This window comes from Anguilla anguilla, chromosome 15 (genome assembly GCF_013347855.1).
Source record: "Anguilla anguilla isolate fAngAng1 chromosome 15, fAngAng1.pri, whole genome shotgun sequence".
NCBI classification, from domain to species: Eukaryota; Metazoa; Chordata; class Actinopteri; order Anguilliformes; family Anguillidae; genus Anguilla; species Anguilla anguilla.
Window position 1 is genome coordinate 24,608,116 of NC_049215.1, and position 143,026 is coordinate 24,751,141.

Below are 143,026 nucleotides of genomic sequence, written 5' to 3' on the forward strand. Positions count from 1 at the left end.
AGCCTCATCAAATAATCAATTTTTAATAGTTTTTTTTAATGATTTTTTTTTCAAAAATTGTGCATCATAACATAACAGAATTTGACTTCAATACTGATATAAAAACAAATATATAAAAACTAATTTACATCCAGTTGATCATTTCTACAGTTCCACATGTTAAAATTTAAAATAACACATTTTTACGAAGCTTTCCAATTTTCAAACAGTCATTTCTTTCTACGGGCTTACTGTAAAGATTAATACCAGGTCCTGTGCCTCCACATATCCTGAGTAAATAAAATAGACGCTAGTTGGAAACTCAGATGGTAGAAATCTGTATGGGGAAGATAAATGAGATTTATTAAGGAGCAGATGGTTCCTCTAGAAGATTTACTCTGCAAAAATAAACTCTTTTTTTGCTGATTCATCATTTTTCTCTGGGGTGTTCTGATATTTGGGGGGTACAGCAGTATGCCCCGGTGCTCGAGGTCTCGCTGCGTTCATGTGCGGAGGAGCGTGAATTTCACGGAAGGGTTGGATCTTTGTGGGTGAGCGGGAGAGAGCAGATTTACAAGCCAAGTGGAAAAAAAGAAAGAAAAAGCCAAAGACACAATTTGACTTCTTGATGAGAGCTCACTGGTGACTGGCCACAGGCAAGATGACAGTTGATTATTTTTATGTTGATATGTTTGAACACACATATATAGTATCGGAATTTTGACAACAGTTGCCTTTCCATGTGTGCCCACCATGTACCCCATAGATGAACCAACGTCTCTTAGCCCTCCTCTCCACTCGTAAGCTCCAGAGGCCATCTTCTCTGGACAGGGCAGGGGGTCGTTTTGGAGAATCTATGCTCAGTCTTTCCACAAATAAACACAGCCTGATTGAGCAGGACTTGAAACAAAGCCACCCAGAAACAGACAGCCACATTGACTGGTGGTCCTTGCCAGCCTCCGTACAATATAGGGTTAGGGTTAGTTTGGAGGCATCTCCTTGGGGCACTGAAATGCAGAGGTCCTAGGAGGCTTCTTCTATGGAATCATATTATAAAATAACCAAATAAGGGACCTCACATGAAGGAGGTCATTATGCCAGAGCTACAGTAGATACCTGCTGAGGAGTTTACACTCCACAAAGCAGGTAGACAAAGGCCCCATTTATTTCATACATATGGAGAAGATTGACAGTGTGGAAGCGGGTGGCACCATTGTTTGGGGAAATATGATAGCTAATTAATGTGATTCAGCTTTTAATGGGGTGTGCATTCACCCGCGCGGTACTGCTTATAGTAGTGACTGTTCCATAGGCTGGGGGTTGGGGGGTGGGGGTAATTCAATGTCTTTTATATCCATTGAAGGTGTAACTCAGGGATCTTAAATTCCAGTCCTGGAGGACTGCAGGTGTTTGCAGATTGTTGTGTGTTTCCGAATTTAAGCGATTAATTTAGGTTATACATTGGCCAGAGAGACCATAGACATTGATTTCTTGGCTTAAATTGGCTACTGTATGAAAGGACTACCCCCCCCCCCCCAACCCTCAAAAAAATAGGAAAAATCCTGTAGATACTGTTGCCTTCTAGGGCTGGAGTTCAAGATCCCTGGTGTAACTGATTGTCATGAGCTTTCAGCCTCTAATATTGCACATAAGCATGAATAAATATCCAAGGGTGAGGAGCTATAGTAGCGTGTACACGCTAGCGTTCAACACTTGGGAAATTTTGACATGCTGTATCTGAAGCATTTCTCAAGCTGAGAACCTAATGGTCATTCTGATTTACTCAACAAATTAATTTTTTTTTCTTTTAAAGAGTGAACTGAGAACCGTAGAAGCTAAAACCCAGCACTTTTTAATTACGATTGTTCAAACCTACGTGTTATTTTCACTGTTTCATTGTCTTTGAAGGCAAAACATTTTATCATCTTGTCAGAAATCAAACACGGCCCTATGCTTGAACACATCACCCTGCTCCAGAAAGTCACTGGGTGAATTCCAGAATGTTCTTTCCTGCATCTTTTGTGACCGTGGAAAGACATGCTCCTGTGTGGGCTTTATTTTCACAGTGGTCCTACGTTCGCCATGCATGTGAAACCTTTGCCAAACACGTCTAGGCTCATACTGGCCCCATTGTGTCATTAATATACTGCAAATGCAATGTATATGTATGTAAACGTGTATATATTTTTTTTCTATGGTTTATTTTGGAAACATAACCTGGGTGTAACAGTCACAGCCCAAGAGACAGGTTTTATAAATAAGTTAAGCCAGACACAAACAAACAGCATATTGGATGATATGTGACAGTGCGGATTGATGGAATCATCTTTTCTCTCTGTAGCAACACGTAAGTATGTGCTGCAAAGAGTCAGGGATGGGCTACGACCACCATGCTGCAAATCATTTCACCTTCTGTGGTTTTAAAAGAGAATACTATTTTATTATAGTTACACACAAGTACAAATTTACTTAGTTACACGTAAAATGAGCATGCATTTGGCCTTGAAGGATCTAGGGGCTTTCACATCCCTACAAATCCTGCAAAGTTTTTCTGTGTACTCTATTTGAAGAAATTTGTTAACTTTCGGCAGTAAATTTTCTAAAGTGGCATTTCCACCCATGTCCTCTGGTTCCGTTGACAGCTGAGATTAGCTAAATTTAGCATCCATTCCTAGATGATGCAGACGATTTTAGATGATTCAATCCCAATCCATAAGGGCATTTGCTCAAAGTGCAAGTTGGATGCAACAGTCTCAAGTTTCGACCCTGAGCTATGTCATTAGCCAGCTACAACTGGAAGTACAGCTGAAATACTTATCTTTGGGACACCATGGTTAGTGTGTGTTTATGTTATCCAAGCCTGGGTTACCACTGCATTAATTCCACCCAAGTGTACAACAGGCAGGCACAGGTTCCACAATTATTTTCATCCTATCCATCCCTTATTTAAATGAGGATCTCAAATTCCAGTCTTGGAGGGTGACACTGAGTTGATTTTTCAATGTTTCCGGACCCACGTGCTGTATTTACGTAATCTTTATCTAAAGAGTTGTTGAATAAATGAAAACCCCTGCAGATATTAAACCCATCCAGTATTGCAGTTGAGATTCCTGATTGCAACACATTGGCCAGGCCAGTGCATTTATCCATTTCTGTTGAGAGAATTGACCTCTAGATGGACCTGAAATGGACCTAAATCAAAACCGCAGCCAGTCTTGAGTATCATCCATCATCAAACAGCACTCCACAAACATTTGTTCTTGAAGAATGCCTGGAATGGCAGACCAGCAGGCTAACAAAGCTGTTTAGGTTTCTTTTTTTAGATCTCTTCACTTGGTGCCAACCATCCTAAGATATCTATGTTATAAGTTAAGAATGTGAAATGTAGATTGACCAAATAAAGCACAGTGGAGCATTAACATCTACCTTCTCAGAGGTAAGAACCTTGACTTGCAGGGTCAGGCCTGCTGGTCCTTTTGTATTGAGTGTGATGTGAATATAATGGTACATAGTGTCATCTTTGTTACTGGAACCATTTGTTTCTCTAATTCATAAAGGCTTTAACATGAAAAATACAGCATGTTGTGACTCTAGGCTCATTAAAGCTTCTCAAACATCTTTCCACTCAACAGTAGACATTAAGGGAAATCAATAAAATTGAAAAATAATTACTTAAATAGAAACATTACTTGAATAAGATCACACTGAAATTCCACTAGATGACACTATTAAGAGCTTTGTGTACCTTGAATGCATGTTATGTTCAAAGCAAATAAGTGCAAATAAGTTCACTCTAACCCTAAGAAAAAGTGAAATTTATCAACAGTTCAATGAGAATGAAATCCACTCAATTTGTAAGTGAAACCATTTCCACATATTTAAGTATTGGCGGATGAAAGGTAAGAAAAGAACTGAAATGAGCACATGGTCTAACTGTAAGGACCCCGGTGATTTTCAATGGAATCAATTGCTCTTTAAATGTCAGAGCAAACCTGATGGAGGTGTGTGTGTGTGTGTGCGTGTGCTTGTGTATGTGTGTGCATGTGTGTGTGCTTGTGTGCGTGCGTGTGTGTGTGTGTGTTTCAGCTTACACAAACTGTGGGAGGAATGTGTGGAATTGTTTGCTCTGTCTGTCTGAATGCTACCTCTGGCACTGCCCTGTTAGGTGATTCCCCGCTGCCCGTCCACAGTTTCATGAATTTGTATTTTATCTTGTCCATCAGCAGCATTTGAGCCCATGGTGCTAAACCACGGGCCGTGATAACATATATTTGCCTGGGTAGGGAAAGGGAGGTGGGGGTCTCCCAGATGGCATCTTGAACACAATTTCCAGATAGTCTAACTGGAAATGAATGTTCACACATATGCTGCACATGCAGATTTAAAGCATGAGTATCAGTCTCACTGGGCAGGGGGAAACTGTGAGCCAAGTCTAGTTTAAAAATAATGATGTGAACTTTCAACAGATTTTCGGAGAAAACCTTGAGTTTTAAAATCATACAGTACAGACACATGAGGCTTTTGCAGCCATATTTTTTCTTTAAATAAAGTGTTTTATTGTCTAATTTCAGATAGGAAGATTAAAATATATATATAGTATATTCTGTAAGTATTTGGGCAATGACTCAAATTGTTGTTGTTTTGGCTGTGTACTGTACATTGGATTTGAAACGAAACAATGAATATGAGGTCAGACTGTCTGCTTTTATTTGAATTTTATTTACGTCCATATTGGGTGAACTGAATAGGAATTACAGTGCTTAGATCAGTTAGAACAGTGTTTTTGAAAAACGAAAGTTTTTAAAACATTTACAGCACTCATCGGAAGTTTTCAACGGAAATGCTGAACTATGACCTAGTGAACCAAGTAGCATGATTTAAGTGACCCCACTTGACCCGAGACCTTAGCGTTCCTGCTCCACAGAAAGGACTGAGGGGAGAAGTGGTTTGGGCTCAGCCGAGTAAGTACCCTTCATCATGCTCTGTCCAAGGCCTCTCAACCAAAACATGAACATTTTTGGCAATATGCAGTAAATCAGAAAGTGGTGTATTCATTTTGTAAGACATGCAGTTCAGAGGTCTTCTTCTTTAAGTGTATGTGTCCTCTCCAAGTACGTACAAACAGCTTCTCATGCTGTGAAAACATGCATATGCTGTGCATGTTTCCATTACCTCTTATTTGTGTACATTTATATTGCATCACATTTTGGAATTTGTACAGCTTAATAAACATATCATAAGTACGGCAATTCATCCTGTTACACACATGCTGTTTGATGGTTGTCCATTATGGTTTTATGCAGTATTGTCAGTAAGAGTTAATTCTTAAATCTAAGCTTTGCCATATAGAAATCTACATCAGTGATTTACAAAACCAATACAGATTAGAGCAGCACGGTAAAACATGACTGTTTATCCTTAAGTAAGATCACAGTTGCCTTAACAACATAGTATAAACTGGCAACCATCTATGCAGTGTGTGTAGAGCATAAGCTAAAAAATATGTTAATTTAGATGCCATCATTTCAAATGGTATAAATGTCATCACCACTGAAGAAGTTGCGATAGAATTTGCATTAATATAGGATCATTTTGTGACTAATTCAGATTTTCTTATGCACAGAAAAAAACATTCCTCAAAATTTCACTGTGCTTTCCTTTACTGACTTTTTTGGTTTATGGCATCATGGCCTTTTGCTGTATTTGTCTGGTCACAAACAAAGCTCAAGGGGGAAGAAAGATGTAAATTTTTTGGTCAATAGAAATCTGATGCTGAACAAATAAGTTTAAACTGTATGTGAAGGTCAAAGGGCAGCTCTCAGAGATTGTAAAACACAGTACATTCCTTCATTGGTCCTGCTTTTTTTGAGAAAGGAATAAACCAGAGGCATACACAGGCAGTGCAGGAGGCACAGTCCAGCCAAGGTGGTCCGTCCCTTTAATAGGTCCCCTGTGATATCTATGCACTCACCCTGGGAACAGTGCTCTCCAGGACCTCTCTTTACACAGGCATACTCATGACTGCTAGAGCCTACACAGGATGATATACAATAGGTATAGTACAGTATCTTAGAATGTTTCTTAAAGGGATCGCTCATCTTCTGTGGCTAATTGATAGAATCTCAATTTTAATATGTTTTGCTTGGCCAAGGTTTTTGTGTGGTGTTTTCGATGAAGGGTGTTTTAGATTTTCTTGTTTTAAACAATAAACAAAGTGAACTCCCTACACCAGCCAGTGTAAAGCTGGAAGTTAGTGAGAAACCTCTGTAAATGCATACGACTGTACATGAAATATTTAATGCCAGGTGTCACCTATTGTCACACCACAGTTCACAAGTCTGGCTAGCACAAACATGAGTACATACTGCATTTTTAAAAAATTATAATGAGTTATGTTATAACTTATGTAAGTTACTTGCCGTTTTGGCTCTTGACACTGAAATAATGTGAATACATATCCCTGCCACTTCCATTTTGGAAAATGGCACTAATTCATACATAATATTTTATTCAAAATAAAGTTTTCTCCCATTTTTCCCTCCATTTGGAGTCACCATTTGTATTAGTCTCTTGCACCTTTATTACACCACCTGTTTCCAGACTGTGGGGCATTAGCTAATTAGTTGTACCTCCTGGCTGAACAGTTGTGCTAAATAGCAAATCCAGGTGATTGGAACTAAATATTGGGCAGGACTTTTACTTTGTGAATCTGGATTTGCCACTTCTGGTCCAATGGCACGTTATTTCCCAGGTGGCTACCGCACATGTAGGTCTGAATACATAAATAGCCGTAACATATAAAATTCTCAATACCCGTACCACCTGCCACATTCTCACGTGAAGCTTGCTCTCCTTCGGATGTCTCCGCCCCTCCACAAAACACAAAACTGACTCATCTGAAATGTTTGTCCTGAGTCAACACAGACCAGGATGAGCATTCCAGGCATATTTTCAGAGAAGTGCGGAATCTCTGTACCTGGAATTCCCCCCTTTCCCCTCTCATCATCACAACAAGTGGCAAGCTTGTGGTAATGACATCATCACAAAGCATGCTGCAACCCTGGCCTGAGGACGGTTAGAAGAAAAGACCTCATTGCTGTTACCCCTGTTTAATCCAAATCATTTTTTATATATTCTGGCCGAGGACCTCACCCAGAGTGACCAAGAATTCATTGACAAAATATAAGGGTATGCGCTTGTATTGTCATTTGTGTATTGCCAGGCATGGCAGTTAACATAAGATAGCTTCATGGTTAATAAATTATTGCAATAGGCCAAAAAATCATATTCACTTCTTCTAACACTGCTACTATCACATTACATTGTATGCTGTCTGTTTCTTAATATTCTGTGGTGACCTCACCACTAGTTTCTCTCAGGTCACAGGGATGAAATGATGATGCTATACATGAAAACTATAATAAATAATATGAATATAATGCAATAAATATTGCAATGCAATGACCACGGTTTTTCTTTATACAGGACAGAGGTCACTATATCCTTTATTGTTTTGTCTACCAGGGAGCTCAGTATTTAACATTCAGTGTTCAGGATTTATTTCTCTAGCAGATGCATTGTATTCTCATAAAGACGTTCTGTCTTGAGTACCTGAGTGTGCACTCAACAACAACATGGGGACTGTGGGCTGTTCTGTGCATTTAAGCTGCTATTACTCCAGGTACTTCATGATCAATGTTTACCAGTCAGCACTGAGTATTCGGCCCTGTAGGATCCTGGGTGTCAGTGTTCAGTCATTTATTATTCTGTCCATTATTTACCCAGGAAGTCTCACTGAGTCTTGAATCACAATCCCCTTTTGACATTGTTTGTATGAGCTTGGTACAGTGAAGTGCTCCATGCCCTGGAATCAAATCCTGATCATGCCAGCCCCCGAGTGGTCAGAGAGAACTGCTGAGCAATGCATAACTGGCCACCAAGCCCCCCGTCTCCTCCCCCCTAAGGGGAGGGAGGGAGGGAGGGAGGGAGGGAGGGTATAATATTGGATGATTCCCTTGCATCATCGCGCAACAGCGCCTCCCCTGGCCACCGAGCTTGCGGCACAAGACGGCTCAGCTGGGAAACTGTGGTGGCTAGCTGTCAAGTGAGCAAACAATGTTCCAGTCATGGAATAAATGTAAACAGATTTATACCATTAAAATAGAGTTACACAGTGGTTTAGAAATAAGAGAAATTCATTTTCAATGCAAGAACAGGAAAACCATCCCTGTCATCCGTTCTCAAGACCAGCCACAAAACGGCACGTGGCAAAGAGGGCATTTAATGTTTTATACTGTGCCAATATACATGGTAAGACTCATGTTACTGTAAGAGGAAAGAAAGTCTTGGGTAGAAAGAGGAACATTTGACATCTGCCATGCTGAGCTTAGGCTTTTCACACGAGCAGAAATCCAGTCTGGCAGTCTAAGAGTGGGAAAGTGAGCATATGCTCTGTTTGCACTCAAACCGCATGTCCATTCACACAAAACCTTTCCAAACCAAACAAGGATGGACCAAAACAGAAACATGCTACACAGGATCAGTGGTCACTCCACTCTCTGGATTAAACAGTCAAACACAGCAATTTGCAGTGAAGGAATTTCACACGTTAAATTGCCCACACCAAAGGCGGGCTACATTTGAATGGAGAAGGATATCTATCACTGGGTACTGCTGCATATGCAGATTAACATTAGAAATATTGGACAGTAGATGTGAGCTATAAAATTGGATTTTGAAGCTCTGGCCTGGTGGACATCTATAGTAGCAAACCGACACCCATTTCTGACCTCAGTGCCTGAGGGCACTGCCTTCTGACCCATATGATGTGGGATTACCTTGCCTAGTGCAATTTATCTTTTGATTGTGGAACAAAATCATTTTTTACCACATTACAAGGTCACTTCATGGCTTAGGGCTCAATTATTGGGGAAGCATTTGGAGTCACCTAGCTTAGCTAATCACAGAACCAAATGACTCTTGGTTACTATGGAAACTGATAACTTACTGACTGTTGGATAGCATAAAAACTGCATGCTGACTTCTGTGACATCACAAGATGTCCCTCCTCCCCTGTTAAGGGCTGTACATCAACTATCTACTTGCCCCCTGCTTCCTCCTTTAAACAATCAGCCGTAACTGACAATGTCACTCAACACTCTAAATAACAATACAGCACCATTGTGAGTTCACTATCTTTAATGCTGAAAGGACACTGGCAATACAGATTCTCTGTAACCTAATGGTACACGTTAGATGCACTCCTACATTTCTAATAACAAGAAAATTGTGAAAAATGAATAAATATGTAAGTCAAAATATGTAAGCCGTGTACCCAGCTGTAGCATGGAGCAGGACTGAATGCACAGTGCCGAACCAAATATCAAATCATATGGCTATGAACAGGATAGGGGACACACTTAAGTCATTATAGCCTTGCTAGCATAGTAATGGTTTTTCCTGTGTTGTCGCTCAATAGAATTTCCTAGCATTCCTTATTTCTTTACCCAAACCAAAAACAAATAGAGGAATTTATGAAGTGAATCAAGCCGTGGACATGCTTTACAATTAAAAAGTATCAATTACAACCCATTCTTATTGTGTATTTCTTACAACCTGCAAAAATGTCATTGCTATGGTAAATATGTCCGCTATAAACAATAATGTCACTAAGGAAAGCATGGCACCATGGACTGGCTCATTCTTGAAGTGAAAATGATATTCTTATTGGAATGAACAAAAATTCTGTTACAATCCAGCATCTGTATCACAACAAATAGTACTGACTGTATGCATTTAAGGGCATTTATAGATTTTTGGTAGAAAATGTGTTACTTTATCAATATAAAATGACTAGAATTTATTTATTCTCTTCTGTGTTGCTGATTTATTCTTTCATTTTTTCCTTTTACTAGTTCTCTAAAGACAGTCCCCATTAATATTTAAAAGATTGACTGCTCTGATTGAGCAATTTCGTAGGGTATTGACCTAATGATAACCCGGAACATGCCAATAGATGGGATCACCAGTCATGATGAACACATCCCCTGGGGAGGAGTCCCTTCCGAGAGCTTTTCCAGAGCTTCCTCTGTACTTCCGTTGCCTGTCAAAGACTCAGTTTCCATAGGATTTGATATATAAAAATAAGATACACATCATATATGCCAGTATACATACCATTTACCACATAAAGGCATTATATGTTATGGGGCCAGGCCCACACTGTCACACTCATCAAGTGATGATGGGCCTGTTTTCACAAGATGGAAAAACAAACTGTTGATCTTGAACAGTGAGCAGCATGACACTTTTAAAGCAGCCCGAGGGACTCATAACCGTTTCCCCCCCAAATGATTTACAAAGGGGAGGAGGGGTGGGATGGATGGACAGGGAGCAGGGGGGATGTGGGGAGTGCTCTCCTCAGCAGTGCATTTGTTCCCAGCAAGGTGAAAAAGAGGTGTGGGAAGTGATCCGTAATGGCGGCTCGTCTGAACCCTTCGAGGCTGGTGAGTGACAGCTTTCCGCGAACTGAGGCTCCCAGCTGGACAGCCGGACCCACAGAGCACCTCTCCAAGCGGAGCGGGGCAGACCTCCCACACTCCGAAAGGGGAATCCCGTCAGGGTTCACGTGGATTTTCCAGCCGGACACCGCAAACCAGCAGCTGTGAGAACAAGTTGTTGTTCATAGCACTGGGAAAAAGGTTCAGTTGCTCTCAATATCAAAGTATACATCAGCCAGAAAATTACAAGTAACAATCCACAAACAAACAACTCAAATGACACTGCAAGTTATTGTTCACATTAAGATTTTGGTCAGAAGGGGATATTGCCAGTCTGGTGCCCAGGAGTCCCAAGAGATCCTGAAAAATTGGAAAGCTATTTTTTTATATTTCTATGTATAATAAATTACAAATGACTTTCTGATGAAATAGCCTTTTATGGTGTTCTCATCCTTGGTAATATTGTGATAGTATGACCAATATTTATATTGTAATGAATAGACTCATTGCATATAATGTCACTAATTCTTCCAAGTATTAGTGTCCACTGCATTGAAGCCGGTAGTTGCTGTTGGATAATGGTGCCATCAAGGCGGAGGGGTTCTTAGCCGCAGGGGGGATATCTTAGAGGGCACTCAGATTAAAACAATTGGCAAGTCCTGTTCTAATAATGTCTCCCTCCGTCTCAAACCAGATTCTCCCGGCAACTGCAAAGCTCGGCTATTTACTCACTGAATTCCACAGCCATCGATCCAAGCACTAGGAAGCGGGGGAGCGAGGCTGTGCTCATTAACAAGCCATCACCTGAAGCACACAGCGCCATTACACCATTAATGCTTTCGGGTGAGACACAACTTGTGAGTTGCTGGCTGGAGGCCTTTATACTTATTTTATACTTATTTTCTGTTGTTATCCCTTTGATACACTTTCTCATAATAAAACTCTCTCACGGAGACAGCTAATATGTCCAATACAATTAGTAGTTTTTGTACATTTTTTAACATATAATAGTAGCAGGGACAAATCATGTGCTGTGTTGTTTTTGCAGTTCTTTATACTGCCTTCTCCCAACTTTCATGGCATATTCTTTATTTCCAAATGTAGCTCTCTGTCCACAGAAAAAATAGCTACTTTCATGGCTTCTGGGTACCACAACTGGAGCATTAATACCAGCGGAGCTATCGACACACCTACAGCTACAATGATTGGTTCAGTTCACCGTGAGCCCACCTCATTTTGCAGGCTTTACCCTGTCTGTTGTGAGGCTCCCATTACCTCAGCATGCCCCATGACACTGGCCAGGAACCAATCAGCATTCATCCTTATCTTTAACTCACAATTAAATGCAATTTCAAGTTTTCCTTCACAGCCACAGTTTGATGAATCCAATAATCACTAAAATGAACGCACGAAAACACATTTAATTAAATTTAGTTTAAATAATGCCATTATAATCTGTACTAGCTGTCATGGTAAAAAGATCACCAGAAGCTATGCTGTAATGCTAGTAATAACCAATTGCAAATTAAGCATTAACTGTTTTGATGTTTTCAGTGTCAGTGATGCCATGGGATAAACTTCTCCTCACATTCCTAAAATGACAAACAGTGAAACAGATGCTGAGGACCGGTTGTTTGACGAGCAAACAGAGGGGCAACTGGCCCCCTCACTGAATGGGAGCCGCTAGTGCACTGTTGAATTGCCTAGTATCTGTCTTCAGCCCTTATTGCCTGCAGTCTAAAGGAACAAAAACATCACATCTTGAATGACAAACTCCGATGTGTCTTCCCACAGGTTCATCAGCTGAGATCTGCACTTTCAGTCACTTCTGCATTTTTCCAACAAAAGACGCAGGGTACAGAGATTTGGTATGCATTTTGTTAATGTGGTAAGAAAGCTTGGAGTGGTTTCAATAACATCTTTCAAACTTATTTCTTTCCCCAAACCAAAAACAAATAGAGGAATTTATGAAGTGAATCAAGCCGTGGACATGCTTTACAATTAAAAAGTATCAATTACAACACATTCTTATTGTGTATTTCTTACAACCTGCAAAAATGTCATTGCTATGGTAAAGATGTCCGCTATAAAAAATAATGTCACTAAGGAAAGCATGGCACCATGAACTGGCTCATTCTTGAAGTGAAAATAATATTCTTATTGGAATTAACAAAAATTCTGTTACAATCCAGCATCTGTATCACAACAAATAGTACTGACTGTATGCAGTCTAAAGGAACAAAAACATCACATCTTGAATGACAAACTCCGATGTGTCTTCCCACAGGTTCATCAGCTGAGATCTGCACTTTCAGTCACTTCTGCATTTTTCCAACAAAAGACGCAGGGTACAGAGATTTGGTATGCATTTTGTTAATGTGGTAAGAAAGCTTGGAGTGGTTTCAATAACATCTTTCAAACATGATCCTGTCAAGGAAGTGACACAGTGGATCAGTAAAAATGGTCTAAATGACAGCCAAATGGATGGGTGGGTGGTGGAGTGTGTGTTTACCAGTAAGACTGAGAAAAATATTGACAAATGTCTCTTTTTCACAGAGATTGCCTTCCATGGCAAGACAAAAAAAAAAAAAAAAGAAACTGACTGCATACTTTTAAAACTGAGCTTCTGACAAGAAGTTAACATCTTGAATTGTATCTATTCTTTAAGACCCAGTGGGGAGGTTTGCTTGACAGACATACAGCATAGTTTCTAGGAGTTCTCTGGATTAAGTTTCTTATTATAATCACAATAAACTTTTTTGCAACTCTGAATAGGCCTTAATGAATGTGTATTCACCGGTTGAACACAGATCATTTCTCTCTGCTATGATAAATGGTCAGAACTCATACTGCAGCCATTAGGACTATTCTTGACTATTCCTGATGGCGTGGGAGTGTGGTGGGGGGGAGTACATCTATAGTCCTGAAAGGCTGCCATCTTTTAGACTTTCCAAGTCTATTCAAGTTTCTCACAGACCAAAAATGGCAGAGCAAAGCTAATTTCATGACTACATGAGTTAAACAGTTCAGTGCCTATTTGGAACAAAATCCTGTTCACTTGGAGCCCCCACAGTAACCTGTGTAACTATGTTACTCTGATCTGAATTCTGATAGACAGCACACAGGAAGTGAAACCTTCAGGCTGGAAATAACGAAAACTTATAAAACTTAGTGATTAAAGACAAAATATCAAAAATTGGTCAAACATTTTATTTCACCCAAAAACAGCTAGTGCATCTAAATAATGACAAACTGTCAGAAGGGGAAGTGAATCGTGAGCACTTTTTCATCAAACGTCCAATATGTATGATAACAGAAATCATAGATGTGGTTTAATGGCTCTCTTTTCAATGACCCTCGAACCTTCCTCCAACCAGTGCTCTACTTATTAGGCTTCAGACTCCCTGGAGCCCCTCCAGTGCTCCTCAACAGGTCTTCATTGACGATGAGTCATAGCGGAAGCTCAGAGCTGTTCAACTGGCATCCCAGGGCCAAGCGCGGCCCACCACAGATGATGTTGAAACAGCCAATATGATAGAGATGAGTTGCTTCTTTTTTTGCACACTAGAATAAATGGGCTTGACATAATTCAGGAAATTGGTTGTGGGACCTTTTGAAAGCGCCTCTTGTTTTAAGCTCCATTTATCTTTCTAATATTCTTTCATCATCCTTTCAGCCACCAGATGTCTTGTTGCACTGTTGCTCTGCAAGATCCACATAACTGGTGTCAGAGGACCAGACTCCACAGGAGAAGGCAGATAGAGTGGTCTGAGGTCAAATTAAAGAGGATGTAAACACCAAATGGTGACCAATGACACTGCACTCAAATTATACACCATAGGCTTACACAACCTTGTTATACACATAAGAAACCTGAAATGACTAGTCATGGCTATGTAATAAATGGGGAAAATAAATATTAAAATTGTGGTACATAATTCAAGTGTTACCGGTGTTCTGCCAAGTATGGGATGGACTTGCCGAACCTTGTCTAGTCCCACAAGATTCCAAAGCTTCTTACAACTGTGTGAACAATTCTCAGCAGTTTGTAAAAAATGAATTTCTGATTTATGTTTTGAAATAGTTAATGAGAATTTGGTTTTTTTTTTTTTTGGGTGCACGCGTATAATATTTTATGTTATGAAGATATGGTCGAACATTATGAATTAGCTAACAAACGTATCTAAATTTGACCTTTCCTCTTGGCTGCTTGATTTCTGGTGCCTGCAGAATCACATACTATATTCATGAAGACTGTCTTTTAAACCCCCGAAACTGTCAATTGTGCTTTAATTAGATGTGTCCTTTGCTTGCATCTCAGGCCAAACCTATTAAGGGTCCATTAGGAAACAGGGTGGGAGGCAAACAGCGGATTAGATGCAGTCTCTCATTATAGGCTGGGCAGTGTACAGCTTTAACACGACCACTTAAATTTGTATAAGCAAATACTCATTGGCCTACAGTGAGAAGGCTGGGACTCAATAAGGCCAAGCTCTGAGAGTCATCCAAGCCTATAGGGACTACAGAACCAGAAGAACTATATGCAAGTCATATCTCAGGGAATCAAAAGATGATGTAATTCTCCTTCACCAAAGTAAGGTGAAAATGTAATTCTTCCCTGTGGAAAATAAATAAATAAATAAATACATTTTGGTAGTAGGTAAAGCAGCAGACTGGGAGGACTCCTGGTTTACCGTGAGTGGTTCATTGACAATGACATTTTACTGTGGAAAGTAAAAAATTTATTTTGCTATTTTTTGACCCACCACCAAGCACACCCCCCATCCCCACCCCCACCCCCCAAACAGAGCACAGCTTTATTGATACAGTTACAATATTTACATATCATAGTGGTGAAGTCACTACCTCCCCTCATTCACCCACCCCCCAGGAAAAGATCATTTGCTTTAAGGGAACTACAGTGATGTGGCCTCCTTGGTTTTTAAAATATAAGAATATCCACAAGTTTGTTTGAAAAATTATCATTTAACAGATTTGGACACTTTGTGTCTAGAAATAATTATATAAATAAAAAGGTCTTGTGTTATTGTGCAATCACCAGGCATGACACCAGAGAAAACAGGTAAATTAACTTACATATCAAGTGGGAATCAACATGAGATTCATTTTATGCTGAAAATGGCTCTTTTGAGGACAGTAGACCATTAAAAGATAGCAACAAATACCAAAACCAGAAACTAACAGAAATAGATTTTTTACTAAATAAGATGTTTTACAGCACACTGATTCATGCCTGTGGAAACCGTTCTTCTCATTACAAAATTTTAAAATTTAAAACTACATTTGTAAACAAAATAACACATTACTTAAACATAGCATTGTTTCACGATTACTAAACTCTCCTGCAATGTCCTCGGTTGTGTGGAGCATGTCAATCTCGCGAAGCTGGTCACGTTTGCTTGAGGAAGACGAAGGGGTTCCGTCGAACTATTCACACCCCTCTGTTACAGTGAATACCAGCACCCCACTGCATCCGCAGAACTGACACAGCAGATGATTAAGTCTGCGAACACATTACTGAATTCCTCTAATTCAATTCAAATTCAGTTTCCAGGTTAAAATTCATTTTTTTATTACACTGAACTGGAGTACAGTAATTAGTTACAGCAAGTCATAGTCATGATTCCAGTACCCCTTTTAATGAGATCTGAAATGGAATTGCCCCACTGTCCCATGAATTACAATGTGACCTTGAGGCATTTATAAATGTTGTGTCAACATATATATTGCTTGACCCCATCACAATATGACATTCGCTGAAATGGTTAGATACAACTATTCATTACAATATTTTGTTTATTTTAGGCTTAAATGTGTGATATCTGTTTGAACACAAAAAGTCATGTGAAATGCAACTCTTTCTGTGAATAGGCCAACCACACATTAGAACTAGTCTTGTTCCCTGAAGCGATGTTTTTAAGCTGCTAGGAAATATGAGTACATATGGCCTGGAGTGGGTATGAATGTGCTAATGTTTGCAGGAGACACTGTGTTGATAAATCCCTGCTATGCGCAGTTTAGAATCTGATTTATGCATATGTGTGGTAGTTAAAGTTGGCCCCATCGAAACTAGACAGAAATCACATGCGTTGCCAGTTAGCTGCACGCGTACACACACACACAAACACAATATCAGTCTCTAAAAAGGGGCCACTTTAAAATCAATGTATCCTCTCTTCTTTCTGTTTCTCTCTCACACTCCTCTACCCTATTTTCACCCCCCTTCCTCTATGATTCCTTCTTTCTCCCATGCTCTGTCTTTCTCTTCCCCATGCTCTCAGCCTCCTGACTGTCTACCCCTCCGTTTACAACCACCTCCTCTGACTATTTAAGCCACGCCCACTGGTGTATAAATGCTGAGTGCACACTCTCCACTGCTGTTCAGAGTTCTTTTCTAGGGTTGTCTATCTACAGTGGTTGATCCACTCACACGGCCTTACACAGACAAAGGTAAGGGCATACCATCATTGCTATTGATATGCTTCAATCATTTTCTTGTGTGTCTTAAATGGGCAGCTGCATTCTCCTCTGAATCACTTTTGGAATGCCTGCTTGAAACCTGTGTGTGTGTGTGTAAGTGTGTGACGGCACACACTGCTATAGTGTATTTAAGCTGTATTCTCTGCGAATGCCTGCTTGTGTTTTAGGGGTGTTGGAGATGACAGAGAATTTAGGAATGTTGAGAGCTCTTGGATAAATTGGTTTGAAAATATCCTTAAGATTTTAGGTCCCACTTGAATTTTGGGAGGTTTGAATCTAGGAATGTGATAGTTCTTGGAAAGATGGACCTCGAAAGGTGCTAAAGGTTAAGGGTCACATTCTGTGCTTTGGTCATGTCTATTGCGGTTCTTAAACAGCTAAATGTGCTGCATGAACTTCATGATATTTATGGCAAGGTAACCTTTTTAGGAACTTTAGTTTTGGAGAATGTAAGGTTCAAATGATAGATTTCTACATTAATTCTGAACATTACATTTTCTGCCAATATTTTAATTTGAACAATGAAACAATCCTGATGCCAAAGTTGTATAATGCTACAGGAGTGCATTATATGAAGCTATAAAATGAAATGGAATGGTGGACTATTAGAATGTTGCAGTGAGGTTTATTCCTCGGGAATTTTCTCAGTTCTGTAGCTCTTGGCTTCCTTGTGCAATTGCTCTTGCAAGTTTGCAGGGAGAAAATGGCAGCCCCCACCCCAAAGTGGTTGTTCGCAGCTTCCCTCTGCATCCATGTGGAATTGGATTGGTCAGTGCACATAATCTCCAGGATTTGCATAAATGCTGCTCCAGCTAGGGCCAGAGGACGCCTGGGAGAATAAGAGGGTTTGGCAGTGGGTTGTAGATGTTTGCCACTCTCCCTTTGACAGTGAGAGAAAGAGGTGGTCTCCATTCTCATCCTGTAAATGACAGATTCCTCCTTTCACATCAAAGGAAACTTCAGAGATATTTCCCTGGATTTTCTGCCTGAGAGATGTTGGTTTTTCTGTGGTAACATTGGGTGTTCTGTACATGGAGGATGGATTGAACATTGAGGGCCTGTAGTGTCCGGGGCCCCTCCTCTGTGGGAGAGCAGAGTTTTGAAATGTGACTTGGGTCAAGGGCCCAGTCAAGCTGGAAAAATGTGAAATTTCCTGGGTACAGCCAAAAATGTCTGACTGACACCATGGAAGAGGAAAAGTGGGTTTGGAAGTTAAGAACAATATGATGACATCATTCCATAGGACAGGAGGTTGTGGGCCATGCTGTCATGAAACTGGCTGTGTTCAGAATTATGGCCAAGGTACAGCATGTATTTTAACACAAATGGTGCATTCAGAGTCGTCGTCGAACAGATTTCCAATGTTTTTGTAGAATTTCAAATACTGGTGTTTATTTGGTAATGTGTATATTAATGTTACACCCCATAGTGAATGGGACTCACTGGGAAACAAAATTGTGACAGAACACACAGTATCATCTGACAGAGAACTACAGAAACCTATAACAGTCATGGTTTGTGGTGTTTTCTGGATTGATGTAATCATCAATCCAGACATGTTGCTGGTTGATTGCTGTACTTGAGAACTCCCAAAGTCCCTTTACAAAACAAAACCCCCTTGAAAAAATTGAAAGGGAGGCATATTGTTGAGCCAAATTTGAGCAGAGGTGTGCCTTGGCAGTTTCAACAGTTTCAAGTGAAACGGGCCCCAATGACAGATGGGCCCCAAATGCCCACAGAATCCTTTTTTAAATGTTAACAGTGAGATTTCACTTTTTACAGTTGCCTTAAAAACAGCCATGCATGTGCCATTTGCAACTAAATCGCAGCACATTTGAGTACTTTCCTGAACTCTGACCTTTCCACAAAATCCTCGACAACCATAGATCCTGGTTTTAAACTTCTGGTTTACTTCTGTTTACATTGTAGAGAAAGCTCAGTGGTTTACATCCATATGTAGTAGCTAGCTAGCCTGCGCAGCTCCCATGAAGTAAATAAAATAACTATACATCGCAGTATTCGGATGTACGACTACAAGGAGGCACTCCATTTTAAGGCTATACTCTGATACAAACACAGCACTGACATGCCTACGAAAACTTGGCTGCATGACTACCTAGCTAGCTTGCACTAATGTTAGCTAGCAGAAACCCCATGGAAATACAGTAGTTGGTACTAGTCCTACTTCATTAAAAACCCTGCAAATTCCAACCGACTCATGTAACTCCAAGTACTGTGAGATTGCCTAGGCAATCAAGAAGTCCCCCTTTGGTGTCTGCGATCTCAGTCGTTAGCAGTTTAGCTTGCTATATTTCCTAGTACTCTAGTATGGGGACTGCTCATAGAACTGTGTAAAAAAGGAAACGAGGTAAAAGTTAGCTACAGCAAGCCATGTAGCTCAATGTTAGCTAACTAAATTGCTTGTAGTCTTTCTTACATTTTTTAATCTGGTGTGGTAGCATGCAACATGTCCTCAGGTGTGTACAACATAAAACCCCCACAAAACGAATGATTTCTTCTATCATCAGAACACATGTCATATGGCCTAATTCTTGGCCGTTATTTTGATGCCCTATACAGGTTTGAATATTTTTTTTAAAAGTTAGTAGCTAGTTACATAACCAAAACAAATTTTCCCATATGAAAAATAAGTTTAAATCATTTCGTTTTTTAAAACAGTACAGTAGCACCAGTTTTTTTCTTTCTAGAGAGCGCATCCGCAAAACCACAAAATGAAATAAACGAGCACCTTCACCCTTCTCCCTCACGAGATCCGAGCAAAAACAATTAACTAAAACAAACTAAAATAACAAACAAAAAAAAATTAAACAGAGCGACCGCTTTTCAGCACGCCATTTGTAGCTGGCCAACAGTTACTTTCCTTGTCTTGTAGTACTAAAATAAAACCGAACCGATTCCGAACCGAACCGAACCGAACCGAACCGAACCGAACCGAACCGAACCGAACCGAACCGAACCGAACCGAACCGAACCGAACCGAACCGAACCGAACCGAACCGAAAATCAGAAACAAGCTCTAGGTGTGAGCTCCCAGTCTCGGCCCCGAACTGTGGAGAGCAACACACCTTTAAAGCATCTGAGCTGATTGGTTAACGCAACCCAGGTGTGTGTGCTCTCTCCACCAGCCGGCGCAGCTGAGGCCAATCCGGTTCACCGCCGGACCAAATTCCACCCTTGTTTTTAGATGAATCGAAAGACATTACATTTGCATGGGGAAGATGGAATCGCAGCTTTGTCAATTACAAAACCTTGACTTTGCCTAGATCATTTGAACCTGCATGTGCTAATTGCAACTATAAAGCTTTAGCCTTGGCTTTCATTTAATGTAAAGGTGTCAAATAAAGGCATTTAACCCCACAGCAACCTTGTGCATGCACAATGGAATTGTGCCCTTTACCTGTTGGCATCATACTTACAGGAGATAATGGTTTTATATTATTTAATTTTTACATTATATAACTCTATTTCAGGTGAAGTAATGATCCCGCAGAAACACTTAGTAAGAATTTAGTACATACCATGTATTACCACAGAGTGGCAGCTGCTTTTTTCTTTGCAAAACTATTTCTTTGTTTGTGACAGCCCAGTGCATTACTGATTTCACACTCGAATGGCTATAGACCAGGAGGGTGTGAAAGCAGAAATATTAAAAGTGTACTCTGGACAATCAAAACATGATTGTGCCAAAATTGCTCCCAGGGTCTGATTATCTGTTCATATATCTCAGGGGCTGCTCATTGTCAGAGATGGGCTCAGCCTGAATGTGTTTCGTGAAAAGAGATGACTCACACTGTTTGTAGCTCTGAATGTTTGGCAGGCTTTATTCTCCTGGAACGATGTGGCTCTGTATCTGTGGAATGGCAGGACTGAGGAATATGGTGGAAATGTCCCTGTCAAACAAATGCATGAAAATAATAACAGCTAGAAAGAGAAAAATCAATGATAACTACAGGATGTATATTAAATTGGATTTATAGATATAGTTCATAGTATAATTGGCAATAAATGAATTAGGATTTGAATAAGTAACAAACATTGCCAAAATGAGGTCACTGTTAGGAGTGTAATATTTTGAAGGAGTCCTAAAGGTCCAGCTGAAGGTGCACCTTTCCCAGACATCAGATGTTCAAAGCTAATGACAAAATATAAGTCTCCAGCACACATTATAGTGACTTATTGTTTCAACAGCAACATGGGATGCTACACAATGGTTTTGCAGGTACTTTACTTGTGCTTAACTATCCGCTGACTTTTTTGTGCTAATCGGTATAAGGAAATTCTTTGTTCACAGCACAGAGACAGAGAATGAGTTGCTGTCTACCATTGGAATGAGGTCATGTTTGGTCCCCATTAAACTGTGTAATTGTCCCTTGTGGTTCAATGCTTCTCTTTAAGTGGTAACCTGTTGACATTTTTCAACAGAAGGTTTCCATTTTAAGGCTTTCCCACTCGGAAACCAGGAGGAACAAGGCCTATCCATGCCCTTCAAAGAGAGCACCCACATGTGAAGAAATGCTGGGAATGGGTCCAGGTCAGACCTGAGTTTGGGAGTTTTTCCTTGAGAGTGCGTAGGAGACAATGAGAATGTTCTCTCTGAAGGAGCTAGCGTTCAGCAGGTTTAACTGGCTAGGGGATAACAGAATTCACAACTGCTCTCTCCATATCTCTTACTCATTTTTTAAAATCTTTCTCAAGTTTTGCACTCATTTTTAGAATGTCACTAAGTATGGAAGTATAGGCCTGTCCTACCCCTGGGATATCCTATGTACATTTGTGAGGACCACCCAATCGCACACAAGTCCTCTATCCTACGTCCAATCAGCCAGCTGCTACGTTTCTACTTAGCAAAGAAATCTGGACTGTAGAAAGAAAGCCTTAGATAAACACTGCAACAAGTGAGTAAATACTCTCACATTAAACTTATATGGCTTCTCTCTGTTGCCTTCTATTATACAGCATTGGACAAGAAGACTTTTTTTGCAAGATTCAGTCTCACACAGGTAAAACATTTCCTTATATAAGCAGAGACATCAGCTGACCCCAAAACCATGGTGTGTCGTAGGTCAGTAAGAGTCTCAGGCTTCTGGATTATCTTATATGGCGGAGACAGAATACTGTCTCTCTCGGACTGCTACATCAGAGACACTTGAAAGTCACATGTAAACAAGGTTTCCCCTGAAACACCTCTGATGAAGCTCACAGCTGAAGTGAAGATTGCAGTTGTGGTTCCTCTAACATAGCAGTTAATACTGGAAAACGGACACCTCTTGGATTCAAGCCAATTCAGGAGCAGAACCATGCACATTTTTTTTCCACTTCCTCCATTTCACTTGGCAACCACAAGATGGCTCAGTGTCTCCGGGCACAGCAGAGGAGAAGCTTAATTACTAAAGTAATTAATCAGACTGTGGATCCAGAAATCAGTATACAGTAATATTCAAATGAACTATTTTGAAGACTTTTAAAAAATAGCATACAAATACAAACCAGGGATGTAGCCAGAATTATTAACATTGTTGTGCCTGCATGGAACTATGTGGGCTAGCTCTTCCTAGGTGTGCATTCATAATTGTTTGTAATAGCTCAGCCGAGATAAATGGGTGGATACTAAAATACTATTTTGGTGGCCATGGCCCAACCTGGCTCAACCATGCCTACACGTGACACAAACATATGCACGTATATGAAGTTAGAATTAAATTAATTTAATGTATTTACACGTTGTGGTTAGTAAGTTAATATTGATAGTAGCTCTTTTTATTGATGTCATTCTTCACATTGAGCAGAAAAAACCATTGTGCTGTGCTCAGACCCTCCCATGCAGCAGCAAAGATCACACAAACTTGAGACGCTTCCTCGGCGTGACCCAGCCGTGCTTTCTGAGAGGAGCTTTTGTGAAAAGTTGCAGGTTTAGTTCAGCCCCCTGTCTCTGTTGAGCGGTGGGAGAGGGGAACCATAATCACAGCAGCTAACTCCTCAAAGAATTTCTGCTGTTAGTCGCTAACTGCCTGTCCAAAAAAGTGCTGACTGTTCAAAACGGAGCGCACAATTCCACGAAAGCAAAGGGTACAAAAACCCTGGATGTGCCCAGTCCAGTATTACCCAGAAAACCTGAGCTTTTTGGTTTCATACGTCCCTTTAACGATACAAATGTTGGTATTAGAGAAATCGTAATTGAAATGTTAAAAAATGATAAAAAAGTTTTCAGTTTTTCAATGAAGGATTACACACAGTGGACCAGGATCAGAGCCATGACTGTGTTTCAGGGTTGATGATAATGAAACAAAATCTCTGAACCCAAATACATTCACACCTGCTCTGGACAGGTGTCTGGCAGGCAATAATGTCCCATGGAATAAAAATTTGAAGGAACTGTTTCGTAAAATATATTATTTCATAATTTAATTTTGAAAACATTTTTAGATATCTTAATACAAACAAATATTTTATGTTGTGTTCTCAAATTGTTTTGCATACCTTGCAACCTTCTAGCAAATCGCAGTACCCCCATTTTTTTTAAATCTTAGAATATAAACGTCTTAAATCAACCAGCACAAGGTCATGCTGAAATTATATGCCACACTGTGATTTTAACCTTATTCTTTGTATTAATGTGGCAGATTCCAACATAAATTCTACATTATAAATAAACGTGCTAATTAATGAATACATTTTTTCAAAGATTATATGAGATCTGGGACTGTTTCCATCTAGTCTGTGGAATCCTTGCCCAGATAACCAGCAATGGGGATTAAGAGTGGTTTGTGAATATCACACTGGGGTAGAAAAGGGGAAAAAGAGGGGGAGAGGTGGATGTAATATGTAAATCACAGACTCCAAAGAAAATGGCCTGGGTTCAAAGGCATCTTTTTTGCTTATGTGCAGTGGATGAGGTATTCGAAAAGGAGAGCTCATTGCGCAGAGACTAACCATTTCCAGTTCTTGATGGGTTCTGTGGAATTTAATGTTCATTGAGATTTCATTTTTTAAATCTATAAAAAATATTTATATAAGTTTAAAGTCCATTTTTATCATAGTATTCACAAAATACAATGTACTGGGCTCATGCATCTAATCTTGTATATATTGAAAACATTTAACATTATATTTTTCTCTACTGGTACAAACATGCTTGAATAAATGTTATCGGGCATCTTGATATGATCCTTTTGAGCCTGTATTTGTAGAGACAATTCTTTACAGTACAATAATTTCTGATGTCAGACTCCTCATGATGTAAATGGTAAATGGACTGCATTTATATGGCGCTTTTATCCAAAGCGCTTTACAACTGATGCCTCTCATGTACTTGTCTATGATATGCACAGATCTAGCATGCTCTTCAGAACTAATGACTCCTTCCTGATTTCCTAGGAACTAATTTTCTTTCTTCTTCTTAGTTAGATTTTTCAAATGCGTCTTGTTGTTGGGATATTATTTTTAGACATACTGGCTTGGTGGTTTTCCTAAAATTCCAGAACACAATTACATTTGGATGAAATAAGGGTTTGATCTAAAGTGCCAAGTAAGGGCAGTGTTCTTCTTGGCATATGTATCGCCATGGTTGTTCCCACATTCCATCAAACTGGCTATGGTCAATAAGGTACAGGGTTTCCATGACAGCAGGCAATGTGTATGAGTTTATATTGTGATGTCCATTGAAATGCTTCACATCTCCAAGCCAACACGACAGGAATGCTTGTAATACAAATCAATGAGGACCATTTTACTTAGTGTCATTTTATTGATTCTCCAATGTCTACATAAATCATTTTAATATCATAGTCATATGATTCTGTTAGGTTAAAGGCAACATATACACAGTTGTTCTGACATAAAATAATGTAGGACCAGAGAGGAAGAGGAACAAGGGAGTGGCACCCTTTCTGGTCCACTCTTGTCTTCAGTCAGAAGTCTACCAGTTGTCATGGATACATGGACAAACCTGTGAGGGAGTGTCATAAGCTGGGCAAAATGTGTCAGAATAATAGCATAATAGGGAGAAAATTAACCGTTCGCAGTAAAAAAGAGGACGTTTGGACCCTCCCTTTCTGAGGAACTATTTCTGTGCTTACATTCTGATTCTGATCCCACCCGCCCTCACACACCCCCTCCGCAAAGCAAACATTCAGAAAAGAAACAAGAATATCCATCACTGATTCCCTTTATTTGCCACAAATCGGGGTGTATTTATAAGCTCTTTGGCGAGTCTGTGCATTTCTCCACGGAAACGTGACCGGTTCTTCAAAGGGAGCGCGAGGGCCGAGTTCCACAGGGAGGTGTAGATGGCGAGCGCCTGTGAAAATCGCCAGCACTGGGAGAAAAGTCAGAGCATACCGGCATTTCCCCTTCATCGCCATCAGACCTGGACAGCACCGGGCTCCCTGTGAGGGACCTGAACACGCCTCAAACAACCCAAACACGAGCAAAGCAGGAACCTCCAAGCCCAGCCAGCCAGTGAAAACATCTTGAAAAGAATCTGCAGAAGGGAGAAACACTGTTGGTCTGGTTCCACTCACTTGGAAGGGTTTTTCAGTGCCTAAGCTAGTATTATGATGGAAACACATGGGGGCGGAGGGTGGTCTTCATTTGGGGATCACTGAAAACAAAATTTGCATCGTTCATTAAGTTTTTTAAATGAGAACTGACCTACAGCAGAGGATCAGTACACATTCTGAAAACAAAGGCAGACAGAGAAAAACTCTCCAAGGTTCTCCTTTAGTAATTTAAAAGGGAACACTGTGAACCAAGATTTTACCTTATTTAAATCATGTAATATGAGATTTGAGTTGTGCATAATTTCCAGATTGACGTAGGCATTGAAGAAAAACTATTACCTCTGAACAATATTGAGGTTAAAGGACAGGACTAGCCAATGATGTGAGTGCACTGGTTTATATATGAAACAAATATGGAGCTACATGCATTCAGGTTTGGAGTCATAAAAGGGGAAATGGATTTTTGAAAGCTTTGACTGCATTGCCCCAAAGACCCATGTGGTATTGTGAGGTGCCATTTTATATCCTGCAAAACAGGACATGGGAAAGAAAATGTTTACTTTGGCAATGCACTAAAAACATCCTCATGCAGTCAAGTGTGCAATGCAGTTTGGTGACCCATGACTATCCACATCTGACCTTGAATGGGTTCCTTTGAGATTAGAATGACATATTTGACAGAATAAACAGATGTATAGTTTCATATTGTGAATCCAAAAAGTTATAAAGCTGAAGACAAAACTTTGCTGCATTTATTGAATATTCATGAAGTGGTGTGAAGTGGCTCTGAACCTTTTGGCAAGTATCTTGTTAAAAATTCTTATACTGGAAACTATTGTTATTAACTTTCACCTTTTGTAGTTAGGAAGTAGAATCGGCAGAAGGGAAACAAGAGCTTACCTTCTGGCAAGTCTATTGGATCTCTGAGAGTAGCCAGTTGATGCATTGCCAAACAGTAAAAACAGAATGTCATAAACTAGTGAAAAGCTATGGCCCATATTCAGAGCAATGAAAAAGAATAAAAAACACACTTCTAAAATATCAGGTTCCAACAGGTTTCAGACAGAAATCAAATAGATAAAGCAGAGCTTTCATGATGAAGAGGTGTGAATAAACATGACGTTTTCATGATGTTTTGTGGTGTTGATAAACATTCTTATCTTGGGAACAGTATACAGTCTGCAGACTCGGTTTTATGTACCACATTCAGTGCATCCCTTAGAAATACTGTAGTGTTTTTGGAGCATTTCTGAAATAGAGGGACACTTACGCATTCTTTTGTTTAAGGCCCAGAAAAAAACAGGGTTAGCAAGACTGCGTCTTTGCCATTGATGTATCTAAATATCTTCATTTGCATAGATGTGTACAGTAATTGGGCTGAAAGCCTTAAAACTAAGGAAGCGTTTGAAGCCTGGGACAATTCAATATTCCACTGGGTTTACAAAATTATACACAGACGTCAGGTGGTAATTACTCATGTAATTGATGCATAAACCAAGCACCCTGAGGAGACTCAATAAATCTTAAATTGGGAAATAAAATGCTAGTTTTATGCATTCACTCTACCTTGTGAATAGAATTTTAATCAAGCCACGCACAAGACGAAACTCAAAGTTGCCTTACCTTTGATTCATTATTAAATGCAAGTTATATTTTTCTCTTAGTTCGTTAATGACAACCAAAAATAATCTTAAAATGTCTGCTTTGATAGAGTAACACTCACCTCGGTTCATCCAGCAATGTTAAGCACACATGTTAACCCAGGCCTGTTTGAGCTTCATTTCCTCACCTTATTTTATCATTTCATTCCCCTATTGTATCTCACATTTTTGTAATGCTAGGTTTCTCTAAAGACTTTTGTTCTTGTGTGTTCTTATGACTTTGACACACCAACAGCTTGTCAGTTTCCTTGAGTGTGCTGCTGATTACAGGATAACAGTGTTTTTCAGAGAGCCCCCATAATTCCTGTGCCTGATTTGCACTGCAGGTCTAAGTAAATCAGTCAACTTCAAGCCAGACTGTGAATGTACTGAGCCCACAGTTCTAGTATTGTGGTAACAGAAAATCAGTGGATGGGTCATTTGCTCATGAAGGCAGATTTTGAACTGCGCAGCATCACCCATAGACATTAATCTTGTCTACTGTCATTGGTGTCAAACAGTCACATTTAACCTTTTAACCTGTTTTGTAGTTTTTAAGCTACATGCAATATACACATTACCATTACATACTGCTGGTGCAGCGTTTAAAAATTTAATTCTGACAACAGTGTTGGCTTGTTCTGTGATAACAAGCACTCACAACATTGATGGCATCTTACAAGCATGTATAACTGCATTCCAAGCAGATTTACATGCTTACATAAATGCTCTCCAGGTTTTAAAAACGCTTTCCTTTGGCTTTTAATGGTATTCAGAGAACCCCGTTAGACATCGTTTCACTGTGGCCTCAAGTTTTAAAAATGAGATCGCCATGGAGCATGAGTTGTTGCACAAGGGCCGAAGAGACATCCTACCCATCAGAAGGATGCTGAATTTCCATTTGGCAGCGTTCTCCGGGGGTCAGCCACGCAATGTATTGTGGGGAAGATGGACGGATCTTTCAAATTGAGCTATCAGGGCCTGTGAAAGGAAATGTGGGTGCCTTGGTTTCCTTCACCCCTGAAACATTACTCACTCTTGTAAAAATGCAGCTGGCAGAGACACACGAGGTGGATGCGGTTAGAAGGATTGCCAATTTCATTGCTAGAGAAGACGGACATATGGTAGAAAGAGTTCCGTGTGGTAGAGAAGTGATGTCTACCTCAAAAATGTATGCCTATCAGTGCCCCCATAGTTCTGGTATGCAGGATTTTCACCCTTACTGTTAGACCATTGAACACAGGTTGGGGTATGCTGACCCCTAGTGGTCATTACATATTTATTAGTCTCAGTTCAACACATTTTTTTTTTGGCTATAGAGCTTCAGTGTTAGATACTGTATGCCACCTCAGACCCCTGTCAGCCAAATGCTGAGACATACAATTAGATTTTATCTATATGTTAGACAATGAAGGAATTATCTGTGAATAACTGTAGAGGAGCATTGAAAGTGTCCAAATTTAAGGCTGCAACAATTAATATATGTAATTGATTACAAAATATTAACAGAATTTTGACACAGTCATTGATCCCCTTTTTAATGATAAATTCTATTCATTTCCCCACAATGTTGATCAATGAACAAGTTTTAGAATAAACAGGTTCCCATCACTGAGTATGATTATTTGTTTGAATGTTTTGTGTGTTGGCGGGCGTCACATCGAATTAACTTCATGAGAACGGCAAATCTAAGATGTTTGTGAGACTAAAATAAATTGGGTCAGTGTTATTACAAGGATTGACTGCTTTTATAGATTATTTGAGATTTTAAAAAATGGTGATTGAAAAATTATCAATAGCTGCAACCCTAGTCCAAATTAAAGAAAGCTGAGAAAGTAGAAGGTACTGAAAGAATTTAGCAGAAAGGTGTGTCTATTAAATTATGGGTACCCTAATTTCATGCTTATAAACAATGGGCTCTGCAGCCTCTCTTTAAGTTGTGTATATACTGTATATATATATACATATATATATATATATATATATATATATATATATATATATTGGGCGAGAGGCAGGAATACACCCTGGACAGGCTATCTATCAATCTACCGTAGGACACACACACTCACTATTCACTCACACACTCATACCTATGGGCAATTTAGAGTTTCCATACACCACCGTGCCGATATATATTTGCACTATTCTCCAGAGAAACCTACATTTTTATATGCATTCCATTAGCACGTACTTATTTACTAGAGCAAGTCAGGCTGTGTACCTTGCCCAAGGATACAATAGTAGAGCTCCACTTGGGACTTATAGCCTAGTTCTGAAACATTGCTCTATATTACATAGTTGGGATGGTGTGCTTTTCCTAGTAGGAAAAAAATGCTGACCTTCCAATGCAGTGATTTAATGTGAATACTGGGTTCAGCTAAGAATCACAAGAACTGAAAAATGGAAATTCATGGATTTAGGTGGGATATGCTTTTTCTGGAGGATTTCCAAGTGTGTATGTGTGTGTGTGTGTACGCCTGTGCGTGCATGCATGCCAGGTGCATCAGGCATAATATCTCTGCTTATCTCAGCTGAGCTTCAAGGGGAGTTTCCCGGCATGTAGACATTGCGAGTGATATGACTTCTGTTTATGCATGTTAAGAGCCTAGTAGCAGAGATCCACACTATTTTGCAGCTTTTACAAATATTTACAGCAACAGAAGTATGATCTCATTTGTGCATTCACTTTGTTTATATTGACTTTCTATGCGACTCAGCATAGAAAGGTTTAAACTTTGTGATCAAATTTGATCATGGCTAGTTTATAGCATTATTTAGCTATGCTTCGTGTAAACTTCCCCATAGAAAGATATGCATCTTTCTGCATCAAGGGAGTTGGTTAGTATAGACAAGTATCATTTTTCAGTTCAATATTTGGATGATTTTCTTGTCTCTGTCCAATAATCCCTACAGAGACAGTACAGGGCCTTGTTCATATGCCAATAATTTGTAATCGGCTAGTTTGACTGTACAGACTTGTCAAATCCAGCTCCAGTTTCAGTGTTGTCTAGTTTTATGGTCAATCCTGAACATTGCTCTATCACACTCCCTAGAAGCGTTGTGTTGCACAACTTCCTTCCATCCTTTCCTTCACAGGAGTGTCAGCTTTTTGGAAACCTTTGAGGGTTTCTTTGTTGGGCTGGGCTTTCAACATGCAACATGCATTTGAAATGAATGCAGTTACATTGTTAAAATCAACCTGAGATTTAAATGGGAATTGTTTGCAAAATAAAAGGACTCCATCAGTGTGGAATGTCCCAGGAAGGTACTGTTGCACCAAGCCACTCAAATCCTTTGTTGTTGAAAATATTTGACATTGCGTCTGTCACATTCCTTCCCCTCACCTTGAGTAGCCTATTAAATTAACTGAATGTTTTTACAGTTGATCACTACTTGCATAATTAATCAGGTGATTGTGAAAATCCAATGCCTGCTGTAACCCACAAGGATTTAGATAAGTGCAAGTTTATATGCTACTTTTAGTTCATGTCCTGTTTTGATGACTGGTCAATTTGTAACTCAGCAGTTTGTTTGTTTTTTTTTCCAAAAAGTGGAATTTAAAAATGTCCTTCCTTTCTCTTTGTCTATCTCTCTAGATCATGGCCATTCTCCTCCTCTCTGGCCATCTCCTCTTGGTGGCGGTGCAGCTGTCCATACTGCACCATGCCCAAGGAGGGGCATACTATGGGCACAAGCAACTGCCCCAGCAGCACCAGCCCGTGCCACAGCTACCTCACATGCCCCATGGCAAGGAGGGCTTGCCACAGCAATACCTGGTCAAAGAGTTGCCGCACTTTCAGTATGGCAAGGAAATTCCCATGATCCCTCAGTACAGGAAGGACTACATGCACCTGCCTATGAACAAGGGAAAGGACATAGTGCGCAAGGAGGACAAAGGTCAGAATTGTGGTTGCACTTGAAGTCATACAGAAAATGAAACCCCCACCCCTGCCCACCCACCTCCCGAGTACTAGAATAAGGATGGGCACATGAAAACCTTTACCCAAATATTCATTAGAGGATTGTGCTTACTTAACAAAAATGGTCAATTATAGTAAATTTAGCTGGCAGCTTTTCAGTGAGTCAACAGCTTTATTTTGCAACTATACATACTGTAGGTAAATATAGCTAGCTAATAACCATAGCTAGCACAGTAAATTAGTTTGATATAAGATAAAAAATATGAAATACTTTAACATAACAAGCATAGCAAATAAACACAGAAAAGAGTAAACAACTTTTTTAATGAAGTTCTACCAGCAAAATGCAAAGGGAAAGAATTACAATAATTGTGTCTGATCCATGCTATGTCTTCCTCAGGTGAAACAGTTTCTAGAGGTGAGAAGGGCATCCCAGGAGATGTTGGGCCTCAGGGTCCTGCTGGACCCCCAGGCCCACAAGGTGTACCTGGCATTGGAATAGCAGGTCCTCCAGGAAAACCAGGACCCCCAGGTCCACAGGGATTCCCTGGAATAGGCAAACCTGGAATGCCAGGAGTGGCAGGAAAACCAGGAGGAGTGGGACTCCCGGGACCAATAGGGGAGCCGGGTCCTGGTGGTGAAGAGGGCCCAATAGGTTTGCCAGGGCCTCCGGGTCTTCCTGGCCCTCCTGGGCTGCCAGGCTTGGGGAAGCCAGGGGGCCAGGGGTTGCCAGGGCAGCCAGGGCCCCGAGGAGAGCCTGGACACAAAGGACCACCTGGACTTCCAGGTCTGCCTGGGCCTAAAGGTGACAAAGGCAATGGCCAGCCCGGCTTGCCAGGGCCAAAGGGGCCTGGTGGGCCACCAGGCCCCCCAGGACCTGCAGGGCCTCCAGGACCAGGGAAAAGTGGCAGAAATGGTCTTCCAGGGTTGCGAGGAGAGCACGGAGAACCAGGCCCTGCTGGAGAGCCTGGACAGGTAGGACCACCAGGTGAAGACGGACCACCAGGGCCACCAGGGTTGCCAGGCAATGGTAAACCAGGTGAGGATGGAGTGCCAGGACAACCGGGGGCTCCGGGTGACAAAGGAGAACAAGGCCTACCAGGGTTACCAGGGAGCCCAGGGCTGCCAGGAATTGGCAAGCCGGGACTTCCTGGACCAAAAGGTGACAAAGGTCAGGGTGGTCTACCTGGTCCTCTAGGCCCAAAAGGTGACAAAGGTCATGGAGGGCCACCAGGGGTAGCTGGCCCCCCAGGACCCATTGGACCTGAAGGTCCGCCTGGCCAAATTGGGCCACCGGGGAATGTTGGTGCCCCAGGGCTAAAAGGCGAGGGCGGAGCAGGTGGCCCAAAGGGAGAAGCAGGTCCTGCTGGTGAGCCAGGTCCCCCTGGGCTTCCAGGCAAATCCGGGCTTCCAGGTGAACTGGGAGAACCTGGTCCACGTGGTCCTTCTGGACCCATGGGCCCAAAAGGGGAAGGTGGACACAAAGGATTGCCAGGATCTCCTGGAGTAAGCGGGTTGCCAGGTCCAAAGGGAGAAGCAGGAATTCCAGGTGAGCAAGGTGAACAAGGCCCTAAGGGTATTCCAGGAATCACAGGTCCTAGTGGACCCATTGGGCCTCCTGGGTTTCCTGGACTAAAAGGTGAGTCCGGTCTACCTGGCGCACCTGGCCTCCCAGGTGAAGGAGGACCAGGCATTCAAGGCCCTGAAGGGCCCCCAGGAAAACCTGGCTCCATTGGGCCTCCTGGTAGTTCTGGTTCACCTGGGCTACCGGGACTCCCAGGCCCACCTGGCCCCCCAGGCCCGCTTCCAGACATGGGTCAGATCCTGCCAGAGATGGGTCCAGATCTGGACGGCATCAAGACCCCACCTGGGGGTTTCATGAAAGGGAAGTACAGCGGGGCAGTAATGGCAGGTAGCGGCTTGGAGATGCCGGCGTTCACAGCTCAGCTGACCACCCCGTTTCCACCAGTGGGTAGCCCTGTGGTGTTCGACAAGCTTCTGTACAATGGCGGCCAGAACTACAACCCCGACACCGGCGTCTTCACCTGCCATATCCCTGGGATTTACTACTTTGCTTACCACATCCACTGCAAGGGTGCCAACGTGTGGGTGGCACTGTTCAGAAACAATGAGCCAGTGATGTACACATATGATGAGTACAAAAAGAGCTTTTTGGACCAGGCATCTGGGAGTGCCGTTCTGCCCCTAGAGCCTGGGGACACAGTGTACATCCAACTCCCATCAGACCAGGCAGCAGGACTTTATGCAGGCCAATATGTACACTCCTCTTTTTCTGGATACTTATTGTACCCTATGTAATATAGAAAAGAAACCATTTCAAATGTTTAGATTTTTTCCTTAAAGGATTTATTCCTTTTGTACTGTTGATGTTGACAGTGACAAGTGGACAGTTGAACCAGCTACTGGGTTTCTACCAATATACTTGTCAGTGTTGATGGGCATATAAGCAATTTATTTTTTATATTTCCACATGCTGGGTACAAGATAGCTGTATTTTTCTATGCAGAATGAGAAACAATGATCATAAATAGGATGTAAAACTACTCAGTGCTACTGTCATATAAACTGTGCTACAGATCAGGTTTTAGAGAAACAAGAAAGAGAAGTTATTTTATCTATTGCATTTTATGTCGGTGATTCTTCCAAAATCCTGAAAAAATGATCAATATCTAAAAACGATAAGACATTCTTTTTGACCCTTATTATAAATGGAGATTGGACTACAAAAATGTTCCTAAGATCATATTGCTCTGTTGTGCATGTGCACATGTATACGTTTTATGAAACAGGCAGCTGTGTTTTCCTTAAAAATTATATTATATGAACGTTTTTATTATAATGCAATAATCCAAGTTACTATTTGGGGGGACAATTAATTGAAAAATGCATCAAATCTTTTTTTGTCTGGACCCTATTCCTGTGTAATAGACCAAATTCAAGCACAGGGGGTTTTGGTAATACAGAGGAGCGATAAAGCCATTGAAACTGGTTGTCTATTTCTGGATAACCTGTTACAGTCTGAAGAGTGTATTATTATCTTGAAATGGATGGGGATGCACAGTTTTCTGATTGGGTGATGAGTTGACAAGCACAGTCTTTTGAGTTTTTTACAATTAAAAGTGGAGAAAGACAAGCATAGTATGAAAACCTGTCATAATGCATTAGTTGCTACATCAGATGACAGTGCATTTCAAATGTGGCACCTCTAGTCAAGGAAATAATTTGGAAAATTAGAACTGAGACCTTTTCTCTTCATACAAATGTAAGCAGACGTCAGCCATTTTATCATATATTGTTTCACCCAGATGTATAGTATAGTAAGTATTGTTCCATAATGTGCCTGAAGAGTATTGCTAGGCGGAGTCTAGTAAAGCATTAAATGTGCCTACCAATGCATGAAAAATCATATTGACAAATTAGTCAATATGTTGCTTCCAAAAACATTACGGTCAGGATTCAACATGTAAAAGTACATTTAAGCAGATGTTACTAGTCATGCATATTTTAGGTAAATTCCATCAACTGCCAAACTCATGATGTTGTGCAAGGATTGGGGAAAAAAGTGATTTAATTCATTTGTCAAAAGACCACATTGGGATTTATTCTTAAATTTGTTTAACAAGCTTGAGCAAGTACAACATTTTTGCTGAAATTCCAGAAAAGCACACTACAATTTTCCTGAATGTAGGTTAATGTATTAGATGGGTTCACATTAAATGGGGATGAATGCCTCCTGCCAGCCCTCAGAAATCAGTAGTCATCAAGAGTTAACCACATTATTATTTAGCAAATGCATTGGACATACCAAGCAAACCACCAAGTGAGTGCCCATAAAGAGTGCAGTTGGAATGGCCACTTAAACATCTGTTTCCTTATTGACCTGCTCCAGGTGCACAATGCAGTCTCTGCAAGTGGCCCACGGAAAGGGATGGTTAGAGCAGAAAGAGATTGAGTCAGGTGACATACACCCACAGTTAATAAGAGGATGTGACACTCAGATAGGGTACAGTTCACCTAGTGTCCATCCATCCATTATCTATACCCGCCTATCCTGGGCAGGGTCATGGGGGGTGGTGCTGGAGCCTATCCCAGTGTGCATTGGGTGAGAGGCAGTAATACCACTCACCCACTCATACCTATGGGCAATTTAGAGTTTCCAATTGGCCTACCTGCATTTGGACAGTGGGAAGAAACTGGAGTACCCGGAGGAAACCCACACAAACACAGGGTGAACATGCAAACTTCACACAGAAAAGCCCAGGGCAGCATTCAAAAGAACATTCTTGCTGTGAGGCGACAGTGCTACCCACTGCACCACCATCATTCTATAAAATGTAAAGAAAGGGGAACGTGGCAGGTTTGCCAAATGCTCCTATAGAAGCTTTTTAATGACAGAGGCTTAGCAAATCCAACCTCTTAGATCATTTGCCAAATTCTAATTTTATTTAAGAGAAAATATAGCCAACGCCCTATTTTATGACTACTAAAATAGTCTATGATAAGGCAATTGAGCAGGTGTGACAGAAATTGAGATTGTTAATACAACTGAAAATACAATTTGGAAAATGAAAGTACAGCAAATCAAATGTAATTAAAACCGCGTGCTGTCAAAAATCTGTAAAAATGTGGAGTGAAGAAATATAAAGTAGACACCGTGTAGTCAGCTGAAGATCAAAGCGATGAGTCCTTGAGAAAAACAGTATCAAACAATGGTAGTTTTTCAGAGAGCGGTGCTAGATGCCTACTAAGTTTATTTACTGGTACCAAACAGATGACCATACAGACTGAAAAAGGATGTGTTTAGTACCCATCTCTGTAATTTATTAGTTTGACTACTGATTGCCTGATTTTGTATATGTGCAAACAATGAGCAAACAAACAGCTGGTCCTTTGTGGGGGGAAGAAATTAAGCTATAATGATCTCCATGTAAAAATTCCCTTTTTTTTCTTTTTTTTTTGTCTGACAATGGTGCTGAATATCAAACCTAAGTGAAATACTTAGTTAATGTTTCTGCTATTATATTATTGTGGTTGTTGTTGTTGGTGTTTTTTTAAATAAAGGTGAATTAATAACAAAATATATTTTCATAATGTGTCTTATTTTATATCATCATATAATGCTGTAAGAGAAAAGAACTGCCCTGTGACATGGATGTCAGATTCATTTGTAGATTATAGACTGAACTGCACAAATTTATTGCACCAGGAGTGCTTGAAAAGCATTGGAATGATTTTTTTTACTGTCCAGCAGGGGCTTTGTAAATTATGCAATTCTAATATTATTAAATCATGAAATCATTCATAAATTATACTTCTAATAGTTTGTTATGACATGTTTTGGCATATTGTTAAATCATTTTCATTTATTTTCCAGCTAGAAATGTTATCTAGCCAATGTATGAAAAACACATATTAAGCCTACAGGACAGCGATGTGAACAGCAGCACAAAGTTGTGGCAACTTAACTTGTGGCCCCTTCCATACTGAATATCATCCAAGTATTAATAATCAAGGAACCTGAAAAGAAATAGCTTATGTAGTGACAATAATCGGAGGCAATAAGCCTGCTGTTAGCATAACTGATTAACATTATTCACCTGCCGGTCACCATGTGAACACTCTGAACAGCTGACTGAACACTCTGAACACACACCTTGCCTCAGTGCAGCAGGTTAACTCCCACAGAAATGGGCAAAAGTATGAGAATTTAAATAAAATCATACTTTATGCTTGTTCAACATTTGTATTTCTGCTTAATACAGCATAGGAATCAGCTTAACATGTGAAAAACTAAGCGCAAGAAACACCTCATTTTGAATACACGAGGGTCCCTGGAGTACTATGGGCAAAAACACAAGAATACAATTTAAGAGAAATGTATTCTATGTTCATTAGGCATGTAAAAGTGGGGAGGTTTTAACTCTTCATTTTGGAGCAATATTAAGTGTTGTAAAGCAGATTCATATGCTATATGAAGCAGAAATACACATTTTTAATGATGAGAAATACATACATCTTTCTGAATAAGCTTTATAAAATGAATGTGTTTATATGCACTGTCTCTAAAAATATAATATTACAGTACATCATTCTGTATAAGTTAGCTTTGAACCAAGAACCCATGGAACTCCTATACCAGCCATTACAATTCCTGTTGGTCATCACAAACTTCTGTAAGTATCTAAAATGTCTTTCACTGCACACAGAAATCATAGCCAATTGAAAACATACACTACATTAAAGCTGAAACAATATATATTCAATAAAAAAACTCCAGAAATTTAAGTCTACCATTAAATCCCTTATTGGACCCACACCAAGGACATGCATTCTCAGTCAAGTCAATGTAGTTAACTGGCAGCCATATTTGTACCATTTAGAATGCTCAATTTTCATCGGAATGTTCAATGCAACGGTCACTGGAATGTTCTGTTAAAATATCCCCATCAGCTTTCTAATACTAACACACTGTACCAAGCATGCACCAATCATGCTCATTCTCATAACAATATAAAAATTCTGTCAGTCATCATTGATGTAATAGTCAAAGTTTTGTACACTGGGCTAGATATGGCCATACAAAATATTCAAATTTTATGGTACACACACAGTAGTTTGGTATTATGTTAGTCTATGTATGAACTAGGCACTTGTTTATTTTGTTATTCTCAGTTATTTATTCTCAAGATTTTTTTCCCCCAACTTTGATTACACATCAAATGTTTATTGTACATAAATAAATAAATTCTATATTTATGGTTTGGAATGGATGATTAAAGTTTTGGTAGTCAAATTGTTCATAGTCTACATTAAGAAAATCATGTGTGTGTGCTTGAATGATCTACATGGATTTCACAGCTTACAAACTGAATCACAGTAACAACAGTATACCTCCTTGATGAAACATCACAGCATAGGCAATTAAGCTAGGGGACGGCTTCAGCTTTGTTCATGACTGTCTTTGTTCATATTAGGCCTGACAGGTAGGCTATAACAGTAAATACATTAATGAATGTGACCTTCAATGATATAGGCTTATAAACTTATGTGAAGCCTATGCATAATACATATAGGATAAATTAAAATAAAATTGTTTTGAGGTGGAAATAAGCTTCACGTTGTGTTGTAAATGAAGGATTAAAAAATTGCCTAGTTCACTGTCTGGGTTTATTTCTTTGTTTACTTTATTTTTCAGTTTTAGGGTAACATATAGCCTATAATGCCTACATGGTAGGCCTATAGGAGAATGTTTGGGGTCCTGGCACAGAACTGTGTGTCCTGGTCTAAAGCAGCAAAATACATTTCTGGAAACTCCAAAGCAGTTTACAGAATAATCGGGTAATGTACCTTACATACGTGCAACCTCATACGGAATAACGTCGCTGTACATGTTTTGGAGCTACCTGGGGTGTATTTTTTCTTGCTTTAGACCACAAACTAATACATAGAACAGGGCAGGTCTTCAGAAACTTCTGTAAAAAGCTAAATATCATCGGTTGCACAATAAAGTCTGGAGCCATCTAAAACATTCACTAAACGAAACTGATATATATATATTTTAAAACTTAAAGTATGACCAATCCTAGTAATAAATCAACAGGACAACGGCGTCTGGAGAATCCCGGCCGGAACCCCAGGACTGCGGAACCATTCGCATGCAACTTGGTACTGACCTACGGAAGTCCTTTCTGTCGGGAAACACGGAAGTAGCTGCTGTACATGTAAATGATTGTAATAAACCAATGAATACAGTTCAGTGTAATGAACGAAAGAGGTTACCTGTAAGGCTAACGTTAATTTTTCCGAAGTACCACCATTAATGAATTCTAATTATGGGACAATATTGCTCTTCATCTGATTTTTAAACAAGCTGTCGTATTGCACTTTAAAAAAATCAGTCCAACGGTAAGACATCGAAATACCAGGACATCTATTGTCTTATTGTACCATTCTGTGTAAGATGTTCAGCTAACTGGCTTTTTGCTCATACTTAACTGATTTGTGATAATACTTAGTTGTATATTTATGGAGTGTTTCAATAAATCAGGCAGTCATAGCAACCACACTGGAGAAATGGCTGACTAGAGCGGTACGTGAGCGAATGATGAGATTTTACATGGTTGAGTTAGTTCTTGTCAAGTACTGTACACGTCCTCATTAGTAGCCTACTATTTTGATAACTTGTATATCGTAAATTGATACAAATGTGTTTTACGCGTGTCTTCTCATGGAAACTATATTTTGCCATGTTTCTGAACTCAGGAAGATTCGTTTGCAAACCTTTAGGTTATATGTGTGTTAGTGAATCCTAATTTTTTGTAAAAACAGAATGGAGTTAATCTAAACCTTGGGTGTTTGTCCTGCAGGTAAATGTATGCTCCTGCTGTGATGAGATGCTTGAACCAAAGTCTGCATGAATGCGAAAAAATTAAAGTTGAATGATGGGCCAGAGACGGCGAGCTGGTCCTAAAGGCTCCTTGTCCAACAGAACCCCGGATGGAATTGCAGTCGGGATCCAGGGCTCTCCCAAGCACAGCATATGCATGGTGTCTGACTTTTTCTACCCTAACATGGGAGGGGTTGAAAGCCACATTTATCAGCTGTCTCAGTGTTTGATTGAGCGAGGACACAAGGTGATAATAGTCACCCATGCTTATGGAAACAGGAAAGGTGTCCGGTACCTCACGAATGGGCTCAAGGTCTACTACCTACCCCTGCAGGTGATGTACAACCAGTCGACGGTGACCACCTGCTTTCACAGTCTACCTCTGCTTAGGTGCGTCTTCGTCCGGGAGAGGATCACGATTGTCCACGCGCACAGCTCGTTCTCGGCCATGGGGCACGACTCCCTGTTCCACGCCAAGACCATGGGCCTGAACACCGTGTTCACCGATCACTCGCTCTTCGGCTTTGCGGATGTGAGCTCGGTGCTGACCAACAAGTTGCTGACCGTGTCCCTCTGTGACACCAGCCACATCATCTGCGTCTCCTACACCAGTAAAGAGAACACTGTGCTCAGGGCCACCCTGGACCCTCAGATTGTGTCTGTCATCCCCAACGCTGTGGACCCCACTGACTTCACCCCAGACCCCTCCCTGAGAGACGACACCAAGATAACGATCGTGGTGGTCAGCCGCCTGGTCTATCGAAAGGGTAAGAGCGGGGATCTCACACACATGCAGTGCAGTAAGCTTGCATATGGGGGTCTTCTGGCTTTCTGTTCCTGTATTTGTTACCTGCAGGTTTTGAGTGTAATATAAAAAGATTTGTTTACATGATGGCTCTCTTTTTTCTTTTCTTTTTTCCTTTTTTTTGGGGGGGGGGGGGGTTCAGATTTATTTATTCTGTATCTCCTGTTTTTTCTTTTTTCTTTCTCCTTAGGAATAGATTTACTAGGCGGAATAATTCCAGAACTCTGCCTGAAATATCCTGATTTGCAATTTGTAATTGGTGGGGAAGGACCCAAGCGAATTGTCCTAGAGGAGGTCCGTGAGAAGTACCAACTGCACGACAGGTAGGGCTGCACTTGGGCAATGGTGTAGATAATTTACATATCATTTCCATAAACTGTTTCAGACCGGCCTTACCAGGTGCAGGTCTATGCAATGAGTCAAATCACCTGTGTGAAGTGTGAAGATTTTGTACATACTGTCCATCTCTCCAGCTGGATATTTACTGAAGCAATTTGGCTGTCCCCCAATTGAGTCTGCAACCTCTGAGCTCCAGGTCCTGTTCTTACACATCATGCTGCTGTGCAGAATTGTTATGGTGTGGATCAGCATGCATTTCCTTTTCCTGTGCAGGGTGCGTCTCCTAGGGGCTCTAGAGCACAAGGATGTGAGAAACGTCCTGATTCAGGGCCACATTTTCCTGAACACGTCTCTGACTGAGGCTTTCTGCATGGCCATCGTAGAGGGGGCCAGCTGTGGACTACAGGTGAATATCATTTCATCATCATAATCAATCCTTAATTGGCTAGTTAATCTGTTGAGCCTCATCCATTATGTCACAGGAAAGTCCTCTCAGGTTGTATAATGGATGTAAAGCAGCCCAGTGAGTGTTTATTTGGTTATTATTACAAGCATGTCAGTTGCGTGTTAAAATCAAAAAAGCTTATGGTCTGTTTGTACTTCCACTGAGAGGTGCATGCTTAACAGCAAGTTAAATCACAGGTACAAATAAATACAGCCTTTAAGTGCCCTTAAATAGTTGTTTGTTTATTGACTAAGGTGTGTTTTGCCATTTGTTTGAATGTTTGTGTGCATGCACGTGTCTGGGTGTGTGTGTGTGTGTGTGTGTGTGTGTGTGTGTGTATGGGTCTGTGTCTTGTATGTATGTGCTTGCTTGTATGTTTGCGTGGGCGCTGTTCTCCAGGTGGTAAGCACCCGGGTGGGTGGAATCCCGGAGGTACTGCCGGAGGAGCTGATCACCCTGTGTGAGCCCACCGTCAGCTCCCTGTGCCAGGGGCTGGAGATGGTCATCGCCAGGCAACGCTCGGGCACCGTGCTGCCCCCTGCGACCATCCACAGTAGGGTCCAAACACTGTACACCTGGAGGAACGTGGCAGAGAGGACCGAGAAGGTGACGGAAATTACTTTTCAAAAAATCAGCAATCGCATGCCATTAACAAATTGTGAAAATTGAACGTTTTCACTGAGCCAAAATCAATCTTATAAACCCAGTGCTTTTTTTTTATTTTTTTTTTTACATGCAACGTATTTATACGCTGTTTAATTTGGATCAGTTCTTTCCTATGGATTTTCATAACTACACCCATGTTCTTACAAGCATGTCACCCTCACAAAGGAGTCTTATTTGCCAGGCAGGATGTGCCTGGTTTATAAGCATGCATGTACTTGATTAGACCAAGTCCTTTGTTGTGCCTTTCCACTGAAACTGAAGATGTCCCTGTTTCCATGGCGATGCAGGTCTATGACAGAGTGGCCAAGGAGGTGGTGCTGCCGCTAGATGGCCGCCTGAGCCGGCTGAGGGCCCACTGCGGGCATGTGGCGGGCTCCATCTTCGCCTTCGTGGCCGTGCTGGACTTCCTCTTCCTCCTCCTCCTGCAGTGGTTCGTGCCAGACTCGGTCATCGACGTAGCCGTCAACGCCTCGGGCCCACGGGGTCTGTGGGGCAAGGCCGGGGCCAGGAAGACGAAACCCAGTGCAAACTGCCACAAGGACACAGGGACCGGTTAGTTGGCGCACCACATCCAGCTGTCAGGATTATTTCCCTTTTTTTGTTTACAATTTTCAATTATTTTTATTTTGCCAAGCATTTATTTGCTGTTGCTTGAGTGGGGAAAAATCGTTTTTAAAATGTACACTTCTGCGCAAAAAATTCATAGATATTTTTATATTTTTCTACTTGTATTACTCACGTACACAGAAACTAAATCTTTGTTTGCTTTGCATATTCTTCGTGAAAAAGGAACGCACACCAAATTAGTACACCGTGTATTCTATAGCAGGTGAGCTAATCCCGCGCTGACCACTAAAACCCTGCTTGGGGGACTTTCACATAGTGCTGCTGTTAACTTTGTAGCATAGCATTTAACATTTATTCCAGGGCTTTCCAAGGATCATCTGCAGTAAGTTGCCAGGATTCACTGTTATACCTTCCCCGCTCCTCCAAACAGAATTGTACAACAGCTGGGACTTTTGCACAGTGGTGTATTTACTGTACTGTATGTGTATTCCGCTCAGGTAAATCCCGCTTGCTGGCAGGCACTGTAGTACATTATGCAGCGGCTGTTACGTCTTTCGTCACGTCAAGGGCTAAACGCATTACTGTCTGCCTCAGTTTGCTGGATGGAGACCAGGGTCAATAAGACAGGGTTGAGACAGACACCTCCTTCATGCCCCAGTCTGTCTGGCTATGCCCAGCGAACAAACAGGTTTGCTTCGTTCTGGCTTGGATTTCTCCTAGGGAATACTCACAGTGCATCCTGGTCCTATGTTGAGAAACCTGGTTTGAGATTCACCGACCATTTATTTTTAAACCAGGTTAAAGGTTTTGAACCCCTTGTTTCCCCCATGCGGACCCACTTTCTCTCTCACCAAAAAAGGCCGGAGTTAAAGAAGGGATATGTGAGGAAGGAGAAACTTTTTTTTTTGGCCTGTTCACACCCTTGGCAGATAGAAGGAATTGCTGTCCAGTTTACACTGCAATTACCCTAAGGGGTGGAACAGATTAACTGTGAGAATCAATTTGTCAGTAGATACAAATTTGCTTCCTGCCAAACCAGTTGTTTTCCAATTTAATCTGACTAAAGACACCAAGGCCACACTCCATGTTTTCTATGTGTGCCAAAATATGACTAAAGCCCCCCGACCACACTCCAGTTAGAGTTACTTAAAACGATAACTAGCACAATGTATTATTGTGTCCTGAGACATTTTAACTGATACCTGTGTCACAGCATTCATTTATGGCACTGCTGGAGGTATAAAGGGTGGTTTGTAGGCGCAAATTAATGACAGGGTTTTTTTGGGGGGGCGGGGGGGGGGGGGCTAACAAGAAATTGCAGCAATTGGAATGAATTTGAAATGAACTGCTGTTGAATTTGAAATGAACTGCAAACTCTAGGGCCATTCACTTGATGTGCTTGGCCTGTGAAAATGGCAACTATACCCTAGGGCTTGTTTTCAGATGCGTAACTAAGATTCCTAAGAAGTATTTTAGGTGTGTGTACATTTTGGTGATAACTTGATTTTCTTTTTTTGCTCCAAAGAATAGCGCTGGGTGCCCTTGAAGGTCTTTGAGATATCGTAGATACTGACATAAAAGATACTGTATCTATTCCTGAGCAGTGTGCAGTTCATAATCAGGAATAATATCATACTGGCTTAAATTGAATTATTCTAATTATTCAATTGCCTCCATGAGATGAATGCAGTACCTCATGGCCTTGAGATTTGGATGGTTTGCATTAATAAAGGTGAACGCACGGTTTCTGAGAAATCTGAGCCATGGTCATTTGCTTATGTACCATAGTGAGAAATAGGTATTTTTGTGTTACAAATTCAGAAATATGAGGCAAAAAAAACAAAAGAGTGTGTTATCCTGAAACAATCTGTAAAAAAAAAAAAAAGGTTCAATGCTAACATTATTGCTTGCTGATTTTTGCTGGGGTGCTTTGTAATCATGGTCTCCTTAGGTACCTTAGGTTCTTCACTGATTCTTATTTAACAAGTCCACCTATTAGAAGTTAGGGTGACTGTGCTTCCAGAGCTGCAACTCCAGCCTGGAGGCTACTGACCCAGTCCCAGAACACTGCTGCTCGCCTAGCCTACGGCCTCTCGGAACAGTCCCGTGTCCCTCCCCTCACTGCCTTCCACTGGCTACCTGCAACCGCTTGTGCCCTTGGTGCTAGTCTACCAAGGGAAACTCCCTTCACCCTTCATCTTCTCCCTTTTTTACACCATAGTCTGTGATTTTTTGCTGTTATTTATTTAATGTAATGTAATCTAATTATGAGAGTTTCGTTCGTTTTTTATGAAATAGTTAGATGTTCAATGGGGTACTTGATAAGTGGTCAATGGAGTCTGCACTTCTTGCACTTGCCGTCTGTCTTAGGAATATACTTTCCTCCCCTAGGGAATTTCTTGAACTTCGATCCCTGATCATTGCACTTCTGTTTGCATTGTACATTGCTCTGGATTAGAGCACCTGCTACATGCCATTAAAGTAAACTATAGGACGCTACATGTCCCAGGCACTTTGCTATAATTGCTGAATATAAATATTCAGTTGTTGATGTTGCAATGGGCAACGTGTGACTGGAAAGGGATGAGAATGCCTATTAAAATGATCTAACCTAGCGGGATCACCTCGCTTCTTACAATGAAGCAAGCCACCATCTTGTTCAGCAGTTAATTTATTTTTTGTTTATATAAATATTTGTGGACATTTATTTTTTTGAATGTAGGAGAGCCTAAGAACAGCGCTACTCAAATCCAGGTTGGGCCATGTATTTGCTCCAGACATGCACTACACTACCCAATATCGCCTTGGTCCAGGAAGTAAGATCATTAGTGAAATCAGGTGGTGTACTGCATGGTTAGAGAAAATTCATGCAGACACTGCAGCCCACAGGACCTAGTAGTCCTGGTCTAAGGGAATGAATTAACTACCAGTAATTTTTCTTTTCAGAAAGTGGGCCTTGATGCCCTTTAACTAAGGTACTCATTTGTTTCTACATGGACCAATACTCACCCCTTTAGTTCTGTCCTTGTGAATCACCCTTGCATACCCAAAATGTTTAAGATAATTAGAGAAAGCTTTTATTTTTGCTAAACCCATTAGTGTACAAAGGAACAATAATATATTTATGCTTTTTAATACTGCTTTATCAAATGGGACATTCTGTCTGAATGATGTATTTATGGCTTTTCTGCAATTTGATGGCAGTGGTGAGCCTGTGTTCATAACCATGACCTGTGACATTAAAATAAAAAGTGTATGTTTACCATTTTGTTTAATGCGTGATGTTTATTTGTACCGCTAACAGAAAGCTCACTGTAAAATGGGGATTGTCTGTCCATTTATACCATAATGAAAATGTCAGAGTATTTATTTTTGTTTATTTCAAAGGGGGTAAATCATGTTGATAGTCAAGCTCTCATTTACAGGTGAGCCCTTTAAATGACGTAAAACATTTAAAAAATATATATATTTGTGTATACTGTTAAGGATTCTAGTATTTGTGGTATATTACATTTTTTTGTTCTTTATAGTTTTCCATTTTCTCATTAGTTTAATGTAAAAAAAGAAACAAAAAAACATCCTGTTGATGCAGATGGTGTTTTCACAAATTCACATTATAACTGTTTTAATTTGGGCCCAGTACAAGAGACACAACCCCACTACCTCAAACCAACTTATCAGTTATTTTTACTCCACATATTGCTTCCTAAAAAAATTGTAATTGGAACTGTTCCAAAGCATATTATCTGTCTTAAACACTAAAAGCTTGTTTTCTGCTAGTGTTAAGATAAGTCTCTTTAGACTTTCTATTGGTATTTGCATTAAATATTAGTCTCAACAGAAAGAGCTAGCACATGAGTTATTGGCAAAGTGTGCTTCGGTCAAACTTGCATGTTAAAATTCAAATGAAACACTTGCCATGACAAGAAATGTATCAATTATTTACAAAAACACACTCAAATTGTTGGCACCCTTGGTAAAGATTGACAAAAAATGCAATGAAAAAATGTCATTGAAGTCTTATCAGCTGAATCTTGCACTGAAAATATAAGTGAAATAAAAGTAAAGAAAGTACTAAATGTGGGGTGGTAATTCTGACATGTCTTTTTCATTTTTCAGAGGAATGGTATTGCAATAATACCATTCTTCTCATATTGCTCTGCATAGAATGGAAATGGAAAATTATTGGTTCTACTCCAGCACATTGGATTTGAAATTAAACAAAAAAAATGAGGTTAAAGTGCAGACTGCTTTAATTTGAGGGTATTTACATACAAATAGGGTGATCAGTATACATAGTCCTCCATTTTAGTTTAGAAAAATTTTTAAACCTTTATTTATACAGAGAAATCACATTGAGACACTGGGTCTCTTTCAATGGAGCCCTGGTGAAAAACAGTCTACCAGACAAAAGGTTCCAAGAGATTAAAATTAATATATGAAAATTAACAAAAAAAGTGAATAAATAATAAAATAGAATAAAATAAATAATTAAACAGTTTAATTCAGTCAGAACATTTACATTCAAAGGTAGCCAGTTTCTTAATCAGGGTCCTGAATTGGCCCATGGTAATCAAAGGATACAGTTTTAATGTGCAATGTAACTCATTCCAGGCATGAGGAACACTATATCTAAATGTAGTTTTACCCAGAGTAGACCCACGGCACCTGGAGAATCAACCAGTCCTGAGAACAATATGGGTCTTTAAAAAAATAATATTAATTTTAATCCAAAAATTAATTGGATAATTAATTATAGTCAGTCAGCTGTTTCTTGGCCAGCTGTCTGCCTTTGCCTCGTTAGTTTATTCACACAAACACTTACAAACGGTCTGGAATTCATCTCTCCTCCCAATATGTGAAACATGGTGGAGTTAGTGTTATGGCTTGAGCATGTATGGCTGCCACTGGAACTGACTCGGCTATCTTCATCGGTGATGTGACTGCTGATGGCCGCAGCAGGATAAATTCTGAAGTGTACAGAAACATTGGCTCAGATCCAACCAAGTGCCTCAAAACTCATTGGACAGTGCTTCACCTTAGAGCAGAAAAATGACGCCAAACATATTGCTAAAGCAACAAGAAGTGAAATGTTCTTGACTGGTCAAGTCAATCACCCATCCTGAATCCAATTTTACATTCACTAGCGGAAAACAACACTGAAGGCAATATGTCCCAGAAACAAACAGGAACTGGAGATGGCTGCAGTACAGGCCTGGCAGAATATCACCAGAGAAGACACCTAGTATCTGGTGAGGTCTGTGGTTTGTGGTTTCCGGCTGTCATTGAAGCAAAGAATTTGCAACCAAGTACTAAATATGATGACTATTTATTTCAGATTATGGTCATTTGTCCAATTACTTTTTCTCCCCTGAAATAGAGGACTATGTATAAAAATAGCAGTAATTTCTCCTTAGATCACCCGATATGGATGTAAAACTCTTCAAATCAAAGCTGACAGTCTGTACTTTCACCTCATATTTATAGTTTTGTTTCAATACAATGTGCCGGAGTACAGAGCCAAAGCAAAATCTGTCACTGTCCCAGTACTTTCGCATTTAACTATACTTCTATAGATATCTAAAATATCAATCATAGCTCACAAAAACTGCCAAGGCCAATCAAAAACATACACTAAACCTGCAATAATATTAAAAAAGGTGAACTATCCTTTTGAAGCATATAATGGATTGTCTGCTAAACATTTCACAGATAGAAACTTGTTCAAGTGTGTTGCTTAAAAGTTTGTTCTTTGTGGATGTTGGCAGTGCATTTTGCTATGTTTTCCCTTTCATCGTTGTCACATTTCCGATATCAGAAAGCATTTTCAGGTGATAGAGGAAATAACCACATTCAGCAATTTCACATCACCAACCACCAACCACTGCAATTTCTGCACATTTGAAATGTATAAACAAGTGTATAAATTGTGTTCAAATAAGTCTTTCAAAGTGGGCTTTAAACATACCACAGAATAATACTGTGTCTGAGATTGAAAAAAGGAGAAGGTTGTCTTTGGTTATTGATTGTTGGTGAGGGTCAAGTTACAGCGTGTTACCCTGCTGTGATTCTTTTGTCATTCACACTGGAGGTATCACTCTGGGAGGAGGTGTCAGGTTGGGAGGGTCTCTTGCAACTGTTAAGACTGCCATTTCAACTGTGGGCCAGCTGTATTTTCAGTGGAGGAGTTTGTTGTTGGACATGGCTGGTATGCTAACAGAGACTGCTTTGAAAAGATGGCCTTGGAACATGCCGCTTCACACATATGGAGCTTTAATATGTAACCCACTTGTTGCTGGTAAGTTTCTTTTTTTCCTCACACACCACACTCCTACAGTTTCTCAGCGGTGCCTGTATTCATGTGTCCTGACCTGCCTTTCTAATGCGTAGGTGATGGGTCTTTATGCCATAGTGTTAGATGGTTTGGTACAAAAGAGAAGGTTTGAAGAAGTGCTGCTTTCAGGAAGGGATAGGGGTATTTTTAAGTCAAAGAGAGGGAAACTGTTTTGGGAATTACTTCTGGAGTTTACTTGATTGGATAAAACATGAAAACCGGTTATCTTTCGATTTAGGAAAGTGATGGTCTTGGGAAAGGCTACACAGATTATGGGTTGGCTTTCTGGAGGTTTCCGCTGAATATCCCTTGTCCTTTATATTCAAACGCTCTGCCCTGACCGGAACCAAATCTCAGTTTGCTATCATTTTGTTGTCAGAGGAGCCACATTTGGTGTGCTCAAGGTCAAAGAGTTGTCTGGGAAGGTTGCCTGATTAAATATATTTTTTAATTTCCCCAGGATCCAGTGCAGATCACTCTCCCATTCATGAGGCTGCACTCCATGGCCGTCTGCTGTCTCTCCGGAGGCTCATTGGACAGGTAGGCAGAGGGTTGCCCTGTAATGGGGGTTGGGATGTAGTGCGCACTCCTAAGTTCTCACATTTATAATTGCCACTTTGTCAACTGGTGGACATTTTTTGAGTGTTCAAATACATGTATTTACTCAAGTATTTTGGCGATGCTTTAACATTGGATAAACACTGTTTGATTTTCACAGGGGTTCAGTGTGAATGCTGTAACCTTGGATGGAGTGTCTCCCTTGCATGAAGCCTGTTTGGGAGGCCACGCGACGTGTGCCAAGTTGCTGGTGGAACACGGAGCCAATGTACGACAGTATTTAATGAAACAGCCGCATTTTCGATCGGCTGAAATGCTTCCTGCGGCAGCATCAGATGCATGGGTCAGTTTTAATTAAGCTTCTCGTTTGCGCGTCTGTCCCCAGGTAAACGCGGTGACGATCGACGGCGCTACTCCACACTTCCACGCCTGCTGCAGTGGCAGCGCAGCCTGCCTGAACGTGCTGCTGGAGCACGGCTCCGCCCCCTCCCCGACACAGTCCTCGCCCATTCACGAGGCTGCCAAGCGAGGTACTGCCACTTTGCTTTGCAAATTAGGTGACATTCCAGCCAAAAGAGATCATTTTGAGAATATATGCTGTAAAACAGTCATTCTGATTTCATTTAATACCTTTTCACATGAAGGACAGTATGCCTTTCAATAATGAATTATATCTGAGATTTTCCCACAGCTGTATGTCACATTAAGAAAGCTGAACAAGATCCATGTCCCTGTCAGAGCGGTTTCCTGTCGTTCTCACCTCAGGTGAGGCCACAGCATACCTGTGGCCTCAGCTTTGTGCACCAATGGTTAATGCTCATTATCAAGGTGCTCAAGGGTTAAGCAGCAGACGGCTTCTTTGCAAAACAAAGCCTGGCCCACTGTGAAAGGGGACGCAGCCACCTCACACCTTTTGCTTGGGTATTATGGGCTAGCAGGTCACCATAGTACCCTCCCATTCATAGGTTTGCATTAGTTTTCAGATGGGCACTTCATTTCACCCCTTGTTGCATAATACAGTTACAGGCACAATAGCTGACCTAGCATAGGCTAACAGGGGGCAACATTCCCACTGAAACCAGGTGTGGCACTACTGTTACATATTTATTGTTTAGAACAAGTGTGTTGTTTTGGTAATGATTACTGTGTTTCTGGCTTATACGTTTACAGGTGCCTTTTGTGCACACTGTTATCAATGTGTGACACATCAAATGGTCACCAAGCATGCTAAGGCCAGTTTGGTGCTTGTGGGGGTCCATTACATTTCACAAAGTTTTGTTTTCACAAAGATTTCAGAGTGCGTATGCATATATTTCAGTTAGGACATACTACAAAAAGGATTCTAAACATTAAAAAAATGAAAAATTCAGCCGTCATGCTTGATGTATTGCTGGATATTGTTTAAAATAATGCAAAAAAAGAGTGTATGCAAAAAGTGGCCTTTATAATCAGTCTTTAATTCAAGAACGTCTGTACTAACCAGGTCACATGGAATGCATGGAGATTTTACTGGCCAATGGGGTGGACATTGACCTGGAAACCCCCCAGCTTGGAACCCCACTGTATGCCGCCTGCACTTCAGAGAGCACAGATTGTGTTGAGAAACTGCTGCATCTAGGTGGGACTTTTCTCTCACACAAATTAGACACCATAAGCATAAGCTTTGTTTTTACATTTATTCAGCAGATGCTGTAACATATGCGACGGAGCTGGGAGTGAGATCCCTGGGACCTGCAGGATTGTGTACCGCTGATGTTTAACTTTGTGTCCCTGCTCACAGGAGCCAGTGTCCATTTGGGCCGGGCCCAGGACACGCCCCTGCATGCTGCAGCTCGCAAGAACAGCGTGAGGGTGGTGGAGCTTCTCACAGACTATGGGGCAGATGTTCTGAGACGGAATCACATGGGAGAGAGGCCCTTGGACATTGCAGCACCCAACGGCCCTGTAGAGAGTACACTGAAGCTGAGAAAGGGTATACCCATACACTACACATACACATACACACACGCGCACGCACGCCACATCAGCAGTGTTGCCATGTCCACGGTTTTACTGCCAAGTTGAGCTACTGAAGATGAATGTGCAAGAAAAAAAAGAAAAATCAAAGCTGTATGTAGCAGTTTTTGACATATTTTAAAAGTGCACGGCAGGCATGGTCAGACAGTCTATTACCCCTTCCCCCATCCCTGAAAGGCAGTTTCATCTGAGGGCTTGGTTCTGACCTTTGTGGGTGGGTTTTGAGAGAACATTGGGCCAAAAATATTTCTCTGATCTGGAAAGACTAAATTTGAGCCTGTCAAATACCGTATTTTTCAGTCTGAGGCCAGCAGGTATTTGGGGAGAGAAATGTACCAATTTCTTTCTTTTGTGTGTCAGCAAATGAAAAACACATGCTGTCTAACATAGGTCCTCAAATTACGCCCACAAAAAATTATGACAAAACAATTCCGTTTAGAATTTCTATTAAGACTGTTTCATGAATGGGAGGCCCTGCAATTCACATGTTCATTGAATGGAAGGGCTGTTCATGTCAGAATAGCAAGGAATTACAGGTATTAGACTGTTTTTATTAGGAGGGTAGAGCAAATGACACAGCCAGTTATTTATTTACTTATTTTCTTTATTGTGTTAGCAACCATATAATTAGCACCATGAGCACGCTAATGTGTCCAGGGGCCTCTAACACAAAGCAGGGTGACTGAGTTAGCTGGATAACTGCGCTGAATAAAACCCAGAACCCTCCCAAACCTGGAGGATGGACTGAAGTAAAAAGAGCTGTTTCAGGTTCTATGGATTGCATTGACAAGTTCTCACCAACTGCAAGTGATTAGGCCTACATTAGCTTTGTTTAACTGTTATATTGGTGATACACATTTTGGACACACGTATCATATACATGCCCCCGACACACACTCCGCTCTCTGTCTCTCAGGCCCCCTCTGTCTCCTCCAGCTGCGCCATAGCCATTACATTGCAGGCATTTTAGCAGATGCTCTTATCCAGGGTGACTTACATGACTAACCCTGCTCTCTGTGCCCCATGCCTCTCTAACCTCAGCTAAGCCACTACCCTGTCCTCTGTCTCCTAGGCCCTGCTTCTCTGCCTCAGCTGTGTCGGCTCAGCATACGTGACTCCCTGGGGCGAAGGCGACTCCATGCGGTGTCCAGGCTCCCCCTGCCCAGACAGCTGAGTGATTACCTGCTCTATAGATGACCCCTCCCACCTCCCGGCGACCCCCCTCTCCATCTATTGCTGCTTCTCAAAAGCACAGTCACTTCTCTGTCTTTTCTTTTGAGGGGCAAAAACATTTTGGCACATTGTTGTCGTTTTGTATTTGAAATTGTACAGATTTAAATTTTATTCACTTGTTTTCTGTTGTTTGATCATCATTAAAAAGGAAATTCAGATAAGTTGTGACTGTGTGAAATCTCATTGCGTGTTGAGCAGATGCTTGTTCCTCTATTTCAATCTCTTCATAATAGCAAAGATTTAAAATTTTTATAGGTCTCATTATTGAACAGCACAACATATGCCTATATGAACCATCAGTACCAAAAATCCTAATGAATAATGGCTAATAACCTGGTCCCTCAGCTAGGAAATATAAGCTTGGTTGAAAAAGGTACATTTGAACATGTTAATTTCATAGGATGCAACAAGACCTACAAAAAACTGGTGAAGGGAAGACAAATTCCACGTTCTGGACTGACCATTGTAGTTCACAAGTAGGTACCCAGAAATTTGAAGGTGTAGAAATATTTTCAGCGGGTGGTCAGAATCCCTGAGTAGCACCTGATCCTCATTAAAGAGCCCGTCAATCAATATGCAATATCAAATCAAAGTTTTTTAATGCATTTCACAATGGATTTGTCACAAAATGATTCACAGTTTCCCCTGGTCTAACCCCCCCATTGAGCAAGCCAGAGGCAACAGTGGCAAGGAAAACTCCCTGCAAGACATGCAGGAAGAAACCTTGGAAGGAACCAGACTCAGTAGGGGAGGCCCATCCTCCTCAGGCCAGCACAGGGTGTGGGTTCAGGGTGTGGGTTTAGGCTGCGCTGTATGAAACATCCGTAGGTGGCGGTCCACGGCTGGGGTGGCAGGCTACAGCGATGGATGTATGGGGGACAGACAGCAGGCTGTCTTGGTGTGACTTGGAAAAGTGCAGTTTTCCCATTGGTGGGAGTGGGAAAGAAAGAAAAGAGCATTAGGAATTATGGGCAGAAAACAAGATTCAGAGAGTAAAGTGGGAAACATAAACCCTCATCAGGAGTTTCTCATAGCAGCATAACTATGATGACCGGGACAGTGAATCCACCCAGGCAAGGCAAAAAACCTACCCACCCCCCAAGAGCCTGCCTGTGAAACGGGTCACAACTGTTGAGAGATGACAGTAGGTTAGTCTGTCGCTGCATAATACACTGTGCCTCCAGCTCTGTATCTAGAGTAGGACTGATAATAAGCTTCACTTTAAAGGTGCATTTCAAATCTGGACTTCCAACAGAGAGTAGGAGAACTCAGAAAAGGCTTTACCACCTGTCACATTCTTGATAATTCCCTGTGACTGCTAGATAACCAGCATCTTGAGAACAATGCAATCTTTCAGGCTTGTAAGGCTGAAACATATCTGATAAATATGCTGATGCTAGTCCATTTAAGGCTTTAAAAGCATAAACTTAAAATCAGACCTATACTTAATTGGTAGCCATTGCAGTAATGCTAACACTGGGGTAATATGTTTGTGCTTATTTGTTCCAGTCAAAGTATGAGCCACTGCACTTTGAACTAGGTGGAAACTAATTAGACTGGCTGGATAGCAGCACATTGCAGTAGTCTAGGCTACACATGAAAAAAGCATGCATCAATTTGTCAATGTACTATAATAAGAAGTACCTGCAATCACATGCAAAGCCCTTTTCCAGCTGATTGATTTTCTTATTGATCTTCTGGACACCCTACTGTCACTTTTAAGCTGTATAAAACTTTGAATGACCTTACGATACTGATTAAATTGTTCACAACTTTATGGTAATATTAGCCTGATCAAGTTGCTTACAGCACTATGAGCCTGATCAAGTTGCTTATAACCTAATGGAACTGATTTGCTAACAAATCTTAAGGTAATTTGAGTCTGACAAAATTACTCATGAACTCACAGTACTGATAAAATTTTTCACAAACTTATGGTGCTATCAGGCTGGCAAGAATATGCAAATCTGATGGGTCGTCTTTTTGCTGACTAACCACTCTAGTTACTTCTCCAGACAAAACTTTTGTAGGCAAGACTCCAATTGTAGGCAGCAATTCAAACATAATTCTGGCAAACCAGCTAGAAGCACAAGATGTAGATCTAGACCTCAGAAGTGATGTTGATCAATGTGTATTGTCCCTGTCAAATAAATAAATAAATAAATTAATTAATTAAACTTCTCTTCCCAGTGAAATCATCGGCGATCAACACTAAACTCCCACTGACCTTTGCTATGGCAGATGATGCCCACATGCTTTGCCTCAGGAGGGAGCCGAAGCTTAACCCCCCCCCCCCCCCCCCCCCCCACCAGCCAGCTCCTCCACACCCCAGGCAAATGCTCATTAGACCACAGAACAGAGAACACAAAAGGGGCAGATGGCACAAGGAAACCCAAATGAAGCCCACAAACTATGTCATAGTCCTGCAAAATGTTCACTGAAGCATTGTTTAAAAAAGACATTGCACAGAGTGCATCCCACAAAGCAGCCCTAAAGAGGTGGAGAATACAACACTACAGTTATTGCTGCCATTATCTGAATGCTTGGAGTATAACTGTGCTTTTGGATATATGAAAAACACCTGACTGGCACTTCCAAAACCAAACCTGATTTTCCTAAGAGTTCTCCAGGCCATGTACAAGCCAAGCCCAGACATGCTTACCTTCAGGCGCCAAGCAGAAGGTAGCTAGTAAGCCAGTATGACTGGTAGCAAATAATAGGCCAGGCTGAGTCACATTTAACATGGTGATAATGTGCTGGATCATGATCCAATAAGACTATGTAGTGCTGAAACAGTACCCATGTAGAGTCGCAGCAGCAAAAAGAAAGTAAATGGCCCACAGTTTGTTGCTACATGTTTATGAATCAAGGCGACTCCAATGCCGCATTACAGGAGAAAAGACGACTCTTTAATTGGAGAGGCGGCGCAGGTTGGTGCTGTGGGGAGGTCTTAGTGGGCACTTCCCTGTTTGGTCCAGGATCTGTTGGCGGAGCCACTTGATCTCAGCCCGCTGCAGCCGAATGATCCTCTGAGCCTCCTCCTCAGGGGCGAGCGTGGTCGCTGGAACGCTTGGCGCACATGCGGAAGAACTAGACTCTGGCGCTAGGAAGAGAACAGCTTGTTTCAGCCATGCAAATTCCTTTCCTCTGCACCACAGCGGATGTGTGGAAAGCATTTCGCTATAAATGCTGTACATCCAGGGTTCCGCTTAGTAATGATTGCGACGAGCTTCAACCCTTCACTTTAAAGCACACAGATCATGACAAACATAAAGGCAATCTATTCTTAACTGATGCATGACCACTCAATAATTTCTTATTATGCACATAATTGTGCACCTTAATTTCCCCTGAAGCACTACAAAGCCTCACATTTTAATTCTTATATTTTGTCAATGACCAGGGTATTCATGCAATTGAAATTATCCATTTGTATTATTAAATAAGGAAATACGAAGGAATACGTTACTCTGTACTTTCGATACTTATCAGTACTTACAGTATAGTGTATAGTGATTCTCTCTCCGTTTATTCAAGCAGCAGTCAGGGTGGGAATGTTGTTACCACTTAATATTTACCCAAATATAAGAAGGATTAATTATATAATGAAAGGGCTAACATGCTTCTATATATATCGCTGGCCAGGGCCTATCCTCAACTCCGACTGGCCTTGAGCAAAAAGCAAAACAGGACTATGCAGCTGGACGGTGGGATAAAAAAAGTCATAATGAGGTGAGTGTCCTTGGTACTGAGACACGCAGTTACAGAGCCTCTCTGGGAGTGTAAAAAGGATAGTTGTAAATAATGCCTGTTTAGTACAATGCTGACTTTGGTGGCAGGCATACTCCTTCTGCAGAAATAATATAATTATAATAATTATAATTGAAACGTTATGTTTATGTTTGAAACGTTTTCCTGACTGGGTTGTCTATCATAAGACAAGGGTGAATTTTTTTCTTCAACCCAACAACAGTAAGGAGGTGAGTGCAACAGGAATAAATACCTTCAGTACCAAAGGAATTGTATGACTTTGTCCTCCTGTACACTGACAACTGGTTCTCATAATCATGGACTGTTTCTTGAGAGACCTTCAGCTCCCTTCTTAAATCATTAAGCTCTTTGATCAAGGTGGAATCATCCTGCATGAAGGAAACATGAAAGCGCAACATTAAGTACCACGACTCATGTCATAACCATGTTAGAAATCTGTCAATTGCTTTAATAACTCCCAAATGATGTCAGACACTTGTACTCAGCATATTTCATATAATAAAGGAATGTACAAGGTGTCCTTGTCTCAGGGTTATAACTCCTGGTTGATTTGCCAATTAACCACATGGCTGATTTTATCATCTGTTTTCTAAAAGCATTATTTAAATCGTAGTACATCTCGAAAACACTTTCAGAAAATTTTGTAAGACCAATGAAGGCAAATATCAAAGATAGCAGGGGTGTGAATAATTTTCACACAGGTGAGCATCCAGAGTGAAAGCCTCCCGTTGGTTGATTGCATTCAGGGCATTAACCTGGTTCTAGTAGTCTCTGTCTCTCATACCTGCATCCATTTGAATTTGTCAGTGCAGTGGGACTCCATCTCCTTTGCCAGTTTCCTCCGGAGGGACATCACCACTTTCCTGCCAACTTCATCCCGTTCACGCCCATCTTTCAGCTTGCCAAGGTCTTGGCGTAGGACGTCCTCCTGTAAAACAATCAGTCTCTCACCCTTCACTGCTCTGTAATGAAAACTCTCATACATTTGCATTTGTAAGGTTAATGCATGGATCAAGTTCACCAGGTCATGCAGAAGTAGAGACCCTTGAAGTGTTCTAGACAGGGCTTGACACAGTTGCTGATGATGCTGGTGCTCTCTAGACAACATATAAATAAACAGCCCTGCCTTTGTAAATAAATACAATTTTGGAGTTAACAATACTGTGAAACCTCGACTCAACCTGACTGCCTGAACCTCAACACGGAAGGATCCAAACTCTTCTCTCATTGATATAAATGTATCTTAACATGTTCATATTCTCCAGTGCATCATGTGGACAATATATTCATGTTTGCTAAGAAATGAGTATAAGTAGTTTCTTAAACTCACTTACAGCTACAAGGGCACATATTACTCACATCAGACTGCTCTATGTAACGACCCTGCAGCTCAAGTACACTTTCTTTCAGCTTCTTGGGGTCCTGTATGAAGTCCACACAGCTAAGAAGGTCAGCCTTGAATCTTTTCACCACGGTACTCATATCGCATGCCTGCAAAGAGAATGAGGGGAAAGGATGAGGGGACCTGTAGAATACACGTCAAACCCCGCACTGGTTTATCAGAGTAAAATACAGGGATTATCCCCTTGTAGTAGGCCCCCTTAGTAGTAGTATTAGGTCCATGGTTAGTGTGATATATGGGGATTATCCCCTTTCAGTGGGTCTCTGTGTCAGTGTGATATACAGGGATTCTCCCATATTGGTGACCCCATGGCCAGAGTAATAAACAGGAATTGCTTTAGGCCCCTGATAAGTGTGATACATAGCAATGATCCACGTATAGCAGTCCCCTGGTCTGGTACACACCTTCTCCATTGCTTGCCGCATATCCTTATCTGTGGCATTCAGCTTCAGTTTGAGCTCTGCGATGTTTATCTCCAACTGGGAACTCTGCTTGCTGAACACGGCCAGTTCCCCCTCCATCTACAAATCAAATGCATTCAATTATCTGAGGCTTGTAAAAGGATGCGTTTTTCCATAAGCAGCCAAACGGCAACGAGGTGAATTTTGTGTTTCAGCATCCACTCTTCGCTTTAAGCACAGACGAGGTCTTGGTCTTTACCTGCTGGATCTGTTCCTTCATCTCTTTGATTATTTTCTCTTTGGGCTCAATCTGTGTTGTCAGTTCTTTGACCCGGTGGTCCAGAATGTATTTCAGTTTTTCCAGGTCAATGTTCCTCTTCCTCATTTCAGAAATGTGAATTTCCTGCAGTGAGAAATGGTCTTTATATTCCTGGACATGCAGTGCCAAAGGGGGGTGTTTTACTGTGCAAATCTTTTCAGATATTTGATCATATTCCATTGGATTCTTTTTGAAGACAAAATTGGATATTCCTCCCCTGTGCTCTGAACATAAACTCACCTTTTCCTCAATATTTTCATTTCTCCAAACAATTTCTTTTTCCAGAGCCAAGATATCTTTCTCCAGATTGCTGATCACATTCAAGCGCTTCTTCACCTCTGCCTTAAGTCTCTCAATCTCCTTGTTTTTGTCACTAATCTCTTTCTGCAGGCAATTGAACTACAGGGACAAAATTCATTCCAAGTTTATACGGAGAAGTACTGAGAAATAACATTTACCAAAAAAAAAAAAAAAAAAAAACTTTAGTTATTTAAAGAAACAGCTCTGTGTCAGTTGGCCATACTTGTAAATACCAGCCAGGCATTATCTATAAATGTAGATGCAGCCAAGCAGGCATCTTCATTTGCTTCATAAACACCAATAATCTCATAAATGCTGTGAACCAGTATCCACATACGTACATACTGACTTCTTTAAGCTTCCATAGCCTTCCTTATTCTTTCCTTAACCACTCAAAGCAAAGGGAGGATTTCCAGGGGAATGGATCGGTGTACCTTTTTCCTCATGATGCCAGCTTCGTCCTTGTACTGGGTGCTTATTTCCCTCTCCTCTTTTAACCTTGTCTCGTACTTGCAGCGTATGTCCAGGATCTCTTTGTCGGCATCCTGCTCTATCATCTTTATCATAAGCTCATACTCCATCCTCTGCTGCTGTGAGTTGTGTTTGCACTGTGGTAGAGGACAGGAGAATGAGATAAACTCATTTAAATTGAAGGATGGTTAAGGAAGGAATGGAAGGAAGGTTCAGGTCAGAGAGGATTATTAGATGGTGGTTTGTGGAAGTGTGTTTTATTTGACACGCCTCCTTTCACCATTCACCCACCTCCCTGCGTCTCACAGTTTGTTTGAATCATTGGGGTCACCTTGGACCAGTCTTCACAGTGTTGATGCGACTGGTTTGAAAATAGTGGTTGCATCCTGAAACCCTAGAGTGGGCTAATCGCTCTAATGCTCCAGTGCCCTACGAGCCTGGTATGCTAGGCTAACTGCCTGCCCGGGACAGCAGTTCTCACCTGCCGAAGCTGGAGCAGGTTCTCCTGCAGCGTGGACTCATAGGACCCGGTCACCTGCTCCATCACTCGCCTGTGGCTGTCCTCAGTGCTCTGCAGCTGCAGCTTGCACTCTTCCAGCTCTTTCTGTGACTGGAGCTGCAGCACGTGCGAGGTCTCGTACTCCTGCCCCAGCTTCCGCTGCATGGTAGAGTCTACCGGGGGGGTGGGGGGGACAGAGAGAGCTGGGCACTCCAAGAACTGCCAGTAAAACATGTCTTCTTGCAAGGTACAGAGACAGAGCATACAAAAAGTGCACAACCTCTGAATACATGCAAACTCATATTTCAAATACATGAGAAACATGGTTGTTTTTGTTTTTCCATTTGACCATTAAAAATACACACAAGATGCATTAAGTGTATGCATTAAAACACCACAGAGGATGGACACAAGACAGCCAAGGACTTCTATCCACTGGGGTCCTTCAAGTGACTTTTGATGAAGGCAAGGAGGCAAGGCAAGTTTTCACAAAACTAATTGCACTTAAAAATACCACCTAGCATACCAGTGGATGGAAGAGCCTATGGGTGTTATTCATTTTTTAAATAACTGATAATGAGCTCTTACTTAAATCCTGGATCACTCTTGCATGCTCTTCCCCCACTTCTTTCAATAACTTGTCATGTTCCAGCGCCAACTTATGCTTTTCTTCCTTAAGAATCTACAGGGAAATTGTGAGATGATCAAGTTAACAATAATAAAAAAGATTATTTGATGGCATTAGTATGGACAGTCTTCTATACAGTAATAGTGCTGTGAGGCTTGATGGAGTCATCTGGTGTTGGCTTTCCAGCTCACGTTGTTCTTTTGCTCCAGGGCCTCTATCTGCTGAGTGAACTCATCGGTCATCTTTTTGAAATGACGCTTGTGCTCCATCTCCATCAGTCGTAGCTGGTACTGCTTCTCTGTGTTCAGCACTTGCACCCTTGCATTCAGTTCCTGCATGCTGCAGTTCTGAAAGAAGGTTTAGAGAGAGACTTGTAGTTCCTTCATTTTATGAAGACATGGAACACTGTATTTACGCACATGGTTGTCAATGCAAATGGTCTATATTGACAAACATGTTCCCCTGTGGTTTAGAGTGAACATATGTACCTTATCCTCCAGGTCAGACTTGGTGATAAGGATCTCCTCCAGGTAGCACATCTTTTTGTCCCTCATCAGACCGTACCTATTCCAGATTATCTTCCAGATGAGCAGAGAGCCGTCCTCTGATATGGTCAACAAGAACTGGTCATCAAATGTAACGGCCATCTGAGGACACAGAATCTCAGCTCAATCTTAACTGAAGCAATCTCACAAATGCAGTGGTCATGTTTATCGTTTGAAAATCAAAGCATCTGCATTTAACTGCAGTCACATAGTTAAAGTGGTTTGAAAGGGAAAAACCAACAATGGCTGATCACCACTTGAAACAGGCTCCCTGCAACACAGCCAGTACACCCAGTGTGGGGGGTGATTGACTGAGTCTGCTTCCTGGGAAATGCAGACCTGAAATACAATCATTGGGATGTGACTACTTTCACTGGCTGTTAAAAATCAAAGCTTGTATCCCACCAGCTTTGCTGGATCATGCATGTACCACGATTGAGTCATTAAACAGACACGCACCCTGGTGATAGCTCCAGCATGGCCTTTAAACTCAAACAGTTCCTTCTGGTCTGACAGTGGGCAGCTCATGACAGTGACAGAGCCTGCAGACGTGCCACAGAACATCACTTTCCCTTCACGAGACAAGGCCAGAGTGGTGTAGGTCACAGTGTTGGCTGGTACTTCCATGATGATCTGTCAAACAAAACAACAGCACTGACTGGTTTTGCAAACACATTCGGACGCACTGATGTCTAGCCAATGGAATACCCAAGGCTGAAATAAGGATAAACAGCAATGTACATGAGATCCTTGGGCTAGGAACATGAATCTAGCTGTTTCAAATTGTCAGAACATCATTAGGACTGAGAAAAAAAAGAGATAGTACAAAACTGTAATTCATCTATTAAGTTGAATAATAGGTTTGTTAGCTATGCTATAATTTAAAGGAAGGCTTTAAGAATAGACACCAAAACACTTGCAAGTGAAGGTTTGTGAGTGAAGTCCATAGTCTTTACTTTTAGTCCCATGTCATGCACAATCTAACGTGATAGATTAATCTATTTTTAAAACATGGAATGCATGCATCACTGAAAGGGGTTTTGCAAAGGAAATCGTGTTTAAAAATCTCAATCCATCACTTACATGATGTAATGCAATTTTTCCACATAAGGGTGACAGGTATTCAGTTGGGCATGTGATACAGAGGTTTCACGTTTTATTTCTAGATGGGGGACTGGGTGTTACTTTGTCAAGTGTTCTACCTGAATTACATCATGAAATACCCAACAGTATAAATCAAGTGTGTGCTCTGGTTTTTAAAAAATCTATTTATTCAGGTGAGGCCACCTGAATGTTTTTGGGGTGACCTGTCCAACAGACAAGTGTCTAAAATCTCTAATTGAAAACAGAAGATAAATGTCTCTCACACACCTGGCTGTTTTGGATCTCTTTGAGAGTGCAGTCTGTCCCCACTGCAAAGATGCTCTCACCATCAGGGGAAATGCAGACGTTTGTGTACAGGCAGGACTTGTGCGCGCACTCCGACTCCAGCTCGCCGCTCTGGGTGTCCCATGTGTACACGACGCCGTCTGTGCCGCATGACACCAGCTTGCTGTCGTCTTCGCTCCAGACGATGTAGCGCAACTGTGGCACAGCACACGAGACGGCATCTCAAACGCGTCCTAAACGCCCTGGCCACCTTCTGCTGTTCGGGAAGCAACTGTAGAGTGCTTTCACCTTTAGAACGGGGTTAATTAACCGTGGTTCTGCGGAGCCATAGGCTATGTTGGTTTTCATTACCTTATACCCAATTGATTAATAATCCTCTTCATTTCTTTGGAGAAGAATGTTTTTCAAATGTTTAAGTCAGCATTCTAGAACTCCATTGCTTTCAATTACCAGTAGTGATTGTTACATCAGCATTATAATGTTCAATTAAGAACATCCTAATAACTTCTGTGATCTTATTCCTTAAAGGGTTAAAAAGCTCACCTCACCTCACCTGTTCTTTTGGATCTGAACAGGTGGGATGTATGTACAAAAAGGATAACTGGCTTTTGAACTTCCAAAATGAGTTATAGTTTCAGAGTTGGTTAGTTGCCTGACTGAACAAAGTAGATTCCACTCGACTCTGGGGTATGTACAGCAAACAGTTTTAATGTTACCAACTTATCTGAATCTTCTGAGCCTCACCATTGCATTGTGGTCTGCCAGGTCCATGATGTTTTCACATGATGCTGTGGAGTAAATATGAACAGTGGCTCCACTGATGGCTGCAAACATGTGTCCTCCATTGCTAAAGGCACACTGAAGGGCAAAAGCACATAATATAGTCACTAAAACATACCAACCTTCTTTTAACATGGACACAGCCATCTGAAATGACAACACTTATGAAGTGACCTGACTCAAGAATGATTCCGTGGTTTTTGTACAAAATTCCCACAGCAAGTGCTGATAGCTTGACTGATAACATCTACAGGGGCTCTGGTGAGGGTGACCCCTTTCCCCTCTGCAATTTGGTTTATCATAAGAGCCTATCACAGTTTAAAGCTAGATCGTTACAACATTAAACCTTTTGAGAAACAGATTACATACATCTGTAGACTTGCAATACATTATTTTTGTACTTCATGAGGGCAGGCTTTGATTCTACAGACAATATTTGGCCCCTGAAAGATATGAAGAACATAGTCTGTCCACTCTGAAGACACTTTTCTTCCACGTATTACCAATCAACAACCACAAGCATAGCTTCCTTTCTGTCACGTGGGAAAATTGCTTTGAAGCAGTGACCACGGGTATGCGGAGCCCACCTCTGTACACCCTCTGAGGCTGAATTCCTTGAATATCCTGAAGTTGTCAATCAGCAGGTTCATCCAGCTTAGCCTCTTGGTGAAGGCCACCATGATGGACAGCCCAGAAGGGTGGAGTGCCACACTGTGAGGCTCCTCAGGAAAGCCCTTATAGAGCTCCAGTGTGCTGAGAGGGTAAGCAGATAAAAAATAATGCTATTTATGCTTTGAATAAAAGGTAATATGTTGCTAAGAACGTAACATACAAAAAACATAAGCTGATACTGAAAATGACAATTACTACTATAATAAATATGAGAAAACAGGTACACTCCTGTGAAACCTGAAATCAGCATATGCCGGTCCATTTTATCTGATCCTGTACCAAATTCAGAACATAATTAACAGATTCATATTATAAAATTGTGATGTCCAGTTATTAAATCGGAGCCCAATCACCCATATAACTGATGATTCTATGCAGCCTTTGTCACCTTCAACACACCCCCCAGGGTTTTGATTATAATGAAATAACTGTTTTGATGGTTTAGCCGTAAGACTGTAGTATATGAATAGCAGGCACAGTTCAGGCTTGCACTGAAGCCCTTAATGGTCCTGCTTTGCCTGCAACATTTACACTTAGGCATTTAGCATTCTCCAGAATAACTTACAAGTGCATCTAAGACTAGCAGAACAGTTCTAGACCTATAAAATGAATTACGCCACAGCCACACCTCAGTCAGCTGTGGAGACAAGAACTAGTACGAGATGCGAAAAGTATGCAAAACTGCATATTATTAGTGGTGGTATTGACTCAGTACATATATTAAATGGATTAGTGTAAAAAAAAAATGCAAGGACCTGCATGGTTTTTTCACAACACCTACAATGCATCCTTTAGTAGAGAAGGGAAGCAGGGAAAGGAGCCAGGATGTTGTCTGGAAATGCCTTACTTGGTCTTGAAGTTCCAAACGCGCACAGAAAGGTCCAGAGAGGAAGTGGCGATGAGTGGCTTGTGAATGCAAATGGAGAGGCTGGTGATCGTGCCCCAGTGGAAGGCATGGGAAAGGTACTCAAACTGGGCTGGCTCCCCCGCCTTAAGAACAACACACAGGGAAAGCCTGGTCAGGCTTGATTCTTGGACCCAACTCTGGCAACTTCTTGTTACAATGCTGATAGCCCACCATACCTTGCTCATTTCTATAGAGATCAGGTTGGCACTATAGAGCTGGCCACGGTCAGTGCTGACGGATAAGGCTGTCTCTGTGGGACTAATGCACAGGGCGACAATCTCCTGCATCTCAGCCTGGCTAGGATCATGACTACAGGTGTCTGATGGGATCTGAGGAATATACGCAGAAGCACTAGTGACGTCAAAGGCATATATTGATAACCAAACATGTGAATTCCATGTTGCTGATGTTATATGCTGTTCATATATATATATTTTTTTAAACCTTGCGTGATGCACTTTGAGATATTTATCTACTTCACCGCAGCTTATCAAAAAAAAGAAAGAAGTCATTTTGCATTTGACACAGGTTTGGCATTACTGAAATCTGAAATGTTTGAGCCGAAGCAGAGACCGGTACCCGGATCTCCCTGGATTTCCTGAAGCTGCCTCCATCATCTGTCCTCTCAAACAGACAGACCGTTCCGGGCCCAGCTGAGCAGGCGAAGCCTTTGGAATACGCAGCAATGGTCGTTACACGAGGCTGGTGAGCAGCCACGCCCTCTTCCTGCTTTGTCTCCTGTGATCTGAAAGGCAGGAAACGATTCCTTTGAGATCTCCCCTATTTTCTTTGCCATTATTTTAATATTTTCCTCTTTTATGAAGTTTTGGGAGATTTTTATTAGATTTGCCTTAAATATGGCATAAGAAAAAAACAGATGGAAAACAAGATTCGAGAAGGAATGAAAAAAAGAAAAGATATAAAGTGACTGCTTATCTGTTACTATTTTTAAACATTTCATATGGAGTGAAAGAAGTGATTGCACACTTGTGCTTCAGCGAGCATCTCAGCACCTTTCTGAATCCAGCATCGAAGGCTTAGTCATCACACTCGTTTCCCAGTACAGAACTCCGGACTCGAACCCCATCAGCCGACCAGTGTCTGTGCCCACAATAATCTGGCGTGCCGAAACCCACTGGTGCGACAGGAAGTTGTGAGACTCCATATTCTCCAGCTTCTTGATGCTGGACTGTCTGAGCTCTCCCGCGATGATTTTGAAAAGCTTGAGCACCCCATTTCCACACACACAGATCTGATTGTTGTCCTCTGGGCAGAAGCTCACCTGCAAACACAGGGATCTCACAGACTTTGTGCACGTGCACTACTGTAAGCATCAGGTAAAACTGAATTTCTATTTCATGTCTTGAACCTAGTTCAAATGCAAAACTGCAACAGTAGGCAAGAAACGTGAATGTTTCCATAACAACAAGCTATGTGAGTAATGGTAGCCCTGCTGGGCGAGTCCTCTTTTAACATAAAACTACAACACGAGGCTTCTGTTGGTGTGTGAATCTGTGATTGACATTTCACCTGGTTTATGGGGTAGGAGAGTCCACCGCTCTTCACTTTGACTATAACCGTAGGCTTGTGCAGAGTCCAATAGAAGAGGATCCAGTCCGGTGGTCCTGACTGGCCAATGAGGTAGTTACAGTCACTCGAGAAGGCCACAGAGACAAACTCCTGCACAGGCGCATCTTCCACGAATAGGACATGCCTCTTCCTCTTCTTCTCAAGCAGGTCGTACACTGTGATGGTGCCTTTCTCACTGCGCTCGGACACAGCCAGGTAGCGGCGGTTGGCACTGATGGCCAGTGCTAGCATTCCAAGGCTCTTCTGAGTTGCTAGGAGAACATGCTTGTAATAAACTTTCCCTTCTTTAGTTTAGCAAAGCTGGGCATTTTAGGCATGTAATCCTGTACAGTACAGACTACCGTTTCTCCCTGTTCATCTATATTAAGAACCTCAAATGTAAGGTTGTGAGATTGAACAAGCACGTTAAACAATATTATAGAAATTGAAAAAAAAAAAAAAACTTTCAAAGGGAGTCATTGCTTGTGTCTTCCTTTCACCCATATCATCGCAATTTAAGAATCCGTCTTACTGTTATTACCATTTTATTTTTAAAGCTAATATATTTATTTATTTTTTGTAGCTAATATACAATACCTGTAATGAAATCTTGACATTTTCGCTCAGTGTTGAAGCAAACACAGTTGTTGCCAGAAGGGAAAAGTATGTTTTGCTCATCCAAATAAATCAGGCCGTTAGCCACCCCAGTTTGCACTCCAAAGACGAAGTGCGGCTCAGCGTCGGCTGCAGACATGCTGCGTCACCTGCCACTAGAGGCAAAATATTATTTAACAATCTACGTGTAATAAAGATACATGCATCATGGCACACCACAGCAGTTATTCATACCACAGGGCAATAAAATGCTGCATGCCTGTGCAGAGTAAAATGTCCAGTGTCAATTCAACCCTAACAGTGTACATATGGTCCCACTCTGACCAGTGCAGGACCATAATTTAACACTGGACATTTTACTGTGTATTAGACAGTCATTTCGTTTAGGTAAAGTATGTGGCAATGTATAGGTAACTTTTACTTACCTCTTGCTATAACGCTATAATATCTTCATTTATTTCATAGTTTTGGTGCATACAGAGCTAATAATCCAATCGGCCATCCCGTTAAGACTGACCTGGTATTCGTGTGAATTGAGATTATAACGGTATTTCAAGTACAAACTTTTGTGATGCAAAAAAAGAATATGGTTGTCTGCAAAAAGCGTGGCCATTCTACTTTATGACGCAATTAAATATGACGTATGAAGTCATTCCAGACAAACAAAATTTAACTGGATCGGAATTCAACCGACTATGGAAAAGAGCCAGCGTTCCATAAAAATCTTATCCTATTTAGAATGGCGTGCCGGTCCGTTTAATAGTTTGGTCTGGTGTAGGCTCCTTCAAATGCGAAGACATTCAGCTCAAATCCTGACAATACTTAATGCTCGTTACACAAAAGAAAACATGACAAACGGAATAACATGTACGCCAAATAATATCAATGGCAACATCCCTTATTACTAGCAAGGCACGGGGGCGTGTTTAAGTTAAAACGCTGTTAATTTTCTAGAAAAAAGAAAAGAAAATAACGAGTCTGAAATACCGCCTCAGGAAAGAATACCAATGTTTCCCCTAAATGGAAATGAATTTACTGAAAACAGTATGGTTTTTATTAACAAATTAAATCGACATGTTATATCAGATAACATATGCGAATATGCTAATAAATCTAAAGAAATAAAATAAATAACTCTTAGCTTAAAACATACTCCATTTAATTCATTCACACCAAGGAAAGAATGGGTTGGAGAAACTATTTTGCAGGATGTTCAAAAAAAAGGATGAAAGGATGCTGTTGTGAAAGGGTGAACGGGTTGTCATGGTTAAAAAAAAAGAAAAAGGATGAAATAACTGTCACTTTTTTTATCGAGCGGTCATGCAGCCTATGACGTACCATCTGCTGTGCAACCTTGACTTTAAAAACTGGGATCTAAAATGCTGGGCATACAACAGCAACAAAGACTCATTCTTTAACGCCATTTCAACCAAATATATATTTGTCATTTTTGTCTCTGTATCTCAGATTTTAATCAAACAATACAGCTCCAATAATGGTCTGAGACATCCACAGCTAACTAACATCTGTAGAATGTGACAAGCGCTTCCATGGCTTGCAGTCGCATTGTACTCTCCTGGTTTGCGTGTTCAATCCCAACTCCCCCCCGGCCCGCCACCCCCGCAAACGCAATCTCTTCCCCTCCTGCGATTGCAATCTTCCCCAGTCCACAAATGCAAAGCCCCCCACTAAAGGGGAAACAATACGTGATTTGAATCCACCGAATGATTCAAAATGTTATACTCATGTGATATGAGGTGTAGTTGTCTTTCATGCAGGTAACTGGGTACCCTGTACTTAACAGACTGAGACACTCGCTTGCATCTGATTGACCTCATGAAACAATTCTTAAACTCGGCTAGACATTAGCACCATCTGTGCAGTGTATTCACCAAAATATAATGTATATGCTCTCAGAACAAATGTTACATTTTTCATATGCACTAGTACTTACACTTTGATTCCTCAGGTGTGAAAAATCTGAATCAGAGCTTGACCAGCATGAAATTTCTTTCATTAAAAATGTTTCTGTGTCTCTATATGTTATTTAAAAAAATACAGCTTAAATAATGGCGTGAGACATCCACAGCTATCAAGCATCCGAACACAGTGGTAAGCACTTCCATGGCTTGAAATAGAAAGCTCATAAATATATGACTGTGAAATGTAAATGTCATTGTGTGATCTTGATGGAAACAAGAGCCTATTATAACCTGTAGAAATTTCACTGAACTACAGAAATGAGTGGACAGACTGATCTTGAAACCTCTTAAACATTTTTCAGAAATACTGAAACTAGACAAGGAGATTTCTAACTTTTGTTAGCTCTGACATATAAGTCTAAATATGATTTATGACAATATATGATGATTCAAAATAATTTTAGTACAAAATACTGTATCAAGTACCTTGTTTTATATTCCCATACCCAAGCAGCCAATAATGCTTTCAATTATTTTTGATCCATATAATTGAAATACAATTACATCAGTCCTATATTGATCACATGGCTACTTTAGCCTAGATTTTTTTTGCCCCAATTTTGACTACTGAATCATGTGTGTGTTGGTCTGATTGCTGTAGCTGTAATTTTGATTGGAGAGTGTGCATGCACACTCACTCTCTTCTAAGCACGTTCTGTCAGCCACCAACATCTTTTCACTATACAGCCTGTCAGCTGAGCAGCAATCAGTTGGATGAGCTGACACTTGCAGACTACCAGTGACAGAGGACCAGTCTGATGACAGAAATAGGATAGGACAGAATGAAATAGAATAGACTTTTATTTTTCCCAGGAAATCTTTCCCTGAAATAGTCAGCATACAAGAAATTAACCCTTTTGCATAAATTACATTAAGAAATAAAATTACAGAATGTGCATTTAGAGATTCCTAAATTTCATTACTACTATTACAAATTAGAAATGAAAAATTATGTTAAGTAAATTTTAGTAAGAACGTCCATACTTAAATTACATAGAACTAAAACACTAAAATACATTTTGGACTACGCTAAATCAAACAATAAAAATTAAGGTGTGCTCTGTCATAAGGAGAACCGATGTTGATACAAAGCTGTTGAGTACTTTGCTTGTAATAAAGGATAGGGACCTCAGTCTTCTTCCTGATGGCAAGAACTCAAACAGATAAAGGGAATAAATATATATAAAAATAATAATAATAATAATAGTAATAATCCACTCAGTCAGGATTCAATATCAGTACACTCAAATCCAAAGCCCTCAATAGTTCTGTCACAAGGCAAATATGAATTCCCCCTTATTTTGAGTAGAGGGGATTATGGGCTTCTTCATTCTCAAATTTACAACTTACTCATGTTATAAAATGTTGCCGTAGTCATGAAGACCATCTAAACACTAGTTAGGTCCATTGATTCAAAATGGACTGCATATGTAATGTAATGTAATGTAATGTAATGTAATGTAATATGTATGAAAGGTAAGATTAATTCACCCATAGTGACTTCCTGTGTGAAATGTACAATATATGACCAAAAGTATTTTAACACCCCTTGGTGTCGGGCTGTTTTTCATGGTTTGGGCTAGTTCCCTTAGTTCAGGTGAGGGCAAATCTTAATGTTACAGCATACAACGACATTCTAGACAATTCTGTGCATCTCCAACAGTTTGGGGGAAGGCTCTTTCCCATGTCATTTCATGACAATGTCCCCGGGCACTCAGCAAGGTCCATATAGAAATGTATTTGTCAAGAACGGTGTGGAAGAACTTGACTGGCCTGCACAGAGCCCTGACCACACCACATCCAACACCTTTGGGATCAAAGGTGCGGGCCAGGCCTAATCATCCAATTAGTGCTTGACTTCACTAATGCGCTTCTGGCTGAATGGAAACAAATCCCTGCAGCAATGTTCCAACACAGAGTATAAAGAAGTTGTTATAGCAGGAAAGGGTGGTCCTACTCCAAATCATAATTTTGGATGAGATGTTGGATGTCAGGTGTCCACATTCTTTTGGCCATGTAGTCTATGTTTGCCTGACAAAAATCTATTTATGTTGTCTGCCCTGCATGGTTGGCATGGGGGTTTGAAACACTGCGGGGTTACTGAGATGTTTCTTGGAGGCCAGCAAATCTCTTCTGACTGCATCACTCTGGAAAAAGAGTGCTGGTTGAGTCCTCTCCAAAAGCATTAAGGTCCGGTCTTTTTGACCTTTGCGTTGCACCTCATGTTGTAAGGATAAGAAATGCCAAACATATTTGAAATCCATCAGCACCTCTGCTTCTGCCCCTGATCAGAGAAACAACATGGGGATTGCTTTCAATAATTCATCAAAATAAAGTGTTGAGCCATGAGCCTGTTCACGTCTCAGGCTTTGCATTGATTTTTGCTGGGAGGAAAAGTAAAGCAAGACTAACAAGCTCAGAGGCACTTGTTCGCTACAGAATCAAAATAAAAAAAGGAAAAAAGACATGCTGTACTGGAGTACACAGGGATATTGTGTGAACACACTCTCTACCTTTGAGGTTGTTCAAGTGACAGTTTGAAGCATAGAAACAACTAGATGCTTCTTGGGAAAGGTTCTACGTTTGAAACTGAATAAAAGCTATTATGGATACCCGCAGGCATGTACAAAATATTTTATCAATTGTGGAAGGTGAGAGATGATACTTTTTTATAACAACAGATGTTGGCACAAACATGTGTTGTTATAAAAGGAAAATGCTATATCATGTTTATTGCACCACAACATGAGGTGATGTCTGCACGAACATGAAAAAATAAAATCAAAGCAAAATAGATCAAAGCTGTTGCAAAAAAGGGGGGTTCAGAAGGGATGGAAGGTTAATAATTTGATTACAACAAAGCCTAATTTTGCTGAGCTAAATAAATTATTGGCACTTTGATCTCCTTCAAAGCAACATGAATGCTGAGGAGGCATCATTCCTGTTCATTCCCATCATGCACCCCTAAATGTCATTCAATATGATTGACAACTCTCAGCACCTTGAGAGACACTGTACAGCACCTTGAATCTAATCACACCATTCAGACCATTGTATAACGTCAGTGCTGGTCAAATGTGCTGGATTCCAGAACCTGTCTACAGCTGTGTGAATACCTCAAAAACTGAAGTCGAAACTGAATGTTTAACTTTTATAATGCAAATATACAGATATTTCACCTGCCATTGCTTCTCATCAGAGAGAATAGAGGAATACAAGAACCGGTTTGTAGAAAAACAGGCTTTCTTCCATGGACAAATTTCAGAATACACAGACATGAGGAGCCATGCGTTACAAAATATTGCATATTTAAGGTTTATTGTTGATTAAAGTATATTTTTCAATGTTGAACAATAACATCTGAGCCAATTTAGCTCATTGGTGGTTCTGTCAGCCCCCAAACCCCAGCTGATCAAGGAGTCTGAATTCTAGTTCTAACCATATGAAATAAGGAAAGAATTAATAACTTCCAATTCAAATAATGTATTCAATTCCTCTTCAATATACATTAAACAAATCTCCCTTCAGTATAAAATAAACAAATGCCTGTTCAGTCTGAAAGAAAAGCTAATTGAGGTTTTTTCCCCCTCACTTTCCCTTTATAAATTTACAATCTTTTCTATTGAATAGCTAATAAAAGGAATTGTGTGGACAGGAGAAGGTATTAACATTAATAAACAAAACAAAACAAAACATGCAGGATTTGGCAGTCATTTAGGCAAGCAGTATAGTCTCGCAAGGAATAGTGAAGTCTAGATCTGCTAATCCCCCGAGCACATGTGACACAGCGTAGGTGTGTTTTTAAACAGCTTTTCATCCACAGGTCTGACAACTAATGCAATGAAAATCTCAACTAGTAGGTCCCAAAAGACCAGCGGAGTTCCCAGCCAAAATAAAACTACTGCACTGAGGAACACAGCAAGAGGGAATAAGATTAGAAAATGAACCAAAAGATGCCATTTCTTGTCTCTTTTAATGGCAAGAGGAAGGGCGTCGTCACGCCCTATTGGACTAGAGAAAATTCACTACAGCTGCTCTGAATGACCAATTAACTGATCAGTCTCCCAAACACTGATCAACAGCTGATCCACATAGCCCTATAATCAAGTGCTGAGTCAAAGGAATCTCGATTTGAGTGAGTTACAAAATCGAAATTACGAAATTGAGAAGAAATAACTTGTGGCTTGTTTTTTTTCTTGTAGCATTTTGTTTTCTTTGGCTACTTTGTTAATGCATTTTATTTTGGGGCAAATAAAATATCCACTGTCCCATTTAATTATTTATCTTTTTGCCAATTTGTCTTATGCAATCACAATGAACAATTTAGATACATTTAGTATCACACCCTAGCACAACCTTAACATTTTAGTTTTGATTTTTCCTGCTGCTATTAGGTGTCAGACAGTGAGAATTAAGTCAAATATATTTAATTGTCTGAATCCTGTGGTTTTAACTGCTAACACCCTTGTTTGATGTCCAGAACTCTGAATACTGAACACAAGTGCATCAACCAGTTAATCAGTTAACTATTATCAAATACATCAATTATTAATTATATAATTGAATTAGTTTATTTGCAGAGAAACCTGTTGGATCAACCTTTATCAAAATGTATGAATCACAACCAGATTAAAATGAAGAGATTTATTAAGTTTATTAAGTAAGATATTTATTTATTAAATGTACAACATGATCAAAAGATGAAGGTTGACTTTAAAAAAACTATTAACAACATTACAGACATAGACCAGTCAAAGCCACAAAATAAATTTATGAAAGAGAATATCAAACCACAGCCTGTTTCTCCCCAAAGTATTACCCAGGAAACCAAGTTCAAGGTCCAAAAACCAAAAGACAGCTGAATATTTCAAAAAGCCAGGGATGAAAATGTAAAAATGCCAGATGAGCTGTAAGACAAAAATGTAAGATCCTGCACGCACAAAACAGCTACCAGCAGGCCCAGGTGCAAGGTTCAGATTTCTCAGATTGCAACCACAGATATCAAACCCCCAAACATCCACCATAACAGATGTTAACAGGCTGAAGTTAAGCACCAAAATTTTCTAACTCTGACTCATGAAGTAAAGAAAAGTCTGCTTGTTAATGTTGTTCCAAAAGAGGAAGGGAAAATGATTCAGAAAGAGGTGGGACAGTGGCTGCACTGATTTGGTGAGGTGTGAAGTGTGGGGATGTGGGAGCAGGGTTAGACAGGGACAGTCTTCTCTGAAAACTAGCACATTCACGTATTAAAGTGGCCTTATGTTGTTGGAAGCAGGGCTAAGAACTAAGCACTAAGCACATATTAGTATCAAATTCTTTATTGTCTTACGGCCTTTATGAGACCAAACATGAATATGTTAGGAATTAATCCAGCTCAGCTATGGAATTTACTATGATATGGAGTTTACTTCTGCTTCGTACAACTGGGATGATATTTTATAGGCAAATAATTGTCAAATCTGGCCAGCTGTAATCTCCACCTTCAGGCAAAATAATTTCCATGTAACAAAACCAAATTGCACCTCACTGGTTTTCTCTTGAAAGGAACCGCTCCCAACAATGTAGATTTCAGCTACCAGGCCTGAACAACCATTATCTATGTGGTCATGATGATTTTCAATCAATGATTTCAATTAGATTTCACAGATTACGTTCAAATTTAACCAAAAGGAACATGATCTTTGTGCATCTATAGCCATGCAGGGTCTCTGACCCCCAATGTGGTGTGCTGTCTTCAAGTAATAAGCTAATAATACTTCAGGACAAGTAAGTTTCTATGTGGAGAGCAGGAAGAGGGGACAGAGAGAAAACACATTCCTATGATCACACAAATTACATCGTCTGTTTCTCAAAGGAGATAATCTAAAAACTAGATACCGACATAGGGGTTTGCCATAATTCTTTGAGTCCAAGTTGAATTATAGCCAATGACAGCACAGATCAGTGTCTAGCCTGCCAAAATTGTTCATTAAATAGAGTTAACTGTCAGGTTTCACAAGCCCTGATAGTCTGCCAACATGAAATTAAAAATAAGCATGGCCGACACAATGTACAGCTGTCCGCTGGTCATCTTATTTACACCATTCTACTTCGTGACACAACCATGCATGCTAGAAGAGGGGGTGATGGGAATGCCATGGCCAAGAATTTGTTTTGTGGGTTCAAAATTCCAAGCTGAACCTTGGTATTGTTGTGTACCTTTGGATTTTGCTGTTCAATTTAAACTACTAAGAGGAGATATGTTCACTCATTAGTAATTGTAATAGGCTCAAACAAAAACTGATTATACAAAACTCTATCTCTCTGTGACCCGTAATAATGAGGACCCTGGTCTGAACACTCTTATGAACTCTTATGAATGTAAAATTCAGGCAGCCTTTTAAGATAAAATGTGAATAAGAATTAGGTCCTTATTACTGACTGCAAAGCTCAGAGATTGAACATCGAGAAGTTGTTAACCCTGTTATGCTCAATTGACAATATGAACTGATGACAGCAGCAGAAATCGCTATACTTGGTCATATGCAGTGACAAGGGTGCATTTCAGACCATTTGGCGTGACACCAATAACGTACCGATTGTAAACTCTGTAATGATTTATCGAATTTGCTAAACAATTATGCATTTTGATATAAAAATTGTGAGAAAGCTTATTTGTGCTAATTCATCCCATAGTGGTAGCTTATAGCAGTGGCGATTCTAGGAAATTATAGATGGGTCGGAAAGAGTGGGAAGGTGAAATTTGGGTATGATTAGCGTTTTAATTCATACAATGGCTACCTTTCATACAATATCAGCTTGTGACAACACTTGTTTTACATTAATATCTCAGTTACATCAACACTGAGTTAGCTAAGCAGTTTGGTGTTGATATGTGCAATATTTATTCGATTTAGCAAGTGTCCACAAAGTATGTTGTGCCTATGTTGTTCAGCTACACAACTCCTGTCTCATTACTTAGGTGCTCAATTGAATGAGGACAGCTTCACTACGACTTATACTAAAGTATAACTGCAATGTTTAAGCAAATGGAGTAGATGGCTACTGGCTAATGTCTGCTGGTTCTTTGCCTCTGCGTCATGCATTGAAATCCTATATGGAAAATCATATGCACCAGTATCCCCCTCTGGTCAGCATTTGACACATGGAAAGGGAGGAAAAGGAGCAGAGATGCATCTGTTTTTGGCTGGGAAGGGTGGACCCAAATCATACTATACAGAACTGGGTAGTTGGAGACTGCAATGATAAGCTGGTCTTCCGTGATGCTGGAGCAGAACACTAGAGCCTCGTCGTAACTGATTGGTTGGATGTGCTGAAAAGTTGACTGCTAGTCAATGTTTAAAAGATACAAACATCTGGGTAATTTGTTGCGAAGCACAGACTCCACCTCCCCAGCTGTATGTTGCTGTTCTCCACAGACTTTGATAGAATCTTTGTCACTGTCGGAAGATTGTTAATTGGGCATTAGATCTGAAAAGCAAACCTCGAGAAAAACATTTTGGGGTCATTTTTGACTCAGATCTCAACTTTTTTGCCTTTTAACAATGTTACTAAAACTGCTTTTTACCATCTCAGAAATATATTGGAAGTGAGGCCATTATTTTCTGGTCCCCACACAGAAAAACTTATACATGCATTTACAAGCTGACTAGACTATTGTTCATTGGTCTCCTAAAAAATCAATTCAGCTGTTTCAGCTTGCTGCCTGCATTTTAACAGGAACAAAGAAGCATTGATTTTAAGATTCTTCTGTTGATATTTAAAGCACTTAAGGGTTTAAAACCTGAATAAATGAATAACTGCTTGATCGTGTATCAGCCTCAGTGAACAATACACTCTAAACACTACCCTGTTAGTTATGTGAGATGCACAACTGAACTTCTGTCTATTTAAATACTGTGTGTACTGAGGAGGCTTCCATAATTTTAAGAAGACAGGCGGTGGTGCAAAGTGTTGAGGAGATTAAAAATAAGAAAAAGTGCAGAGAGGCAGCAATGTTCAGGTGTTTTTGCTGGAGGGAAGATAGGAAGCCTCCCAGGGGGTTTTAAAAAGCAATAGCTAAGCAGTGTTGTATTGTAAGTTACAAAATAGCCCGGCTGTGCTCTTTCCCATGAATAAACCAGTTAATGGCTGAATCATTGTGTTGGCTGGCTGTTCCCGGATATCTGTTCACGCTGCAGAAACACTGCAAAGACGAAGCACTTACCCAGGGTCTTACGGTTATTTGCACTGTTGAACGTAAATGCACACGCTGCTTTCTGCTTTTTGGCACCAGAATGTAGTAAGAAACTCCTTACCACAGTACATACAAACTATCAATCCTTGAGCAGTCTTACATCCCTGCAGTGCAGTAGATGTTGGTGTTGACTCAATAAACAGTCAGTTACAAATTAGGCTTAGATCAGACATATGTTTGCTTATGAACCACATGAACCCTGTATCCTCCATATTTTCCACTGTATATGTGTTGCTGGACTCTTTCTTTTTATGATATGTAGACAAAGGCTTGTACTGAACTCTTTGGTTACAACATTGATAGTGATATTTTGCAGCCTATGTGTGGTCTGTGGGCAAGCACATAAACCATTTACATTAGTAACTGAGCAGCATGGCTGTATTAGTCTTTGAAGGTGTCCTTCTAACGCTTCTCATTTTCCAAGAAAAATTAGTGACACACATCAGCTCTTTACCCCCACGTAGCAGCAGAAATTTCTTCAAACAAAATGATGGTATCACTTAATTGTAAAATGCATGGGGGGCTGCACTTCCTTGTCTTCTCAATCAGCCATGGTCAAGCCCATGCAAGATAAAGAGAATCCACATCGCTATCTGCCCTCCTCGAAACAAGCGTTTCTGACAACCGACCCTGCCATACAAACTCTTCCCAAGGCTGTTGCCCCACAGAGGAAGGCTGCAAGACAGGCAACAATTGTTTTTATCTCAGGCAGAAAAACCAACAGTGACTGTGTTATCTCTGTTATGCAGAGTTACTAAGAATGTTTAAGAACGTGCTGAAAATGAAAACAAATGCTGGTTGGTTCCAATGTGTCTGCGAGATTAACAGGTTGCCAATAGCAACATGCACATGCCATTGGCTGATAATAATAGGGTGTTAATGACAACAGCCAATATTTACATCCCAGGAATTTTAATCAGTCAGATCTACTACTCATTCGTTTTCTAAAATAGGCTTTGTGGTAAATCTTTCCTTTTGCTGAAAGTGTAGACACCTGATCACGGAAACTAAACCATTTGTGGAAAACAAAATGTTCAAGGCTAACACAAATAATAGTGAGGCAAAACTACTGTATTAAATAACTAAGTTCAATAATTAGGGGGAAGTATATTTTTAAAAACCTTAATTGATTTTAGATATTCTCTTGAGAAAAGAAATTATAAAAAAAACATTTTTGGGTCCCCAGGATTCAGAACTGAATGGGTCTCCAGAACCCAATTAGAGAGGCCCTGGCAAATGTTGGTGACACACCAAGCGACCCACATGCCAGGTGACATCATTAAGAGATGCACATCTCTTCTGATTGTCGCTAACCTCCCTGCTATACTTTGTGACTGCAGTGTGAAAACCAGTCACTGGCATATGGTCAGGTGCAGGTGTGACAGCTGTGACCAGGAAAGCACAATCACAGAAACCCAGCTGGGGAGAAAATGCAAAAAATCATTTCTTTTCTCCTTTCCTGAGTTTGTCTTCCAGGGTTGCACCCGTTCTTGCATGGCAATCCAAAGCTATTCTCGTCTGTTCATGTATATTTAAGAAGGAAGTATAGGGCTGCTCATGGATTAAAAAAAAAAAAAAAAGTTAATGAGAGGGATTAATCACAATTCTTTACATTTTTTCAAATGAAGTCATAACTCGAGTTTAAAAAAAAAGATTTTTATTTATTTTAAAAAATTGAAATTAATAACATTGTTTATTAGCATCCTAGCTAATATCAGAAAGCATGCCCTATGTAAACAGAAGCAACACTTAAAGGGAGAACGTGTGGCACAGTCCGTAAAAGGGCTGACCCACATACTGCCGACCCACATATTAATCCCAGCGTACCTCCTGGGCTTTCCCCACTATGGCTCTTTCTGCTCTTTGATCCCATCTCTACCTGTGACTCCCTGTCTGAATAAAACTAAAAAATACACAAGGAGGTGAAACTGTTTGCTCTCCTTAAAAACAAATAAAGCAATACTTAATTCTGAATGAATCAAATTACTTTGGAAACAAAGAAGCGCACACAAAGTAATTTACCTGTGATTTATTCGTGTAGATAATATATGCACTATGTGAATCCTGGTATGATATGTTCTCTTCAGTCACAACATTAAAAATACATATGGTGAAACTGTCACAGCTAAATTATTAAAATGCCAACAGATTCAGCAAAGGGTACACAGTATTCCTTAATGAGTATTGCGCCTTATCGGACCTGTGTTTTGTAGTTGTTCCAATGACCTTCGGTATGCACTTATTGTACATCGCTTTGGATAAAAGCGTCTGCCAAATAGATGTAATGGAATGTACTATAACAATGGTCATAACACCCCTGTAGGCCTTTCCCCCCTGCCCCCTAGTGGTATGGGCACCAGCACCCACAGAATGGAGATAAAGGGAGGATCCATAATTTATTAAAAAATGGGCAACAAACACACAGCAAATTTGAACTAAGTTTCTACAACAGACTCCAGACTTTCTGGCCAATATTGTAACTTTTCAGCACTCGGGGCACTAAATGGCAGTAAGACTATCCCCCAATCATACAGAAATGAGCTACAGCAGTTCTTGAAAACATTAGCATAGTGATATAAAAGTATTTGTAAGTATGGCAGATTGGATAAAAGGATTTCACACTGTGAGAGAAGTAACTGAAGAGCTTTAAAAAGTGGATCTCAGTTAGAGGTTTTATTTTTATATTTATTAAATGGAGATTCGCTCAAAGAGAGTGTGTTAGACAAAGCTATAGCCCCACTGGAGGTCACGTAAGTTCTCTTAAAAAACCGAGCTTAGTGTTCTCCTTATTATCTCTTCTTATTCCACATCAACAGCACACTACTCCTCCTACAGCTTTTCAGCCAGACCTACCACGTTTGGCTAGTATCTTCACCTAGTTGCTTGTGCTTGATGAGTCAATAGCGCAGATATTTTTCTTTTTAGATATTAATGATGGACAATGGACATTTTCCATTGATTAACTCATTCAGAATGTGAACAATACATTTGCAGATGCAAGCTACACTCAGCCGCCCCAGCTACCATAGATACAGACCGTCTCTCTGATGTTCTCAATAACGTCAGCAGCTGCAAAGAGAGTTCAACCCAGACTAATATTAGTTTTCTGTCATAATTGCTGCCATATGTATTTCAACATTTAACATAATGTTGATTCTTGTAAGGTATCAACACTCAAAAACATGTTAGAATTGTTTATCCTCTGCGATCTTTTCAAAATATGCTATTTTCAGTGAAGGAAGCTTTATTGTGGTGTAGATAATATGTAAAACATTATCCAAAATGTTCAATTATGAGAGGTTTTGGGAAGCCTTGGAAAAACCCTTGAGAAATGTTACTGCTTTTAGTTTTCCGCACAATTTTTTAAATTTTGTGAAAATAAACAGTAGAGTTGCATTTTATGTACATTATGTGAATACCATGAGTAATTCTTCACATATTTCCTAAATTATAATACATAATCTTGGTGGCACACGTGCCCTTAAAATAATGTCAGAATCTCTCTGCTGTGTGTTGCCACAAAGTTTTAAGGCTTTATTTAAGAGTAGTGCAGACCAGGTGGAAATGGCCTTTTTAAATGCTTGGGGGGAAAAAATGCATGTTCTCTGACCTTCAAGGTGTTAAGGACTGGTTCTAAAACTGTAAGAGCTGGCACCTCAGGAGAAGGGCTTGTATTGAATAATACAAGCTATTGAATAATAAATAAATAATGCAAGCAACATAAGTTCAATGTGCATCGAAGGCTATACAAATGTCCTCAAATATTTTCTCTAATGCAGCAACAGTGCAATGGTAGAGTATACTGTGTTTGGCTGGGTTCACATTGAAGATACTGGCTAAATGCATTTAAAGCTTGCATTCCTTTTACTTTTACATAATGTGGCTTTGAAAGTCTGTCATTAGCTCTAACCTCCACCTTAACCTTGACCTCAGTTTCACTCAGAACATGAATACAATGGTTAATATGAAACTGAAGCAAAGCTCCACAAAGTATTCACAAAGAGTTGGATTTACAAGATAAGTCTGTAGCTTCTGAAAGGGTTTATTTAAAAAAAAAATCAGAACAGGAACATTTTCCACAAACATCAGTTACTCACATACATAAAACATATACTTTTGCATCTAAAAACACATTAGTCAAGATTAGTGGTAACTTGGTATTATTTTGATATTCTTTTAATTTTTTTTTTACAGATGTGTACAGACTGTACTGATTTGTTTGAGTGAGTTACTTGGCTTTTTAAACAATCTTTTTCTTTCTTATTTTTTAGTTTATTGATTTGCTTATTTGATTTCCTTGAGCTGGGCCTGTCATTAATGAACCACTGAAAGCTAGCATGTCACCTAGCTGACTGATTTAATGAAACGCTATGTAGCTAGGTTGAATGCGTGCTCATGCGGCATCAGACATCTGGATTTCTACGTTCACAGCCCCATTGGAACCGAAATGAAGGATGAAACCATGGAATTCCATCGACACAAATGGAGAAATAGACATGGTCCATATTTTTTCAGTATTTATTTATGATCCAGGTTATTCACACCTAACAAACTGTTCACTTCCTTCATTCCCACCAGTATTCAGAACATGACCTTTCTTTCAAATCACGCTATGCTTTGATATGTAATACATTTCTTTGAAAGTTCTCAAGGACCTGCAGGTTTTTTTTTTCTTTTCAATTTCACTTACATAAAAAGAACTGAACTCTTTCAAATGTCTTTTTCCCTGGTATTTCATGAACTGAACATGAACTGGATCTAAGGATGTGCAAAGACAGATATCAGGGCAAGTGAGACTTGGCAGGACATTTTAATGCCACATCGACGCCTGACAGTGACTGAAAATGTAAGATGTCCTCCGTTTCTTACTTTCTAGGCTGAGACCCCAGTATGCTGGAATACCCCAGATGAGGTGAAAGGGAGGGGTCCCAGAATCCAGAATAGGGGAGACAAGTTTCCCTTTGAAGAATAATTTTGTTCATCTTTATTGTACTTTTTCAAATAACAGAACTTCTATACTTTCAGGTAAAATAAATCTCATTTACAAAAACAGATTACATGTCCTCGAAAGCATTATGACCTATGGAAGGAAAGGGGCAGGTGGTAGTCTTTACTATTATGTAAGACATGCTAATGCCAGTTGCAATGCAAACATTGAATTGTCCATTTAGTATTCTGACAGTCTAGGAGCGTATGTCAGCTGCCTAATTTCAGGGTGATTCCACAAATAATATTACAATTCATACTGTAATCATTTTAAGACTAGACTGTGTAGAAAGTCTGATATGTTGTCTGTATGAGGAAAAGCAGACATAGGCAATGGCAAACTGCAAATCAGTATAAAAGATATGCTGAGCACCGCCTTCTTAGTAGTGTAGCGTGTGATTATTTTCACTTGTAGCTGGATATCTAGGGTGTAGCTGAAATTTCTAGAACTGACATACCCTACCAAGTCTTGCAAAATGTCCTGACAAATAGCCAAAACAAAGAATAAAAATCACAATTACCTGTATTCAATCAACATTTGACTTTAACTTACATATGAGTAAACACAAGCATTACACTTTCTCTTAGCAAACTCAGTTCGGTAAATTTGTTTTGTTGATTGCTGAACTCATTAAACTGTGTTTGTGAAGAATGAAATGCTGATTTCCATTCAGTTATAACTCAAAATTAAGGAAAAAATGTTATTTGAATCAATTTTAGCAAGAAAAACAGCCACTGTGCACAGATCAACTACCAATTGTCAGAACACAATGGCACCCTCAAGAAAGATCAGCAAAAATTAGATTGTATAAAACAACACAGGTACTAAGCTCAAAAATACCTGCATCTGTCAATAAATGCATTAAACCGCATATCTTATTATGTGTAACAAATTAACGTTGTTTCATTTTCTGTTTAATGCTCACTTTTCCCAATAAATATCTTATGTCTCTCGGACTGTGTGTGTGTGCGTGTGTTTGTATAAAAAAGAGGGATGATCATCAGAAGGAAACCCATAGTATAGTATAGTATAGTACTAGAAGTATGGTGGTGAATATTTGATGTTGTGTTGCTGTTTAACTTCCAAAAGCCATGGGAACCTTATTAGGATCCATGGCATCAAGAACTGTCAATTACCAGAATTTAGCCTGGCATCTGGCTGCCTCTGCTAACAGACTGCCAATGATCCAAAAGCATGCCTCCAAATTTACAAAAAAAGGTCAAGTGACAACAGAGTCAGGCTTTTGCAATGGCCATCCCAGTCCCCAGACCTAAGCCCCATTGAAAACCTGTGGGGTGAGGAGAGTCCACAAGAGAAGACCAAGCACTTTTGGTTGATCTGGAGAAATTCTGCATGAAGGAATGTTCTCCGGGCCCTTCCTGTGTGTTCTCCCACCTCTTCAAACATTATAGAGGAATCAGTGCTGTTATCTTGGCGCTATCACGCTATTTTCTCATATCACTTTTTAATTTTTTAAAATTATAAACAATGAAGTGAATTTTATCAAGCAGTTTTTGCTTATTTCAAATGAGGGTGCCAATAATTCTGGAGGGCAGTTTGTGTATGTGTGTGCATATATATTCAATACATCACAATTGCTTAGCAGACACACATCTAGAGTGACATACAATAAGGTACAGTAAAGACACATTTACAATTAATAAGTGTAATGCTAACCTACAGAAACAAGGAACTATATGTATTGTATTGGAACAAAAGAAAGCTAAACTTCCTTTCTGTCTAACGTCTGCACACCTATAACTAACATTATCTTAAAAGGAAGGAAGGAAGGAAGGAAGGAAGAAAGGAAGGAAGAAAGAAAGAAAGAAAGAAAGAAAGAAAGAAAGAAAGAAAGAAAGAAAGAAAGAAAGAAAGAAAGAAAGAAAGAAAGAAAGAAAGAAAGAAATATTTCAAGGGGGTCAGGGGAACCATGGTGCAATCTGAAGAGGTCTGTGGTCAGACACAGACTCCTGGCTCACACCTTAGCAGGCACCTACATGTTCTTAAGTACATTCACAGTAAATTAATACATTCACAAATTATTTACAGTAAAATGTTCTGTGTTAAATGAATATATAAGAGTACATATTGTCCCTACTGGACCTGTATGCACTCTTTTAGAGCTGAAATAACGCTGAACAGGTCTCATATAGTCCTCAAATGGCCATCCCTCTTTTCCCTCTCAAATGTAGTCATATTTAAAGAACTGAGTGGGTATGCATACATACAGCATGTAAGCAAAAAAACAGAACGTAGAGGTAACCCTCACAGAAAAGCATATGCAGTGGTTTAAAATAAATAAAAGAGGACACTGTAAGTACTCGGCAATAACTGTTCTGAAAATTGCTTCTTGCTGAAGTCATTATTTAAAGAATCAGAACATGGCTTTTCCAATGAAGTCCTTCAAATGTCTGGTGGAGAAAAATCAGTCTGGACTTTTACAAGTAGATTTGTGCTGTATTTTCCAGGTAATTGTACTTAAAGTAAGGCTATGTTAAAAACAATTGCAAAGTCCTAACAAAGAATAGCAAAGTAAACAATGTTCTTTTCTGTTGGTACTCATGAGTTCATTTTTATGCATTGCTCACTGGCCATAGTTACAGTCCTTAGTTATGATGCTGATCTGTAGGTAGCATCACTATCACTAATCTAAGCCTAAAATCCCTATCCAACTATGCTGATGGTGCATGTATGTGTGTGTGTGTGTGTGTATGTATGTATGTACAGTATATATAGATATAAACATATAGTACATGTATGTGTACTTTAGGACAGCAAATGCAATAGTACTGAGTCTGTTGATCTGTTGTTTATCAAGGGATTAACAAGGTGAACTGCAAGCGATTCTCCAGGTTGAGTTCTGTCAGTAGAACGATGGGGCATAAACGAAAATGAGCAAAAGGTCAATTCTGCACAGACATCAGGAAGTCTTTCTTCACACAGACAGTAGTCACTGTGTGGAACAGCTTGCCAGGTCAACCAGCAGAGGCAGAAACTCAGGGGTTTTTCAAGCCCAGGCTTGATACAGTCCTGAATGCTATCTAGTTTGTGGGTAAAATGTAAGCACCCTTTAGAGGCAGGAAAATGGCAAGCGTTGGGCTGAATAATCTGTTTTCATAATTTATCTCATGTCATATCATGTTATGTTGTTATGTTATGTTATGTTGCGTTACAGTGTTGACTGAAAAAAAACAAAAGTGCTCAGCAACTGCAGCGGATGAGACTTCCCTCCTACATGTATCCTTGCTGACAGAGGTGGTGGCCATTGATGATGTTGAAGTTGGGTATCGAGTGATTGGTGCTCTTCAGTGAGGTCACCCTGGTGGTGCTCCGCCCCCTGCTCTGGGAGCGAATGATGAGAGGGGGGCGGCAGCAGCACAGCTGCCTGTTGAACTGCTTCTGGAAGCTCTTGCTGAGCAGGTAAAGGGCAAAGGGGTTGATGCAGGAGTTGGCAAAAGCCAGGACACGGCCACACACACTGGAGATGAAGTGGAGCAGGGAGGTGTCCACCTCTGAGTAGTGGTAGGAGCGGTACAGGTAGACCACGTGGTTGGGGAGCCAGCACACAGCAAAGAGGGCCACGAACACCAGCACCATCCGCGCCAGCCTCTTCCTGGACTCCATCTGAGAGTAAGGAAACAGAAAGGAGCAGATAGGAAATCCCTACATTTAACACATCTTCATTCTGAGTTTTCCATTTACTGCTGTGAATGACAGCGCAATGTGGACAAAAATCTTTTGGGGTTACAGACCTGCTTACCACAATGCAATTATTCAGAGTGCATTGGAGGTAATGAAGTACAACACATGTATAATTCACCCCAGCAAAACAGTACTTGAAAAAGCACTGAAATGTATGTTTCCAGAAAGAAATGGACTAGAAAACATTTTTATTTTAATTGTCCTCACCACCCCCTTGGATGCTGTGAGATGAAAATGATTCTCAGTGGCTAGCTTTAGCGCCTATACGTTACATTAAATTACTGACTAACAAAATCTTTTTTTACGTAACATCTATAAAGTATTCACTCTTTTTTTTCTTAAACTGTTAATCAACTTTCACCGTTGATGACTCAGCTCAGCTTCTATAGAATTCGATTCACGTTGCAAAGGGAAAGTGTTTGATTGACAGCTTTAAAATTATCCAACCCGCATACAGATGAAAGGGATATTGAGCATTGTTGCTAAGAAAGCCAGGGTATGCTATGATCAGGGCTTAGGACTAAAGGCTGTGATGCCTCACTGAACAATCAGCAAAGGGAAGAGTGTTAATACACTACAACAGATGGCAACATTGTGGTCCAACTGTACAGCACAAAGCCCAAGTAATGGTGTCATTAGCATAACAATAATGCAAAGAATAATTCACCAATCTTTGCTAGGATGGCCTTCTATTCAATACAAAGAGTGAGAAAATACAGGCTTTGTTTGTTTGGTATGTCTTTGTAAACGGGTTAGAGCTGCAGTAATACTTAAGGTGTTATGACAGGAGAATGTATGTTCAGTTTGACAAGCAAAGAGGAAGAGAGACTAGAATACAACAGGCAAGACTAATATGAGACATACTTAAATGCCAGATTGCCTGCATTTGTTTGGTAGGCAGACCAGATTTGTCTTTTGAGGGGAATAAAGAAAGCGCATCCAGTGGCTGGCAATTTGTCAGTCAATGAGACCTGATGGCCAGCACAGGTGTGATTATTTGGACCAAGTATTCTGCACCTGCAATAGATATGTAAGATGTAATAGAATTCTACATCATATTCTACATATGTCGTTACCAGACCTGGGTCAATACACATTTTTTTTGGATTCAAATACTTTTCTGTGCTCTATTGATCTTGCCTGGTCTAACGGAGCCAGCAAACATGACCAGAAAGTAGGGTTTGCACTTTTTGAAAGTATTTCATTGGTTCCAATTCACGAGACAGGATCAGTAAAGCTTGGAAACGTATTTGAATCCAAAACAAATGCGTATTTGACCCAGGTCTGGTTGTTACCTTGCAGATAATGCTATTGTCTGCCATTACTCTCCATACTCTCACAATACATGCATTATTGCCTGTCCATAGGCGTCTGGTCCATATTCTGTGGCACCAGATGATGAAACATTAGTCACCATTTTCTTTTGTACTTAGCACTTTTGCTAGCATGGTTAAATAAAATTTATATATATATATATATATATATATATATATATAAGAGTTCTTCCTTTTATTTATTCTGCGGTGTGCAGGTCCATCCCTTCTAGCCTCCATTGTCTACTGCGACTTCTGCACCTGCAGCTAATCGACATAAGAAGGACAGAGTCAGGCGCTACATCATATCCCACACTACTTGCAGAAGAACAGCCATTTCTGTGGGAAGGATGTATACTGCAGTGAGGAAGCAGTGATGGCACCAGTACTTTATGCTGCCGAAGCTCAGGTCAAGCAGTAAATTTCTACAAGGACTCCATGTTTATTGTTACTTGGCCCCAACCAATCTCAGGGTGCCTCTCACATAAAGATTTTTTAAACTGACCTTTGAGGTTAGACAGCATTTTGTATTGCAAAATAGCTGAAATGCATACAGTTTTCTGTTGATCTGCAACATGGAGTCAGAGGGGCAAGGGGCTGATCAATCATTAAAAAAAATTTTTTTAAAAAGCAACTGCACCTCGTCATACTACAAAGTCTTGTTCCAAATTTGCTGCTCTGTTTCCAAGGACCAAGAAAGCCTAAAGCTGTTTCCCGCACAGTAAAATGTCCAGTGTTAATTCAACTCGAACAGTGTTAATTCAACCCTTAACGGGTTACATTTGGTCCCACTCTGGAATGAATTAACACTGAGCATTTTACTGTGTGTGCTGAAGCCACAGAACCCTGCAGTCTACCAGCAGGATTTCCTGGAAGCTATCCTTATAAATCAAATGTTTTTGGGGAACAATTTAAAGTGGAGAGACAAAGGAATGTGTTCAATGACTGATTTCCTATTTTAAAGTTCAAATGTTTTGCTTGGATTGCTGCACACAACTGTGCTGTGAGGTATTATGCCTCCACATATGGACAGTAGCTTGTCTCTTGACAGTCCTTGACCATGAGAATCCCATATTTTTTGGTTTTAAACCTTTTTCCTCTTGGATTAATTAATTCAAATAAAGGTTTATTTGTTTAAATATGCATCTACTCTAAGAAATATGCAAATATGTACTCTACTGTCTTAAATGTAACAAAGACAGTGTAAGCAACTTAGACAATGATTTCGCATTTGTGAAATTAAAGCACTTCAGCATTCAAGACGTGCACAAAGAGAGAAGCACAATAATCTTGCAGAACTTGAATACTGATCCATAAAAGCCAGCTATGACTGAAGTTTAAATGGAAGACAGCTATTCATTTTGACTGCCATTAGAGAGAAAAAATCAAATGCAATAAAGGGAGAACTTTCAGATTAATTTGCACAAAGAAAAACCTCTCCACATTTTTCTGAATCAGGGATTAAAATTTTAAGGAATTTCGTTGATTGATTTCCATCAACATTAATGAACGATCATGGATTAATCGTTAACAAAACATCTAATTATAGGTTATGTCTATTTGTCACGGAAAATAGCGGATAAATTCGCGGAGAAGTCATGGCAAAGTTATTGAAAATCGCTGACAAATGAACAAAAGTGGAAGAAATCACGATGTTTGAAACATTTATTAAATTAATAGACCGTATGCGCAACAGGGAGGGAGGGAGACGACTGAAATAACACGCGCAACTGTAGCAACAGTAACAAGTGCATGATGTTTTTTTTTTTGTTTTTTTAATGTACGGACGGTGATTGGTTGCTAGGAACAAATAGCATAAGAGAAAAATACATTAGGCTGATACATTTAATTGCTTAATTCGGTCCATCACGGAAAGAAAGAGCATGTTGTTTTGCTTTTAAAAGAACGTGATTTGACCACAGAGCATGTTCAAAATGAATTACTAAAATAAAACACGATTACAGTGTATCCGTTTTGTATTTCTTTAAAGTTTTATTTTGGTATACAACATGTTGTAGACAATGCTGTTTGTTCTTTGAACTGACAAGGACGCCTTCAAGATTTTTACGCATTGTCGCACTTTGTTTCTCCCAGAATTTGAGAATGTAGTTAAAATTCGAAGGTCTATAAACAACTCGTTAAGGTTGGCTACGTTAAGGCTGCGTTATCCAAAACTGCCGAAAAATCACAGAAAGCACAAAAAACGAGAGAATCGCGGAAATCTATTAAATTTATCGATCAATTTATTAACGGCAAATCATCGTTCATGGATTAATTATTAACAACCCTATCCAGAATTCAGTGCCTTCCTCAAGGACACAAAGAAATCTAACTTGAAATCTAACTTGAAAATTTGGGAGTTACAATCCCAGCTCCTGAAACATTATACCATACTGCCATCCATGCTACTGACGAGTAAAGATGTTCTTAATTACCGCTTTTGTTCGGGAACATTGTATAGTTTTTTTGTTGTTTTAGACGAGTTCTACTCTCTGACCTTCAGTGATTACACCCACCTGCCTTCTGATGTAAACGTTGCCCTCTGCTGGCATGTTGTAGCCACTCCTAATCAGACTGCGTGCAATGAAGAAATAATAGACGGAAATGATGAAGAGGGGGATGATGTAGAATATGAGGAAGGAGGCCGTGGAGTGGATCTTGGGGTGCAGGTCGCCCGCGCTTGGGTAGGGAGCGCATGTCACAAAGGTCTCATTGGTTTCTGCAATGCTGAAGGCATGCAGGTCAGAGAAGACAGCCTCAGGAATGGCCAGGGTCATGGAGAACATCCAGATGGCCACTGCTCTGGTGCAGATTCTCACTGTGGCGTTTGGCACCTGTATGTCCATTGGTTGGACCACTGCTTTGTACCTTAGCAAAATGAAAAGAAAATGAACAGATACAGAAATTAACGGAGGCTGTAAAGGAGACAATGTTGTTGTGATTCACCTAAGACAACCATAAAACAGGAAAACCAGTTTTTGTCTCCTTTAGTATTAACTTTCCAGGCTATAAATGTGCTCTCTTCTGTAACCCGGGGACTGTGAACCATTAGGATGGGGGAATATTCCAGAGCCAATTCTCACATCTGCATTTTGACTCTTCTTCAAGAAGTATATCTCTGGACCTACGTATTGTCTCATTTCGCTGAGACACTGTTTTAGGGTGGAGGTGGGTCCACCCTATCTTGACTTTTCTGATGCTGGTTATAGCTGGCAGCCACACCAGGTGGTGTACAATCGTCACCCAGGGAGAGAGGAAATTGGGGGGGGGGGGGGGGGATACAGAAGCAGTGGCTGACAGGCTGTTTTGCAGGAAAGCACTTGCTTGAATACACTCTTCTCAATCAAAAGAGGAGGTTGCAGCACTGAATAAGAACATGACTGAGAGTGGGAAAAATTGCTCTGGCAATTTGTAAGCTCAAATCAGGTAACATTACTGGGAATGTTCAGCGTAAACAAGGTCATAACATTGAAGGATCATGTGAAAATCTACTTGTTTTGCTAAGGAATCCAATCAGTCTAAATTGTTTCTTACAACTGGAAACAATAATGAAGTAAACAGAGCATGTACACCAAATAATTGATAGCCTACTTTAGGAAATGTCCTGCATGTGTATGTGATCATTTAAAATATGACAGTATATTCCATATAAAGGTTTTATGTTTTGGCAGGTTTCATGTGTCTTTTCTTTTACCTCATACACCATTTTGATCACCCATGAACCGACAAAGCTCTATGAACCTTGGAAAAGCTCACAACCAGGAAAAACTTTTTCAATGAGCAATGCTGATGCCTTGAAATTAAATGCTCACAGCTTAGATAAAGACTTATTCAACAGGTGTTAACCCTCTAATATTATACAAATTAAATGACTGAAGAGAAATGGGACATGGTTCACTCTGAAGAGCATAGGTGAACACATCACATTTATAGTCACTAATTACATTTCCTAGAATAGTTTGTGATTTGTTTGTGTTCCTGAAAATCCCCCATAATGACCATGTATGGCTACTACATTCTTCAAAGGAGAGGTGCATGAGATTTTCTTTCAACTACTCCGTTTTTCTCAAGAAAACAATGCATTTGATTGGGACCATAAGGACACACAGTCGCAAACGTTATTTTCTTCCAGTCTACACCCTGTTATCAAATCAACAGTCTGTGTCGCAGAATTTGTCATTCGAATTTTCCTTTTAGTATTCCGTTTTGCGCACCCAGTAAGTACAGTCCCCCTTGTAGCTACATGGGTTACTTAATTTAAAAGAAAAATAAAAGTGCACACTAGTCTAATCGAATTTGACCATGAATGTTTCAATATCGTTTTCATAAGACGTTTAAGCATTGTGTCGAATTTTGTGCTATACTTCAATTTGCTAGTTATTCATAACTTATTGCTTACCTGTCCGCGGAAAGTGCCGTCAGTGTGAAAACAGACACACCAACCGACGTGAGCTGGATGAACGGAATTAGTTTGCAGCCCACTCTGCCAAAGAGCCACTCGTCAGTCAGGTACCTGCTGGCATCCACTGGTGCGCAAGTAACGAGAAGGAGTATGTCTCCCAATGCAAGGCTAGATATGAACAGGTTAGGGACTGTTCTCATGGATTTCATTGTGTAAAACGTCTTGATGAGCGTTATGTTGCCTATGAGTCCAACAATTATAATGATCCCATAAACGATAGCGATTGCAATCCCACACGGATACAGCAAGTGTTCCATATCAGCAGCAGAAGTGTGGTTGCTGTTAGTCCGCGAAGTATTTTGGGAAAACAAATCTACAATTGAATTAAAAAACAACGGTTCCTCAATAGACATTTTGTTACTGGTTCATTATTGGGTTATTAAAAAAAAAAAAAAAAGCCTACTGAATAGGATGCAAAGTAGGCTACTCTCCCTGTTCTTACAAAAACACTAAAATTAAATTAGTCAATACAGCTCTTACTTATGTAGGCTACTGAAACAAAGTTCCGTGATTTTGTTCCAGAGCGTAATGTCTTGTATTTAAGATTGCTACGAATACTAAGTCGCTCTGTGAAGTGTACGGTACCATTCGCTGTAAGCTTTTCCACAACCCCCAATCATCCCTTCCCTAGGTAAAATGATGCATTTTCTTGGTTGTCCAATAGAGTGCAGCTCATTCGTCCATATCTTGAGCTCGCGTTGAATCAGCTTTGCAAGACAGTCCACAGGCCGATCAGTCTAAAGCGGACAATAGGTTCGGCTAGTCTGTTGGCGTCTAATTTGCTTCTTGTACTGTTTGAGTCTCATCGTATCAACCGAACAGAAACGGAGAAGTAAGTTTTGTTCTGGAGTGAGCGGCTCACGGTGGTGACAGTGCGAAACAGTGTTAGAAAAGCAAGCGCGCCAAATCACAGGGCTGACTGCTATGACGGTAGTGACAAATTTGTATGTAGGTTATCTTGTGAATATTTTCGTTATCATTTCAATTACCCAGCAATAAGTAACCTAACGCAGTCAAACACATATGTAAGTAGGCTACTTCCCACTCTTAAAAACAAATTTAAACAATCATACTCTAAAAGTATGTCTCTGCAGTGCGCACAATGTCCGCCACTGTAGCATATTAAATTATAGTTCAAATTAGTTTATTGTATCGCCCCGTATATTATTTAGTAAATTAAAAGTTAGTTAAGTACATTTTGATAGGCTATGTTTGGATAAACTAAACCAAAATGTATTAATGTAGCGTAGTCTAAATCGGCGAAAGCATTCAACATTGATTGTCAACACGTGGAGACCTTAGAGTCCGTGTTTTGCATGCAGTTTATACAGTTTTTAGATATTGACATTTACAGTTTTCACATATCACACAACAGAATTGTTTCATATTCCTTGACATAAGAGCGAAGTCTAAATTGTCAAACATTAAAACGGAATATCGCAGTTCAGCTGTATTATAAAAATACATGTATGTTTTTATGATTTATTGTATTGGGATAATCCACACAATTTTTCTACTTTTTTAATATTTATTTTATCTTGTCTAGGAGTAAGTCAACCAGTTTATCTCTGGCAGTTTTCTGACCTGCAATTCACTCATCCCTCAGCAAGAGGTTGACAGCCCTCTTGTCAGTCAACTATTATATTTCCCAGTAATCTACATCAATTGGCAATAATAGTCACACACAATGGTTGGCAGAAATGTTTCCCCACTACTAAGTGCTGCAGTTCAGTCCAATTTTAGTTGTATAGCACTTTATACAGAGACACGGTCACAGAAATGCTCTACATTGGTAAACAGGCCTGAACTGCCAAAAAGCAAGCCGCTGAGGTAAAAATAAATAAATACATAAATAAATAGATCAGCATCATGCAAGGAGAACATTTTCCTCAATTTAGATATGTTGCTCAGGTGAAAGAAGGCCACTCTTTAATGTGGGCCTCAAATGAGAGATCTGAATCAATAGTCACACTATGGTTTTTAACACCTACATTGGCTGAGACAGAGAAACAAAGACTGTAATAGTCGAGGTAGCGAGAGTGAGACCTGGGTACATCCTAGATTTAGAAAAAATTGACTTGTATCGTGACATAATTATGTGGTGCAGTGTTATGTGTTGAATGTTGAATTTGTCTTGAGGCAAGGCAGAGCAACTGCAATCTGCAATCTTTCACAATGTTCATTGTTGTCCCATGTGCAAACGCTTTCAGGGGACCTGTGCAAAATTCCATTCGTTAATGCCATTGTTAACTCCATCTGATTATGACAATGCATTGTATCTGTAGGATCCTCCCCTGCCCTATATTGCACATTTGAAAGGGCGTCCATATTTATTGCCAATTCAAAGCATCACAGAAAAAAAGAGCTTGGTCTTCTCATTGTGTTGATTCCTGAATTAAACATTTTACCATTTTCAAGTCAGCTTTAAAATGGGTACAGGCCAACCTTACATCCACGTTCTTATTCATATTACATTCACTTTAAATGTAATAGAAACATAAGTGTGTTCACCTGATTTACAATCCAGTACTGCCTGACCTGGCTACCAATAATCCCCAGCCAGTGCTGAACAGAGTGAACAGTGTCTGTAGTATGAGCAGAGACAGAGTATTGTGTATGTGCTATAACATCACGGCAACGAGGTGATTTGTGGCACATATACACAGAGCTAAATTAACTCTTCATCAAAACTTGATATCTCAGTGTTTGCCCATTCCTTAGTCAAGCTGTTTAAGAGAGAACGTTAAAATATCGAGATATATATCGTATACCACCACAAGGCCCAAAAATATAGAGATTATTTTTAAGGCATATTGCCCAGCCCTATTTATAGGGTGTTCTAGGTGGTTTCTAGGGTGTTGCTAGGTAGTTGCTTTGGTGTTCTAGGTGGCTGCTAGGGTGTTCTAGGTGGTTGCTAGGGTGTTACTAGGTAGTTGCTATGGTATTTTAGGCGGTTGTTAGGGTGTTCTAGGTGGTTGCTATCGTGTTCTAGGCGGTAGCTAAGGTGTTCAAGGTGGTTGCTAGGGTGTTGCTAGGTGGTTGCTATGGTGTTGTATGCGGTTTCTAGGATGTTGCTAGGTGAAAACCATAACAAACCAGAACCATGTGAATACTAGTAATCAGCAGAAGTAGGATACTTGAGTACCCAAGTACTCGAAAGACACAAATTACTCAAGTATGATACTACTCAAGAAAAATTACTTAAATTGTAGTTAATTGACCGTTTTAGTTTCACAATTCATTGTTACATTGCAGCTGGAACAGTGTGTTGCTTTAAGGTTAATAATGTTAGCTTCTAGAATCTTTGCGCCACTGTGTATTTCAGCAGCAGTTGTGACTCTAAAGCAGTTTTCAACATTGCTGGCGTTGTCAAGGATACAGGCAGTGATGCACAAGTGCTACTCTAGGAAGCTATTTATCAGAAATAGAATAAACACGGCGGCAGTGTGAATAGTGTCTAAAATGGAACAATGTATTTTATTAAATACAGAATGTCTAACTCTCAAAGGACGGCATTAAACTATTTGTGTCGTTTTTTTCTTTGTTCTTACCGTAGCTGACAATGATAATTTGAAGATATTCAGAAAATGAGATTAGCAGAAAAGGTGAGAAAACAATGGAAATTTGTTGTGGACATATTTGAATGCATTTCTCAACATGACACGACATGCATTATTCCATAACAGTGCAGATGGACACCCCCCACCGCCACCTTTTGAGCAAGTACCCAAAATTCCGTAGGGTACTCAGAAATGAAAATTAAACAATTAATTGGAAGTATGGTGCAGCCATTCTATTTGCTTTCTTAAGCTAGAATCAAGGTTTTAAACTTGATGTGTGTATGTGTGTGTGTGTGTGAGTGTGCGTGTGTGGGGTGGCGAGTTATCAAGCAGAGATTTAAATGTGTCGGTTAGATGTCCTCTGATGTATTAGAGTATTAAATCTGCATAATGATGTATAACCATTTCACATGTTCACATGAAAAATAATTCTGTCAAAATAAATGTAGAATTACATATTGAAAAGAAGAAATTCTGAAAGCACTATGTCTGCACACATTCAAGTGTATTTTTTATTTTGTTTGTTTTTTTGCATCTGCAACAGCAAGAGGAACAGCATGTTCCTGTTTATTTGAACACTCATCTAGAGGGATTCATATAGCATTCAACTAACATCTCATGCACATAAACAACCGTCTGTTAGAACCTTACTCAAGAGCACTATAGCAGTGAGTCCCACTCTTACTGTTAAGTACCTTTCTCAAGGGTGCTATATACTGGCCCCGAGTGAGGAGGAAAAGTTTTGGATGGCTCCTTAATAATAACAATTTAACCCCCAATTTTCTGGATGAAATAGTGTGATTACTTGCTATATTTTGACACCAGATTCTATTAAAATATGAAATCTCTCCTCCAGGACCCTGAATATATCCAAAATATTTTGCTTGACTAAACAGAAAATCATCTGAAAGAATAATGTTGTTCTGATTATTGGCAGAATATTCTATTTGTGTCTAAAGGGCGAGTAAATTATTATTTTACGCAGGTCTAGCTTCATCCTAGTTGGGGTAGACTTGGTGAGAGTTGTTCAGTCAGTGGAATGTCCATGTCTCATTGTGGACCAGCAGCCCCCTCTTCGGTGTCCACACTTCATCTGTGTAACAGAGGTAAATCTACCACTGGTTGTCACACCACAGCACCAGCCAACCAACAAGGTTGTCCTGCTGAGCTAAATATCAATGTCCCCAGCTCAGTGAAGTGATTGATTAGCCTGCAAGGCTAAAGATCACGGCCCACGGCCAAGGGAGCTTAGGCCACTCGCTCATATTGCCTCTCCAGGCGTCGCAGCACATTCTGTAGCTCACATCTTATAACTGCGGTAGACTTGCACAGCCCGCATTTGAAGTTCCTCTGATTGATGGACTGTGGAGTGAGATGAAACACCAGATCGACACCGCACACTTCAGAGGACAGCGTGTGCTTTGTGGCACTGTTCCAGATGGACAGAGGAGGTTGCAGCAATGGGCATGAACACGCAAACTGGATGTTTAAGGTTTGGGAGAAAATTTGTTTGAAACAAAACAAAATACATTTTTAGAATAGGTGACAATGTTCCCTTCGAGGAGAGTGTGGTGCAGCAGGAGCTACACAGTTATTGTGATGTGCTGTTCATGAAATAGAACATCCACCACCGAGTGGGTGTACTGTATGTGTGAGAGTGCGTGAGTGTATTATTATAACCCCTATCCTAGTTGGTTGCCTTCCGCACATCTTTTATTTTAACCTGTATGTCCTAAGCAGGGACATGACAAGTTTAAACCGAAAACATTTTTACAAATGAGGGCTCAGAGTGGCCTTGTCTGCTTATGGAGGCAAAAGGTAATCTGGGACTCATCTGTAGCCATATCTCACTCAGAAAACTTACAGAAAGTAATCAAAAGCAATCTATCACTATTCAAATTTCAGTAGAGAGTAAGTGGTTCTACTGTGATTATGCTCGCAATAGGATCACCAATTGGACTACATCAAAGAAAGGAATGTTCAGGAACACAAGGTCATACGCTCTATTGCCAGGTTTGTGATTTGACCCGTGAGCAGACAAAATCACCCCAGAAATGTTCAAAGGAAATGAAGCAGACAAAAGGGACAAATGTTACCTTCGCTGGTAAAGACCTTTATATTGGAGTCCCAGTAACTCCCAACAAAGTATTTTCAGCTTTGATAGGGATGATAAATAGCACTTTAAACACTGCGAACACTCTACAATTAAAATTAGTCAGAATTTTAGTCTTTGTGCAGCTTCAGTATCGACATTGACACCTTTAATAAATACAATGCTACTTTTTAAGTACAACTATTATGTATCATGTATAGTTTATCACTAGTTTGTAGACCATTCAAAAAATAAGTTTAAAATTGTTACATTAGGTATAAAGTAAAGATAAGCATGAGGGGGATTTTTAAATTTTTTTTGGAATGGGTTCAGGGAGGTAGATTAGTTTGATTCACATAATTAAAAAAAAAAAGAAACAAAGATGCAGGTAAAATATAGTAACTTACTGCTTTAAAAAATGAATGCATTGGGGCATTTATTTTAACCAATATACCAAGAAAGCCATTGGTTAAGGTTAAGGATTGTTGTTCCTGACATCTATCTGAAAGTCATTGAAATAATTCACAGATGTAATTCCTTGTGCTCATCCAAATTATGTGGTGCTGTCTTGTATAACAAATCTGGAATGCTCATGGCCCTGGCCTCAGATTTTAGCCAGGAGTAAACCTTTTAAAGGTGTACCTTAAAGCCAGAGGTCATTCCAAACTGGTCCAGTATCTTGGGCGCACTTGCCAGACACAAGATCAGAAAGGTACTAAAGAACTCCATGATGATTGTGCTCATTTCTTTCCTTTGATCAACCATCCCATGTGCTTCAAAGCTGAGATACAGGAAATGGCAAAATGAGGTGACAAGATCAGATGCATTGGTACTGTGCCTTTTTGTTGAGGAAAAAGGTACGAAGGAGGGTGTTTTGGTGAAAGATAGAAATCTTTCAAACACATTTCCAAAATCACCTGCTGTTCAAAGGCACCTGCTGTCATGTTAAATTTTGAACACCAGAACCTCAACTGTAGGCTGACTGGACTTCTTTTTGGGATTGAAGAATCCATCCAGGCAAGATTTTTAGGTTAGGTTTTTGCTTATTCCATCAAGCGTATTTGTACAAATAGCCTAGTATTACATTCATAACGCCCATCCGCTTTTCAAAAAATACAATTTATGGCCAGCCTACTCAACTGTGCTAAAACTAGTTTTGTCAGGGGTGGAGAAGAAGCTTACAGTAGCCAGAAGGCAGTAATGGGAAAATGCACTACACATTCAAAGGAGAAATTTGTTGAAAATATTCACACCTAACAACACTGAATCCTTCACATTATGTAGCTGTCTGAGAGGCTGAGGTTGAAAAAAATCAAGCTCAAATGAAAGAACAGGACAGGGGTCAGGAACAAGCCATACAGAGACTGTTCATTTTTAAATACCAACGAAAAGCCATTATTGCAGAGAGATGTACCATTTTGCAGCATCTTAACTGCCCATATTATTTTAAAAGGAACATCTTCAGACAAAATGTGTTTTGACAGACCATGGCAGGAAATTGGATTACAAAGAAACAAATATATGACTCAGCTTTCTCTCATTTTTAAGATCACTTATGGATTTTTCTAGGTCATATTGATTGCTTGAAATAGGTGCACTTCACCTTCACCTTAAAAAAGTATTTTTCCTTAATGTTAAAGAGGCAGTGTGATAATGCGTGTGTGGTGACAGGTGACATTATTCACTCCAAAAGGAAAATACTAAGCTAACAGTTTAACAGTGATCAGAGCTCCATTTATTATCTATAATTCTGGCAATTATAACTCAGGATAAAACTGTTTGTCATATACAGTATGGCTTGACCTTTGAGTCACAGCAAAATATGAACGCATTTGGTAGAAACTTTAGTCAGACTACTGGGTCTGATAGCCTTAGGAGCCATAGAAATGTAATCCCTGCTTATTTTTCTTTTCCTCTTCATCAATACATTGCATTTCATTTCCTCAGCATCGTACTCAATCTCAGAAATGGATATGAAAATGCCTTTTTTTGATTGCCGTCGTACGGGAAATTACGCAATTGTTCTACTGGTCTTCATGAATATGTAGATGACATTTAAGGCATTGTGTTTGCACAATGCAGGAAAGGGGTTCTGAATTATGTGAAGCCAGACAGCAGGATATTATATGTGTAAGTGCATGTATTACGTGACCGTGCATTCCGGCGGTAAGAGGAATTAGGACACACCAAATGTTATGCGCTCTGGGGCACCTCTCCTCTCTTCTTGGAAGGTAGAAAGAAAAGCAAGAGTCAGATAACTGAAAAGACTGGGCCTGGAATCACTTACTAAATACATACAACGTTTTCAGTGGTATAGTTTGTTAAGCTGCTTATCCCTTTTGGATAAATTAAAAATAAATTATCCACACACTGTAACATATAAACAAATTAGTCACAATAGCTGTGTGAGAAGGATCTCCACAACCAAATCCATTCTTTATGTTATGTTGAATTGAAATTTTTCAGCTGTTGTTCTATTGTCTTTGTTCATTCTTTGCTATTCATCTGTAGGTCTTATCCAATATGCAATGCCAGGTGCCAATAGTGCCATGCTCTTCCATCATTTTTATACCACCGTCATCCATGCTGGAAGCATTGTATCTGAACTGGATGTATTCATGTTTCATGATATTTTTTTTATTTTTTTATTGCATAAGTCCATCTTTTTTCTTTTTGTTTTGTAAAAGACTGTATAAACTGCATTTAAAAATCTGCAAAAATTGGTTACATTTAAGAGCTTGCTTTTTATGTATTCAATCACTTTTCCTGTCTTGGAAGGATGATGTTTGATTGTTGCCTGCTTTTCAAAACTGACCTCTTCCGGGGGCTTGTGAATGTAGGGACCACGTTTTCTGTTGGTCTGTGTCATTCACAAAGGCTTTCAACAATATTCCCATGCCAGAAGTATTAAAGTGAACACAGCCTATACTTTGTGCAAACAACTAAATTATGATTGGGTGACAGTTGAAATGTTTGCATAGACAGCTCCTGGGCAAGAGTATTTTCAAAGTGAATGGAACATTAATTGTTTTAAAGTACCTGCTAAAGCCAGACATGCATTGTAATTTTAGCTCCAGTGTGATGGTTTTAAAGGACTTTTTATAGCTGTTGTTGAAAGTCATGAGCACCCTGAAATTACATATTGTGCCTGGTGTCTGAGAGACCATAATTGCCCTTAGTTTTTACATGCTGTGAGACAATTTCAAGCAGAAATTTAAAAAGTCTTCCAAAGTCTGTTCACAGTATCAGTTTCATGAAGGACTGCAAAACACCAATGAAAAATAACAACTCACAAGACGCTTGCAGCAACTATTTCTTTAGTTCCTCAAAGCCTGACAACCTTTCTTAATCTATAAGAATGAATTAAAATGTTCTTCCATCCCTTAGTTATTCATATGTTTGTTGAAGTAGTTTTTGACTTATTTAATTTGGAAGGCCAACCCATGCATTTCTTTTTATGCACTATATATTGGGTGTGTATGTACACTCATTGGGCCTCATTCATGAAACATATGTACAATCACATTTGATTGTAAACAGTGTGTAAGAACGTTTCCAGGAATATTTGTGGCATTCATCTTTTTTTCTTTCTTATTTGCATTTATTCCTGGCTGTTTCCTTTTGCAAATCACATGAACAAAGTTGCACATAAAATTTACAAACAGCCAGCATTCATCATCTCATGCACCTGGGATATGCACAAAAACAAAGGTCTGCACATGTGTCATGAATCCCATATTGGTTTTCGTAGGAACATTTTTAAGAACAAAAATAAGCATTATTTTAAAAATGTTTTGTGAATGAGGTCCATTCATTCTGTTTCTCCTGTATATATTACATATTTTATCTGTTCAATCAATGATTAAATGAGCTTCTTGGCTTCAGGGATCTATACAAGTTTTTAAAACTTCATTTACAATACATTTATGTATTAAGGTAAGCAGCACTGTTATCTTTAAGTTCCAGGACTCACGTCTATTCATGTAATCATACACTCTCTGGTGGACAGACCAGATGGGAACACACACACAAACAGAATTGTCTTCGTAATTTGTTTCTTTTTGACGTGCCCTTTCTGGTTGTTGCATTCGTGATTTTTCTGGCATCTTACAAAACTGAATTCAATTATACAATGAAGGTTATTTGTTGCCAAGGACACACAGTGAGTGAATAAGTGAGTGAGTCACATGCAAGGTCCATTAAGCACTTTATGGAAAAAAATTAAAAAATTAAAACATTGCACAGCATGTTCATGCAGTCACTCTCAACAGCATAGAGACATGCTTCCGTCTGAAGGAAATCGCCTCGCGTCAGTCTGTAATTTTCAATGATGTAGAAACATTGTGCAAATATTCAGTTAATATATTATTGGTGATACTTGGAAATGTGTGAGTGAACAAATTAACATTTACTTTGCTGGAGTGGCGTGGCCATAGATAAAGTCGCGAAGCCTGTGTTTCCTGTTTCCCCTTTCAAGCTCCGTTGTTGAATTATGCTCTCTCTGATTTCAGAACCTTGGACAGCAACCATACAGTCTATGGACGTCCCAACTGGCTTCACAAAATAGTGACTGCGCTGGGTTGCTACTGCGGGCAAACAGCTCCTGGTCAGTGAATTATATTAAGCTTGGCTCAGTGACATTTATTAATCGTGAAGATTTGACCACTTTCATTAATCGTCAATATATATAACATTTGGATGTACGGATGTAGTCTGCAAGTACGTATGAGTTCAGCGTTCCCAGTTGCCATGCCTCCACTGACCACCTGAGAGCAGACTTTCGATTTATTAAAACTTACAGTCCAAAGAGTCAGTGCTGAAAGGAACATGTAAAGATACTTCGGATCGCCAGCTCTGCCAAATGCGAACGCACGACTCACGTGCCCTTTTAAACTGCGCTGGACATTCTTGGTTCCAGTTAAATTCGATGTAGTTTCCCCTTCTCATATAGTGGAGGGTAGTTAGTACTTAATAGTTTTGAAGCAGTGAAGCAGTATGGGGGGAAGAATGTAGGCTGTTGCAGTAGTTTTTTATGATTAGTTTTACGATACGGTATAGTTAATGTGAAAAGTTTTACTATAAAATTTTGGTGAACAAATTTGATTGTAATTAAAGCTTTTTAACTATCTAATTCCTTATTTGATATTGGGAATTCCAAATTATCACACACAGTTCTACACATTTTTATTACATTTATGCATATCAATTGCTACAGACCGCTTTTTACTGAAGTTCATTCAGGTGAATATGCACAATTTGCCATTGAAAAGGTAAGAATGAATGAATTTTTATAAAATATTGCAGACAATTTCAAAGTATGAATTTAGCATTTGGAGTGTGGAAAATACAAGTCCCATAAATCACTGGTATCCAGAATATACCATTTCCGGGTTCCATGGAAACATCATTGTAACAAGCTACCCATGTATTTTCATGGGTGGTTTGTCTCTTCGAAGGAAAATATGTAAGAACTGTTTTTTTTTTTTTTCGTTTTGGGACGTTGCTTGTATTAATTCGGATCAAGGCACAAGTCGAAAATAAGACAGTGGGTTTGTAATAGGATTGGCGTATTTGTCTACTGCAAACCACTGTTTCGTCTGTGATGGAAAACAAGCGTTGTTTTGCCAACCGCTTCGCTGACTACAAAGGTGCCCTGTGTACCGGGCAAGACAACGATGCGATAGTGCGCAAGGTGATAGCGACCATTGAGAAAATTCTAAAGAAGGTTCCAACTGATTTAAATGACTGCGACGGGGGGCTGTACGACGGCCCGGCCGGCGTTGCATATATGTTATACTACGTCTCAGAATGCCCTTTGTTTTCTCAGCAAAGGGACGTCTACCTTAAAACAGCGAAGCAGGTAATAGACGTATCCGTGAGGTACGTTGACGGGGAGCAAGACAAGAACATGCGAGCCGCGTTCCTTCTCGGTGGAGCTGGAATCTACGCCGTGGCTGCAATGGTCTACAAAGCTTTAGGCTTGTCAGACTTTGTGAAGCCCCTCACTAAATTTCGGAACCTGTGGGAAGTGTGTGCTCCGATCAACTTCCTTGAGTGCGGCTCTGATGAGCTGTTCGTGGGTAGATCCGGTTATCTGTGCGCAGCCTTGGTACTGAAACAGAAACTTGAAATTGAGGTAAGGCAATGAATAGGTTTTTAGTGCATCATCAGACTGTGCTGGTTGTTTAAAGAGGGTCGAAAAGCACATATTTCATGATTAAGCTTTAAAAAGTTCATAGTGCAATGCATATTGTACGCACTCGCAGAAGTTTACAGAGTCAACATCAGAATCGCGAGATGTATATTGCTTTTAATTGTGATGGCAGAGTATTTTACTTCGTGGATATGTGCATCTTTTGAATCATCCTTCTCTGGTATTCCTTACAGATTCTGAGTCCGGATCAGATAAGGGCAATTTGCCGGGCTATTATTGAGTCTGGTAAGCAGTACGCCAGAAAGAAAAGGAAAGCCTTTCCCCTTATGTACTCGTACTACGGCACGGAATATTTGGGTGAGAAATAAACATTATTTTATTTTACATTTTAAAGAGAACGGCTGAACATTACATGACTTCCTTAATTAAATTGTTGTTCCGGACTTAACCAAAGAGCTGAATAACTTGAAATGCACACGTCATTGAGAAAAACAGAAGACCACTGATTGCTTCCAATGTCAGTGATTGCCTCTAATGACATCACAGTCACATTGAGTTGTTATTCCCTTATTCCCTTTTTAAAAATCTAACCTTACTCTCCCTTAATAGCACCGGACGGAGAAGTCTTTCAGGGGAAGATTTAACATTCTCACCAGCACAAAGGTCCTTGTAAGCAAAGTGATATGTTTGCATGTAAGCGGCAGCATTAACAGTGAAGAGAGACTGCACTGATTGCGGGCCGAGGTGGTGTCGAACGAACATGCAACAATTCAATTTATGATTTATTTTACTTCTTATTATTTAAACATCATTTCAAATGAAATTGCATGTGATTATAAATCCGATCCTATGTGGCTTGCCATTGCATTTCAGTACCACAGACAGTTCGTCCATAGGCTGTTGTGTTCCCAATAGGCCTACTGAAAACCAATGTTTAAATATAGCGTTGCAAATGTCTCGTTTTTAAATATTAAGTAAGCATGTATTTTCCTAAACTTCAACTTCAATCATTATTCTTTTTGTTGTAAATTTTTGTTTGTTTGTTTGTGTTTACTTCTTTGTGATCGCTCTTTAAGGAATGGGCTGTAGGCAACTGGATGTGGTTGAAACAGAATTTCATTTGAGTTTACTTAAGTTTTGAATGATTGACCACTGAGAATGCGACCATATTTCACATATTGGACAATTAGTTAATTGCAACGATTGGTCCTATCAAAATGGATTACTACTACTATTACTACAACTGATAATAATAATTTTTAAAAATACATGTAATTAATAATAAAAGGAGGTGAAGCGCAATTCATGTATTGATGACATTTTCACGGCACAAGTGTTTGCATGTTCTCCTGGTGTTCTTCACTGGCTTTTTTTCCGGAACTAGCAGCACTGCACTGTTTCGTTTTCCGTTTTTGAGGAGGGGAGCAGTCTGTTGCTCTGGTGACGTAAAGCATGTGCATTTGATGATGTTATGGATCAGATGTGCTCAGTCTTCGCACTGCATGTGAATATTTTCCAAATGCCTTTTTGATAAATAACGCTACATGAAAATTGGCATAGGTAAAACATTATTGGAGAGAATATCGTAGTGTACTCTTAGCTTATCTGATCCTTAATGTATTGTTATGAAAAAGAAGACAAAGAAGCTAATGTCGTTAGCCTTTTTCAGTTTCATGGTATATCATATTCTTGGCCCTTGTTCACAAAATCTTTATAAAAAGCAAAGGTCATAGCCAGCTAAATGTATGAAGTATAATGAAAACTTTAAGACTGCAACATAGTTATACCATAACATTGCTTTTCCGTAGTATTGCAATAAATGTTTTGTGAACACTGCCTGATACATAAGGATTGCGAGCTGTGTTGTAAATCAGTGCTCCTGCAAGTTTCTGTGTGTCTGTATGTGTGTGTGTGTGTGTGTGTTGTGTTTGCTCACATGGTGCACTTGGTATTGTGTGTGTGTGTGTGTGTGTTCGTGTGGACGCGTGTGTGTGTGCACGCATGTGTATGTGTTTGCGTATGGAGACTTGGGCGCATGTCCGTACACTTGCATGAGTGTGTGTGTGTGTTCCCCGTATAGGTGCAGCCCATGGCCTCTCCTCCATTCTGCAGATGCTGCTGTCCTACCAGGAGCTGCTGTCCTCAGGAGAGAGGGAGCTCGTGTGGCAGAGTGTGGACTTCCTGATGAACCAGGAGCAGAACTGCAACTGGCCTGCTGAGTTGGGGGCCATGATTGAGAGGGAGAACGAGCTGGTGCACTGGTGCCATGGTGCTCCTGGTAAACAGCTGGCTCACTCCAGCACTATTGCACACTGTCTCTTATCAGTGACCTGCAACAGGGTCAGCGCACTGTGTGAACAGAATACGCTTGAATTGCATGTAAAAGAACCAGAAAGAACAAAATATCTTGTTGACTAGTTGGATCACCAGAAAAATATCAATAGTGAAGCACATTAGACTTAACAGACACACAAGGCATAATAATAATAACGACCATTTGTTTTTAATCTTACATGCATCTTTGTGCATGCACACACAGCAATTTTTTCTGCTTATTCATTAGTATATGTGTGTCCTCTATTTGATTATATTTTGCTGTGCAACATTGTGGTTTTAACTGACTGATTGTGCCATCTTGGATTGGAATTGTGAAATTATAAGTGGTGGACACTGATGCATTTGATCTGAAAAAATTAAAACAAATCGAGTTCACATGCCGTTTGTCATTGTCAGGTGTGGCCTACCTGTTTGCCAAAGCCTACCTGATCAACAAGAAGCCACAGTACCTGGACACCTGCATATGCAGTGGGGAGCTGGTGTGGCAGAAGGGTCTTCTGAAGAAGGGCCCGGGAATCTGCCACGGGGTGGCAGGAAGTGCTTATGTCTTCCTGCTCCTGTACCGCCTGACCGGAAACTCCAAGTACATGTATCGTGCACAGAGGTAATGCACAGTTCCATCTTCATATTTCAGCATTGCATTTTCTGCTGCTCACTCCTACTCCTTACCACCTACACCCACACCCACCAGCGACACCACTTTCACTCAGACTCCACACTCAACCCCACCCATTAGTCCGGTTTCATTCACACTCCCTACCCCAAACAGCATCATCCTGAACACACACCTATACCACCGAACACCCACGCTCCTCCACATCTCCTCATATTTCCGTTACGCCTACCTCTGTCCCCTAACAGCAGCGCCCAAAATGCATCCAACATCCTCCCCACCCGACGACTCCGCCACACAGATCCCCCCCTCATACCACAGCCCACACGAGAGAGTCACAGAGTGTCTCGCATTTGCAGGTTCGCTGAGTTCCTGTTCAGCGATGAGTTCAAGGTGGGTTCCTGCTCCGTGACCAGCATCTACAGCCTGTTTGAAGGTCTCTCGGGGACCGTGTGCTTCCTGGTCGATCTCCTCCAGCCTGACAAGTCTGAGTTTCCTCTCTTTAGTGTCTTTGTGTAGACATTCTCATGGCAGACATTAAAACTGTGACCACCAGACAGGGCCCAAGCTGGTGTTAGATCAGGGGTGCACGACAGGGGAGCAGCCTCATCCATTTCAGGATTTCATGCCAACCTCCTCTATTGAGTATTTAATTGGTCCAATCTTCCCTTTGATCTGATATTGAGTGAGTTACAGCTGCAGACTGAACATGTGTCCTTGGTTAAACATGTTGCTGTGGTAAGATGCAGGAGTGAACCAGCATTGGAGATACAGCTGTTTAGAAAATTAAACCAGAATAATTAGCAGGAACAAATACCAGCAAACATGCCAGCACTCCAGGACTGGAGTTGTGCACCCCTACATTATATTGGCAGTGAGTGTTATTTCAAAGCCGATATCATTTTGTTTCAATTCACTGTTCACTGTGACTATTGTTGCTTGAGTTATCTTGGGTGGAAAAGGTTATTGGGGTGTTTAGATTTTAATGTGACTGTGGTCATAGTCAAAGGACTAACATATGGAAAACTTGGCAGCAAATAAAATGTTAGTGTCTTCTGGTGATGTGCATTGTGAAAAAGTGTCTCCCTTTCCTGTGACGTCTGTTATTTTTAGTACATGCATTTTCTGCTGCTCAGTGAGCCTCTGTATACAATGTCACATGACCTTGCGAGGCCACACCTTAAATTACATCACTTATTATTAACGCAATGAGTTGGTTTAACAGACATAAAATCGCTTGAAATGCTTAAAAAATATATCTGCTGCTCGTTTTCAGCTTCGCTGGCTCTACGCCACTTCTCTTTAACAGGGTAAAGTCTCACGGGTATGCTTGTTTATTTTCTGGGCCTGCTTAGGCTTGTCCAGATTGATGAACACTCTTATTCACAACATAATAGGCACTGCTCCAATGTTCAAGACACTGTGGAGGAGTCTCGTTGCCCATCACCTGTTCACAGTTCAGATCCAGTCTCACTGCCAAAAGCATCTGGACCGTAAAGTTTGTTTGTGATACCAGTTTCAATGCAACCGGGGCTGTGCTAATCAAATTCTGGATTAATTATATGTTTTCTGAAAAAAGTGGGAGTGAGCATCTTATTTCCTTCTACATAAAACAGGGCCTGGATTCAGTGCAAATATGCACTGTTTAATTGGTGAATCAGTGAGGCATTCATCATTTCAGCTTGTAATCAAGCTGTTTTGTGATTGGTTCTGATTGCTCAGTGAACTGCTGTAGTATCTTGGTGTGATCTCAACATTTATATTAGCAGTGAGTGCCTTGTGGTTCTTTGCTGTGTACTTCTCAACACTGTAGATGATTGGGTTCATTTAAAGACTGGAAGTGTGTCTTCTTTCTTAGTGTGCAGTCCTCTCTGATTGGTGAAGGTAGTCAATGAACCAATAAAAGACAAGTCCTCATTCTGCTCAAGGAGAAAAGTTGCATATTTATATTTAAGCTGTGCTTTGTTCTATAACCCTAGAAAGGCACTTATACACAAAAAAGCATTATAATTCCATATATATGTAAACGTACTGTGCTTCACTTTACAATAAGCCCGCTTTTAGACTTGTAGTGTAATAATGCTTTATACTTCCACATTTTTAAGGGTTTTCTAAACTAAATAATATTTGACTGTACTGTTATTGTAATGTCGTTATTGTTGTCAATTTATAGTTTTATGGATGGATTTGTGTCGATTTTTATGTTTGTAATAATGATGGTGTTCAGACACATTGCAATGATTTTTGTTTTGTTTTTTGCTTTTTGTGTTTGTCTGTGCAGGGTAAGTGTCAAATGAATTAAAATAATGTATCTATCTATCTAACAATGTTTCTGTCGTTGTGTAATTTAATGTTGGTTTAGAATATTTAATACATCCTACATACATCAATACTGGTGTATTTCAAAATAAATGTTTTTTTTTTCTATAAGTTAGTTATATGTTTCCCCCCCAAGGAGCTTGAATGAGTCATTCACTAATTAATGAAGGATTGCTAGTTATTTTTTTAAACACAGTATATTTAAGAAAAAACTAACTTTCATCATAAAAAAGTCACATTTGAAGCCGTTAATGTAGCCTGTGTTGTATCTAATATGTGTGTGTGAAGAAATAGGCTGAAGTGATATATATCTACTGTTGACTTTCTGGGATATTTAAAAACGTTATTCCGTTTTAGTGTATGTTTTCTCATTGACACAGGCAGTTTTGTGTGTACTCAAGGATGTTAGAGATATTTACGGATGTTTCTGACAACCTGCTTTACAGTTAAGTATGTCAGCGTACTATGGGCCGGTAATAAGTCACTATTAAAAATAATTAACAAAAAATAAACCACGTACTGCAGGTATCAGTGTTGATACAAAAACACTGGTTCCTCCTCTCTGCGCCACCTAGGGCTTATTTGCTACACTACAAGTGGTCTAAAAGAAACCCGTAGCTGGCTACGCAAAGAAGCGCACACCATTTGGTCAGGGTGTATTGCATCTTCTGGGGGCTGTCCCTCGCTTGTTGTGAGATGGGAGTCCGTTTTGGCGTGAGGAAGAAGATTTTTCTAAAGGTGTGTGAGAATGAAACTACCCATTTCAGTTTTTTTGTCGGTCTTTCTATTCACCGCCGAGACCACCGCTGCTCTGTACCTAAGCTTCACCTACGGCTCCTCGGGTGATCGGATCTACCGGGGGTTCACGCTCCTCTTCACTCTCCTGCCGTCTGTACTGGTGCAGCTGACACTGACCTTTATACATAGGGACCTTCAAAAAGACAGACCCTTCGTGCTACTGCTTCACATTCTGCAGCTCGGACCTATTGTAAGGTGAGCTGTGCTTGAGGAAAAGTAACTTTAATGAGCGTCGGTTTCCTCAAGGAGATTAAAAAGCTCATACCTCTTTTTGATTTCGCCATGTACGTTTGCTAGTACGCGTCGTTTTCATGTAGTGAATTGCAATTCGTTCCAGTTGCATTCAAGCGAGAATCTCCCAGTCGATAATTTGTGGTTTAGGTCGAAATAAGAGAGCATGATTTATAATGCATTTTTTGCTGCGTACCACATACTTCAGAAGGGTCGAGGCGTCTCGGTATGTGGACTTCCTGAAAGTTCCCAGTCCCGCTAAACTTAATTTGTTTAAAGCGAAAGTTCACTTTCGGGATTTTTAAATATTAGCCTATAGTATTTCAGTTTTACAGTATGCCTTTGATTTGCCCAGACAGTGTTTGTGCGATGAAGGACATTTCTATATATTTACAAATCACCACAACCTGTCGGCTTTACAATGGCTAAGGCAACCCAGAACTCCAAATCAGCTTGTCCACCGATGTTACGCTTCCAGAGGTTGTTTAATAATATGTATTGTTATAAAACCCTAGCATTAATTGTGTAGCGAGTAAGAAACAACTGTCAGTTGTATAATTGTGGAAAATTTCAGCTGCAACCTAACCAGAAGTATTCATGCAGTTGGGCCTGCATTGAGGTGGGCCAGAATTAAAAAATTGGTGTGGTGGTTCAGCCAAGATAAATAGGTGGGCCGGGAAACAACTGGTGTAAGCAGCTGAATTTGCAAATTCATGAAAACATTTCCCATTTTATTAGGTGTAGCTGCAATTCAAACTGGTTCCGATGCAAAACTATTTAATTTGCATGCGGCCTTGCAAGTTCTAATGCTAATGAACTTCATTAGCATGCATCAAGAGCTTGTGCCTGGTTGTAGTCGTATTCACAATTAGCAAGTTGTGTTCTCCTGACTTAAAACTGGGCTTCTGCCTCCTATACGGATAAATAATATGTGGGGTTATTTTATGGCTGTAGTCTAAAATAAGTAGCGGAAGAAAATTACTATAATAAATGTTTGTAAATTGAAAAGGTTGGAAGACCTTGAACAAGTTAACCTTTTCACTTGAACAAGTGAAAAGGTTAACATTTATTTTCTTCATTTCACATTCATGCACATTTAGCAAGTTATTTCCCTCCGTTTCAATTCCTTGTCCTCATTCAGCCACAAACTGACAGGTAATAAATATATAATTTGGAACTTAACGAGGCAAAATAATTTCCTCACATGTGGATGGTAAATCTCATTCTGGGATGGCATTTTGAGTGGACTTGTTAAATGCACACTGGCTGTTGACAACCGTCAGCAAGATCAAAGGTTTTGTTTTCTCGTCCCATATGTGCTGTATTTCTGACTGTGATGACTGGGTTGTTGTTGACAAAATCCATGTTCATTTTTTGTTTTGAAAACATTAATTTAGCTTGTCTTTTTTAGACCGTAGTTTATGAAAGAGATGTGTACGGACTACGTAAATGTATTGTGGCAACATACTGACAGAGTGGTGTTGTCTCTGGGGAGCCCAGAGTAGTATATGTTAAGAGTTGGAACCTTGCTTCAATTTGCACAAATATCTTTGAGGCATGTTATATGCACTCACTTCTGAGCGGCTTTGGGTAAGATAGTTGGGTAAATGCAGGATGTTGAGTTTAACATACTAGAACAGGTCTTCCCGGTTTTTGCATTTTTGTTGCAATTGATATACAGTATATCATCGTGTGCCTAGATGGCAGCTTTTTTCTAAAATATGCAGTTTGATAATGCATCCTGTTGAGTGGCATAGTAGAAATGAGTATACTTGTAATTTAGCTATGAGTGGACTTATTTTCCCCCTGAACTTTACCAACATTCACTCGTTAAACTTTTGCAACATTTCTCAGTCATGGGGTCCTTATATACTGTTGATAAGAGAATCTCAAAATATATACTCGCTGGTTGTTCACTTCATTGCTATGGTGTGCCTTATTGCTATGGTATAAGTAGTGTAATCATGGATAATCTTGTATCTTGTCATTGCCATTTTGTGCCATTGTCATTCTTGTTTATCACAGGGATGACAGGTGCTATTGCAGTAAGCTAATGTTTGCTATTCTAAAGTTTTCCCCATTCAAATGCTTTACAGACAAAGAAAAAACTAAACTATGTGGATGAGAGGGGCTCATCCTGCTGTAGATTACTGGACTCAGATCCATGATGTACCACACCAGGGCTGCTAACTGCCCTGTATTGGCAGAGCTGTCCCATATTTTAGCCAGATTGTTTTGTTGTCTGATATTTCACCTTTGGTCCCAACCCCAAAGCCACGCCTCTACCCTCCTTCCTCTGGCCAATCTCCCACCTTGCCACTGCACTTTGTGTCCCATGTTCCGGAAAAGGAATGCTAGCATCCCTGCAGCACATTGCAATTATCCTTAGCGTCACCAAGGGTAGGAGGTATACAATTTTCTGGGACTTCTCTCTGTCCCATAACTCCATAGGTAGTGTGCTGACTGCATGTGATGCACACTCCTCTTGTGCATACACTTACTTTTGTTTAAAGTGCTGAGTTACCCTGAAGCCTTGCATCCGGCTCTCAGGCAGTGCTTCAAGCTGAAGTGCTAGATTTCACAGAAGTGATGTACCAATCTACTGATTGGTTTAAACAATTGACAACTAATTGTACCTCCACTCATTATGGACATCATGAAACCTCATTCCTGGATTCCACATTCCCTGGTTTATCTAGCTGATCGTAGGCTGAAGGATTAATATTTTGGAGGATGTGCATGTTTTTGAAGGTATACTGAATGCGGTCATTATTTCATTGTCATAAATAGATGAACAATGATACCATTTGGTGTAGTAAAAGTAGCCAATATCAATAACATGGTCGTCATCATCATCAAATATCCATTATCATCAAATATTGACATTTATCGCAATGGAAGAAACACAGATTTACCTTGAGTTGGAGGCAAATCGGATATCTTGGCATGGTATTGTGACAATACAAAAAAAACGACCTAAACTGCTTTTTCTGTAGGAAAAATGTGGTCACATTAAAGCATAATATGGCTGCTATGAATTCCACGCTTTCTCTTTATTTGCCTCTTGCCTCACCGAGACCGTTGTTACTCCAAACACTGTTATATAAGTGCATTATTCTTGGTACGCAATGCACTGTATGCTCTTACTCCTGAATGAGAATTGACTCAGGCTATAAATAACAGCCCCCCATCCCTCCTGTCCCGTCCCTTGTGCTGTTGACACTAGGGGAAAATACCGCCTGATTTGAGAGCCTAGCGTTGCCATGCACACAGTAGGAATGAGGAGGCTCGTTAAAAAGGCTGCTGTAAATTTCCCTGACTGGGGTAAGCCAGGCCTGGGGCACAGCGCAGTCACACTGGGAGTTGCTTGCCCACCCTAAATAATCATGGCCCTCCTTCAGTTGGGCCATCTGTTCCACGCTGCAGGCATCCACTGTTTGTATGAAATCCACACTCTTTACCTAGCTTCAGCCACAAGACAAGCAGGCCTCTAACTCCATGTTTCTTGCCGCAGTTGAAAAAAAAAGATTTTTCAGCCAATTTGATTCTGTCAGTGTTGTTTTCTATGGTTGTGCCTCATAAAAGCTCAGCTTTTAGACAAATTATAACATTGGATCATTAATGGCATGCGAGAGCTGGTTAGCACATTCGAAGCTGTTGGCTAAGCTGTCTAAAGCTTTTGGCTGAGAAAAAGTGCAAATACGTTCAGACCAAGTGGTGATATTCCCATATTTCACTTATTAGGAGAGGTCCACCTGTTTCATGGTTGGCTTCTCCCATATTAAGTAATAAAACTGGTGTATTTGATCTATATACTGAGAGGCTTAGAATATTGACAACAATCCTCTGGTCTACTCAGACTGAAATAACCCTTCCTATTATATCTACCTGCTTGAATGTGAAAAGATGGGTGGATATAAAGATCAAGCAGAGTGGTTCTTACAATAATCTGTTCACTGGATTATTGGGTGGTTAGGGTTTAAAAAAAGATCTTTGTCAGAGTAGCCACTGATCTCCTGTTTCCGCACTCAAATGCACAATATCAACCTAATGCCTTAAATGCAGGTGGATCTGATATTACCAGCCTCTCTGAACAAAGCCGTTCTGGTCATTCAACCAGTCAAATTGCCTTTAAAACAGCGTTAATTGCTCAAAATAGTGTGTGAATGAATAAAATGACTTCCACGTCAGGCTGGGAATTTACCAAAGCTTGCCTTGACATCAAAGGAAAGAAGTGATACGTCTTTGATGTGAGACTCTTCTGTTTATTTTTTTACGTGGTCCAAATGTTCTCTGTTTTCACGTCAGCTATGCTGTTTAAGACCATTCGTGTGAAACGGTTGTTAAGTAACACACGCATCTGTGCTGTTATCAGCACCAGCAAATAAAACAAAGATCCCCAACGGTGTAGTCCTCCGTTCTCTATTCATTGAGCCATTACATGAAAGCAGTTTCACTTGAGTGACCAGTGTAGCAGAAACATAAGGTTATTTACAAGGGAAATTTTTTCACAGGCTGAAATCCCCAAATATTTTTTGCAGATCAGTTTGCCGCATTTCCTGTTAACCGAGCATGTAGCAAAGTGTTGAAACCAAAATTAATATTTGAAAAATTATTGCTGAACTCTTAAATACAGAGTTTGCAAACTGGGCAGCAGGTTCTATAGGATAAAAAGAGCGATTTGACTTATTTACACCAATTATTGTGCTACCAGAGGCTGGCAGAGGCTCAGATGAAGGCTTTCTAGGCAAAACGCTTGATGGTTGCTTGTTTAAAAGAAAGAACAGTTGCTCCTGTCTGCCCTTCTTACTGCATGGTGAGTGCACAGGTTCACTGGTGCTGTTCGTCACTGCAGGTGCCTGGAGGCCTTCTACATCTATGGGAGCATGGGGAAGGTGGAGGAGCCCTACGTCAGCATCATCCGAAAGAAGCGGTTGCCAAGGGGCGGGGCGCCGCCCGAGGAGGTGGAGGAGCAGTTGGGCCGGGCGGAGGGGAAGATCATGACCCATCGCGCTGCCTTCGCCCGTGCCTCGGTGGTCCAGGCCTTCATGGGCTCCGCCCCTCAGCTGACCCTGCAGGCCTACATAAGCCTGCTGCACAGGGCTGTGCCAATCAGGAGAGGTAGGCGGAGCGGGGATGGGCCAGAAAGGGGGGGGGGGCAGGGGGGGCTTTGATTCCCTGACCAAAGCGGGGGACATGGGATTGGCTCAGAATGGAACAGGTGGACATGGTTAAATAGTCGCTCACGTGTGGTAATTACTGTGCATAGAGGGGTGGGCAGGAGTTATTCTCATTCTGGACTGCTACAGCAACCTTCTGGGGAGGACGAGATATTCAGTCCTAAAGGGGCATGCGAGCCACACACTGTGCGCATTACAGTTCACATCCTGAGTGAGATGCAAACCACACACACATGCCATGCATACTGTTAAAAACTGTTGGAAGCAGCTTCAGTTCTGAGCCACAGACCGACTTTTGTTTTATTTGGTAAATGTATCCAGATTATCCCATTAAAGAGATAAAATAACATGTATTACAAGAGAGGCTAAATCTTTAATAGAAACAAGTTCAGCTCATATTTTTATGGACTAGGTTAACCTTGTATAACTAGCATGCCAAAATTAATAATGGCCTCTAGATGGCAGTACTGTGTGGAGAGAGGAAAGGCCAGGGAAACATCGTGTGCCTTCAGGCAGTTCTCACCCCCCAAAATAGGTGGTGGTGAATACTTCTATAAATGACATGAATTAACTAATTAATTTTAGGGGGAAATATTTCAATTCGTTAAAATTTTTAGGTATAATATTAACAGGAGAAAATGTGAAATTGTTCCGATAATTATTTATTGTGTCTGTACACATGTATAAATGTATATTTCATTAATTGTATGTTTTTGGAAACGTATATGAAAATGAACCCAGGGATAGTGTATGGTGGGTGGTTCCACACTTAATCCAGTCACTGGCCACTGCAGTGCTAGTGTATAGCGGCACAACGGATCATGAGCGTTTTCTGTGTCTGTCCTCTCCTCATGCAGGCTGTTTCTTCCTCCACAGGGACGATGATGGTCGTGTCCATGCTGTCCATGGTGTATGGCGCCCTGCGCTGTAACCTCCTGGCCATTAAGATCAAGTACGACGACTACGAGGTGAAGATTGGGCCCGCGGCCTTCCTCTGCATATTCCTGTGGCGGAGTCTGGAGATCTCCTCCCGGGTGGCGGTCCTGGTTCTGGTGGGCTCCACCCTCCAGCTCTGGGTCCTGCCGGTGGTGCTGGCGGACCTGCTGGCCTCCTCGCTCCACCCCTGGGTGCAGTTCTGGCGGAGCGGGGCGCCGTTCCCGGAGGGCGTGGAGAAGACGCTGGAGCGCGCGGGCACCGGCGTGGCGCTCTGCCTCCTGACCCTGCTGTACGGCACCATCAGCGTCTTCTGCTGGCCCGCCACCGATCTGGACCTCGCCCACGCCGACCTCATCGGCCGGCGGGAGAACTGGCGCCACCCGGTGACGTACTACGCTCTGCGTTTTGCCGAAAACGTCATCCTGGTCATGCTGTGGCTGGCCTACCAGAAGGACTTCCACCAGCCCCCCATCGCTGTGCTCCTGGGCCTGCACCTGCTGGTGGGGTACGCCGCCGGCCTCGTCTTCATGCTGGTCCTCTACAGATTCTGCCACCCCTGCAGAAGGCTCTACCTGTCACAGGGCTCCTGTGAGCAGCCCGGTAATCCATGAACGGTCCAACGCTTGCACTGCAACGTCCCACATGGGCGATGAAGCCAATAAGCGTCTGTGGAGACCATGGAAATTCACAATTGTGCAACGTGACACTCGTTCAGGGGAGTAGGGTTGGAATTTTCTTTTCAGAACCTTCAATGTTGACAACATGTTTGTGCTGGTTATTGTTACAAGACTGTGATTTTGTTTTGACCAATGTTTATTGTCATTTGTCATTTATTACTGAATGTCAGTATCTCACACCTCATTTTTAATGACTAAACACCCTTACAACTGAAGCTCAAATGTTTATATTGATGACCTCAAGGTTTAGTGTGTCTTGTACATGATGTTAAATTATACTCGTTTCCACAGTGCAATATCCAGCCATCGTTTAGAAAGCACATCAGTTCTATAAAAATTCATCACTTTTGTGGCGAAATGTTTATTAAAAGTATTTATGTTTGCAGAATTGATTGGCCATGATACAGATTGCATGTGCTCGTCTGAAAAGGGGACTTGCATCGATGAATATTTTGAACACAAGTGTGGGGTTTAATATTTTTATTTTCTGGCAAAATACTGTTTGAAGCCAGCTGGTATGGTAGATTGAGGGCTGTTTGGTTTTCACTTATGATGTAGCATGTATTACGGGCAAAATTGCTTTGTTTGATGAAGGCGGACTGAGTGAATCCTGTTCTGCTTTTACATCCTTATGGTTAGTTTGGATTTGGCCTTTATGTTTGTCATTCCTTTGTTATTTTCAGCACATTTAAATTCATCTTTAACATCCCTGACTTCATGAAATGCTGATATGCTGTTCCACACGGGGAAACAGATATACAGATGACATTGCACAAAATGGCAGCTGTTGGATTTATGTGTCTGTTTTGCAGTTGGCCAACTGCTCATCGTTTCTTTCTCTAGTGCAGCTGTAATGTACAGTACTGAAAATACTGAGTGCTGTTCGAAGGGTCCTTGCTGTTTGAACCTTGTTTGATAATAATAAAACTCTGTTTCAGAAAATGAGATTTTTTTTAATGTATCACTATTTTATGCAAATGTTTAGTGAATCTCTCTTATTAAATTAAAATAAAATAATTTTGTTGTATATGTGTACTACTTTACATGATAAACAAATATATTCACATTTGAAGTGTGTGTATGACTCATTGAAATTACATTTCAAAGTGGTTTCCGTATTACTCTTCTGTGTGTAGTATCCAAAGAGAAATGTGCAACCATGACAATCTCTGCTGCCACTGTTCAGACTTCTCCTGAATTAAACATTTAAAAAGCTTGGGCCCAATTCACGAAGACTGTAAAATTGTGCTCAGAGTTCCATACTGAATGTAGCTTCCTAATTGAAAAGTGCTATTGAAGTGCAGCAGTTTGGCATAACGAGGCTAGTGTAGTTAGGGAACTGGGCTTTCGAATCTCTGAAGCACGTGTAGAGGTTACTTTTTGTCATCAAATTAAATGCATTTCCTTGTCATTATTTTCTGCTTAAGTGACCTCTAGTGGCCAAAAGAAATATTTGCAACTGGTCCAGTCTGGCTCTGATAAGGCTGAGAGTGCCAGGAAGAGAAATGTGTATTATGATTTGTAGAACAGCTGCTTGAATTAATCATACATCAAGCTGAATAGACACATTTTTGCTATCATGTAAAATTGTGTGGCTACTGGATGCAAGGTGGATGCATGTTACAAAATATATCGTAATATTTACCTAACCAGCCACCTTGTGTGTGTAGGTGTGTTTGCATAACCAGGTGGAAATCAGTTTGATTCCTTACTGTACACTAATGTGATTATCCTTTGATAAGACTGTGATTATCCTTTGATATATCCATATCTGGCAAAGGAATTCCTGTTAATCTTGTTGATCTAGGGGAGTGTCTACAAGTAGATGTTGTTTACATGTGGTAATAAGCTTCTCATTCATCAGTAGTTTTACAGCTGTGCTTTGAAGGAATTTTCCCAGAAATAAATTGAGGGAAAAGGTTTTCGATAGAGCTGAGCCAAGACATTAAATTTAATTTCATATGAAGCTGCTGTGTTGTAAGCAGAATGAACCCTGATTGTGGAATTAGACATTTGTTCTGAACTACTTATTTGCAAAGATCTGGGATTGTGCAACAACATATGTTGCTACCAGTGAAAAATCATTTTGATTTCTCCCGACAATTGAACCATAACTTTGAAAAGGAAAAAATCTCTGAAAGCTGAAACAAAACTGAAATAAATAGAAGGAACTGTTGCAAAAAAATGTGATTAACCAAATGGATTTTTTTGTAGATCCTTTAAAGGGAAGTGAAAATAAATCTCAAATTTGAAAAACCTGACTGGGGCGATATAGCTCAGGAGGTAAGACCGATTGTCTGGCAGTCGGAGGGTTGCCGGTTCAAACCCCGCCCTGGGCATGTCGAAGTGTCCTTGAGCAAGACACCTAACCCCTAACCTCTAACTGCTCTGGCAAATGAGAGGCATCAATTGTAAAGCGCTTTGGATAAAAGCGCTATATAAATGCAGTCCATTTACCATTTACCATTACCATGACCCCTTCACAATGGTCAAATATTCAGACTAGGATCTGAATTGTGTCATTTACTGTGTGTACACAAAGCTCAATGTGATAAGACCTGATGAGACAAAAATATTTTAATGCTTTGATGTTGTCCATGAATAAAAAGAAAACGGAAACAATGAACATACCTTTAAATCATTTCTGTTAGATACTTTTCTGACAAGTTATTCACTTGGCACTCAAAAGCATAAATAAGCCAATGACAAATTTCAGTATTCCGTAGAGATTGCCTACCTCTTTGTAAATCCACCTGGGATAAAGAGCATAGCGAGCTGCCAGTTGTCTACACAATTGTACTATAGATGTCACTGTGTGTACTCTATCTGCAAAGAGATGGCAAGCACCTAAAGTGAACAAGAGCACCTCCCTTTCTCCCTCTTCCTCCTCAAACAACATCAACATCTGACCTCAGACCAGCCCCAGTCTTACTTCCTCCTACAGCGGCTCATGGTAAAACACGTCTTCAGCGGCTCCCTCGGTTCTCACTCTCTCTTGCTCTCTTGTCTCCCGCTGTCTCTCGCCGTCTCTCCGCTCCTCTCGCTATGGGAAACTGGGCAGCCAACGAGGGGCTCTCCACCTTCGTGATCGTGAGTTATCTCCGCCGGCTCGCTGCACCCCCATTGCTGCGCGTCTGCGATGTTCCTGATTGACTGACACTGGGTCTCTTTCAGCTTGTCTGGCTGGGGATCAATGCCTTCCTCTTCGTCCACTTCTACATGGCCTTCCTCACCGAGAGGTTCTACTACACCAGGGTTATCCTGGGGGTGAGTGCGCGTTGGGCTGGCTGGTGGCTTCTGAGAGGGGTTGAGTTTTTTGGTATGTGGGTGAAGAGGGTCCTGGGCTTGGAAAATTTAGTACATCCAAAATTCATGTTTTCAGCTTCATCTCTCTCTCTTCTTTTATTCTTTAATATCTGTAATATCTATACAGTAGTTTATATGTAATAATTTATATGCAATATAGAACATTTAATAATTGTCAGTATGTAGCATTCACTCTTTATGTGTAAAGTACCTGAATTTTTTATTTCCATGTCACATGGGAAAGAGGAAGCAGGTGTGTGTGTAACTGGGGTGTGTAGAGGCAGGCAGCACAGGCTTGTTTGCTGTAATTAGCGATAGCAGGAAGTGATACTTTAACGGGTGTGTGGTCTGGTCTCGGTTCAGCACGCCCTGTCATGGGCCAGAGCCCCGGCCGCCTGCCTCAACTTCAACTGCATGCTGGTCCTGCTGCCCGTCTGCCGCAACCTGCTGTCCTTCCTGCGCGGGTCCGTCCAGGTGAGTGAGTGCGTGTGTGTGTGTGTGTGTCTACGCGGTGGTGTATATGCAATGCGTGCATCTGTGTGACTGTGCGTGAGTGTGTATTCATGTGTGCTAAAGTGTATACATGTACAGTATATACTGTACGTGTGTGCGTGTACATGAGTGTGCACGCACATGTGCATGCGAGTGTGAATGTGTGTATGTGTGTGTGCATGCGTGCGCGCGTATAAGGGTTTGTATAAGATCCAGATGTGGATGTGAGAGAGTACCCATTGTTCAGCTATGATAGGTAACCGGGGGAAGCACTGTGTTTGATTAATTGCCAGTGAGGAAATTATTTCCTCTTTCCTCAAAGTAAACCCTTGCAGTTAAGTGCCTCTAATTAACTGATAGCACATGCATGATGTTAATCAAACCCACACTGTAGAAAATGTCTTATATGTGTACATTCATTAACATAATATATAATCATGATATATTTAAATTTTTATTGCCATTTTTCTCTTTTTCATGGTGTAGCGCTGTAGTCGCACTGCAGCCCGACAGCTAGACAGGAACCTCACCTTCCACAAGCTGGTGGCGTACATGATAGCCTTTCACACGGGTAAGACATCTGTGGAGCCGCAGGGAGAGCGTCATACATCCACCCCACGTCATCTCTGGGAGAACTGGCTCTCCCTCTCCAGAGGAAGATATTTCTTTGCTGTGCACTGGAATTGTTCTTGCTGTTGAATAGCCTTGTGTCATTTAAAATAACAGAGCATTTAACGTCCAGTCATACAAGCGCAGTCTGTGCGCCAGTTTCGCTTTAAGTTTAAGGGCCTCCATGGTTTGACTGAACGGTGAAAGTGCATTGCATTGCTAGCCGTGTGTTCCCATGCGCAGTGATCGGACTGCTTGGCAGGTGAGTTGCACAGGGACTTGGCAGCAGCAGACTGCGTGTGCCATCGGGGGTACCTGTGTGTTGGTGTGCGCCATACTGAGGACACTGCATCGGCGGGACAAACCATGCATTTTCATTACCTCTGTCTGTCTCCTTCCCATCAGCCATCCACATCCTGGCCCATCTGTTCAACTTTGAGAGGTTCATGGGTGCTCAGCTGGACAGCAATTCCTCCCTGGAATATGTGCTCTCACAGATTGGCAATGAAGACGGCAAGGCCTTCCTGAACCCGATCAGAACCAGTGATACTGTGAGTCCGCACATGTGACAAACATATAAAAAATGACATGCACTGTAACTGCTTTTACGCTGACACCAAACAACAACCAAAATGGTTGTCCTTAGGTTTTGATGGAGAGGTAATGACACACCCTCAGTGAGTGCTGGCAGCCCAAGCGATAGGTTCTGACATTTTTAATGGAAAATGTATTAATCATGAAGGGGTGTTATAAACTGGACTGGAGTCTTTCCTTCCTGTGAACAGTGTTTATATGCATTGGATGTTCACCCAATTTCCTTCTATGAAATGTTTCATATGACTTATTTCAGTGAAAAAGTGAGCCACAACTTTGCAATGGCATTGTTCTGTGAAAGAGAAATTATACTGGTGTTTTGACTTCCTGTAATTCTATGGGAACTTTTTAGACCTTGAATAACATCTTCTTCAAAATGTAGCTGATGTAACTTAAGCCTGGAATGTTACCATATAATTTCCATACTGATATCACATGATGAATACATTATTATTATTATTATTATCATTATTATTATTATTATTATTATTATCTTGTGTTGTAATGTAAGTTGATAACCAGAACTGTGGCGGTGTTTATGTAGGCTTACATTTGTTGTGTTAGTTCACAAAAAGTACATAACTTTTAATGTTTGTACATAGGTCTCATTGTTCAAAACAACTCCCTTTAATTCATCCCTCGAAAGCTGTTTGAAAATACCATTTTTACTTCAAAATCATCTGAATAAATCACAATGTGGGATCTGATCTTTTCCCTTCTGCATGCAGAACCCGACGTACGTGATGTTCACGACCATCGCTGGGCTAACTGGGGTGGTGATCACTCTGGCTCTGATCCTGATGATCACCTCCTCCATGGAGGTCATCCGCAGGTCCTACTTCGAGGTCTTCTGGTACACCCACCACCTCTTTGTCATCTTCTTCATCGGTCTGGTCCTCCACGGCGTAGGGTAGGAGCCCCATGCTGTGCACAGATGAACGCTTACATTCGCAAGTTTAAATTTAAGAACTTGTTTACTAGCGCCGTAAATTCCTCCATGGGAGGAAGCTAAACATTCGGTTCCTATTTTTGCCTGGGCTTCTCCCATAGAGGAGTGAAAGGGAAGTGGCACAGGCTTTCATAACTGGGAATGGAAGCTGTACAGGTAAAAATAGGCAATATCTATGTTTCCATTTGACTTTATGCATATTTATAATGTTGAATCCCACTTGTGTGCCACTTGTCTAATGAAAGCATACATTTGTGCACAAAACAAATTAAATTTAATGGACTTTATTAGACGCAAAAAAAAAATAATTGCAACAAAATAACTTTCCCATTGCTACATAAAAATTTTGGGGGATTTTTAAAGATTATTTCATATTTAGTGTATGTTCTGATTGGCCTGATTGTTTTTAGATCACCAGAATTCATTCACTTCCATTTTCTCATGGGATATGTATATTGATAACACTATTCAGAAATAATAAGGTGACCAGGTTAGTGGAACAAAAGTCATCAGGCCCTCCCACACCGAGGGCAGGGAGGATGACTCCTGTTCTGTGTTTGGACAGACGCATTGTGCGCGGACAGACGGAGGAAGACCTGAAAGTGCACGATCCAAAGGTGTGCGAGGAGCTATACGAGACCTGGGGAAAGAACGGCTCCTTCTGCCCCGTGCCAAATTTCGCCGGGAGTCCACCAATGGTAAGTGAGCACAGTTACTTATTTACCCGCTCACTATTTTGTGTACAAGCATTGTTAGGGATTGTAGTTCCTATTTTGTTTCTGGGTTTTTTTTTTTGCTCTTGTCATTGTATGGTTTTGTATGTCATTTCTTTCATAGACGTGGAAGTGGGTTGTGGGGCCGATGTTCCTGTACGTGTGTGAGAGACTCGTGCGATTCTACCGATCTCAACAGAAGGTTGTGATAACCAAGGTCAGTCACTTTACACATCTTTTGGGACCAGCAAAGTTAGTTACTGCATACTTACCTTCTACAGATTGCTTTCTGATAATAACAGACAATCTTACCTCACAAATACCACTAAATATGTGTCTCAACTGAAATTGAGTGCAAGCTTCCCTTACATGGAATACTTAGAAGTGCTTGGTATTCCTGGTAGCCAAACACTGTTCCAGGCATGCATTTTCTCATAGAACTGGCCCGTGTGGCTTTTGCATTACATCACCAATGCAATCATTTTATTTAGTTTTTATTAAATATCCATTTAAATATAATTTTGTTTTTATTTTATTGAAGCAATTTCTGTGCCCATGGCTGCAGCAGCACTGTGCCACCCAGCATATGAACCTGTAACCTCAGAGTTGCGGGCGAACATTACGCCACACTGGTGCACAGCAGTTAGGAGTACGTGTGCATTGAGGCTGAGGAAATGGAGACTTCTCCAGATCACGGGGTGGGGGGGGGGGGGGGGGGGTGGGAGGTTGGGAATTTGTGGTGGATTTCCCCAGGTGCCGATGGTCACCGCTCGCGGTGTGCTGCTTCACCTTGCCCCAGGTGGTGATGCACCCCTCCAAGACATTAGAGCTGCAGATGAAGATGAAGGGGTTCCAGATGGAGGTGGGCCAGTACGTATTCCTGCAGTGCTCCTCCATCTCCCAGCTGGAGTGGCACCCCTTCACCCTCACCTCTGCCCCAGAGGAGGACCACTTCAGTGTGCACATCCGCATCGTGGGCGACTGGACGCAGGGGCTGTACGAGGCCTGCGGCGGGGACAAGCCCGGCACCCAGGAGGCCTGGAAACTGCCAAAGTATGTCATACAGTACCTCCTCACACAGCATGAATGCCCACAGCACTCTCTAAGAACTCTAAATATCTGAATCCAGGGACATTGCTTGATAGGGTTCTGCAGTCCCATATTTTCCAAGATATCCCTTATTTCCATCCAAAATGCTTTGTCCTATATAGGGAGCCCTTGTGTCCCTTTCAAGGATGACCTTTGTCCCATGAATCCCTTTGCCCTACAGATTTTACCTCCAATTAATTACTATGACACACACTCCTGTAATTGCCCTACTAGATTAGGGATGCTATATGGCTACTATGCACTGCAAATGTGATTAATGTGATTAAATGTGATTAAAAATTGTAGTCCCTTCTTTGCACATACTTCATTTGCTAAAGTGTTTCTGGTTTTCACTGACAATTTTAAATACTTTAAATGGTCACAGTCAGCAACATTCAAAGAGCTTTTTAAAAGAACAAACTTTAGTATGTTTGATTTTACTGGACGTACGTATGGGTGGCACATTTGATGAAAAGCGGAGTAGAGTTCTGTCTTTGTTCCATGATGCAAGGGAGGGCAGTACACTTTCCAATGAAGAGGATGTGGTACTAGCTGTGGTAGTTGCATTTATTGCTACTACATTAAGCAATAACTATCAGAAGAGGAAGAGCACAGTGTAAGCGGATCTACATTTATTGCAATTAGTGAGCAGAAAAGGAAAGTTCTCATTGCGGCTTTGAGCAGTCACAGTAGTGCCTGCCTGTGTGCTGGAAACTCCAAATCTTTGAGTTTCTTTAAAGTTTCTTTAAAGGCCTTTCACATTTGAATTTTCTTAGATTGGAAAGAATCAAGTAAAAATGTTGTCACAAGCCTGATTTGCAAACCTATGGTTGAGCATGTCTGTCAAGATTCATTCACTTGCCTGTATTATGTGAAAAGAACCCCGATTAATAACTATTTTTGAAAGGTCAGAAAGGATTTCTTTGCTCGAAGATACTGATCAGGAGTAGCAACAAGAGCTGTAGAAACAACAGTGCTATTTAGGGAAGGCCAATTTGAAATATGTGTATTTTAAATATGCAGTATATGCATGTAGCTATGTATTTCATGTGATATGGGTTTTTACCTGTGTCAACGGCAAAACAATATTCATGTCCACGATTTTTATTGTAGTCGATTGATACGTGTATTTGTAACAAAACACATTTAAATATATTTTTATCTGTCTCTGGCAATGCAGGATGGGTGTAGATGGTCCTTTTGGAACTGCCAGTGAGGATGTGTTCCGGTACGAGGTGGTCATGCTGGTGGGTGCTGGCATCGGAGTAACACCCTTCGCCTCCATCCTTAAATCGGTGTGGTACAAGCAAGTACAGGAGAATAGCAACGTCTTCACCAAGAAGGTGTGTATGAGTGGTGGCGGGGGGGGGGGGGGGGGGGGGGGGGGGGGGGGGGGGGGGTGGTTACAAACCATATGATACAAAGCTTGTGAAATATACTGACATTTGCCTGTTTCACAATTTCATCAAACTCTGTATTTCATAGAAATGGGCTGTGACCCTAGTAAGTCCACTACATGGGACACAGCCGTGGCGTACCATGAGGGCTGAGCTTTGAATTCCGATGTTCCAGATTTACTTCTACTGGCTGTGCCCGGAGACCGAGGCCTTTGAGTGGTTTGCTGACCTGCTGCAGAGCTTGGAGGGCCAGATGATGGAGAAGGGCATGACAGACTTCTTAAGTTATAACATTTACCTGACCAGGTGGAAGGAAACTGAGGTGAGTCAGTGGAAAACGGGGCCTAACCTGGGTAGGCCCTGGATGAGGCCTTGCCACAGTGCAGCCTTTCCTTCAAATAACAAGGAGGGTCATATTTCCTGATTCTCGTGATTAGTCAGGACCACTTGGTTTGATTTCTGAACATCATCTCTTTTCTAAATGCAAAAACCTCTCGAAGTGCGTGCCTATGACCGTCCCTCTCCTTCTGGTTGGGACATTTATTGTCTGAAAATCAGTACAACATAATTAATTAGCAAAAATCCATTCCCTGATAACAAATGAATCTTAGTGCCCGTTTTCCCATTAACAGCTGGTTGCACATTTTTTTTGACCACTGGATCTAAAATCTTTTGTGTTTAGAACAAACTGCAATATAGTCAGAATTTACCCAGACCCTCAAACTAAAACTTCAGACAGGAATGAGCCAAGTAACTGTAGGAATATTGAACTTTACCAAAGCATCCAGGGTGTTAAACCGTCCTGTCTGACTATCAGTGTTAAAGCTTTCCCATCCACTCACTGCATTGGCTGGTTTTTGTGACTTGTGAAGGCGGCTCACTTCAGAGTTCACCATGAGGCAGAGAATGACCCAATCACAGGGCTGAAGCAGAAGACCCTGTACGGGAAGCCCAACTGGGACAACGAGTTCAACGCCATCGGAGCAAAGCATCCTGGGTAGGTGAAGATAGCACAGCGATATCGAGAATGAATCTGAAAAAAATAAGGAGGAAGGGTTTTCAAAATACCGTCATGTGCTAATGTGCCAAACTCGCTGTCTTCCCAGAATTGTCAGAAGCACAAGCCTACACTGACATTTATAGAAGGGCGGATTTTATAGTCACTTCCACAAACAGCCATTTGCTCAATGTATTATTCTGCCTGCCGATTTGGGGAAGATGTCAAATGAAACTTTGGATAATTCATGCATTGATGCAACCATTTAAAGATTTTAACCCATGTACACTGTGCCACAATTCCCTTGAACATGAGGTGGTTCATTTCTTTGAGTAAATTCAACAGCACTCGACTTTGGTGATAAGAGATGCATTTATTCTGTTGAAGCCACTTCCTTTAAAACCATGCTTCAACTTTAAGCAATGTGCACATAGAGGGTACTTTGGAGATCTTGAGAATTCATTTGTTCTTCGACTGTGTGCGTCTGTGCGATTGTATGTCTGTCTGTCTGTCTGTCTGTTCATTGATGTGTCTCAGGTCCAAAGTCGGAGTATTCCTGTGTGGCCCTACTGCACTGGCGAAAGCTCTGGAGAAACAGTGCAACACCTACTCCAAGTCCGACGCAGATTTCATCTTCAACAAGGAGAACTTCTGACCTCACCTCACCCTGCTTCTGCTTGCTCAACCGCCTCTGTGTTCAATGGGGGAGATCTTCAGCGGCCAATGTTCACCCTTGCTCTTAGAATTTGTAGCCAATGAGCTAGTGACACACACTGAAGGCATAACAGGTCTGGCTGTATTTCGCCATCTCCAGTATTATATTTTTACATGTTTGTTTTTCATGGACACCAAGGTGTTCATGGGCACCAACTTTTTTTCATTTGAATTTTAATATTGGCAATCTATGATGGCTTTAATATTGTACAGTTTTACCATGTGCTAAAGGTTCTATTGAATGTGCCGGCCTGTTGATTCACCGTTTCGCAGTTTTGTTTGAGTCCACCTGAGCGCTTTTCCTGCTTTTTCATGCATAAGAGAATTTGGCCATTCAAATAAGATCTCTTAGTGATACTTTGTTCTGAAAGAAAAGCCTTAGGTATTGCTCAAATGGTGCTCTTCTGGAAATCGTGAATTGGAACAGACTCAGAGAGCAAATAAACCCAAGACACTCCTCTGAGATAAAATGAATGTTTGAAAGCCTTTACTGGAAGGGCAGCTCCATATAAGGAACCACTGAAGAACGAGCACAGGGATGTGTGTCACATGCAGTCACAAAGGACAGGGTAATGCCCACGGTTTTCTACAGGGCGGAGTCAGTCTCTTTCTGACACATGCCTCAGAGGGCTAGCTTGGTTCAACTGTTTAATGTATATTTAGTGGTAACTAAGAAAACAACATTGCGTTTGATGGTGAAGTATTAATTTACTCCTTTTGCTTAACTATGCATACGCCTTTCCTTTTCTCAACCATAACAGCAAGTGTAACATTAATGACTGAATAAAATAAATGAACCGAACAGTGAAATTGTTCCTGCAGTTGAAAAAGGTGATGTAATAACGGCATTGGCAATAGTCCCAGAGAACGGCTATTGCAATATTCAGGGCACTACTGCCTTTATTTATGGGAAGTGGTCACAGGCGTCCTTTTGTTGAGACTGTCCACTGTACTTGGATATTTCATAATGTGGTTTCCTGCACAAACCCATGGGGAAACCGCCTGACAAAAATGGCTTCACCAGTTTGTTTGCTGCAAACGCCGCTGGTTTAATACTTCCCTGTTTAAGTTTGGTCTCGTTATTTAAAAGCTATTCAAGCGACGACTGAAGACTCACCTCTTCAGGCTGCACCTCTCCCCATCCCTCCCTACCCCCCTGTAAATGACTGTAAGCTTAGGGTTGTAACTAGGCAGCTGTTTCGTAGGTGATTTAGGTGCATTAACTGTCTTAACTACTGCTTGTATTTTTTCCATAGACTGCGTTGTTGCCGTTCTCGTTGTGTTAGTGTTAATCAGTTTAACCTTCAGGGTTCAAGTTGAACTATGCGGTTGTTCCCTGCACTTTGACCGGTACTACTTCTGTCTAGGGTTTTCGTCATACTTGTTCCTGGTTATGGTTATACACTTTGTTGTATGTCGCTCTGGATAAGAGCATCTGCCAAATGCCTGTAATGTAATGTAATGTAATGCTAGTTCACAATTGATATATTTTTTAAATATGATATTTCATTCATATGATTATTGCCTTAATGCATGTGGCTGTAAATGTTCACCCTTTCTGGGATTCAGTGCTTCAGCCTAGCTGAGTTTTATTAAATTCAGGCCATGGCTAGGGTCAATTCCATTTGAACTCATCAACTCAGGAAAGAATTCATAAATAATTCATGAATCCATAAATTTCCATAATAATATATGAGGATTTTGCAATTAATTCACTGACTTGTACATGTATTTCCTGAACTGCCCTGACTGAAATAGAATCGACCTAGACTCCAGGTCACGCTACTGTACAGTACATTTGGGTACCATTCAGCCCATTCTCTGCTCAATGCTACCACCTAGTGGCTATAATGCAAACAATAAGCACATCAATAAAACACTTTTTTTGCTGTTTTAATGAAGTTTGTTGTTTACTACTTACTATTACTATAAGATACTATAAGATATCCTTTGTGTTTGTTTTTTCAGCACTAGTTCTGGGGACACTAAGTTCTAGTTTTCATTCCAACTTCCAGTAAAATAAATTAAATACAGACTCAAGCTGTATATGGATCGTTTGCTAAATGCCTAAAAAAGATGGGTCTGACATCACCTTGCATTAATGAAAGATGGAATATGTACTGTATATGGTAACTGATAAAAGATCAGATTAACAGTATTTACCCGTGTTGTTTTCTGTCCCTTATATATTTCTGTCATAAAAATATGTAATCAATTAAAGATTTTTTTTTTTTTGTAAATTGTTTGAGGGCTTATAACAATTTGAACATCTTAATAATACAGAATAACAGATAAAATGGCTGAAGAAGCACATTGTATACAGGACATTGCTGAAGGACTGGGATGAACCAGGAAGTGAGACATTTTATGCTGTGGCCCAAAGAAACGCCAGGCAAAGACAGAAGTGCAGTTTCGATGCCATTTTAATTTGAGTTCAGAAGACAGCAACCGCACAGAGAGATTCTGCTCAAAGTTCTGCCCAGGATGCCAATCATCTCAAACATCTGTAAACGGATAATATTTCAGTTCTATGGTCTGGTTGGATAAGATGGTGTCAGTTGATATTTCAGTTACACATAGTACTTCTCAGACATTGTATGTAGTTAGAATAAGAAGTCCTTGTCTTCTTCTCCTGCCAGCTAGTCATTATCTTTTGTCTAAGGAACAAAGGGTTAAGGAGTGCTATTTACACAGATATGCATACCATGAGATGCAGAATATGCACATCTGTGAGTGGTGGATATTGATAAATATATAAAAATAATACTTTTGGTACAGTGCATGCTAAAAAGCAGACCCATACGATGTTTTACCAATCTTTATTTACAGCATTGCTCCAGTTCCAGCAAACAGCATGCATTTCCCCCAAGACTGATCCAGGATCTGCTGATCCAACCATTGTGAGGGGGAAAAGGACATATAACTGGCCTAGAGTCAGTGCTTGGAAATGAAAACCACTGTTGCCAGATATTTTTAGGCGATTCCCCTAAAATCCACATTACAAATAGAATTCCCCATCAATATTTGACTGCCATACTTTTACTCTGAAACATAACTATGGATTTTATTTTTTTAAGCCTGCATTTGGGACAAAATCCCCCTACTTTGGCAACCCTTTTGCATTGCATGCCTCCGTCTCCAAATGCCTGAACAGTGCAGATGCCATAAGACCCAATGTCTGCAGACACTGGGGAACTTCCATGTCCTACAAACGCAAGCCTCTAAAAGAAAGGTACAGTATGCTTGTCTCCTTTATTTACAATGCATTGTCCAGAGCTCATTCTAATGCAACAATTGGCTGAGTACATTACTTTTCTTATACATTATTGGCTGAATACAGTATTTCAGGCAGGCTGCTGTGAATACTAAATCTGTCTTTCAAAACTGGGCTACTGCTCTCCTCACAAAGTATTTATATTCACATAAAGCACAGCTCTGTCCAACAGTTCAGACATTAACGGCTATATCTGGTCATGTAAGAAGAGCACTACTCCTTCCAAGCCATAAAATCTGAGTAACTGCTCTGACATCTGAGTAACTGCTCTGCAAGTGGGTCGATGGATTAATAACCGAAATCGCTTTTGTACTTTCAAAAAAACCAAGGCCATTTGGCCACTGTCTTGAGTTCACACTGAAGAAAAGTAGAGCCATTGGCTGGAAGAACACAACGACAAAAAAATGCAAGAAAAAACTATGTTAAAACTGAACCTTTCAAAGAAGCCGGTCATTCAGATTGCATGTGTTGAATCTTTGAGTCCTTCCCCCTTTATTTTACAGCTTAGGACCAAGAGATAATAATATGGTTAAAACATGGTAAAACTGCAACATTAGCTTGCAATTACACCAACCTCCCCCAGATGGTGCAGTCACACACAGAAACAAAGGTTAAAGTGTGATTGACAGACTGAATTTAGTAGCATCAGAGATGTAAATCTAAATGCTTCTAGAGGTGGTTTTGTTCATTTTTTGGGACAGTATTCTTTCTTTTAATTACAGGGAGGCAGCCAGGTTGAAGAAACACAACTCCAACCCTGCATTAGGGAAATACCGTCTGTTCAGGTTACATTATCTTTGCAAAAACAAATAAAATTATTTTTGCAAATAGCGTGATTGGTCTAAGAAATTTGTCCCAATAACCACTATCATAAATATTAAACTCATTAAGCACACGTCGGGGGTACCTGGAGCCAAATCCAGGAAAGCAGGCTTTCTACCATCACATAAAACATAAACATTCATGTCACTTAAGGGGTAGACGCATCAAAAATATTCCCAGCAAGGAATGATGGGATAAATCTATGGAGATGCTAAAACATGGCAACTTTCGGCAGACCAACACGAACATGCTGCATTTCAGACTGCAAGTACCCCGTCACACCCTTCTACAGTAACCGCTTGATCAAATCCATTCATCTTTTTCCTATTCTGGAACTAAATAAATGCCATTTTGATTAGACATGCACCGCAATGGGGTAGAAAACAACATAAACCCATGAAACAATTCTGAAGGTTATTAAAATTAACAGAAAGGTTTCGTTATTTCATCATTTCATGTACTTACTTGTTCTGGTGAAATAGGTTAACTATAGTAATTACATTTTTTTTTGAAAAATATATAAAAGTGATAGCTATAAATAAGTATGTATAGTATATATAATATTTATACACACACACATACATACGTGTGTGAGTGTGTGTAATATTTGAACTGACAAAAGCTTGAGAATTATTCATAAGAACGTTTCAACCTGATCATAGATTACATTGCCCCCAGCCAGACGCAAACAATATGTATAACTTCTCTGTGTTCAGGACTAAAATGAGGAAAATGACATTTACATCACAATGATGATAATAACAGTGGTGGCACACCGTCTGTTTGCCTGGAGGCCTTACACAACCATAAAATGAAACGATCAGCCGGTGCGAAAAGCGAACAGCAGCCCCAGGAGCGATCGCCGTCTGAGCTGGCTGTTCGGCGGCGCGGGTGAGGTTCTGCGTTCTGCGGTCCAGCACCAGGTCTTAGAAGGCTTTGGTGGTTCCCCTGCGAGTCTTTGCACGTGTTGCCCAGTCTCTGACCCCGCCCCCCCCCCCCCCCCCGTGGCAGGGCTACATCGCCAGGCCGACGGCGAACACGTTGACCACGCAGTACATGGTGCGGTTCTCCCATCTCACAGTGCAGCTTCCTGTGAAACGACAAGCAGCGCAGTCAAGTGATGAGCGTCATCGTCCTTCTCATGCTCACTTAACCTTCTGACCCTGTTTTTACTTTCTTCACCCAAGTTTGGAATGCCTGGCCCTGTGGACCCACCCCCCCATCTCATGCCTGTCCATTGTCAAGTGCACTCAGCCGCTTCCTCCTTTGTCACGGTTACTGCGGTTACAGTAGCGGGGTGGAGCACGCCCAGCCGGAGGAACCTGCACTTCCCCACCCTGTTGCGTGTGTGGGGTTACTGAGCTACAGCAGAGGGTTTGGATAAAGCAGAACTGCTGCATTTCAGCAAGTCTGGGAGAATTATATTTTTATTTTTTATGATGACAATTCAATTAAATTCAATTTTATTTGTATATCACGTTTTACAAATAAGCTTTACAGAGATCTGAGCCTGAACCCCACAAGAGCACACCTAGGTAATGCAAGACATCCAAGCCATTAAAGCTGCATGCAAACGAGTTACAGTTAAACTTAATTAACAATTAGTTTGAAACTGTCCATAATGGAACTAGATTGTAGCCGCGTTCTTTGTTGTCCTTTAATAAAAGCACTAAATGTAAATTAAGTAGTACCATAATACAAATAAGATTCATATGGCTAATATCCATATAAAACCATAAAGCACACCATTACAATTACAATTCCAAAATGGATGCACATGAACAAAAAGGACAGTGAAGTTAATGAAGGCTGATGTCTTTTGGCTGCGAAAGCAGATACTGCACCCAGGAGCAACACAGTGATAGCCGGCGTGCTTTAGTTTCTTTGCAGGCTCTTGTGATGGTGTACCCCAATCAGAGAGCAGGCAAAGCAAAGAGGTGAGGTAATGATGTCACAGAATGTGGCTGTGGGCTAGCTTCATTTCAGGCAATTTCAAACTAATTTCACTTTTTAACTTTTTGCTTGCATTTATAAATGCCACCTATTATTTTTTTAATCTGCAGTCCATCATTAAGGTTTGAGAACAAGAGGAGGCAGCAGCAGAATCTTCTGTTGAAGAAAGATACGCGACTCTGAAGATTCACAGGGACACGGACAGCGTTCTGTGAGACAATCGGTGCCTTAAACATCGAGATTCTATAATGATTAGCTGACATGACAGCCCCACAGATGAGCTTCCATTGACAGTACCTCAGTACTTGCCAGTGAACTCGACTGCGCGCGAGGTAAGGTTAGCGGGAGGGCGGAGCTTCAGCGCTTACCGTCGGTGGTGGTGTCCCAGTAACACGAGCAGGCCGTGTGGAGGCCCGCCCCGCTCTTCTGCATCACCGCGCAGTTCACTGTGGGGGCACAACTCAAAGTGACTCATCAGGGACTAACACAACACGGAGAAACACTGAGCAATGCCAGTGTCACTGCCCAGGGGAGTCTCAAGCTCTAAAAAACACTGAGGGGAAATGGCTTGTGCCTGGTGATAACTTTTTTATTCAATGTAGTGAAATTCTTTTGGCGTGTCCCCCATTTCTAAATTAAAGACTGAAATATCAGTAAAATTCTCCCAATGCACTAATTTTGGTAGTCACAGCTACATCCCCGTGAAAAAGGGCACAGAATTTTTCTTAATGGAAAACATTTCACAACAGCTGAAGAGAAACAGCCTTCCGTTTTCAACCAAATTATTTAGATTTAAGTGACTCAAATATGCTTTTTTTTCTTAGTGCCACAACCAAGTGGCCCAAAACATGTGGGAAAGAGCCATTGGAAAGAAATGGCTAGCGGTGGTCAGGTGACTAATTTGCATGTAAATTTAGCATATACACAGTTGTGGACTGTGTATGCAAATTATGTAATCAAAAACCACAGCATGTTCATGCCACGTTTATCCATGTGGTAGCTGTTTCAATCATACAAATCTAAAATGTTTCTCTGTCTCAGGAATCAGGACATGCACTTGAAAACAAGGCAACTGAAAAACTTGTGGTCACAGCAGACAAATTGTTAAAATGAATATAAATACATGACTTGCATTTAAAGCAGTTATTTGGACAGAGAAAATCTAATGGTCCATATTGCAGGTGATATAATAAATATTGTTTTGGTGGTCATATAATAAATATTGTTTTGGTGGTCATATAATAAATATTGCTTTGGTGGTCATACACAGTCTGTTATTTAAGATGAACCTTTTACTGACAGGTTGCCTTTTCTTGTCTGTGTTGCTTATCTTACCGATGTACTTAAAGGGTTTCCCCTGCTTAACCAGATGGGTGAGGGACTGCTCCACAATGCTAGCTGTCCACTGGCCGACTTTGCCCTGGTTATAGTCAACCCCGCCAATGATGCCCTCGACACACTAAAAGAAAAAATTTGTACACTGTATGTACAAGGAAAGGCACTTTCGCAGAACAACAATAAAATAAGAGCAATGTGTGCAGTCTCCAGTTTACAGCCAAATGCTTCAGAAAATGAGAGTCAAAATTCACTAGAGCAACAACAATAACAGGCTAATTTACCTCTTTAACAAGGTTACTCGCTTCATCTGGACTGAAGGACACCTACAAATGTCAAAGGAAAATAGTGAGAGTGGTCATGCATATCGGCGCTATGAGAGCAAGCATCACTTTGAATACTTCATGTTATGAACCGCAGCAAGTTAATACGTTTGACGTGGCGTGAGTCTGCAGACTTCAGAGACGGGGGAAAAAAAATCTGTGACCTAGATTTACAGCCGCTTTCAACTTTTATCACTCGTAACTTTCACGCTCGTGCATGATTAGTCTATGTACGTTATCTAGCGTAGCCCATTTGATGGAGTAAATGTATACAATTTGCTTTCGGGGACGGGTTGGCATTTCATAACTGGAAAATAAAAGAAAAAGACAGAATACGAAGTGAACATAAATGCATAGTCTAAAATAAGCCGGTTGCCGGGCGGTGATATGTTATTGCCTCTCTCTAGACACATAGGCTCGCGAAGTTCGAGACTTTTTCCCCCAGTTCAAAAGTTGTCATCCTCGCCAGGCCAGTGTACTGTTGCAAGCTATAGTAATTATTTCAGCTGACTATCTGAAGATGACCGCAGAACATTGCGTCAGTAGCGTGGAACCTTGCAATGACCACACCCATGGGGTTCCATACAGATCATGACATCAGCCCCTTCATGAACTAAGTTATTTAAACAAGTGCGAAACACAAAATTATCAGCACAGTTCTGAACATTTTTTTCAACAGCATGAGCAAACGAATGCTTGTGCTTCTGTCAATATTGTCTCATCTGACCTGACCATAACACAAAAGTTGAAATCAGTACATTAGCTTTGTAGCTAGCTGCTACCTTCTTTGTGCTATGTGAGCGATAGCCCAACATAAATAATGAAATACATGTTGTCATAATCTCTCACAGAAATCTCTACCTCGTCGCCTGAATGATATTCTTCCATTTTACTTTTAAAATAAAGCGAGAAGTTCAACGGATTCCGATCGTTCTTCACACTTCCACTGCCTGGGTTCCTGTTTAGCTGTCACTCTGGGAACTGATGGTCAAGAACTGTGAGCCAAGACATTAGCCCTGTATAAACTGAAACTCTGGGGAAGAAGTTTGATTACTGCCGCCTAGTGGTGAGGAGTATTCATATAGTTTCCTTTTTATGGGGTCGTGAAACGAAAATAAGGCTATTTGCTAGATGTTTTTCTGCGCAAATAGCTAATAAATGGTTGAATTATTTCACTAATCATAATTTTTAAAATAATTAAATAAGAAAATACAATCATTATATGTTATACAGATATTCACACAATACGATTAGCCTAATATAGACTGTTAATGCTATAAAACATATTTAGATTGTGTAATTTGTAACACCAAATATATTTGGTGATTGGCAAATATTAGATTGGACTTTGGCCTCCTTATATGTCTGTTGCTACATGTATTGGCATTTTGGGAACCGTTAGCAGAAAATGTATTTCATCATTTTATGGGGGAAAGATACAACTATCAACGAATTTAACTCTTTAAGATGTAAGATCACAAATGTGCGATCAGAATGTTCTTAACAGATTATTTTTGTGCTGATGTAGGCTAACAACAATTACTGGTAAGTGAAAGAAATTGAGTTCTAGAACACTGACTTGTAATGTTGAAAACACATTCCAAAAAACGCACTCTTCAATGTGATGTTGATCGGTCATATTCCTCTATCGGAAAAAGCGCCAAAGTATTTCAAGCTTTCACTTTTTGGTTGAGTTTGTTTTGGATATTGTTTCTGTTATGGTAAAAACATATAATATGCAAGAATTATATATTTTTGACAAAAGGGAGAAGCCATTGGTAAGCCAACGTGGAATGCTGAGACAAATGGTCCATAAAATATTGAACAGCTGAACTAGACCAAAATGTAGCCTATACATTTGAAAATGCATATAAGTAAAAGGGTGTCATCATTTTTATTATGGATTGATTATCTAGTTCTGAGGGTCGCGGAGTGCCACAGCCGAATCCTGAAGGTGCAGGGCCAAGACTGGACCATCAATCCGTCTTAAATCAGTTATTGGTTAAACTAAAAGATCACACAACTCAGTCGTCTCTACAGTATCGAAGCAATACAAATGAAGCGCTGTCAAGATTTTTAAACACGACAAAGTTTCTCTGCAGGTGCGTAGGTGTGTGGATAACTCAGCTATTCCCTTCCCCCGATTTTGCCACGCCTCCACAGTAAAAATGCAGGCTGCTGCTCCGCTTTCTCCGTGATGTTCTTTCACAGGCTGGATAGAAACATTAGGGTACTCTAACAGGGATCAGACACAGGCGTCGCAGTATGATTTCTCTTGTACGTTTAGTTTAATGACAGGAAGGTGGCTTAAATAACTATTTGGAAGAGTTCCTTGGGCACACAGGTAAGATGTTTTCTCTCCTGTCACCGTTGAGAAGGATAATATTTATTTTTCATCCAGTAGAAAGGTTGCCTGGTTAAGTGCGCTATCGAGAGAGCCCTAGAGATAGATGAAACGCCAGGTGTCGTGGTAGTTTATCAAAGATTCACGTTTTGACTTCGCAAATCAGGACCACGTTATTGGCCAGTGTCATTTTATTGCTGCTTTTTCTCGCGATTGAGTCTGTCTCCGTAACAGCATACCGACATGCAATGCCGACATGCGACAAACTGTACATTACACAGACTGCACTGTAACATAATGTAGCACCAAAGCACATTGTTTTTCAATCGAATATGGACTAATGCGTCTTCGTGTGCCCTAACTATGTTTAGCCTACGGGAAGCTATCATTAATAACTGAAGACATAAATGTAAATTGGAGGTGCAATGCAGCAAATAAGGTTTATGCATTTCTTTTGTTTCGAATTAAGCTTTTGTGTCGGGAATTGATTCAAGGGCTCCTTTGTCTAAAAAGTTATTTGCGGCTCGGTGCCAGGTATGAATAACCTACTTTGAGGCTCTTATTACATTATTAAGTATTTTAATCGAATATGACATCCCATTTTATGACAGATTAACAGTCTCGTGGAAGTTGACGTTGCAGCCTCCAGTGGTACATTTCACAATGTTCAAAACTAATGGAGCAGCTTCAGAGAACAATCTGTAGCTCAGAGCGGATGAACAACGTTCGTGTCTCTGAAAACATATAGCCTACAAGGCAACCGTGAATATTACGTAGCTACAGCAGACTGTGCGCGCGTCTTGGACTAATAGGGCTTATTGCTTTAAATGCTCAGAAGCGAGCACTAATAATTTAATGTTTTTGGATGTGCAGGTATATTTGTCAATTCCCCGGAACAAACGAGGTTGAAGTATGATAGATGACGTATCCATATGAACTGAAATGGATGATGATTATAATAATAATAATTATTATAATCGTTTATTATTATTATTAGTATTAGTATTATAAACGTGCTTTACACCCATACCTATGGACATGCACAGGCAATTATATGCGTGATCGGTGATAAGTAACACATTTTAATTTGATTACATTTTATTAATGTATTTTATTGCAATAAAAATAAATGAATTAATAAAAAATATAAGTTGCACATTTTCAAAACTAATGGATATATAATGTTAGGAGTAGGCTGTAAGCATGACAAAACCATCTTGCTTGTTCTGACAGGGGAGTTTTATGCCAAGTTGTGGCCAAAACATTATCAGGAAAAGGTGTGGCCTCTTGGGGGGGGGGGGGGGGGGGGGGAATCAAAGACCCAAGAAAACAACCTACAGGGATTTGGCGTAATTTCCCCGAATGTCTTTGGCACTAGCCTTCAAAATAAAAGTATAGATAAAGCACTGATCTGTCATGGCAAAACCATTTGTACATCCAAATCTTTAGTGTTGTTTTCCATTGTGTTTGTTACATACCTCTCAAGTGTAAATTAATTGTTGCAGGTAAAACATTGGCATGCAAATAATTCACCAACGACTTCATATTTTAATGTCATAGGCAACACCTTATCTTACAGCAATTAAGTATAAATGGGTTTCATATATTCCATTTTCATATATGCAAGAACCACACTGAGAGTTGAATGTCTCTGAAAATCAAGCATTCAATTGTAACAGTCCTCTGTTAGTATGGAACCTCTATGATTCCATTGAAGGGAATTTTGTTGAAAGGAATTTGGTGATATTGACACTGTACTTTACTGTCCCTGTGCTGACAATGGACTGCTCAACTGAAGACATTTTCTTTTGCAATTCCCAATCTGGTCATATACAAGCATTTAAATAATCACTTCAGTGGCTAAAAGTCAACATTTCTATTTTTATGTCTATTTGAGATTGCCAATCACTCAGACTGGAGTTTGTTGAAGTTCAGAGCCTAGAGAGAGATGATTGGTAATTTGAGTAGGTGTGATTGAAACCAGAGGAATGTAATGTGGTGAAGATGTAGGGCAGTTCTGTACAATGGAGACAGAGGGTGTACTGTATGAATGTTATATTACTAGTGTGTAAATGCAAGATACTATGGTTTGGAGTGGATAGTTCCACTCTTGTAGGGTTGGTGTTTATGTAGGTTTTTGTTTCCAGCAATTACCCTGGCTTAATTGCTATAGGTAATTATCTGTATTCACCAACATATAGATTAGAACACAGTAAGATATTTTCAATAGGGGCACCACAACAGTTTTTAACTGTCATTAATCAGCTTATAAATGAGCAATAAATGTAGCTAAAATGTCAGGTCACGTGATTAAACCAATTAAATAATTAAGAGCAGAAGTAATCATTAAATTCCTAAAGGGATACAGCCCTCCTTGTCTACCTCTGCTGTAGGCCAATCGGAGCTCTCGTATCTGCACGGTTCCATGATCTGACACCCGGCATCATTTTTTATGAGAGAACACACAGTGCTCTGTAAGGGGTCAGGTGGGGACACCGCACACCGGAGGAATTCGCTCAGAACTGCACACGCTGGATGTGTACTTATGAAGATCAAGGAAACAAGGGTGCCCGCAGAGAGCCGATCTGTTTTGGGACTGCCAACTCCTGCTTATTATTATTTAATGTAGTCCTTTTAGTTTGATCTGAAATTTTCATAAAGTAATCATAAGCTACAGCTGCAGACAGCACACTTTGATGATATTTCACTATGGTCTGATAAAGGAACATTGCTGGTTATAAGATATAAGGCAATAAGGTATATTAAAAGATGTTAGAATCTGAACCCCACACACACACACCAATCCCCAGGAATGTAGCTGTGCGCCCCTGTGTTAGACTCCAGTATGGACCCGGGCCTGTAACTGCATCAGGGAGGCGGTTGGGAAGAAATAACAGACAATGTAGAATTCTCACTTTTGCAGCAGGCAGGGTCACAGTCACTTGTTGCTTTATGTCATCCCTGATTGGTTGTCCCTGCGGTCTTTGGCAGTCCACCCACTTGCTTTTGCATTTTTGAACCATGAACTGTTGGTGCAGTGAGGCGGTTTCTCTCCCATTCAGCCAGTGGATGGTACAGGGTTGGACTGTAGCATTTTCTAAACGCTGTGCAGGTGGGTGGCTAAGAACAGCAGCACTGGGTCAAAGGTCGTGGATGTTAGCCCAGCCTCTGTCATATTTTCAACAAGGAAAAATAATAATTTGCTTGGGTAAACCAGCATGGATGCAATAAGACTGACTTGGGACTAGTAGGATGCACGTTTTAATTAAATGAAAACAGCCTGCAGAAGCACCTGCGTCTGTACACATGGCATCTCCTCATCTCCTGGAAAGTGCTAGAAATTGAGAACTCATCCTAGCAGCAACCAATCATATGGCAGCTTTGGGCCAGCGCAAGAACCCGTATCTGCACCGATACCATCTTCTTTCATCTTCTGGAAAGTGCTAGAAATTTAGAACTCAGCCTAGCAGCAATAAAATGGCTGCTGTGGGCCTGTGCAAGAACCTCCTCTCATCTTCCAAGATAGAATAAGAAGATGCTCAGTTCAGAGGCAGAAATGAGATAACTTGAAGGTGTAAATATAGAGGTATAAGAGGTGGAGATCTGGAGGAGAGATGGATGGATGTTGAAAATGGCTAACGTAAAAGGGTGAAGGTCCGTGCGATTTTCCCTGTGGAGAAAACAAGCTCAGTCGGTTGACATTGTGTCAATGGTTAAAACTACAGCAGTCCATTAGCGACACATTGGAACCATTTGACGCATAGAGCATAGAAGCAGTGTAATCTCTGTGTCCTGGACCAGATTCTGGTCTGCTGCCCTCACGCAAGACCTTGACACTGCGACAGTCTCAGAGCATCTGGTCCCGGTGACTCATTGATTAAGTCTCAGCGCTGTGTTCTTTCTGGTTGAGGGCCTGGGAATGAGAGAGCGCTTATCGCAAACCAAGGGTGCAGCGGAGTGACCCCAGCACTACTCGAAGGAACCCAACGTTTCTCAGCAGATCTCTGCGGCTTCGCCAAGGGCGGCAGGAATTATCCGCACGCCTTCACGTGAGACGGGGCTCCCTCACGCATTCAGACAGTTCTCATTTGTGTCGGCATGAACCCCTTGACAGAATTTTTCACTGAGGTTGTGTGTGAGCAAAATGAGAAAAATACCAATACTGCTCTCACAGACAGTGCAACTCTTTCAGTCTCAGAAAGGGGGGTTTCACCCTGTTCAGTCTATGCGTGTCAGAATTATTTACACATGACGCAAAAGGTTCTATTTTTGATATTTTTATTCACTCCCTTGTAATTCATGGGCTATTTCAGTTACCAGACTGATCAGAATGGTCCCTCTTGTGCGAAGAGACAGGCAGTGTAAAACTTTGTTCCCTAGACGATGCTGCGAAAGCCAATTATGCATCGCCCTGTGAGCTCGTCGGTCACGGCCTGCGCGGGCCCGGGGGTGGGGGAGGGGGGGCATCGCCAAGCGGAAAGCCGATGTAATATCAGAACGAGGCTCCGTGCAGCCCCCAGATTGTAATCTTTCTTGTTTTGCCCTGCTCAAGGACCGAAAGTCCCAGAATAAAGATTAAAAATGGCCATGGTGAGAAACCTGACAGTGAGGATATTGCGTCCCACTGCAGTGGCGACTTTCTCAAGCGCAAACACAAACTTCTCATGTGGAGCACGTTTGAAATCTCTCCCGGGGGGATATGAACAGATTGAGGACATTCTCTCTGACTCCCCCGTTTGACCTCTGCTGTCTTCCATGATTAAATGCAACTCATTTGACCATGCAATCTTCCACGATTCAGTAATCAATGGGTACTCCCTGTATTAGGATTCACACTGAACTTGTCTTTCCAGTTTTGGTCTTCTTGATGATAAAACAGAAAAGATCAAGCTTGTAGTGTAAGCTGTCCTTGTTTGACCTCTGTAGCCTTCCTCTGACCACAAGAAACAAAGATTGTCACATTGTTTTAAATTATTCATTCATTCTTTTGAATGCTCAGTTGGAAAATGAAGATGCCTGAAATATTGATTCTCAGAGTTTTATCAGGAGATGTTTGTTCTACAAGCTATGCTGTACACGACATCAACCATACAAACCTTTTATGATGCAACTAACTATTACTCTGAAGTAGGCCTCATTTCACACTGTTGGCACATTTGGCAGTTCTTAAATGTGAATCAATAATTCATGCATTTAAAATTGTTTTTTTTTCCTACCTTACATAATTACATAATATATGTTATACATTTGCTGAAATAAATAAAAAATATTCTGTGCTCTCTGCAGAAAAAAAACAATTGCTTAAATTTATATTTCATGTGAGGATAAAGTATAATGAGAAATGGTTAAATTAAAGCTATAGTTTATAGTATCTTTATTCCAGTATAGCTAGGGGTAGATTTATAGTTTTGTTGGTGAGAGGTAAATGCAGTACAAAAGTCTCCATGCACTATAAAGCACATTATTTTCTAAAATACTTATTCATATGTCTGAGTATTGCTGTACCTAAATGGGTGTAGTGGAACCTGCTTTGGGTTTGTACTGCGTAGGCCGCAGTGTACGTTCTGCAGAGTTCTGACATGAGAGAACAGTAATTTGAGATGACAGTACATAGATAAATGTGCACGAACCGCCTAATGTGATTGATCAAGGCTGGCTGCAATAGCGGGAAATGCCTTCATTCTAACACTTGGAGAAAACAATGAGTTCACTGACTTCACTCCTATAAATTGTGCTCAGAGGAGATGTGGCAGAGTTCCCTTTTAATAGAGAGACTAAGTTGAAGTGAAACATTATTTTTCCAGATATTTTTTTGGGGGGAAAGCAACATTATGAAA

General features: G+C 40.6%; 10 protein-coding genes across 17 annotated transcripts in view; 7 read left to right on the top strand and 3 right to left on the bottom strand.

Annotated features, from left to right (window-relative positions):
• Positions 1-16,870: 16,870 nt before the first annotated feature.
• On the top strand, positions 16,871-35,170 carry LOC118213858 (collagen alpha-1(VIII) chain-like). Its single transcript, XM_035393068.1, has 3 exons — positions 16,871-16,949; positions 30,738-31,038; positions 31,462-35,170. The coding sequence occupies exons 2-3, from the start codon at positions 30,741-30,743 to the stop codon at positions 33,378-33,380; spliced, it is 2,217 nt and encodes a 738-aa protein (XP_035248959.1). The 5' UTR covers positions 16,871-16,949; positions 30,738-30,740; the 3' UTR covers positions 33,381-35,170.
• Positions 35,171-38,745: 3,575 nt separating this feature from the next.
• Positions 38,746-43,582, top strand: piga (phosphatidylinositol glycan anchor biosynthesis, class A). Its single transcript, XM_035394679.1, has 6 exons — positions 38,746-38,987; positions 39,449-40,235; positions 40,464-40,596; positions 40,886-41,018; positions 41,457-41,663; positions 42,011-43,582. Exons 2-6 carry the CDS (start codon positions 39,521-39,523, stop codon positions 42,278-42,280), a joined length of 1,458 nt encoding a protein of 485 aa, XP_035250570.1. The 5' UTR covers positions 38,746-38,987; positions 39,449-39,520; the 3' UTR covers positions 42,281-43,582.
• Positions 43,583-48,365: 4,783 nt separating this feature from the next.
• Positions 48,366-52,592, top strand: asb11 (ankyrin repeat and SOCS box containing 11). Its single transcript, XM_035393062.1, has 7 exons — positions 48,366-48,588; positions 49,085-49,164; positions 49,343-49,450; positions 49,568-49,712; positions 50,666-50,800; positions 50,963-51,154; positions 52,271-52,592. The coding sequence occupies exons 1-7, from the start codon at positions 48,492-48,494 to the stop codon at positions 52,393-52,395; spliced, it is 882 nt and encodes a 293-aa protein (XP_035248953.1). The 5' UTR covers positions 48,366-48,491; the 3' UTR covers positions 52,396-52,592.
• A 2,180-nt stretch (positions 52,593-54,772) lies between these two features.
• LOC118214386 (cilia- and flagella-associated protein 57-like) lies at positions 54,773-67,169 on the bottom strand. The gene is made up of 23 exons (XM_035394301.1): positions 67,125-67,169; positions 66,682-66,854; positions 66,046-66,356; positions 65,529-65,797; positions 65,095-65,260; positions 64,692-64,844; positions 64,456-64,598; positions 63,524-63,689; positions 62,901-63,014; positions 62,139-62,351; positions 61,227-61,400; positions 60,703-60,869; positions 60,414-60,561; positions 60,183-60,276; positions 59,577-59,767; positions 59,059-59,232; positions 58,565-58,723; positions 58,265-58,408; positions 58,009-58,125; positions 57,562-57,693; positions 56,987-57,130; positions 56,435-56,570; positions 54,773-55,534 (listed from the first exon to the last, which is right to left on the bottom strand). The coding sequence occupies exons 2-23, from the start codon at positions 66,836-66,838 to the stop codon at positions 55,341-55,343; spliced, it is 3,666 nt and encodes a 1,221-aa protein (XP_035250192.1). The 5' UTR covers positions 66,839-66,854; positions 67,125-67,169; the 3' UTR covers positions 54,773-55,340.
• A 14,248-nt stretch (positions 67,170-81,417) lies between these two features.
• LOC118213870 (gastrin-releasing peptide receptor-like) lies at positions 81,418-91,734 on the bottom strand. Its single transcript, XM_035393082.1, has 3 exons — positions 91,319-91,734; positions 89,436-89,787; positions 81,418-85,528 (listed from the first exon to the last, which is right to left on the bottom strand). Exons 1-3 carry the CDS (start codon positions 91,732-91,734, stop codon positions 85,136-85,138), a joined length of 1,161 nt encoding a protein of 386 aa, XP_035248973.1. The 3' UTR covers positions 81,418-85,135.
• Positions 91,735-102,503: 10,769 nt separating this feature from the next.
• LOC118213669 (lanC-like protein 3) lies at positions 102,504-108,461 on the top strand. The gene is made up of 5 exons (XM_035392691.1): positions 102,504-103,169; positions 103,421-103,544; positions 105,268-105,465; positions 105,921-106,128; positions 106,497-108,461. The coding sequence occupies exons 1-5, from the start codon at positions 102,636-102,638 to the stop codon at positions 106,654-106,656; spliced, it is 1,224 nt and encodes a 407-aa protein (XP_035248582.1). The 5' UTR covers positions 102,504-102,635; the 3' UTR covers positions 106,657-108,461.
• A 601-nt stretch (positions 108,462-109,062) lies between these two features.
• On the top strand, positions 109,063-117,266 carry LOC118214261 (membrane transport protein XK-like). Of its 2 annotated transcripts, none has more exons than XM_035394081.1 (3): positions 109,063-109,449; positions 114,341-114,606; positions 115,542-117,266. In XM_035394081.1, exons 1-3 carry the CDS (start codon positions 109,205-109,207, stop codon positions 116,210-116,212), a joined length of 1,182 nt encoding a protein of 393 aa, XP_035249972.1. In that variant the 5' UTR covers positions 109,063-109,204; the 3' UTR covers positions 116,213-117,266. The 2 variants fall into 2 exon arrangements, with proteins under 2 accessions (XP_035249972.1, XP_035249973.1); XM_035394082.1 differs by having other exon boundaries at positions 109,068-109,194.
• A 1,934-nt stretch (positions 117,267-119,200) lies between these two features.
• On the top strand, positions 119,201-127,948 carry LOC118214260 (cytochrome b-245 heavy chain). The gene is made up of 13 exons (XM_035394079.1): positions 119,201-119,368; positions 119,453-119,545; positions 119,948-120,058; positions 120,563-120,647; positions 121,091-121,236; positions 122,008-122,189; positions 122,794-122,926; positions 123,066-123,158; positions 123,741-123,994; positions 125,211-125,373; positions 125,603-125,749; positions 126,300-126,424; positions 126,962-127,948. Exons 1-13 carry the CDS (start codon positions 119,324-119,326, stop codon positions 127,077-127,079), a joined length of 1,695 nt encoding a protein of 564 aa, XP_035249970.1. The 5' UTR covers positions 119,201-119,323; the 3' UTR covers positions 127,080-127,948.
• Positions 127,949-129,546: 1,598 nt separating this feature from the next.
• Positions 129,547-135,845, bottom strand: LOC118214561 (dynein light chain Tctex-type 3-like). The gene is made up of 5 exons (XM_035394634.1): positions 135,707-135,845; positions 134,807-134,848; positions 134,523-134,646; positions 133,556-133,633; positions 129,547-132,324 (listed from the first exon to the last, which is right to left on the bottom strand). Exons 1-5 carry the CDS (start codon positions 135,731-135,733, stop codon positions 132,248-132,250), a joined length of 348 nt encoding a protein of 115 aa, XP_035250525.1. The 5' UTR covers positions 135,734-135,845; the 3' UTR covers positions 129,547-132,247.
• Positions 135,846-137,024: 1,179 nt separating this feature from the next.
• Positions 137,025-143,026, top strand: part of LOC118214382 (synaptotagmin-like protein 5) — a 44,294-nt gene continuing 38,292 nt past the window's right edge. For all 7 annotated transcript variants that reach the window (XM_035394292.1, XM_035394294.1, XM_035394295.1 and 4 more), the window contains exon 1: positions 137,025-137,189. The gene's annotated coding sequence lies outside the window, so the exon portion shown is untranslated. The remainder of the gene's footprint in view (positions 137,190-143,026) is intronic.

Bases quoted from the DNA above. Each gene is read 5' to 3' on its own strand.
- LOC118213858 (XM_035393068.1), top strand. From the start codon at position 30,741: ATGGCCATTCTCCTCCTCTCTGGCCATCTCCTCTTGGTGGCGGTGCAG. The intron at 31,039-31,461 runs GTCAGAATTGTG...TGTCTTCCTCAG, and splicing joins AGTGCGCAAGGAGGACAAAG to GTGAAACAGTTTCTAGAGGT.
- piga (XM_035394679.1), top strand. From the start codon at position 39,521: ATGATGGGCCAGAGACGGCGAGCTGGTCCTAAAGGCTCCTTGTCCAAC. The intron at 40,597-40,885 runs GTAGGGCTGCAC...TTTCCTGTGCAG, and splicing joins AAGTACCAACTGCACGACAG to GGTGCGTCTCCTAGGGGCTC. The intron at 41,664-42,010 runs GTGACGGAAATT...ATGGCGATGCAG, and splicing joins TGGCAGAGAGGACCGAGAAG to GTCTATGACAGAGTGGCCAA.
- asb11 (XM_035393062.1), top strand. From the start codon at position 48,492: ATGGCTGGTATGCTAACAGAGACTGCTTTGAAAAGATGGCCTTGGAAC. The intron at 48,589-49,084 runs GTAAGTTTCTTT...TAATTTCCCCAG, and splicing joins ATGTAACCCACTTGTTGCTG to GATCCAGTGCAGATCACTCT. The intron at 49,451-49,567 runs GTACGACAGTAT...GTCTGTCCCCAG, and splicing joins TGGTGGAACACGGAGCCAAT to GTAAACGCGGTGACGATCGA.
- LOC118214386 (XM_035394301.1), bottom strand. From the start codon at position 66,838: ATGTCTGCAGCCGACGCTGAGCCGCACTTCGTCTTTGGAGTGCAAACT. The intron at 64,845-65,094 runs GTACCGGTCTCT...TATATTCCTCAG, and splicing joins GGAAATCCAGGGAGATCCGG to ATCCCATCAGACACCTGTAG. The intron at 64,599-64,691 runs GTATGGTGGGCT...GTTGTTCTTAAG, and splicing joins TCTCTATAGAAATGAGCAAG to GCGGGGGAGCCAGCCCAGTT.
- LOC118213870 (XM_035393082.1), bottom strand. From the start codon at position 91,734: ATGTCTATTGAGGAACCGTTGTTTTTTAATTCAATTGTAGATTTGTTT. The intron at 89,788-91,318 runs GTAAGCAATAAG...CATTTTGCTAAG, and splicing joins ACGGCACTTTCCGCGGACAG to GTACAAAGCAGTGGTCCAAC. The intron at 85,529-89,435 runs GTGGGTGTAATC...CCTTACTCTCAG, and splicing joins ACGTTTACATCAGAAGGCAG to ATGGAGTCCAGGAAGAGGCT.
- LOC118213669 (XM_035392691.1), top strand. From the start codon at position 102,636: ATGGAAAACAAGCGTTGTTTTGCCAACCGCTTCGCTGACTACAAAGGT. The intron at 103,170-103,420 runs GTAAGGCAATGA...TATTCCTTACAG, and splicing joins AACAGAAACTTGAAATTGAG to ATTCTGAGTCCGGATCAGAT. The intron at 105,466-105,920 runs GTAAACAGCTGG...TGTCATTGTCAG, and splicing joins CTGGTGCCATGGTGCTCCTG to GTGTGGCCTACCTGTTTGCC.
- LOC118214261 (XM_035394081.1), top strand. From the start codon at position 109,205: ATGAAACTACCCATTTCAGTTTTTTTGTCGGTCTTTCTATTCACCGCC. The intron at 109,450-114,340 runs GTGAGCTGTGCT...TCGTCACTGCAG, and splicing joins CAGCTCGGACCTATTGTAAG to GTGCCTGGAGGCCTTCTACA. The intron at 114,607-115,541 runs GTAGGCGGAGCG...CTTCCTCCACAG, and splicing joins GGCTGTGCCAATCAGGAGAG to GGACGATGATGGTCGTGTCC.
- LOC118214260 (XM_035394079.1), top strand. From the start codon at position 119,324: ATGGGAAACTGGGCAGCCAACGAGGGGCTCTCCACCTTCGTGATC. The intron at 119,369-119,452 runs GTGAGTTATCTC...GGTCTCTTTCAG, and splicing joins GGCTCTCCACCTTCGTGATC to CTTGTCTGGCTGGGGATCAA. The intron at 126,425-126,961 runs GTAGGTGAAGAT...GATGTGTCTCAG, and splicing joins ATCGGAGCAAAGCATCCTGG to GTCCAAAGTCGGAGTATTCC.
- LOC118214561 (XM_035394634.1), bottom strand. From the start codon at position 135,733: ATGGAAGAATATCATTCAGGCGACGAG. The intron at 134,849-135,706 runs GTAGAGATTTCT...TGACATTTGTAG, and splicing joins AATATCATTCAGGCGACGAG to GTGTCCTTCAGTCCAGATGA. The intron at 132,325-133,555 runs GTAAGCGCTGAA...GTCGTTTCACAG, and splicing joins CTGGGACACCACCACCGACG to GAAGCTGCACTGTGAGATGG.